General features: G+C 42.6%; 2 protein-coding genes across 5 annotated transcripts; one reads left to right on the forward strand and one right to left on the reverse strand.

The window, feature by feature from the left end:
- The first annotated feature begins 17,180 nt into the window (after positions 1–17,180).
- Positions 17,181–42,345, forward strand: LOC106566938 (choline/ethanolaminephosphotransferase 1). 2 transcript variants are annotated; one of them, XM_014135600.2, is made up of 9 exons: positions 17,183–17,484; positions 18,017–18,550; positions 24,638–24,785; positions 34,113–34,254; positions 35,615–35,699; positions 36,071–36,202; positions 40,119–40,277; positions 40,652–40,777; positions 41,103–42,345. In XM_014135600.2, the coding sequence occupies exons 2-9, from the start codon at positions 18,131–18,133 to the stop codon at positions 41,244–41,246; spliced, it is 1,356 nt and encodes a 451-aa protein (XP_013991075.1). In that variant the 5' UTR covers positions 17,183–17,484; positions 18,017–18,130; the 3' UTR covers positions 41,247–42,345. The 2 variants fall into 2 exon arrangements, with proteins under 2 accessions (XP_045549302.1, XP_013991075.1); XM_045693346.1 differs by lacking the exon at positions 40,119–40,277 and having other exon boundaries at positions 17,181–17,484.
- A 17,770-nt stretch (positions 42,346–60,115) lies between these two features.
- LOC106566937 (DENN domain-containing protein 2D) lies at positions 60,116–109,874 on the reverse strand. 3 transcript variants are annotated; one of them, XM_045693347.1, is made up of 15 exons: positions 98,114–98,590; positions 76,748–76,769; positions 76,409–76,468; positions 75,703–75,801; positions 71,599–71,768; positions 69,853–69,965; positions 69,683–69,752; positions 69,489–69,566; positions 68,353–68,493; positions 65,206–65,354; positions 64,896–65,067; positions 64,285–64,335; positions 61,839–61,920; positions 60,690–60,935; positions 60,117–60,492 (listed from the first exon to the last, which is right to left on the reverse strand). In XM_045693347.1, exons 4-15 carry the CDS (start codon positions 75,737–75,739, stop codon positions 60,425–60,427), a joined length of 1,377 nt encoding a protein of 458 aa, XP_045549303.1. In that variant the 5' UTR covers positions 75,740–75,801; positions 76,409–76,468; positions 76,748–76,769; positions 98,114–98,590; the 3' UTR covers positions 60,117–60,424. The 3 variants fall into 3 exon arrangements, with proteins under 3 accessions (XP_013991074.1, XP_013991073.1, XP_045549303.1); XM_014135599.2 differs by lacking the exons at positions 76,748–76,769; positions 98,114–98,590 and adding an exon at positions 109,732–109,874 and having other exon boundaries at positions 60,116–60,492; XM_014135598.2 differs by lacking the exon at positions 76,748–76,769 and having other exon boundaries at positions 60,116–60,492; positions 98,114–98,591.
- Between the last annotated feature and the right edge of the window lie 34,305 nt (positions 109,875–144,179).

The following is a 144,179-nucleotide window of genomic DNA, read 5'->3' on the forward strand; positions in this document are numbered from 1 at the left end:
ACCCATAATTCTCAGTCTGAAAATATTTCCTCTCCTAAAAGGTAGGCTATAAAAATAGCTAAAGAGAAAGTGCAAGTCTCTCCTAATCTGCTCTCTTCAAACTACATCTAGCATATTGGCTGATATAGCCCAGTAATACAGATAGCCAAATATAAGGTGTAACACTCGTCGTTAAAGGGGGACCAAAACGCAGTGGGTAAAGTGCACATCCTCTTATTTAGTAAAGAAAACACTTAATCAATACAAAACAAACGACGTAAACAGTCCAGTAAGGTGCATAGACTATACTAGAAACAACCACCCACAAAACCCAGTGAAAAAAAACACAACTAAATATGGCCTCCAATTAGAGCCAACAACAACCAGCTGCCTCTAATTGGAGGTCATTGACAAAACTCACATAGAACTAGAAAAGCTAGATAAACATAGAAATAAGAAAACTAGAACCTAAACCCACAATACCCAACCACACAAAACAAACACCCCCTGCCACGCCCTGACCAACTACAATGACAAATAACCCCTTATACTGGCCAGGACGTGACATAAGGGCCATATGAGAATCTCTGGGTATTTAAACTATTTCTTAAGTTATTTTTGCACGTTTGATTTTGCCTATAGTGCACAAAATTGCTCGGACCATTGATGGCAAGTGAGCTGGGTCACATTTGCCTAAAATAACATTGCGGGACTGTGGTTGGGTTTGGGACCAGTTCTTGTGGTAGAGGGTGGGAGTCAGACAGAAAACCAGTGGGTGTGGGCCCAGAGTGGTATGAAAAGCTGTGGATGGGGGTGGGAGCGGAATGAAGAAAAGGCAGACCTCTACTGTGCACCATAAGAGTGAAGCCTGTGAAGTTAGAGCTGTTTATTACTGTGTCAGTGTGAAAATGTGGGAATTAGCTAGGGAAACTGACAGATCAATAACATTACATTGCCCTTCTGACTAATACAAACACACATTGCACTGAAAAAACATCAGAATATCAATTTTCAATCATTTGGCTGATGGTTTCATCGTTTGATTCAGGCCTAGTGTGATTGAAGCAAATACAATAGCTAATGTTAGCCAACTTTTGGCCAGCTCTCTCTCTCTCTAACGGTACATCAACTGGCGAAAGCTAGCCAAATTCATTTACTTCTGATGAAACAGGACAAAACAAAGGCTACAAGACATTTCCATACAAACAACTGCTGTTAGTAATAATATACACCTCATATCGCTATCTATCTAACAGATAGCTAGAGGCTAGAGCTGACCTGGCTATGGTAGCTACTAGCTAGCGTAGCTAATTCATTCACCTCAGTCAAGAGGAATGAAACATTAGCTAACGTTACAAGTCAGTTACAATACTAGCTCAGAACTGCAAATAAACACTAGTTTTGTTTTTCTTGTTAAGTTAAACAGCAGTTACCTTGTCATTTAAAGAGTAGCCAGTTTCTGCTCTACTCGCTTTTACAACTTGGTGAAAGAACACAACATACACACTGAACTATGCTCAACTCTCCTGTGCTGGTCCAGCCAGCCTTCCAGAAGCTTTGCCTTCACAAAGCCTGTCAGCCTGCTCTGTGGTGTCCACGTGGTCCTAAATCCAGCCCTAACACCCGATGTCACAGGAAGGCCAAAAAGATATCAAGGACAACAACCACCCGAGCCACTGCCTGTTCACTCCGCTATCATCCAGAAGGCGAGGTCAGTACAGGTGCATCAAAGCAGGGACCCAGAGACTGAAAAACAGCTTCTATCTCAAGGCCATCAGACTGTTAAACAGCCATCACCAACATTGAGTAAATGTATCACTAGCCACTTTAAACAATGCCACTTCATATAATGTTTACATATCCTACATTACTCATCTCATATGTATATACTGTACTCTATACCATCTACTGCATCTTGCCATCTTGATGTAATGTATCACTAGTCACTTTAAACAATGCCACTTCATATAATGTTTACATATCCTACATTACTCATCTCATATGTATATACTGTACTCTATACCATCCACTGCATCTTGCCTATCCCATTCGGCCATCACTCATTCATATATATTTTTTATTTACATATTCTTATTCATTCCTTTACACTTGTGTGTATAAGGTAATTGTTTGTCACATTTCCCACCGACGGTGGCGCCCCCTCCTGCTCGGGTGGCGCTCGGCGGTCGTCGTCACCGGCCTATTAGCTACTACCGATCCCTTTTTGGTTTTCCCTTTTTTTGGTTTTGGGCACCTGTGGCCAATTAGCTATTAGAGGGGGTATTTAGTTCAGCTGGCCCGTCTGTTGTTTATGCGGGATTAATTTGTGTTCATTGACGAAGTGTTGTTCGTCGGCTTTTCCTGGTCGTCTATTTTGTATTTTATTCCCTATGGTTGGGAACTTTTGTTTATCCTGTGTGATTAAAAACACCACTCCCTGTGTTCGATGCTTCCTGTGCCTCATTCCTCCTACCCGACTACCGAAGCCGTTACAGAATCCCGCACCACTGAAAAAGGCATGGAATCAGCGGGAGCAGCGGGCACTCCTCTTCCCTCGATGGAGGAACGTGTGCTTCACCACACTACGGTCCTACACCGCATCGGATCAGCGATGGACCAGATGATGGAGAGGATGGACCGATGGGAGAGAAGTGGAATCCTCTCTCCACCTCCACCTTTTTTGCTCCAGCTTGAGCTGTACCTGGCCACCGTCAGACCTGCTCCCACAGGAGAGGAGAGCTTGAGTGCCCTCGTTTCCTGCCTGACGGGCCGGGCTCTGGAATGGGCTAATGCGGTCTGGAACCTCAGGCAGGAGACGAGGAGTGCTCAGGACTTCGCGCTGGAGTTGAGGACCTTGGCTGCTGGGGCGGGGTGGAACGACAGGGCCCTCATAGACCACTACCGCTGCAGTCTCCGGGCGGACGTCCGCAGGGAGCTGGCCTGTCGGGACACAGCTCTGTCCCTGGACGAGCTTATAGACATGTCCATCCGTCTCGACAATTTGCTGGCTGCCCGCGGGCGTTCGGAGAGGGTCCTGCCCGTTCCACCCCCGTGCACCCCCGCCCCTACCCCTATGGAGGTAGGGGGGGGCCGTGCCAAGGGGCACCGGAGGAGGTGGCTCCTCCTACACCAGCTGTGGTCGGAGAGGACACACGGCCGACCGGTGCTGGAGGAGCCAGTCTGGGAGTCGAGAGGGCAGGCAGAACACTTCTCGGTCACCTCAGGTGAGTCAGCACCAGAGTCACCCAGAACCCTCTGTTGGTCACGTGTTTTTACCTGTTTTGTTTACCAAATTTTTTCCCTCTTCCCAGCATAGGGCGCTAGTCGATTCAGGCGCAGCTGGGCACTTTATGGATCGTGGACTTGCCATCAAGCTGGGCATTCCGCGGGTGCCGTTAGATTCCCCCTTCCCCGTGCACTCCCTAGATAGCCGACCATTAGGGTCAGGGCTGGTCAGGGAGTCTACGGTGCCACTGGACATGGTAACGCAGGGGAATCATAAGGAACGCATCAGTTTTTTCCTTATTGATTCGCCTGCGTTTCCGGTGGTGCTAGGGGTCCCCTGGCTGGCTGGTCACAATCCCTGTATTTCGTGGAAACAGGGGGTTCTCCAGGGGTGGTCAGAGGAGTGTTCAGGGAGGTGTCTAGGAGTTTCCATAGGTGCCACGTCGGTGGAAAGTCCAGACCAGGTGTCCACCGTGTGCATTCCGCCTGAATACGCCGATTTGGCGATCGCTTTTTGTAAAAAGAGGGCGACCAAATTACCACCTCATCGACAGGGGGATTGTGCGATAGATCTCCAGGTTAACGCTGCGCTTCCCAGGAGTCACGTGTACCCCTTGTCACAGGAGGAGACGGCGGCTATGGAGACATATGTCACGGAATCCCTGGGACAGGGGTACATTCGGCCCTCCATCTCACCCGCTTCCTCGAGTTTCTTTTTTGTGAAGAAAAAGGAGGCAGGTCTGCGTCCGTGCATTGATTACCGAGGTCTAAACGCTATCACGTGGGGTTTAGTTACCCACTACCTCTCATCACTACGGCGGTGGAATCATTTCACGGAGCACAGTTCTTCACAAAACTGGATCTCAGGAGCGCATATAACTTGGTGCGTATCAAGAAGGGAGACGAGTGGAAAACCGCCTTTAGTACCACATCGGGCCATTATGAGTACCTCGTCATGCCGTATGGGTTGAAAAATGCTCCAGCTGTCTTTCAATCCTTTGTTGACGAAATTCTCAGGGACCTGCACGGGCAGGGCGTGATAGTCTATATCGATGACATTCTGGTATATTCCGCCACCCGCTCCGCGCATGTGTCCCTGGTATGCAAGGTGCTTGGTAGACTGCTGGAGCATGACCTATACGTTAAGGCTGAGAAGTGTGAGTTTTCCAAACGAGCCATCTCCTTTCTGGGTTATCGCATTTCCACCACGGGGGTGGTGATGGAGTGTGACCGCGTTAAGGCCATACGTAATTGGCCGACTCCAACCACGGTGAAGGAGGTGCAGCGGTTCTTAGGCTTTGCCAATTACTACCGGAGGTTTATCCGGGGTTTTGGCCAGGTAGCGGCTCCCATTACCTCACTGCTGAAGGGGGGGCCGGTGCATTTGCGATGGTCGATGGAGGCGGACGGAGCCTTCAAGAAGTTGAAGACGCTGTTCACCGACGCACCCGTGTTGGCGCACCCGGACCCGTCTTTAGCGTTCATAGTGGAGGTGGACGCATCCGAGGCTGGGGTGGGTGCCGTGCTATCACAGCGCTCGGGTACGCCATCGAAACTCCGCCCCTGCGCTTTCTTTTCGAAGAAGCTCAGTTCGGCGGAGCGTAACTACGATGTGGGGACAGGGAGTTGCTAGCGGTTTTCCCTTTTTTTGGTTTTGGGCACCTGTGGCCAATTAGCTATTAGAGGGGGTATTTAGTTCAGCTGGCCCGTCTGTTGTTTGTACGGGATTAATTTGTGTTCATTGACGAAGTGTTGTTCGTCGGCTTTTCCTGGTCGTCTATTTTGTATTTTATTCCCTATGGTTGGGAACTTTTGTTTATCCTGTGTGATTAAAAACACCACTCCCTGTGTTCGCTGCTTCCTGCGCCTCATTCCTCCTACCCGACTACCGAAGCCGTTACATTGTTGTGAAATTGTTAGGTTAGATTACTCGTTGGATATTACCGCATTGTCGGAACTAGAAGCACAAGCATTTCGCTACACTCGCATTAACATCTGCTAACCATGTGTATGTGACAAATAAAATTTGATTTGAAATCCAGCATTTAAAATGCAATGGAAACCCATTCACTTGTATTTTTCATTCGGTACATAGGAATTTAACCGTAAAGTTATTTTACGTGCACTACGTCATCACACACAGACTTTCATCCACAATAATTCAGTTTGATTGAAACATACAGTATCTCTGGTGGGAAAATGTACATTATGTTTTATGCAGATTTTAGAATATTTGCATGAAAATCTGTCGCAAATTGGATGGAAACCTAGCTACTGATAGTCACTCAATTAGCCCATGTCAGCTAACATTTTTTAGATTGCTAAATTACTCTAGCTATCTAAACTTAGTAATCATGGTCGAATTACCGGTCGGGGAGCCCCCATTGATTTTGTTAGTCAGTCTAAATCAGATATCAACATGCAACATCTTCAAAGATTTTACAGAGTCACAGTTCATGTAAGGAAAACAGTCGATTGAAAAAAATGAATTAGGCCCTAATCTATGGATTTCACATGACTGGGAATAAATCAAATCAAATCAAATCGAATTTATTTTTATATAGCCCTTCGTACATCAGCTGATATTCTCAAAGTGCTGTACAGAAACCCAGCCTAAAACCCCAAACAGCAAGCAAAGCATGTGAAAGAAGCACGGTGGCTAGGAAAAACTCCCTAGGAAAAACTCCCTAGAAAGGCCAAAAACCTAGGAAGAAACCTAGAGAGGAACCAGGCTATGAGGGGTGGCCAGTCCTCTTCTGGCTGTGCAGGGTGGATATTATAACAGAACATGGTCAAGATGTTAAAATGTTAAAATGTTCATAAATGACCAGCATGGTCAAATAATAATAATCATAGTAGTTGTCGAGGGTGCAACAAGCACGTCCGGTGAACAGGTCAGGGTTCCATAGCCGCAGGCAGAACAGTTGAAACTGGAGCAGCAGCACGGCCAGGTGGACTGGGGACAGCAAGGAGTCATCATACCAGGTAGTCCTGAGGCATGGTCCTAGGGCTCAGGTCCTCCGAGAGAAAGACAGAAAGAGAGAGAGAGAATTAGAGAGAGCATATTTAAATACACACAGGACACCGGATAAGACAAGAGAAATACTCCAGATGTAACAGACTGACCCTAGCCCCCCGACACATAAACTACTGCAGCATAAATACTGGAGGCTGAGACAGGAGGGATCAGAAGACACTGTGGCCCCATCCGATGATACCCCGGACAGGGCCAAACAGGCAGGATATAACCCCACCCACTTTGCCAAAGCACAGCCCCCACTGTCCACCCTTATCCAAAACAAGGCCGAGTATAGCCCACAACGATCTCCGCCATGGCACAACCCAAGGGTGGGGCGCCAACCCAGACAGGAAGACCACGTCAGTGACTCAACCCACTCAAGTGACGCACCCCTCCCATGGACGGCATGGAAGAACACCAGTAGGCCAGTGACTCAGCCCCTGTAAAAGGGTTAGAGGCAGAGAATCCCAGTGGAAAGAGGGGAACCGGCAAGGCAGAGACAGCAAGGGCGGTTCGTTGCTCCAGCCTTTCCGTTCACCTTCACACTCCTGGGCCAGACTATACTTAATCATAGGACCTACTGAAGAGATAAGTCTTCAGTAAAGACTTAAAAGGTTGAGACTGAGTCTGCGTCTCTCATTGGTATGCAGACCATTCCATAAAAATGGAGCTCTATAGGAGAAAGCCCTACCTCCAGCCGTTTGCTTAGAAATTCTAGGAACAATTAGGAGGCCTGCGTCTTGTGACCGTAGCGTACGTGTAGGTATGTACGGCAGGACCAAATCGGAAAGATAGGTAGGAGCAAGCCCATGTAATGCTTTGTAGGTTAGCAGTAAAACCTTGAAATCAGCCCTTGCCTTAACAGGAAGCCAGTGTAGGGAGGCTAGCACTGGAGTAATATGATCACATTTTTTGGTTCTAGTCAGGATTCTAGCAGCCGTATTTAGCACTAACTGAAGTTTATTTAGTGCTTTATCCGGGTAGCCGGAAAGTAGAGCATTGCAGTAGTCCAGCCTAGAAGTAACAAAAGCATGGATTAATTTTTCTGCGTCATTTTTGGACAGAAAATTTCTGATTTTTGCAATGTTACGTAGATGGAAAAAAGCTGTCCTTGAAACAGTCTTGATATGTTCTTCAAAAGAGAGATCAGGGTCCAGAGTAACGCCGAGGTCCTTCACAGTTTTATTTGAGACGACTGTACAACCATCCAGATTAATTGTCAGATTCAACAGAAGATCTCTTTGTTTCTTGGGACCTAGAACAAGCATCTCTGTTTTGTCCGAGTTTAAAAGTAGAAAGTTTGCAGCCATCCACTTCTTTATGTCTGAAACACAGGCTTCTAGCGAGGGCAATTTTGGGGCTTCACCATGTTTCATTGAAATGTACAGCTGTGTGTCGTCCGCATAGCAGTGAAATTTAACATTATGTTTTCGAATGACATCCCCAAGAGGTAAAATATATAGTGAAAACAATAGTGGTCCTAAAACGGAACCTTGAGGAACACCGAAATTTACAATTGATTTGTCAGAGGACAAACCATTCACAGAGACAAACTGATATCTTTCCGACAGATAAGATCTAAACCAGGCCAAAACTTGTCCATGTAGACCAATTTGGGTTTCCAATCTCTCCAAAAGAATGTGGTGATCGATGGTATCAAAAGCGGCACTAAGATCTAGGAGCACGAGGACAGATGCAGAGCCTCGGTCTGACGTCATTAAAAGGTCATTTACCACCTTCACAAGTGCAGTCTCAGTGCTATGATGGGGTCTAAAACCAGACTGAAGCGTTTCGTATACATTGTTTGTCTTCAGGAAGGCAGTGAGTTGCTGCGCAACAGCTTTTTCAAAAATTTTTGAGAGGAATGGAAGATTCGATATAGGCCGATAGTTTTTTATAATTTCTGGATCAAGATTCGGCTTTTTCAAGAGAGGCTTTATTACTGCCACTTTTAGTGAGCTTGGTACACATCCGGTGGATAGAGAGCCGTTTATTATGTTCAACATAGGAGGGCCAAGCACAGGAAGCAGCTCTTTCAGTAGTTTAGTTGGAATAGGGTCTAGTATGCAGCTTGAGGGTTTGGAGGCCATGATTATTTTCATCATTGCGTCAAGAGATATAGTACTAAAACACTTTAGTATCTCCCTTGATCCTAGGTCCTGGCAGAGTTGTGTAGACTCAGGACAATGGAGCTTTGGAGGAATACCCAGATTTAAAGAGGAGTCTGTAATTTGCTTTCTAATGATCATGATCTTTTCCTCAAAGAAGTTCATAAATTTATTACTGCTGAAGTGAAAGCCATCCTCCATTTGCGAAGGCTGCTTTTTAGTTAGCTTTGCGACAGTATCAAAAAGAAATTTCGGATTGTTCTTATTTTCCTCAATTAAGTTGGAAAAATAGGATGATCGAGCAGCAGTAAGGGCTCTTCGATACTGCACGGTACTGTCTTTCCAAGCTAGTCGGAAGACTTCCAGTTTGGTGTGGCGCCATTTCCGTTCCAATTTTCTGGAAGCTTGCTTCAGAGCTCGTGTATTTTCTGTATACCAGGGAGCTAGTTTCTTATGACAGATGTTTTTAGTTTTTAGGGGTGCAACTGCATCTAGGGTATTGCGCAAGGTTAAATTGAGTTCCTTGGTTAGGTGGTTAACTGATGTTTGTCCTCTGACGTCCTTGGGTAGGCAGAGGCAGTCTGGAAGGGCATCAAGGAATCTTTGGGTTGTCTGAGAATTTATAGCACGACTTTTAATGCTCCTTGGTTGGGGTCTGAGCAGATTATTTGTTGCAATTGCAAACGTAATAAAATGGTGGTCCGATAGTCCAGGATTATGAGGAAAAACATTTAGATCCACAACATTTATTCCATGGGACAAAACTAGGTCCAGAGTATGACTGTGGCAGTGAGTAGGTCCAGAGACATGTTGGACAAAACCCACTGAGTCGATGATGGCTCCGAAAGCCTTTTGGAGTGGGTCTGTGGACTTTTCCATGTGAATGTTAAAGTCACCAAAAATTTGAATATTATCTGCTATGACTACAAGATCCGATAGGAATTCAGGGAACTCAGTGAGGAACACTGCATATGGCCCAGGAGGCCTGTAAACAGTAGCTATAAAAAGTGAGTGAGTAGGCTGCATAGATTTCATGACTAGAAGCTCAAAAGACGAAAACGTCATTGGTTTTTTTTTGTAAATTGAAATTTGCTATCGTAAATGTTAGCAACACCTCCGCCTTTGCCGGATGCACGGGGGTATGGTCACTAGTGTAACCAGGGGGTGAGGCCTCATTTAACACAGTAAATTCATCAGGCTTAAGCCATGTTTCAGTCAGGCCAATCACATCAAGATTATTATCAGTGATTAGTTCATTGACTATAACTGCCTTGGAAGTGAGGGATCTAACATTAAGTAACCCAATTTTGAGATGTGAGGTATCACAATCTCTTTCAATAATGGCAGGAATGGAGGAGGTCTTTATACTAGTGAGATTGCTAAAGCGAACACCGCCATTTTTAATTTTGCCCAACCTAGATCGAGGCACAGACACGGTCTCAATGGGGAAAGCTGAGCTGACTACGCTGACTGTGCTAGTGGCAGACTCCGTCACTCCTCAACAGGCCAGGCTTGGTCCTGTTTGTGGGTGAGTCCCAGAAAGAGGGCCAATTATCTACAAACTCTATCTTTTGGGAGGGGCAGAAAACAGTTTTCAACCAGCGATTGAGTTGTGAGACTCTGCTGTAGAGCTCATCACTCCCCCTAACTGGGAGGGGGCCAGAGACAATTAATCGATGCCGACACATCTTTCTAGCTGATTTACACGCTGAAGCTATGTTGCGCTTGGTGACCTCTGACTGTTTCATCCTAACATCTTTTGTGCCGACGTGGATAACAATATCTCTATACTCTCTACACTCGCCAGTTTTAGCTTTAGCCAGCACCGTCTTTAGATTAGCCTTAACGTCGGTAGCCCTGCCCCCTGGGAAACAGTGTATGATCGCTGGATGATTCGTTTTAAGTCTAATACTGCGAGTAATGGAGTCGCCAATGACTAGGGTTTTCAATTTGTCAGAGCTAATGGTGGGAGCCGTCGGCGTCTCAGACCCCACAACGGGAGGAGTAGAGACCAGAGAAGTCTCGGCCTCCGACTCCGACTCGCTTAATGGGGAGAACCGGTTGAAAGTTTCTGTCGGCTGAATAAGCGACACCGGTTGAGCATTCCTACAGCGTTTCCCTCCAGAAGCCATGAGAAAGATGTCCGGCTGCGGGGACTGTGCGAGGGGGTTTATACTAACGTTACTATCTGTACTTACTGGTGGCACAGACGCCGTTTCATCCTTTCCTACACTGAAATTACCCTTGCCTAACGATCGCGTCTGAAGCTGGGCTTGCAGCACAGCTATCCTTGCCGTAAGGCGATCGTTCTCCTGTATATTATAAGTACAACGACTGCAATTAGAAGGCATCATGTTAATGTTACTTAGCTTCGGCTGTTTGAAGTCCTGACGAACCATGTCCAGATAAAACCTCCGGGGTGAAAAAGTTGAATGAAAAAAGTTGAGTGAGGGAAAAAGTAAAAATATACGGTAATGAAAAAGTAAAAAACCGTCAGGTAGCAAAGTAAGATCGGCAACAAAACGCACAGCAGCGTAAACAAGTCTGCAAGTTGTGACCGGAAACAGGAAAAATTTTGAACACGGCAAGCGTAAACTGAATACAGAAAACTGGATCAGAAAACCAGTCAGTATCTGGTCTGACCACCATTTGCCTCATGCAGTGCAACAGAGTTGATCAGGCTGTTGATTGTGGCCTATGGAATGTTGTTCCACTCTTCTTTAATTAATGGCTGTGCTGAGTTGCTGAATATTGGCAACAACTGGAAGACGCTGTCCTATACGTCGATCCAGAGCATCCCAAACATGCTCAATGGGTGATATGTCTGGTGAGTATGCAGGCCATGGAAGAACTGGGACATTTTTCAGCTTCCAGGAATTGTGTACAGATCCTTGTGACATGGGGTCATGCAGCACCATGCTGAAACATGAGGTGATGGCGGCAGATGAATGGCACGACAATGGGTCTCAGGATCTCGTCACGGTATCTCTGTGCATTTAAATTGCCATCGATAAAATTGAATTGTGTTCGTTGTCCGTAGCTTATGCCTGCCCATACCATAACCCCACCGCCACTATGGGGCACTCTGTTCACAACGTTGACATCAGCCAACCGCTCGCCTGCACGGCACCATACACGCTGTCTGCCATACAGCTGAAACCGGCCACTCCGGGATTCCTCCGTGAAGGGCACACTTCTCTAGCATGCCAATTGCCATTGAAGGTGAGCATTTGCCCACTGAAGTCGGTTACAACGCCGAACTGCAGTCAGGTCAAGACCCTGGCGAGGACAATGAGCACATAGATGAGCTTCCCTGAGACGGTTTCTGATAGTTTGTGCAGAAATTCTTTGGTTGTGCAAATCCAGTTTCATCAGCTGTCCAGGTGGCTGTTTTCAGACGTTCCCGCAGGGGAAGAAGCCGGATGTGTAGGACCTGGGCTGGCGTGGTTAGACGTGGTCTGTAGTTGTGAGGCCGGTTGGACATACTACCAAAATCTCTAAAATGCCCTTGGAAGCGGCTTATGGTAGAGCAATGAACATTCAATATTCAGGCAACAGCTCTGATGGATATTCCTGCAGCCAGCATGCCAATTGCACGCTCCCTCAAAACTTGAAACGTGTGGTATTGTGCTGTGTTAGAAAACTGCACATTTTAGAGTGGCCTTTTATTGTCCCCAGCACAAGGTGCACCTGTTTAATGATCATGCTGTTTAATCAGCTTCTTGATATGCTACACCTGTCAGGTGGATCGATTATCTTGACTAAGGGGAAATGTTCACTAACAGCCATGTAAACCAATTTGTGCACAACATTTGAGAGAAATACGATTTTTCTTTGTGTATGGAAAATTTCTGGAATCTTTTATTTCAGATCATGAAACATGGGACCAACACTTTACATGTTGTGTTTATATTTTTATTCAGTATAAAAAACAGAGAAACTGCGGGTCCTCATGATGATTTCAGATTTTTTGTGGCCCCCACCCAATCAAAGTTGCCTATCCCTGGTTGAGAAGAAAGACTAGCTAGGTTTCTATCCAATTGGCAACAGATTTTCAAACCAATATTCTAAAATCCGCATAAAAACAATGTGCGCATTTTCCCACCAGAGATGTGAATCGATCAAATTGACTTGTGGCAGAGAAACGGCTGTGTGCAATAACTTACTGCACAGAAAAATACATTTTGCATTAAATTCCTATGTACCAAATAAAAAATACAAGTTAAATGAGTTTCCATTGCATTTTCAACTCTACTCATGGTTTTCTCACAAAAAATGTTGCCCACTCTTGTATTGGCACGTGCGCTCTAGCCAAAAGTGTGCAGAAAGTGTTGGCTAGAGCCCTCAAACAGCCTACATTAAGAGATTATTATGGACAAAAGAGATTATTTATATTTGTCAAACAGCAGCCAAGCATCGATGATCATGTCACCAGAATAAGATCCCAATATTTATTGGAAAGGAGCATCAAGCTCATCACCTTGGCGCCGGAAGAAATGGCAGCAGTTTTACGGGCGCCCAACCAATTGTGCGATTATGTGGAGGTTTTTTTTGCGTTATTTGTAACTTATTTTGTACATAATGTTTCTGCCACCGTATCTTACGGCAAAAAAGGGCTTCTGGATATCAGGAAAGCGATCATCACCTCGGATTAGACAAAGATTTTTTTCTTCAACAAGCAGGAAGCACAGGACATACTCCAAACACCAAAAAGGCCAACATCCCAGTTATTGGCAAGAGGAAGAGACACAGGTACAGAGGACAGAGTGGGGACTGCCAGAGGTCCGGACAACAGGCCCTCTGATTTGACACACTGAACTCTCTCTCAGAAGTAGTTGGTGAACCAGGCGAGGCAGTCATTTGAGAAACCAAGGCTGTTGAGTCTGCCAATAAGAATGTGGTGATTGACAGAGTCGAAAGCCTTGGCCAGGTCAATGAATAAAGCTGAACAGTAATGCATCTTATCGATAGCGGTTATATCGTTTAGGACCTTGAGCGTGGCTGAGGTGCACGCATGACCAGCTCGGAAACCAGATTGCATAGCGGAGAAGGTGCGGTGGGATTCGAAATGGTCGGTGATCTGTTTATTAACTTGGCTTTTGAAGACCTTAGAAAGGCAGGGTAGGACAGATATAAGTTTGTAAAAGTTTGGGTCCAGAGTGTCTCCCCCTTTGAAGAGGGGATGACCGCAGCAGCTTTCCAATCTTTGGGGATCTCAGACGATACAAAAGAGAGGTTGAACAGGCTAGTAATAGGGGTTGCAACAATTGCAGCGGATAATTTTAGAAAGAGAGGGTCCAGATTGTCTAGCCCGGCTGATTTGTAGGGGTCCAGATTTTGCAGCTCTTTCAGAACATCAGCTATCTGGATTTGGGTGAAGGAGAAATGGGGGAGGCTTGGGCAAGTTGCTGTGGGGGTGCAGGGCTGTTGACCGGGTAGGGGTAGCCAAGTGGAAAGCATGGCCAGCCGTAGAAAAATGCTTATTGAAATTCTCAATTATCGTGGATTTATCAGTGGTGAGTGTTTTAGCCTTAGTGCGGTGGGCAGCTGGGAGGAGGTGCTCTTATTCTCCATGGACTTTATATAGTGTCCCAAAACTTTTTGACGTTTGTGCTACAGGATGCAAATTTCTGTTTGAAAAAGCTAGCCTTTGCTTTCCTAACTGCCTGTGTATATTGGTTCCTAACTTCCCTGAAAAGTTGCATATCGCGGGGGCTATTCGATGCTAATGCAGTATGCCACAGGATGTTTTTGTGCTGGTCAAGGGCAGTCAGGTCTGGAGTGAACTAAGGGCTATATCTGTTCCTGGTTCTACATTTTTTGAATGGGGCATACTTATTTAAGATGGTGAGGAAAGCACTTTTAAAGAATAACCAGGCATCCTCTACTGACGGAATGAGGTCAATGTCCTTCCAGGATACCCGGGCCAGGTCGATTAGAAAGGACTGCTCGCTGAAGTGTTTCAGGGAGTGTTTGACAGTGATGAGGGGTGGTCATGGCTTTGGTCATTACTCTAAACAAGTTATTCAGACATTGTATCATGGGATGAAATAGCTCAATTAAATTACCTAATGGAACTACCCCCAGATTTCAAATAAGTAGAGGGATAAACAAGGTATATAATTGTATATAAACATAACTTCTCCCCTCATAGATGTTTGATTTGGAATTATTTTTCCAAAGATGGTTTGAGAAAGTTATTTTGTTAGTGGCACAATTATGTAATAAAAATGGACACGTATAGTTTAGTTTTTGAATAGATATGGAATTCCAGTTTTTTGATGCAATACCTACAGCCTTATAAGATTTTTACAGGGAAATTATGTTATTGAGAGGAATGTGGAATTCAGTTTCAGCATTCTATTAGATGGTGTATGCATCAAGGATAAAAAGTGCCCTATTAATTACATTAAGGAAGGTGAGTACCAAGCCTTCTTTTCCTCCTGCAAAAGTATACTGGAATTCTGAATTTTAACATATTAACTGGAAAGAGGTATGGAACTTAAGTAGAAAGTATTGTGTCAGTAACAGATTGTGAAATGTTTTAAAATGATCCAGTAAACCAGGTACTGACAAGATTTAAAATGTTATAGCGATGAAAAGTTTGTGTTTTGTCAAATTGAAAATGAAACTATAAGACTTTTTAAAAAATGTATTTGTACTAACATCTTTTGGATGGATGTATAACATTACATTTTTTTAGATCAACTGTTGCTAGGGTTAGTCTTGATGGTAAAGATGTTTTACTTTTGTTTGATGATAAGGACTTTAATCAGAACATAGTGTATATCATGAATCTCATCATTATGTATGGTAAATATTATATACATAAACGCATTTGGGCCATAGTAAAGTCGAAATTCTTACTTTTTAAAGTTTAACTTTAGTTTTATTTGAAAATGCTGCTTAAAGTGAAGCCTTGTGCATTTTTGTTTAATGTGTATACCCGTGTATAAAGTTTGTGTTATTTTGTAGATTTTTTTGTAAGTTATGTTTGTATATTGTATTATAATTGTTCTTAATACATTTTTAAAAAGATGGTTATTATATCAATATTTGCGCATAAAAGCGTTTCCACCGACATTTGTCGGATTATTAATTTTACCAACACATAAAGATCCCATCCTATGGAACGCCGTTTGGGTCTTTGCGTGTCAAAAAATATACACGTCAAATAACAGTTATATTATAGAATGTTGTGTGTTCTGAAATTGCATGTGCAAGCCTAGCGCCACCACTACTATCAGTAGCACTGTCAAAGCTGTACAAAAACGTCTGCAAAAAAATAAAAAAAGCAAACACCGGCCACAAACGATGTGTTTACAATACCGCGTTGGTAATAAAGCATTATTTGTTTGACCGAAATTTATGGGTTAACTAGCTTTAGCTTGGTACCTAGCTAGCACCAATACAACCAACCTGAAAACAATGACCAGTAGAAACTGCAGTCATTTTCATTATTCTTAGCAATGATTAATGAATCCTTGTGAGTAAGTATTAGCTAGGTAGCCACTTGTTGTTCGCCTATTGAAATTTAACTTCAGTTCATGAAAATAAAGAGCTAGCCAGCTACTTAACCCTGTTGCCTAAAGCTAACGTTATAAGCAGCCATTTAGCTTCATCTGGCTAGTGAGGCTCGACCGGACCGGGTTATGTGTTGTGAAGCTAGCCACAATAAGGATTAGTCACAATTGTGGAATTTGTGGTTTGCCTTCAAAATAAAAGTACCTCCTTTGAAAGTGATGCAGAAGGTTACAATTGGTGGAATCATGCCATATTTAGACTAGACGATGTTAAACAAGGTTGGAATGTGAAGCAATGAAATGCGGTATCAGTCTACTTGGTGGCACACAGAGAACTTTGAAGAGTTTACGGAAATATTTGCGTCGTAGCTCTTATTGCGGGACTTTGACTGTGGGATATCATCTCCCCAGTCAGCCTATTGTGCGTATTGACATTCATATTGTACTGTACAGCCTTACCTAACGATTGGGGAACAATGAAATGGGGTAGCAGCCTACTCAGAACCCCTCAAGAGTTAGCAGGCTCCAAAACATTCACGTTGTATTGTTTTTCCTCTGGAATAGTGTTCAATATACATAGTAGGTTGACTGGTACAATAAATGTGGCTCAATTCACAGTGGTTTCAGAGTCCCACAATAAGAGGGGCGGCAGGTTGCCTAGTGGTTAGAGCGTTGGATTTGTAACTGGAAGGTTGCAAGATCGAATCCCCGAGCTGACGAGGTTAAATCTATCGTTCAGCCCCTGAACAAGGCAGTTAACCCTGAATAAGAACTAAACTGACTTGCCTAGTTAAAGAAAAGTAAGTGCTACGATGCTGAGTTTCTCTGTGTGTCACTGACACCCCATGCCATTGCTCCATAAGGCAGTGAAATAAGTATGCTCCAATGCAATTCTAAATCACCCTGGATGTATTTAACAAATTATTGTCTTCTGTTGAATTTATATAATAACATTCCGACCTCGTTTAGCATGATCTATTCCAATATGGCATTCATTTTTTTTTCTGACGTACTTTACTCGCATAAAACATTCGAGTAAAGTATATATATATATATATATATATATATATATATATATATATAAGTCGAATGTTTTATGCGAGTAAAGTACGTCAGATAAAAAAAAGAGGAATGTGGAATTCAGTTTCAGCATTCTATTAGATGGTGTATGTATCAAGGATAAAAAGTGCACTATTAATTACATTAAGGAAGGTGAGTACCAAGCCTTCTTTTCCTCCTGCAAAAGTATATATTATTTCATATATATTTATTTTGACCGGAAAAGGCTTTTGATGCACCCGTAGCTAAGATTCCCCCCACTCGCCTTAGTGAAACGTTTTCCAAGTGAAAGGCCTATTGTGCGACGGAAGTGGGATATCCCTATTCCCTGTCAAATATCGCTCCGCTTTTCTTAAATATCTCTCCGCTATAACCACAAAAACAGCTCATAGCTCGTTGGGAACTAGACTAATTTGTGCGGGAATTAGACTCCTGCGGCTAGTCCATACACTTGTTAGTTACATCTAAACTGACAAAAGAGTCCGATGTTGCCGCATAGTTAAATTAGCACACTAGCTCTCAGGCAGACCACGATAGAGGCCATCGCTTCCGCATCGAATCAAGCATCAAGGTAAGAGATTTCCGAAGGACGACTGCTTGTCAACTTGTCTCAGCTTTTCATGATCATGATTGTATGGTGTTGACAATCTATTATATGTTTAGTTAGCTACATATATTGATAGCCAGCAAGCTAGCTAGTTGAGCAGTTGATTTTGTTGCTAACTACTATGATTGCATAGGGCAACATGACATGAACTTCCTAGCTATTTAACATTGCTTTTGAATGGCTTTTTTTGTAGACATGATTTGGTTACTATTCACTATAGGTAGACTTAAAATGTCTGCCCTAAGTATGTTCCCTTCAATGCTAATCCAATGCTTTAGCTATAATGCAAGCCTTGCATTTATTTACTTTGTCTCACTGACTGCTGTTTGTAATATCAGCACAATCTATCAGGAAACTTGTGATATGCATGTATGGTTTAGGAGTTTATTTTTTTACCAGCCCTCCCTCTGCAGCTTGTGCCCAGCATGTTTCCATAGTCTAATTGTGCTCACCAAAACATACTGTCAAGTAAAAAATAACTCTCTCTCCTCATAAGGGCCCAGCCCAGGAAAACGGTTGTTGCCCCACTGTGGATTCCCTGAATAGTACCAGGGTGGAGGCAGTCGTAGGCAGAGTGGGCGCCACATGAAGTGTGGTTTCGGCTTCCTCCATGAGTAACAACACTGGTCAAAGAGCTCCACGGACCCGGGCGGTGAAGGAAGCCCAGGGGGCAGGGGGGACAACGACATGGATCCCTCAGGACCAGAGAATGGACCCATCCTACAGGCCAACCACCACTGCAGGCCCAACCACAACATGCAGTGGTGGAGGGAGCTCCTGTGTCCTGAGTAAGCTGATCCAGCTGCCGGCTCCGCCGCTGTCGCGCCACCAGCTGAAGAAGTTGGAGGAGCACAGGTATAGCAGTGCAGGCCACTCCCTTCTGGAGCCCTTCATGCAGCACTACTGGGAGTGGCTAGTGGCGCGTGTGCCGGCATGGATAGCCCCCAACCTCATCACTATCGTGGGCTTGGCCACAAACATCCTCACCACATTGGTGTTGGTGTACTACTGCCCCACTGCCACTGAACAGGTAGGTGCAGGGGCACCGCTGGGAATTCTAGGCCAAGGGGAAGAATTTAACGTTGGGGCCTTTTCACACAGTCTATCACGTGACCCTCCCTCCCACTGAGCACCCACATATTAATTATTGAACCGTTATTGCTACTAAGTAATAACCATGGAATAGTAGGTCAATGTTTGTTGTCACAGCTGTACGACTAATGTACACTACTGACAGGACATTGAGAAAAGACGAGGGCCTTTAGAATTTCTTGATTGAAAAGTATTGATTGTCAGATATAGCCTACCCATTTGGAGCCAATGGCGAGATATGATTGTTTTGCCAATGTTTACTGCACTTTTTTCTAGATAAGTATGCTACATAGCCTAATACTATCCACATTGTCTGTATGTGAGAACTGTATTCTAAACCAGTTTACAGTAACAGTCTTTGATGAACACTGTTGCGGTAAAACACCAGAATGTCACAAACTGTAACTTAAATGTCACTCCCTTGGCTGTGTCTGAAAATGTTACTAGCTGTCAAATCCTCCCTTCCTCCATCCTAGTTTCCTCAATTTCTCTCAAGGCTCGTTAGAGGAGGAGGTCAAAGGGAGGGACCTTAGATCCTCTACTCCAATGCAATTTCAGAAGAACTTGAGGCAAGGATTGGACACTAGCTAGTAAAATTTGTCACTAGCTATACTGAACAAAACATAAATGGAACAATTTCAAAGTTCATATAAGGAAATCAGTCAATTGAAATAAATTCATTAGGCCCTAATCTATGGATTTCACATGACTGAGAATACAGATACCAAAAAAAAGGTTCAGCCGAGCCTAACTTAAAATTCTCTAAAACCTTTATGAACTATATATATATATATTGGCATACATTTGCATAAATCACCAACAGTAACTGTTCAAGCTCGAGTTTGCCAAACCAACTTTCACATGTTCAGACTATCCCATCTTATCAATCGATATTTCACAAGCAAGCAAGCGTACCACCTTTCCTTTAGGAAATGTACTTTTCTAGTTTTATAACTATATTTATCCCGCCTGCTCTAGAGCTTAAACGATTTAAGTTATTTAAACGAAACTAACTTTTCAAATGTCCATACTGCCCCAACTTTGGTTGAATTTGGTTGTTTTACCAGTCTAAGTAGGGGCAGTCTGAATGTTTCGACGTTGGTTTGGAGTTGATAGCTTAAAAAGGTGACAGAGGAGATTGGTAAACCCACAAAATTCAACAAATCTCCTCTGTCACCATTTTTAAGCTATCAACTCCAAACCAACGTTGAAACGTTCAGACTGTCCCAATTTAGATTGCTTGTCAAAGGATTTTTGATGCTATGTATACTTTTTGAACTACAACCATTTTAAATATGAATAAATGAACATGGGTTTGAATGAGAACCATAGGAATACTGAGAATCCTGTTCCTTGGCCAATTAAGCTACAAGACTAACTTTAAAACATTCAGGCTATCCTAACTTGAACGTCTTTAAAATCTTTATAAAATAACAATTTGCACACATTTGCATAAACTAACTCTTGAACCGTTAAAGCTAGACACACCATATTAACTTTCCCATGTTCAGGCTATCCTATCTATCAATCTGAACACAATCACGCAACTATCAAATTTAATTGGTCACATACACATTGTTAGCAGATTAAATTTTATTGCGAGTGTAATGAAATGCTTGTGCTTCTAGTTCCGACAATGCAGTAATATCTAACAAATTCACAACTTCCTTATACACACAAATGTAAGGGATGAATCAGAATATGTACATATAAATATATGGATGAGCGATGGCCGTGCGGCATAGGCAAGATGCAATAGATGGTAAAGAACAGTATATACATATGAGATGAGTAATGTAGGAAATGTAAACATGATTAAAGTGGCATTATAAGGTGACTAGTGATACCTTTTAATAAGTCAATTTATTAAAGTGGCCCAAGATTTGAGTCTATGCTGACAGCAGCCTCTCTATGTTAGTGATGGCGAAGGCCTTGAGATAGAAGCTGTTTTTAAGTCTTTCGGTCCCAGCTTTGATCCACCTGTACTGACCTCACCTTCTGGATAATAGCGGGGTGAACAGGCAGTGGCTCGGGTGGTTGTTGTCCTTGATGATCTTTTTGGTCTTCCTGTGACATCGGGTGCTGTAGGTGTCCTGTTCGGCAGGTAGTTTGCCCCCACTACCCTCTGGAGAGCCTTGCGGTTGAGGGCGGTGCAGTTGCCGTACCAGGCGGTGACACAGCCCGACAGGATGCTCTCGATTGTGCATCTGTAAAAGTTTGTGTATTTTAGGTGACAAGCCAAATTTCTTCAGCCTCCTGAAGTTGAAGTTAACAAACTATTGTTTTGGCATGTAATTTTTCCAACAATTGTTTACAGACAGATTATTTCACTCATAATTCCCTGTATCACAATTCCAGTGGGTCAGGAGTTTACATACACTAAGTTGACTGCCTTTAAACAGCTTGGAAAATTCCAGAAAATGACGTCATGGCTTTAGAAGCTTCTGATAGGCTAATTGACATCATTTGAGTCAATTGGAGGTGTACCTGTGGATGTATTTCAAGGCCTACCTTCAAACTCAGTGCCTCTTTGCTTGACATCATGGGAAAATCAAAAGAAATCAGCCAAGACATCAGAAAAATTGTAGACCTCCACAAGTCTGGTTCATCCTTGAGAGCAATTTCCAAACACCTGAAGATACCACGTTCATCTGTACAAACAATAGTACGCAAGTATAAACACCATGAGACCACGCAGCCATCATACCGCTCAGGAAGGAGACACGTTCTGTCTCCTAGAGATGAGCGAAAACTGCAAATCAATCCCAGAACAACAGCAAAGGACCATGTGAAGATGCTGGAAGAAACAGGTACAAAAGTATCGATATCCACAGTAAAACAAGTCCTTTATCAACATAAACTGAAAGGCCGCTCAGCAAGGGAGAAGCCACTGCTCCAAAACCGCCATAAAAAAGCCAGACAGCGGTTTGCAACTGCACATGGGGACAAAGTTTGTACTTTTTGGAGAAATGTCCTCTGGTCTGATGAAACAAAAATAGAACTGTTTGGCCATAATGACCATCGTTATGTTTGGAGGAAAAAGGGGGACGCTTGCAAGGTGAAGAACACCATCCTAACCGTGAAGCACAAGGGTGGCAGCATCATGTTGTGGAGGTGCTTTGCTGCAGGAGGGACTGGTGCATTTCACAAAATAGATAGCGTCATGAGGACGGAAAATTATGTGGATATATTGAAGCAACATCTCAAGACATCAGTCTGGAAGTTAAAGCTTGGTCGCAAATGGGTCTTCCAAATGGACAATGACCCCAAGCATACTTCCAAAGTTGTGGCAAAATGGCTTAAGGACAGCAAAGTCAAGGTATTGGAGTGGCCATCGGAAAGTCCTGACCTCAACCCTATAGAAAATGTGTGGGCAGACTGAAAAAGTGTGTGCGAGCAAGGAGGCCTACAAGCCTGACTCAGTTACACCAGCTTTGTCAGGAGGAATGGGCCAAAATTCACCCAACTTATTGTGGGAAGCGTGTGGAAGGCTACCTGGAACGTTTGACCCAAGTTAAACAATTTAAAGGCAATGCTACCAAATACTAATTGAGTGTATGTAAACTTCTGACCAGCTGGGAATGTGATGAAAGAAATAAAAGCTGAAATAAATAATTCTCTCTACTATTATTCTGACATTTCACATTTTTAAAATAAAGTGGTGATCCTAGCTAACCTAAGACAGGGAATTTTAACTTGGGTGAAATGTCAGGAATTGTGAAAAACTGAGTTTAAATATATTTGGCTAAGTTGTATGTAAACTTCCGACTTCAACTGTATGAAATAGCTTACCTATCGTATGAATATCATTTTCTGACTCAAATAGGATTCCCTAAAGATTGCTTTGATGTCCAAAAGATTTCAAATCAATTTTACCTGTATTTGAAAATATCTACATTGGTCAATCCTAAATAGATTTTTATTTCCTATTACCAAGTCATTTACGGTTTCTTTGCCTTAAATTTGTCCGCATGGAAAACTAATTGGTGAATTCTGAAACGCTCTCTCTGGAGTGATGAATCATGTTTCACCATCTGGCAGTCCGACAGACAAATCTGGGTTTGGCAGATGCCAGGGGAACTCTACGTACCCCAATGCTTAGTGCCAACAGTAAAGTTTGGTGGAGGAGGAATAATGGTGTGGGGATGTTTTTCATGTTTCGAGCTAGGCCCCTTAGTTCCAGTGACGGGAAATCGTAACGCTACAGCATACATTGACATTCTAGATGATTCTGTGCTTCTAACTTTGTGGCAACCGTTTGGGGAAAGCCCTTTCCTGTTTCAGTATGACAATGACCCCATGCACAAAGCAAGGTCCATACAGAAATGGTTTGTCGAGATCAGTGTGGAAGAACTTGACTGGCCTGCACAGAGCCCTAACCTCAACCCCATCGAACACCTTTGGGATGAATTGGAACGCCGACTGAGCCAGGCCTAATCGCCCAACATCAGTGCCCGACCTCGCTAATGCTCATGTGGCTGAAGTCCCCGCAGCAATGTTCCAACATCTTGTGGAAAGCCTTCCCAGAAGAATGGAGGCTGTTATGGCAGCAAAGGGGCATTAATATAGAGGTGGTCCCGCATGATTTTGGAATGAGATGCTCGACGAGCAGGTGTCCACATACTTTTGGTCATGTAGTGTAAATTGTTGTATTGTGAGGCACAGCTGAGTGAGCATAATAATTTGCGTTTTTTTACTGGACCGATGGCCTGCATCTGATGGTCAGTCTGAGTGGACGGAGGGAGCAGCTCCCTACATTTTAGTTGTTTTAAAGCGACTTTGAGATTCTGTATGAAAAGCGCCATATAAAATGCATATATTGTTCAGTATACATGACCATGAAGAGAATTGCATTCATAATTATACATTTCTGTATAGTACAGATCAGGGACCATGATGTCTTTCTGTTACCATGACTCTGTTGCTGGAGGTTAATCCACTTCACTTGCTGTAGTTTTCAAACTCAAGGTGTCTTATCATAGCTGACACCCCATTTCTTTCTGCAGACAATTTTAATAATAATTCAGAGTAGATATTTACGTTTTTGGAAAACATGGTCACATAAACGGAGGGAGATTTTAACATCATTCTGTTACCAAACTTTACATCTTTACATTCTTTGGTTTGAAATGTGTTTTTGTAAAAATTTACATTGGACATTTTTAAAAGTTGTCTTTGTGCATAGATTGCTAAGTTAAAACAAACCATACAATCAATGTTTTTTGTTTGGTATACTTTTAAAGTGAAAATCTGAGTTTCAGCGTCATTTTGTTACCGTGGAATTACCCATATGCTGCAAGTTTTGCATTTGACACATTCTTCTAGAATTTTAAGATGATTTATTATGTAGTATAATATGGTGGTATCTATCCCAACAATGGGCTTTGCATAGGCGTTTTGAGAACTCATACACTACTCTAAGCCTCATTTGAAGCAACAAAAATGAAATTGTTCAAACTTAACTTGTGATAACAGAACAGATGAACAAGAATGACATTTACTCTCATGAGTGGTTAAAAATAACTATCTAAAAGCCACGTGGCTACTAAACTACGCCTCCAGTCTTTTGATCTGACCCGCTGGGTAATACAGTATCTCAATAACCCAGCACCAACAACCCAACCGTGTTCTCTTTAAAGAAAACAGGCCAATTAAGTGACATCAAAGAGCACCTTGGTTGAACCCATAGCAACCCCACATACTTGTCTTTTCTTACTAGCACTGATTTTGCTGATAGCTGCTTTTTTTAATGAAAGTGTTTTACTTGCAATAAATGTGATATGTGGTTGTCTTACCTACCTTAGTTGAGTGCATTGACTGTAAGTCACTCTGGATAAGAGCTTCTGCTAAATGACCAATGTAATCATGTTACTCAAACATGGAAATTACGTTCATAAAGGCCGAACCCATGCTTTTCTGTGAATGTCGACGAGCACTAGACTAATAATATTATTGTGAAAGTTTTTGATGCCATAGAGAGCTGCCTCATTTATGATGTTGAATGTTTGTGCCCTTTCCCTTTCAGGCACCTCTGTGGGCATACCTGTCTTGTGCAGTGGGCCTCTTCATCTACCAATCACTGGACGCCATTGATGGGAAGCAAGCACGGCGCACCAATAACAGCACCCCACTGGGAGAGCTCTTTGACCATGGTTGTGACTCCCTCTCGACAGGTAGGTGTGTGTGTGTGTTGGAGCGTGTGTATACAGTTTCAAACAAACATACACAACACACTCAGACTACAAAGGACAGTACAAAATGCACTAAGACTCCTACAAACACGCGCTCTAAGACAGAGATGTAGACATAACACACTGACAGACATAAACAACAAACGCTTACAGTTGAAGTCGGAAGTTTACATACACTTAGGTTGGAGTCATTAAAACTAGTTTTTCATCCACTCCACAAATTTCTTGTTAACAAACTATAGTTTTGGCAAGTTGGTTAGGACATCTACTTTGTGCATGACACAAGTCATTTTTCCAACAATTGTTTACAGACAGATTTCACTTATAATTCACTGTATCACAATTCCAGTGGGTCAGAAGTTTACATACACTAAGTTGACTGTGCCTTTAAACAGCTTGGAGAATTCCAGAAAATGATGTCATGGCTTTAGAAGCTTCTGATAGGCTAATTGACATAATTTGAGTTAATTGGAGGTGTACCTGTGGATGAATTTCAGGGCTTACCTTCAAACTCAATGCCTCTTTGCTTGACATCATGGTATATCAAAAGAAATCAACCAAGACATCAGAAGAAAAAAAATGTAGACCTCCACAAGTCTGGTTCATCCTTGGGAGCAATTTCCAAATGCCTGAAGGTACCACATTCATCTGTACAAACAACAACGCAAGTATAAACACCATGGGACCACGCAGCCGTCATACCGCTCAGGAAGGCAACGCATTCTATCTCCTAGAGATGAACGTACTTTGGTGCGAAAAGTGCAAATCAATCCCAGAACAACAAGGACCTTGTGAAGATGCTGGAGGAAACAGGTACAAAAGTATCTATATCCACAGTAAAACGAGTCCTATATCGACATAAACTGAAAGGCTGCTCAGCAAGGAAGAAGCCACTGCTCCAAAACCGCCATAAAAAAGCCAGACAGCGGTTTGCAACTGCACATGGGGACAAAGATTGGACTTTTTGGAGAAATGTCCTCTGGTCTGATGAAACAAAAATAGAACTGTTTGGCCATAATGACCATCATTATGTTTGGAGGAAAAAGGGGGAGGCTGGCAAGCCGAAGAACACCATCCCAACCGTGAAGCACGGGGGTGACAGCATCATGTTGTGGGGGTGCTTTGTTGCAGGAGCAACTGGTGGACTTCACAAAATAGATGGCATCACGAGGAAGGAAAATTATGTGGATATATTGAAGCAGCATCTCAAGACATCAGTCAGGAAGTTAAAGCTTGGTCGCAAATGGGTCTTCCAAATGGACAATGACCCCAAGCATACTTCCAAAGTTGTGGCAAAATGGCTTAACTTGTTATGGATAGGGGGCAGTATTTTCACGGCCGGATAAAAAACGTACCCGATTTAAATCTGGTTATTACTCCTGCCCAGAAACTAGAATATGCATATAATTAGTAGCTTTGGATAGAAAACACTCCGAAGTTTCTAAAACTGTTTGAATGGTGTCTGTGAGTATAACAGAACTCAAATGGCAGGCCAAAACCTGAGAAGATTCTGTACAGGAAGTACCCTGTCTGACCATTTTTTGGGCTTCTTTGTCATCTCTATCCAAAACAAAGGATCTCTGCTGTAACGTGACACTTTATAAGGCTCCCATAGGCTCTCAGAAGGCGCCAGAACGTTGAATGATGACTTTGCTGTCCATGGCTGAAAAACAGTAGCGCATTTGGATAGTGGTCGATCTGAGAACAATGAGACGGGTGCGCGCGTGCACATGAAGAGTCCATTTTAGATTATCAGTCTTTGAACGAAAACAACGACTCCCGGTCGGAATATTATCGCTATTTTACGAGAAAAATCGCATAAAAATTGATTTTAAACAGCGTTTGACATGCTTCGAAGTACGGTAATGGAATATTTTGAAATTTGTCACGATACGCCTCCGCGCGTCACCCTTCGTTACCCTTCGGATAGTGTCTTGAACGCAAGAACAAAACGCCGCTATTTGGATAGAACTATGGATTATTTGGAACCAAACCAACATTTGTTGTTGAAGTAGAAGTCCTGGGAGTGCATTCTGACGAAGAACAGCAAAGGTAATCCAATTTTTCTTATAGTAAATCTGAGTTTGGTGAGTACCAAACTTGGTGGGTGTCAAAATAGCTAGCCCGTGATGGCGAGCTATCTACTCAGAATATTGCAAAATGTGCTTTCACTGAAAAGCTATTTTGAAATCGGACACCGCGATTGCATAAAGGAGTTCTGTATCTATAATTCTTAAAATAATTATGTTTTTTGTGAACGTTTATCGTGAGTAATTTCGTAAATTCACCAGAAGTGTTCGGTGGGAATGCTAGTTCTGAACGTCACATGCTAATGTAAAAAGCTTTTTTTTATATATAAATATGAACTTGATTGAACAAAACATGCATGTATTGTATAACATAATGTCCTAGGAGTGTCATCTGATGAAGATCATCAAAGGTTAGTGCTGCATTTAGCTGTGGTTTTGTTTTTTGTGACATTATATGCTAGCTTGAAAAATGGGTGTCTGATTATTTCTGGCTGGGTACTCTCCTGACATAATCTAATGTTTTGCTTTCGGTGTAAAGCCTTTTTGAAATCGGACAGTGTGGTTAGATAAAGGAGAGTCTTGTCTTTAAAATGATGTAAAATAGTCATATGTTTGAAAAATTGAAGTTTTCGGATTTTCGAGGAGTTTGTATTTCGCGCCACGCCCAATCATTGGATATTGGAGCGGTGTTCCGCTAGCGGAACGTCTAGATGTAAGAGGTTTTTAAGGACAAAGTCAAGGTATTGGAGTGGCCATCGGAAAGCCCTGACCTCAATCCCATGAAAAATTTGTGGGCAGAACTGAAAAAGCGTGTGCGAGCAAGGAGACCTACAAACCTGACTCAGTTACACCAGCTCTGTCATGAGGAATGGGCCAAAATTCACCCAACTTATTGTGGGAGGCTTGTGGAATGCTACCTGGAACGTTTGACCCAAGTTAAACAATTTAAAGGCAATGCTACCAAATACTAATTGAGTGTATGTAAACTTCTGACCCACTGGGAATGTGATGAAAGAAATAAAAGCTGAAATTGTTCTCTCTATTATTCTGACATTTCACATTCTTAAAATAAAGTGGTGATCCTAACTTACCAAATTATTTTATGACGTATCCACTGTATCGGAGCATGATATTTTTCCCTTTCACGCTGAGTGGTTATCGAAAGGGAGAGAGCTGGAAAGATTTTTAAAATACATTGAGGAACTATTGGAATTCTCAATGGATGTAAAAACGGACTTTGTTTGCTTGAAGAAAACCACATTACTTTGAGATGCTCCACAGGTCATTAGTGGTGGTGCGTTAAGCCAATCAGAAATACTATCAGATCCCCAAATGGGCACATCCTTACTCAACATTGACAGGAGAGCTCCAAACAAAAGACAATGACTAAATTTGACAGAACTCGTAAATGGAATTAAATAAACCAACTTTTTTTATCGAAGTGTAGGATAGGTTGTGCACTCTGCAAACAATGTGTCCACTCCGACAATGAGAACAGGAAGACTGGAATAATATTGAATGCATTAAAAGAAATGACCGTAACCAAAGTAACAAACATTGTAGATCAGAAATGATAGGAATTGATGGTAAATGTACTTCCAGTTGAAATGTAATGGGGAATTGATATACACTAACAATCACAAACGCAAACAATTCACAAAATGAAGTTATGAAAAAATGAATGTGCACAAATTGTTGGGAGAGAGTGCATTCTGGAGAGAAGAGCATTGTGCATCTGGGTGAATGGTCAATCCGACGTATGCGTTGTCCATGCAACATTTACGGTGATATGGCCTCAGCAGAAGTCAGGGCATTCATACTTCTTGCGCTTCGCGGAGCAATGCAGAGCTGTTGTCAAGGAAGTGAGTTTGTGTTTATACAGTTTGTGTCCAAACTTTTGACTGGCAGTGTGTTTGTGGAAAATAGTAAAAATTAAGAAAAACCCTTGAATAAATAAGTAGGTGTTATACATTACATAATACCGGTCCAAAGTTTTAGAACACCTACTTATTTATTCAAGGGTTTTTCTTAATTTTTACTATTTTCTACATTGTAGAATAATAGTGAAGACCGCAAAACTATGAAATAACGCATATGGAATCATGTAGTAACCAAGAAAGTGTTAAACAAATATAAAATTATTTTATTTGAGATTCTTCAAATAGCCACCCTTTGCCTTGATGACAGCTTTGCACGCTCTTGGCATTCTCTCAACCAGCTTCACCTGGAATGCTTTTCCAACAGTCTTGAAGGAGTTCCCACATATGCTGAGCACTTGTTGGCTGCTTTTGCGGTCCGACTCATCCCAAACCATCTCAATTTGGTTGAGGTCGGGGGATTGTGGAGGCCAGGTCATCTGATGCAGCACTCCATCACTCTCCTTCTTGGTAAAATAGCCCTTACACAGCCTGATGGTGTGTTGGGTCATTGTCCTGTTAAAAAACAAATGATAGTGGGACAAAGCCCAAACCAGATGGGATGACCTATCGCTGCAGAATGTTGTGGTAGCCATGCTGGTTAAATCACAGACAGTGTCACCAGCAAAGCACCCCCACCCCATAACACCTCGTCCTCCATGCTTTACGGTGGGAAATAAACATGCGGAGATCATCCGTTCACCCACACCGCATCTCACAAAGACATGGCGGTTGGAACCAAAATTCTCCAATTTGGACTCCAAACCAAAGGACAAATTTCCACCAGTCTAATGTCCATTGCTCATGTTTCTTGGCCCAAGCAAGTATCATCTTCTTATTGGTGTTCTTTTAGTACCCTTTTCTTTGTAGCAATTCAACCATGAACGCCTGATTCATGCAGTCTCCTCTGAACAGTTGATCAAATCAAATTTATTTTTATATAGCCCTTCGTACATCAGCTGATATTCTCAAAGTGCTGTACAGAAACCCAGCCTAAAACCCCAAACAGCAAGCAAAGCATGTGAAAGAAGCACGGTGGCTAGGAAAAACTCCCTAGGAAAAACTCCCTAGAAAGGCCAAAAACCTAGGAAGAAACCTAGAGAGGAACCAGGCTATGAGGGGTGGCCAGTCCTCTTCTGGCTGTGCAGGGTGGATATTATAACAGAACATGGTCAAAATGTTAAAATGTTAAAATGTTCATAAATGACCAGCATGGTCAAATAATAATTATCATAGTAGTTGTCGAGGGTGCAACAAGCACGTCCGGTGAACAGGTCAGGGTTCCATAGCCACAGGCAGAACAGTTGAAACTGGAGCAGCAGCACGGCCAGGTGGACTGGGGACAGCAAGGAGTCATCATACCAGGTAGTCCTGAGGCATGGTCCTAGGGCTCAGGTCCTCCGAGAGAAAGAGAGAATTAGAGAGAGCATATTTAAATTCACACAGGACACCGGATAAGACAAGAGAAATACTCCAGATGTAACAGACTGACCCTAGCCCCCCGACACAAACTACTGCAGCATAAATACTGGAGGCTGAGACAGGAGGGATCAGAAGACATGATGTTGAGATGTGTCTGTTACTTGAACTCTGATGCATTTATTTCGGCTGCAATTTTTGAGGCTGGTAACTAATGCACTTATCCTCTGCAGCAGATGTAACTCTGGGTCTTCCATTCCTGTGGCAGTCTTCATGAGAGCCAGTTTCATCATAGCGCTTGATGGTTTTTGCGACTGCACTTGAAGAAACTATCAAAGTCCTTGAAATGGTCTGTATTTACTGACCTTCATGTCTTTAAAGTAATGATGGACTGTCATTTCTCATTGCTTATTTGAGCTGTTCTCGCCATAATATGGACTTGGTCTTTACCAAATAGGGCTATCTTCTGTATACCCCCCTACCTTGTCACAACACAACTGAATGGCTCAAACACATTAAGAAGGAAAGAAATTACACAAATTAACTTTAAGAAGGCAGACCTGTTAATTGAAATGCATTACAGTGACTACCTCATGAAGCTGGTTGAGAGAATGCCAAGAGTGTGCAAAGCTGTAATCAAGGCAAAGGGTGGCTATTTGAAGAATCTCAAATATAAAATATATTTTGAATTGTTTAAAAAAAAAAAATTGGTTACTACATGATCCCATATGTGTTATTTCATAGTTTTGATGTCTTCACTATTATTCTACAATGTAGAAATTTGTAAAAATAAAGAAACTCTTGAAAGAGCAGGCCTTCCCTGTGGCTCAGTTGGTAGAGCATGGTGTTTGCAACGCCAGCATGGTGTGTGCAACGCCAGGGTTGTGGGTTCGACTCCCACGGGGGGCCAGTACAAAAAAAAAACATGCACGAAATGAAATGTATGCATTCACTACTGTAAGTCGCTCTGGATAAGAGCGTCTGCTAAATGACAAAAATGTAAAAAATGTGTTCTAAAACTTTTGACCCTGTGTGTGTGTGTGTGTGTGTAATTTGTTCCTGCTCGACTAAAACAATCTCGGTCAACCAACAGCCAAACGACCAAACAATTGATCAGTATACTAATTGGGGTACAAATCATCCTTCTCCATGACCACTATCCTTGTGTACTGTCTTCTTAATGCTAATTAATCATTTCTGTCTGAACTATCTGAACTACTCACTATTGCTGTCCCACTTACCCGCTAGATCTCCCGTCAGTGGCCACACCTCAGACTCATTTACATCCTCCCCCTTTGGTCAGATCCTCCATCACTTCAACCTTGACTTCCACTGCTATGCTGATGACACACAGATCTACCTCGGCACAAAATCCCTCAACCCACCTCTGACCCATATTATTGATTCTTGCCTCTGCAATAAAAACATGAATACAACAAAACTCCCTCAAGCTCAGTGATAAAACAGAACTCCTTTTCATAGGCACCAAACCCACCCTTACCAAAGCTGGCAACCTCACCCTCACCATTGACGACACCACTGTCTTTCCCACAAACTCTGCATCATTCTGGAATCCACCCTCTCCTTTGAGCACCACATAAAACAGACTGTCAAATCCTCATTCATCCACCTCCGCAACATTGCCAAAGTAAGGTCCTATCTCTCCCGTCCTCTCCGCTGAAACCCTCATACATGCATTAATCTCTTCCAGTCTTAACTATTGCAACTCGCTACTCTCCGGCATCAACTCAACTCCCTCCATAAGCTCCAAATAGTTCAAAACTCTGCAGCTCGACTTCTCACCCACACTGTGGGTCCTGTGCAGCACATCAGCCTTGTAATCCGTGAACTCCACTGTCTCCCTGTCTCCCAACGCATTGATTACAAGATACTACTTCTAACCTACAAAGCCCTTCACCACCTTACCCCCCTACCTCTGTTAGGTTCTCATTTTTCAGAGTAAATAACTCATGGACACTAGAGAAGCTTAACCAAGTTTAATTCTTCCCAAAGGGTCGTTACAGCTGTAATTCAGGCAAAACATGTTCTCACCATCACAAGTGTGTACAGTGTATATATATATATATATATACTCCACTTTAGACACCTCTCCTTCTCTCCAATCCTTACATCTTATGGTTTGACAGGAAGAGGGTAACAGGATAATAAACTATTATTTCTCCCTTCAGAGGATCTGACTTGACCTCCTGATCTCAACCCCTCCTTCGCCTAATCCACAGATGTCCTCTTGTATCACCTATCGCACTCCCGTGACACTCTCCCTCTCTCCCAGCACATTCCACAGCCACTCTGTCTTTCTACAGGTCTCACTCCTTTATATACAATGCGTCTGATCTGTCAAGTATTTAATATCTCAATGTTAAAAGTTTACCCAGAATCCAACACCTCTCAGACCTCTTCCCCTGCAACCCACACGTGCACTCACCTTGTCGTCCTCAGGTCGAAGCTCCAGAGCTTCGGCGAGTCCACAATTTTTCAGTCCCTCCTAAAGCCCCACCACATACAAGCAAAGCATATATTGAGCACCACCTAACCCAAACCCTCACCCTTTCCATTACCATAAAACATGTTCGTATCTTACCCCTTACCCTATCTGGGTTTGTATACAAACCCCAACCCTACCCTCCCCATACACTGTTACATCACACTCTTTCCCTTCCTTGAGCCCACCCCGCTTTGTTCATATTTTTGTTTAGTCTGATGTTTTGACTACTGTTTTTTGTTGTTTAATTTCTACAATTGTAAAGTGACTTTTGGGTCCTTGAAAAGTCCCATTTTTATTATTATACTGAACAAAAATATAAACGCAACATGCAGCAATTTCAAAGATTTTACTGAGTTACAGTTCATATAAGGAAATCAGTCAATTGAAATGAAATTAATTAGGCCCTAATCTATGGATTTCACATGACTGGGAATACAAATATGCATCTGTTGGTCACAGATGCATTGGCTCACAATTGGCCTCAGGATCTCATCACGGAATCTCTGTGCATTCAAATTGCCAATGATAAAATGCAATTGTGTTCATTGCCCATACCGTAACCCCACCGCCACCATGGGGCACTCTGTTCACAACATTGACATCAGCAAACTGCTGTGAGGCCAGTTGGCCGTACTACGAAATCTCTAAAACGATGTTGGAGGCAGCTTATGGTAGAGAAATTAACATTCAATTCTCTGGCAACAGCTCTGGTGGACATTCCTGCAGTCAGCATACCAATTGCACACTCCTTCAACTTGACTGACATCTGTGGCATTGTGTGACACAACTGCACATTTTAGTGGCCTTTTATTGTCCCCAGCATAAGGTGCATCTGTGTAATGATCATGCTATTTAATCAGCTTCTTGATATGCCACACCTATCAGGTGTATGATTTATCTTGGCAAAGAAGAAATGCTCACAAACAGGGATGTAAACAAATGTGTGTGTACAAAATTGTAGAGAATAGGCTTTTTGAGCATATGCAACATTTCGGGGATCTTTTATTTCAGCTCATGAAACATAGGACCAACACTTTACATGTTGCGTTTTTATATTTTTGTTCAGTGTAGTATTATATTTTTTTCTTGTGTAATTGAACTTTTTTTCTCTCTCTGTCACTCTCTTTCCCTCTCTGCATCCATTGATGTCACTGGTACTTGACCCACAGTAAAATCAATTTTACCCATGTTCATTTCCACACGCAATTAAGCACAGTAAGGATGATACTTAGCCTGGTCCCAGATTTATTTGTGCTCTTGCCAACCCCATTGATTGCGGTCATTGTCAAGCCAAATTTGTGCCATTACAATGAGTGAGAAGGAGTTGGCATGATAGCACAAACAGACTGACACTCAGGCTGGAGGATACCTGCCTCTTTTGAATCTTTCTCACTCACTCATTTTCTCTCTCGGACTTCCTTCTCTGCCCCTCCCTCAGTGTTTGTGGTCCTGGGTACCTGTATCGCCGTCCAGCTTGGCACTAACCCCGACTGGATGTTCTTCTGCTGCTTTGCCGGCATGTTCATGTTCTACTGTGCCCACTGGCAGACCTACGTATCAGGCACCCTGCGCTTTGGCATGTGAGTGAGTGGGGGAGGCAATAACAAGGCAGGAGGACAAGAGCATCATGCCTGATGTTCCAGGGGCCGTATTCATAAAGTGTCTATGCGTAGGAGTGTTGATCTAGGACCAGGTCCCCCTTCTTATTCTTTCTGAACAAAAAGGCAAAACTGATCCTATATCAGTACTCTGAGACGCTTTATGAACACGGGTCCTGAAATGTTTGAATAAAATGGCTATGTAATTGCAGTCTTTAGTATTTGTCTAGTATGTATGCAACCATGGGAACATTTAGTAACCACATGCTGTTTTGTCATAGGCCTACATGTAGATGGGAGATGTTTATTTCATAGACACTGGGCTTAAAACCTGGCTATCTAGCTATGTCACAGAGCTACCTTGTCTTTTCCCTGGTATGCAGATTTGATGTCAGAGTATCTAATCGTGTAGCTATGTTAGACGTGCACAGCCACGTTTGGGCCCGGGTTCTGGAACTTAACGGTAAAACGAGACCATAATCCGCGTGACTTCCCTGTTGAAGATAACCTTTTGTGTCCATTAGGCAATCAGGCCCCACTTCCTGCACAGACTGCCTCCATCTCCAACACCAACAATTCTTATGCAATAGGACAACTTTCTTATAGACCCTGTTTCATTCGTTCTCACATCGCTTTGATACTGTAATTTGGTATTTGATAGAGGTGGCTCAATTTGATTAAATGTGAGCTATCCTAGATTACATTCATCTCTGTTGACCACTGGAATAATTTTAGGAAGCAGAGAGCTGATGGAATTCACATAAATGTTTGGGCCAGTTATAATTTACGACACATTTTGGGCCCGCCACAACCATTGGTGCAAAGCTTTAAGATCAATGGCTATATTTCGACCTCAAACTAAACATGTTTATTCTGATTGTTTTTAACAATGATAGGTCTGTCATGACAGCTTGTTCACCCAGTACATTCTGTACCAGCAGCCGTGTTGACGTTGACACCAGGACATTAACAGCTGATTTTGATGGAACTTCACTTATCAACATTGGCTAATCCGATTGGCTTTCAGGAACAACGACAAGGGATGAATGTCCTTGGAGTATGGTTGATTTTATTTAACAATATGATTTGATATGATTTAAGCCCTTCACAGAGTAAGTAAGCGCTAAGTAGGTTGTCAGACAGAAAAAAAATTAAATACTTTTACAGATCAGGTTCCTCTCAGCCTTTCAAGGGAAATGTTCTCCACACACATTCACAACCAAGAGGAATGGGTACAGTTTGTGCAGGACCTGCTAGGGGGTGCTATGTGCATGTTTTTCATGAGTGCTATGTGAAATCACTAATGGTTGCTCATGATTCCTCTGTCTCTCTGCCCGTTTAGCATTGATGTGACTGAAGTGCAGTTCTTCATTATAATCATGTATTTGCTGGCTGCCATCGGAGGATCAGCTTTTTGGCAGTTCTTGGTAATGCATTTAACCCATTTGATTCAGCAAATTATGGCCTGTTTCTACTGCTTGGATTTGAAAAAAATGACACTAATGCTAATATTTACATGCATTGCAGTTTGATGCATTTGATCTGGCATGTTGGTTGAAGTGTTCAGACTCACGTCCTGGTTCATGATTGTGTGAATACTTCAGAAATGCATCCTTTCCTTCTTTCCTGGAGGTAAGCACAAATCTAATAAGTGATTGGATAGGTGAAAGCCACGTTACCGCCCTATTACTTTCACAAATCCAACAAATTCTGATCTGTCTTTACTTAAAGGTGGTAGGAAGGATGCATTTCGAAAGTATTGGAACAGGGCTCTTACTAATCTCCCTAACACACACAGATCCCTGGGGTGAACATCCAGATTAAGATCATTCCAGCCATCCTCACTGTGGCAGGAGCCATCTTTTCCTGCACCAACTACTTCCGGGTCATATTCACGGGAGGTGTAGGAAAGAACGGATCCACCATAGCGGTAAGTAAGACGTGATCCATCCTTGCTGACGAGGATCCAGTTGAATTGTATGGCTGATAGGTGACTTAGTTAGTCTAGGAAGGAAGGTTTACAGTCCTGCTGCTCATTGTATTGGTTATTTCAACAGGTAGTAATATGATATGGGTGACAGTTACAGGAGGTTGGTGGTACCTTAATTGGGGAGGACTGGCTCATTGTAATGGCTGGAGCAGAATAAGTGGAATGGTATCAAACACATGGTTTCCATGTGTTTGATGCCATTCCATTTGCTCGGTTCCAGCCATTCTTATGAGCCATCCTCCCCTTAGCAGCCTCCTGTGGCGGCAGGTAGCCTATCGGGTAAAGGCAAATCCCAGGTCTGATGGGAAAAATCTGGTGGGTAGTGAGCTGGCAAATGGAGGGTTGCGCGTATCAAATCCTAGATGCTATTGCCTACTATTGTACCTTTGAGCAAGGCAACCCCCCACAACAACTTATCCATGGGCACCAAATGTGCCGGCCCCTTGCTCCAACCTGTGTCTTTCGGCTGGGCTTTGTCAAATTTTAGTTGGGCTTTGTGTACAATTGACGAGTAAAGTGATCTTAATCTCTTAATCACAATTACTAAATACATACAATATCGTTCAAAAGTTTGGAGTCACTTAGAAATGTCCTTGTTTTCCATGAAAACGTACATGAAATTAGTTGAAAAATTCATAGGAAATATAGTCAAGATGTTGACAAGGTTATAAATAATGATTTTTAATTGAAATAATAATTGTGTCCTTCAAACTTTGCTTTCGTCAAAGAATCCTCCATTTGCAGCAATTACAGCCTTGCAGACCTTTGGCATTCTAGTTGTCAATTTGTTGACGTAATCTGAAGAGATTTCACCCAATGCTTTCTGAAGCACCTCCCACAAGTTGGATTGGCTTCATGGGCACTTCTTACGTACCATACGGTCAAGCTGCTCCCACAACAGCTCAATAGGGTTGAAATCCCGGTGAATATGCTGGCCACTCCATTATAGACAGAATACCAGCTGACTGCTTCTTCCCTAAATAGTTATTGCATTGTTTGGAGCTGTGCTTTGGGTCATTGTCTTGTAGGAGGAAATTGGCTCCAAAATAAGCGCCGTCCACAGGGTATGGCATGGAGTTGCAAAATGGAGTGATAGCCTTCCTTCTTCAAGATCCCTTTTACCCTGTACAAATCTCCCACTTTACCACCACCAAAGCACCCCAGACCATCACATTGCCTCCAACATGCTTGACAGATGGCGTCAAGCACTCCTCCAGCATCTTTTCATTTTTTCTGCGTCTCACGAATATTCTTTGTGATCCGAACACCTCAAACTTAGATTTCTCTGTCCATAGCACTTTTTTCCAATTTTCCTCTGTTCAATGTCTGTGTTCTTTTGCCCATCTTAATCATTTATTTTTATTGGCCAGTCTGAGATATGGCTTTTTTTTTTCAACTCTGCCTAGAAGGCCAGCATCCCTGAGTCGGCTCTTCACTGTTGACATTGAGTCTGGTGTTTTGCGGGTACTATTTAATGAAGCTGCCAGTTGAGAACTTGTGAGGCGTCTGTTTCTCAAACTAGACATTCTAATGTACTTGTCCTCTTGCTCAGTTGTGCACCGGGGCCTCCCACTCTTTCTATTCTGGTTAGAGCCAGTTTGCGCTGTTCTGTGAAGGGAGTAGTACACAGCGTTGTACGAGATCTTCAGTTTCTTGGCAACTTCTCGTATGGAATTTCTCAGAACAAGAATAGACTGATGAGTTTCACAAGAAAGTTCTTTGTTTCTGGCAATTTTGAGCCTGTAATCGAACCCACAAATGCTGATGCTCCAGATACTCAACTAGTCTAAAGAAGGCCAGTTGTATTGCTTCTTTAATCAGAACAACAGTTTTCAGCTGTGCTAACATAATTGTAAAAGGGTTTTCTAATGATCAATTAGCCTTTTAAAATGATAAACTTGGATTAGCTAACACAACGTGCCATTGGAACACAGGAGTGATGGTTGCTGATAATGGGCCTCTGTAGATATTCCATTAAAAAAAATCTGTCGTTTACAGCTACAATAGTCATTTATAACATTAACAATGTCTACACTGTATTTCTGATCAATGTGATATTATTTTAATGGACAAATGTGCTTTTCTTTAAAAAACAAGGACATTTCTAAGTGACCCCAAACTTTTGAATGGTAGTGTATATCGTACAGAGTGGCAAGCTTAATAAAAAAAACGTCAACCGCATTTTTTTTGGTTGTAGCCAGTCTTTTCTAATGTTTAAAAGGCGACTGCACTTCCTGATTTGGCGTCGTTTTAGATTAGTTTTTTAAAGAAACGCTAGCGGCCATGGCTGAATTCAAACGCGAGTTGGTTTCGGGGTGTGGTTTGATGTGGGTGTCGTGTGTGTGTGTGTACGCAGGTGGGAAGAGTTAGCCAAATGATTTTGCCAATTAGCTTTAGCTGACTGGTGTGCGACCATGGCAAAGTTGGGGATAGTGGGGAACATAAATAAATTACAGAATGTAAATAAAACATTTTTTTCATGTTGCACATATTTTCTTTGTCTCATTTAAATGATTTCAATATTTGTATATACATTTCCTAGTTTTGTTGAGCTTAAGTCATTGAAATGTTGAGCTATTGACCTTTTAAAATATTGTCCCATGTACATTACTGATTGTCCCTAACTTGCCCCATCGGGATATCTAATGTCAAACCAAATTGACCATGGGCATAACGATCAGGTTGCGTGCAGCTATGCTCCTAATTGATGATTACTTGGGTGATGCCAGCTGTGGGCATGTGGATATGATTAAAATAAACCCAACCCAAGGAAAACTGTCACGGTACCCTTCATTCCATGACTACATAGAACTCTCTGCCACTCCAGGTAACTCAAGCTAGCAATAAAACCAGATTCAAAACCATATAAAATAACACCTTATGCCACAACAGGGACTGTGAAGAGAGACAGACATATTGTATTATGTAAGTAAGTGGCATGGCAAGAATGGCTCATGGGTGAGAAGCCATCTCCTGTTTCTGAAGTGTGAGGCCGAAACAGGAGATTACGTAGATAAAGTATTATGGTGTATCGAACTGCGCAGGTAGCATACTTTTTGAAGTGATTTGTTTGACAATCGGATGAAAACGCACAACACCAATGATATGAGAAACTGCCTGCGCAGACCGAAAAAACAACAGTAAACCGCATAGGATGTAAACATGCCACAGTATCCCATTTTAAATCAGCATATCCCAGGCATCTTACAACCGGGATACAAGCCTTTTTGGTTGTTGTAAATGGGATGTTTGTTTGTCAACTCAAACACAGAATACTTAAATTAATAACAGGATATTGGTGTGGATTTAACTGGTGACATCAATAAGGGATAATAGCTTTCACCTGGATTCAGCTGGTCAGTCTGTCATGGAAAGAGCAGGTGTTCCTAATGTTTTGTACACTCTGTATATTATATTATGTATTTTAATTGTTGTTTTGTTTCCTGTTTGGACCCCAGGAAGAGTATTTGGGAATCCTAATAAATACAACAAAAAATCATATTTCCATTTTGGATGACTGACTTTGATCAAAATTATTCTATTTACACTTTTGTAGTCATTTTTCTGACTCATAACGATGCCACATAGGGCATTTTCAAAACAAGATGTTGCTTTTTAGTGGCATTCGCTCTTTAAATACCACAGCACTTGGCATTCTTAATTTCTTGGCCTCCATAAAATAGTGACAGTGGATGCCTATCATGCCTTGACTTTTTCATTTGTTTCAGCCAAGCCACTGACTGCTCTGCAGAACTTTACCTTGCAGTTTATTGATCACTTTAGAGAAGGACAAGAATGGTGGCATTTTCAGCTAGGTACAGTGATTGTGACATCCATGTCCCGTCGTCTTCCTCAGGGAACGAGTGTCCTGTCGCCGTTCTTCCACATAGGGTCAGTTATCACTCTGGCTATTATGATCTACAAGAAGTCTGCGTCCCAGCTGTTTGAGAAGCACCCCTGTCTCTACGTCCTGGCCTTTGGGTTTGTGTCGGCCAAGATCACCAACAAGCTAGTGGTGAGGAAGCAGATGGCCTGAAACATTAAAACACTGAAAGAGCCAGGTTACTTTCCAAATCCACACTAGTATACCACTTGGAAAACATGTCCAATCTTTTGCTTCATTCTAAATCGTATGTTCGTGTGGATGTTGGAACATTGGCCTAATGTGCCCAGTTTTAGTTGTGTTAACTTAGGGTTAAAGCTAAAATCTGGGATTCCTTATTCAGCAAATTGGCAGCCTGGCTTGTTTTGGTATACAGCTGTCAGCTTGAGTAAAATACTTTTCTTAAAGTCTGTTAGTGTGCTGCGCCTTGCATTGAATCCCAACTCAGAGTCCAAAAACATTGGACTAATTGTTTTTCCTTATTTTATTTATATATTTTTTTACAGGTGGCTCATATGACCAAAAGTGAGATGTCTCTCCATGACTTGGCTTACCTGGGTCCAGGGCTGCTCTTCTTGGACCAGTATTTTAACAGCATCATAGATGAGTACTTGGTCCTCTGGGTGGCACTAGTAAGTCTACACCTCAATCGGTTCATCCATGTGCATGTACCAAGCCAATTGAAACCTAAATGAGAGTTAGGATTCACCTTTTTACTTATTTTGCAGTACAATGTAGATTCCTAGATTAGATTTGAAGTTTTTTTTTTTTTGACCCCAGTTGGAGTAGCAGCTGCCTTGGCAGCAGCTAATGGGATCCTAATAAAATACTAAATACCTTTTCAAGAGGAATTTATTCAAAAGGTGATTGACCATATAATAAAAAACAACCAGTTTTGTATATAGGGAGCCTTAAATGGACTATTTGACATCCATCCTCTATCGTGTTTCTCTCCAGTTCCTGTCCATCTTTGACCTGGTGCGCTACTGCGTCAGCGTCTGCAACCAGATCGCCTCTCACCTGCACATCTTTGTGTTCAAGATCAAACCCCCCAACCTGCGGCCCGTTGCCGCTTCCCAGTCAGGCAAAGATGTCTGGTGACACTGTCCGTACAGAAATGAAGTTGGTGGGTATACCTCTACCGCCTCCCCCTTGTCACCACAGGATTCCCATTGGATGAGACAAATTGGAGGCGGTCTCTCTAGGAATGTATTAGCCAATGAAATTATGAATACATTGAGGGTGGTGAGGGAAAAAAATGAAAATGTATTTATCTATTTGTTGTTGTGCAATAATGCTGTGTTTTTGCTGATGTGTTGTTTTGGTGTTAAAGGTTCATAACTGAAGAGGAGAAAGGGGTTTTGTTTAGTTTGTCATAAGAGCACCCCGTTATTTGAGAATTAGTTGTCTAACCAAACTTTATGGATAGGGTTTAATGTTGCTTACTATAACCATGCTGCCACTATCTGTGTATTAGCTAAATAAATGTTATCCATGCGAAGGAGCAGGTTATACCTAACCAAGTAATATTTATCTACAGGAAAAACACCTACAGTTTATTAATGTGTCAGAGCAGTATGACTGAATTTAAATGTCTCTGTTCTTTCAGTATTGGTACTAGTTCAGCTCCTCTACGTACAATAACTACTTGTTCCACTCCAGAGAAAACGTTAGTCCTCTGTTCAAGGTGTAGTTCTGTGTACTGCATTCTGTCTGAGGTCTCGTCCTTAACCAAGTATTAAACTTTAGAACTACATCCGTAGTGCCCGTCCCTGGTCAAACATAAGGAATGTTTTTCTTCTGCAAAAGTTAAGGAATGTCTCTTACCTTACCGATTTAGCTTATCAAAACAGTGACGCACAGAGTATTCAAATGTCTCATAACAAGAGTAGAACTTGTCATTGTTCTTTTGTGTGTATCATATGCATGGGATGAGCATTACAACCCTGGTCACAGCCAATATCTGTAACTGATGGTGTTCAACCAATCGAAACACCCATTCAAACGTACATTTTTTCCCCCCTTGGATTGTTTGTCATTTGAGCAATGCAGAGATTTTGAAAATTAAATGCGAAGGGTGAATCAATCGTTGGCCGTAAAAAAAAAAAATGCTTCTGTCATTATTTTTTGGTGTTTGGTCAAAATTGTTACTTTGTCAAAGAAAATACGTTTTTGAATAAACAAGCTTATGTAAAATAAAGATTTGCTATATTTATAACAGATCTAGAGTCTATTGGAAGACAGCATAATTGGAGAAAAAAAACTTAAAAGGTGGGAGAATACGGTTTCAGAGGGACAGAAACACACACGTTCACTCTAGCCTTCGTGCGGATATTGTCCTGATGTCCGTTTGTACTTTTAAGATTTGATCACAATGAGTCTTGTCTACACACCCATCTAAAAATGTGGACACAATGAATGTGGACAAGATCAAGACAAAGGACATGTTAGAACCAGGTATAAAACGGGGCTTCTCACTCACACAGATCTGTACCACCCTGCCTTATTCTGCGTCTACCACAATCCATGCGTATATTCAACAACTCACAAATAAAACTGATCTGTGAATATTAAATATTTAGTTCATAAAACCATATTCTGTATATATTTCACAAAAGAAACCATAGATCTGTTCAAATAGAGCCCTAACTCAATGGTAAATCTAAGCACTGCTGGTAGCGCTATAGGTTCGGGGGGGAAGGGGGGGGGGGATGTCAAATATGAGCTATTTTCACAACCACTATCCGCTCAGATGCTGGTGTTAGCGCGAAATGCCTGGGTTTTGATGAATTAACAAATTGTGCCTGTGTCGAGGATTGGCAGCGCCCTGGCCAATCAGAACATGCTCCAAGTTGTATAGTCCGTTATAGTTAACAGCTTACAGAAACAAAATAGCTAAATATGTTAACTTGAACCTGTTTGCAATCCACTTGTTCTAAGTAATTGCATTACTTCAATGTGGAAATATACTGAACAAAAATATAAACGCAACGTGTTGGTCCCATGTTTCATGAACTTCAATAAAAGATCAGATATTTTCCGTATACACAAAGTTTATTACTCTCACATTTTGTGCACATTTGACTACATCCGTCTTAGTGAGCATTTCTCCTTTGCCAAGATAATCCATCCACCTGACAGGTGGCATATCATGAAGCTTATTAAACAGCATGATCATTGCACCTTGTGCTCGGGACAATAAAAGGCCACCAAAATGTTACGTTTTGTCACACGCCACAGATGTCTCAAGTTTTGAAGGAGCGTGCAATTGGAATGCTGACTGCAGGAATGTCCACCAGAGCTGTTGCCAGATAATTTGATGTTCATTTCTCTACCATAAGCCACCTCCAACGTTGTTTTAGAGAATTTGGTAGTACGTCCAACCAGCCTCAACAGTAACCTCGCCAGCCCAGGACCTCCACATCCGGCTTCTTTACCTGCAGGATCGTCTGAGACCACCCACCCGGACAGATGATGAAACAAAGTATTTTTGTCTGTAATAAAGCCCTTCTGTGGGGAAAAACTCATTCTGGTCCTGCCTCCCCAGTGGGTGGGCCTAGCTCCCAAGTGGGTAGGCCTATGCCCTCCGAGGCCCCCCCATGGCTGCGCCCCTGCCCAGTGCTGTGAAATCCATAGATTAGGGCCTAATGAATATATTTCAATTGACTGATTTCCTTATATGCACCGTAACTCAGTAAAATTGTTGCATGTTGCGTTTATATGTCTGTTCAGTAAATACACACACAGTGTATACAAAAGTATGTGGACACCCCTTCAAAGTAGTGGATTCGGCTATTTCAGCCAGACCCGTTGCTGACAGGTATGAAATCGAGCACACGGCTATGCAATCTCCATAGACAAACATTGGCCGTAGAATGGCTTTACTGAAGAGGTCAGTGACTTAACGTGGCACCGTCATAGAATGCCACCTTTCCAACAAGTCAGCTAGTCAAAGTTCTACCCTGCTAGAGGTGCCCAAGTCAACTGTAAGTGCTGTTATTGTGAAATGGAAACATTTAGGAGCAACAATGGCTCAGCCGCGAAGTGGTAGGACACACAAGCTCACAGAACGGGACTGCCGAGTGCTGAAGCGCATCATCTCTCCTCGGTTGTAACACTCACTACTGAGTTCCAAACTGTCTCTGGAAGCAACATCAGAACAATAACGGTTTGTCGGGAGCTTCATAAATTGGGTTTCCAGCTAACCATGCGTCAGCTGGAGTGGTGTAAAGCTCATCACAATTGGACTCTGGAGCAGTGGAAATGAATTCTCTGGAATGAGGAATCACGCTTCACCATCTGGCAGTCCGACGGAAGAATCTAGGTTTAGCAGATTCCAGGAAAACGCAACATGCCCCAATGCACAGTACCAACAAACTCCTTTGGGGTAAATTGGAACGCCAACTACGAGCCAGGCCTAATAGCCCAATATCAGTGCCCAACCTCACTAATTGCTATTGCGGCTGAATGGAAGCAAGTCCCCTCAGCAATGTTCCAACATCTAGTGGAAAGCCTTCCCAGAACAGTGAAGGCTGTTATAGCAGTAAAAGGGGGGACCAACTCCATATTAATGACCATGATTTTGGAATGAGATGTTCGACGAGCAGGTGTCCACATACTTTTGGTCATGTAGTGTAGCATTCACACTGATATAGGGGCAAGGCCTGCTCTGAATTCCATTATGGCTGAGCATAGACATGCCAAACATTGTCAATAAGCAAGATTACATATTTTCTTTCACCTTTATTTAACTAGGCAAGTTAGTTAAGTACAAATTCTTATTTACAATGATGGGAACATTGGATTAACTGCCTTGTTCAGGGGCAGAACGACAGATTTTTACCTTGTCAGCTCGGGGATTCGATCTTGCACCTTTCGGTTACAGGCCAAACGCTCTAACCACTAGACTACCTGCCGCCCCCACATTCATTACTGATAAAGCCTAAAAAGAGAGCAAATAATTCTAATCAAATTCTAAAACATCTTGTTTTAAATAGGCTATACAGGCACCATAATTGCATCCCGTAATATGCAGTCATTTCAAGATGCAGTAATCTCAATGCTTTCCACTCGAGCACGCGAGTGGTCTTTCTACAGATTTAAGAAGGCTGTGGTTAAACGGTTAGTGTTCTTTGAGTACACAACAGGAAACACTGCTGAGCATATCTTCCTTTTTAGGAAATACAAAAACAGGCGCACGCATGCAGCAGGCACACACAAAAACACTCCATATCAGTTATAATAGTTGAGTGGTCTTACTAAAAGTATGTAGCGGTCTATACTTCCAAGCAGACTACTAGAATTTAGTGACTGAAAATGTTGTTAAAGTGGGTGACAGTTTGCAGGACTGATAGTTTGTTTCCTCTGTGACCTAGTTCAACACACTGCTTGAACACGGACTTGATTCTATTCCCGGTTGAAAACTTCCAGGGAATTCAGTCATGGTGGAGAGTGTGGCTTTGAAAGTCAGCCAAGGAAATTACTCTGCTAAGTACAAATCTAGTGTCATGGATGTTATTTATGTATAAAAAGTATCCCGCTGGGCACACTGGTTGAATCAACGTTGTTTCCACGTCATTTCAATGAAAATATGTTGAACTAACGTGGAATAGAAGTTGAATTGATGTGTGTGCCCAGTAGGATGTGTTTGGGCCTGTTAGACCTAGCAGGGATTGTGGAGCAATTAGTTTGATGATCTATGTGGCTTCATTGTTTCTCTACAGTTAAGTTACAGTGGGTAATTGTTAGTCATGACATGAAAGAGTCACTTGAAACACACACGAATTAGGGTTGCTGCGGGTGCTGCAGCTCCCCATTCTTTTTTCTCAACCGCAGTCAAATACCATGGCATTTCACCCATCTGGAATGTGTGACGGCTTGGGTCAGGTATGGAATGCATGTGTTGTCATTTCTGCTCTTATACAGAAAACCACCATGACAGTACACCTGCAGGGCGCTCTACATCCTGGTTGAAATTGGGGTGTCATACCACGGCCAGGACATCCTGTGGGCGCGGGCTCACAAACACACATGCACACAGGGAAGCTGTAGACATTGACACATTAGAAGGGGACACAACAGTGGGAACTGAATGGATCTGTTAAACGACCATGGAAAGGCATTGTATTTTGGAAACACGTGGACCACTTGTAGGCAAGGAATGTAAACACATTTTACTTTCCTTACCTGTAGGGACATTTTCTCAGGCTCAAATTAAATTACACCTGGCCAGTCAGGAAGTCCAGGATCCAGTTGCAGAGGGTGGTGTCCAGACCCAGGGCTCTAAACTTGGCATCGAGCTCAGAGGGAACAATAGTGTTGAACGCTGAACTGTAGTCAATGAACAGCCTTCTCACATAGGAGTTCCTCTTGTCCAGATGTGTTAGGGCAAAGGCTGTGGCGGGTCATGACATTTTGTTAGCTGGTTATTGTCATGCGAAAGACTACAGGTCTCACGGTAATTGACGTTAATTAACATGAACACGTTTAGCATCTCCAAGTCTCCACACATACAAGCTACTGATGTGCGCCTTTGGAACATATACATTTAAACAGTGGTGGCAAAAGTACCCAATTGTCATAAAAGTAAAGATACAGTACCTTAACAAAAAAATGACTCAAGTAAAAGTGAAAGTCACCCAGTAAAATACTTGAGTAAAAGTCTAAAAGTATTTGGTTTTAAATCTACTTTAAATCTGCTAAACATCAAAGACAGGCATCCAGATAATAAAAGCATCCAGTAGTGGACTAAGTTGTGATAAAACGCAGAGCACTCACAATAACACATGCAGAGATCTAGTTGATCTTAGAACGCTCATTAGAGTGCATTCGGAAAGTATTCAGACCCCTTGACTATTTCTACATTTTGTTACGTTACAGCCTTATTCTAAAATTTATTAAATAGTTTTTTCCCCCCCTCAATCTATACACAATATCCCGTAATGACAAAGCAAAAACAGGTTTTTAGAAATATTTGCAAATGTGATATTTCAGTAGTTTTTTTATACAGTGGTGTAAAGTACTTAAGTAGTACTTTGAAGTATTTTTACCTAAGTCGATTTTTTGGGTATCTGTACCTTAATTTACTATTTATATTTTTGATAACTTTTACTTCACTACATTCCTAAAGAACATAGTGAACTTTTTACACCATACATTTCTCTGACACTGAAAAGTACTCGTTACATTTTGAATGCTTAGCAGGACAGGAAAAGGATCCAATTCACACACTTATCAAAATAGCATTCCTGGTCATCCATACTGCCTCTGATCTGGCAGACTTACTAAACACACAAGCTTCATTTGTAAATGATGCCCGAGTGTTGGAGATAGCCCCTGGCTTTCTGTAAATTAATGAAAATGGCACCATCTGGTTTGCTTAATATAAGAAATGTTAAATGATTCATACTTTTACATTTACTTTTGATACTTAAGTAGAATTGCAACCAAATACTTTGACTTTTACTCAAGTAGTATTTTACTGGGTGACTTTTACTTGAGTCATCTTTTATTAAAAGTTATCTTTACTTTTACCCAAGTATGACAATTGGGGACTTTTCCCACCACTGCATTTACATAAGTATTCAGACCCTTTACTCAGTACTTTGTTGAAGCACCTTTGGCAGCAATTACAACATTTACATTTAAGTCATTTAGCAGACGCTCTTATCCAGAGCGACTTACAACCTTTTTGGGGAGTTTCTCCTATTCTTCTCTGCAGATCCTCTCAAGCTCTGTCAGGTTGAATGGGGAGCATTGCTGCACAACTATTTTCAGGTCACTCCACGGATGTTTGATTGGGTTCAAGTCCGGGCTCTGGATGGGCCACTCAAGGACATTTCAGAGACTTGTCCCAAAGCCACTCCTACGTTGTCTTGGCTGTGTGCTTAGGGTCGTTGTCCTGTTGGAAGGTTAACCTTTGCCCCAGACTGAGGTCCTGAGTGCTCTGGAGCAGGTTTTAATCAAGGATCTCTGTACTTTGCTCCGTTCATCTTTCCCTCGATCCTGACTATTCTCCCAGTCCCTACCCCTTTAAAAACATCCCCACAGCATCATGCTGCCACCACCATGCTTCACCGTAGGCATGTTGCCAGGTTTGCCCCAGATGTGATGCTTAGCATTCATGCCAGAGATTAATCTTGGTTTCATCAGACCAGAGAATCTTGTTTCTCCAAGAGGGCTGTCATGTTCCTTTTACTGAGGAGTGGCTTCCGTCTGGCCACTCTACCATAAAGGCCTGATTGGTGGAGTGCTGCAGAAATGGTTGTCCTTCTGGAAGGTTCTCCCATCTCCGCAGAGGAACTCTGGAGCTCTGTCAGAGTGACCATTGAGTTCTTGGTCACCTCCCTGACCAAGTCCCTTCTCCCCTGATTGCGCAATTTGGCCGGGTGGCCAGCTCTAGGAAGAGTCTCGGTGGTTCCAAACTTCTTTCATTTAAGAATGATGGAGGCCACTGTGTTCTTGGGACCTTCAATGCTGAATACATTTTTTGGTACCCTTACCCAGATCTGTGCCTCGACACAATCCTGTCTTGGAGCTCTACGGACAATTCCTTCAACCTCGCGGCTTGGTTTTTTTCCTCTGACATGCACTGTCAAATGTGGGACCTTATATAAACGTGTGTGCCTATCCAAATCATGTCCAATCAATTGAATTTCCCACAGGTGGACTCCAATCACAGCATCATGCTGCCACCACCATGCTTCACCAGATTTACGAAAAAAGAAAATAAATAAAAAGTATGAAATGTATGCATTCACTACTGTAAGTCGCTCTGGATAAGAGCGTCTGCTAAATGACTAAAATGTAATCAAGTTGTAGAAACATCTACAGGATGATCAATGGAAACAGGATGCACCCGAGCTCAATTTCAAGTCTCATGGCAAAGGGTCTGAATACTTATGTAAATAAGGTACTTTTTTTTTTTTTATTATTATAAATTTGCTGAAAACCTGTTTTCACGTCGTCATTATGGGGTATTGTGTGTAGACTGATGAGGATTTTTCGGTTTAATCCATTTTACAATAAAGCTGTAACGTAACAAAATGTGGAAAAAATTAAGGGGTCTGAACTTTCCGAATGCACTGTAGTGTATAAATAATTTAAAAGTCCTAATATTAAACAAAGCAGACGGCACAATTGTATTTATAGATAGCCAGGGGCACACATCAGCAAGATCAATTTATAAGCTAAGAATGTGTTTAGTGAATCCGCCAGATCAGAGGCAGTAGGGATGACCAGGCATGTTCTCTTGATAAGTGTGTGAATTGGACAATTTTTTTGTTCTGCTAAGCATTCAAAATCTAAACGAGTACTTTTGGGTACTTTATTTACTTAAGTACTTTACACCAATGCATTTAAAAAAGTCTAATAAATCAATTGAATATACACCGTCACAAAAAGTCAATTTATTTTAGGCAGGTCTAAAGAAACATGATATGAAGAAAATGTAGTTCAGAAGAATATAATATGAGTCAGACTACTGTATGTTACTAAGCAATAAGGCCCAAGAAGTTGTATCACAAACCCGAGGTGCCTTATTGCTATTATAAACTGGTTAACAACGTAATTAGAGCAGTTAAATGTTTTGTCATACCCGTGGTATATGGTCTGATATACCGTCGCTGTCAGCCAATCAGCATTCAGGACTCAAACCACCCAGTTTATAAATGGCTTTATACAATGGGTGGGTCTAATCCTAAATGCTGATTGGTTAAAGTTACCACCGGATAAATCTATGACGTTAAAATGCCTATTTACTGCGCAAGCCACTGTCTCATCAGCCCAGGCAGAGAAGTTATAAACTTGATCTCCACTATAAAAATAATTTAGACATTATCAAAAATTTTTTTACTAACATTTCGTTTTCAACAGCGGAGATTTGTATAAACCTTGCTGTCTTTCTGACATATGTAACATTGTTTCAATATTCAAATTCGATCTCCAGCTGTCACATAGTGATGAACGTGTCGGGGTCGGGATGAGAGAGAGGCAGGCAGCGTTTCTCAGCCAGTCGAAATCATGAATCAGCTGGAATAATTTTTATTGATATACAAAGAAATGTCAATTGAAAAAAGGTAAAACGAAATGAAGTGCAGCTAGTTTGCAGTCTTTCCAGCTTCAGTTTGAAGTGATTGTGTTAGCTGTGTTGTTGGCTAGCTCCTCTGAACAGCAGTCTCCTAATGAGAGAGCACATTTTCTATGCCAGGGGAAATCATGTCTCATTAGCTCATTGTTATGGATGGATCTAAATAAATGTCACTAGAAAAACAGCATAAACAAGTGCAGCTACTGTTGTTATTCTGTCTGCACTGTTTTACATGACTAAGTTTGCTGTAGTTGGCTAGCTAGCAACAAGGGATGAGAACGTTGCCAGCCAGTATGGCAATGGAACATTTAGAACGACTGGGTCGCGTCCATAGAAACGGAACAAAAAGATTGAATGACTGGGTCGCATCTCTGACAACCGAACCAATAGAACGAACAACCAGCCGGCTTGGGTAGCAACCCTAGATTTGTTTCAGGACTGTATCTTGTGGAAGGATGAAATAGTATGAATACATTTATCAAAATAACGTTATGAAAATATGTCAATCATTATTTAAATATGTTGGTAACCCGGAGTATAAAACTGATAATACCCTCGCAGCTGGTGTTTGGAGGATATATTGGCACGGTTTGGCAGCCCGAGACGAAGTCTTGGCGCTCCGGTACCGCTTGACGTGCGATAGCAGAGAGAACAGTCTATGACTTGGGTGACTGGAGTCTGACAATTTTTGGGGCCTTCCTCTAACACCACCTAGTACATATGTCCTAGATGTCATGATGACAGGAAAAAGCTAGGCCCAAATCTTTTCAGTCTCGTGCCCACTTCACTTCAGTCCCGTCGATGTTAATGGTGGCCTGTTCGGCCCTTCTTTTCCTATAGTCCATGATCAGCTCCTTTGTCTTGCTCACATTGGGAGACGTTGTTGTCCTGGAACCACACTGCCAGGTCTCTGACCTCCTCCCTATAGGCTGTCTCATCGTTGTCGGTGATCAGGCCTACCACTGTTGTGCCATCAGCAAACTTAATGGTGTTGGAGTCATACTTGGCCACACATTTGTGGGTGAACAGGGAGTACATGAGGGGACTAAGCACGCACCCCTGAGTGGCCCCAATGTTGAGTATCAGCGTGGCAGATGTTTTGTTGCCTACCCTTACCACCTGTGAGCGGCCCATCAGGAAGTCCAGGATCCAGTTGCAGAGGGAGGTGTTTAGTCCCAGGGTCCTTAGCTTCGTGATGAGATTTGTGGGCACTATGGTGTTGAACGCTGAGCTGTAGTCAATGAACACACATTCTCCTTCGAAACCACTCATTGTTGAATTTGCGATTTCCAACTTTGTGTTAAGTTTATGTCCAATGGCCGATGAGCACTGATACGTTTTATCTATAATAGCTTGCAAGCTAAGATTGAAAGTATGATGTTGACATGATCAGTCCAAAACTAAGGTAGATATAACGTGATTTGAAGTTATTTTATCTGTGGCCAATGGCCTTGAGCCTTCTTATATGGGCACTTCTAATGTAAATCTATGGCAGCACCCAAGGCGCTTGAATTTTCGAGTTCTCCCTGTAGATTTTGCCGTGACTGGTGTCCCCATGAGTGACAGAACACTGAGCCAATCACAGCGCAACTAGAGAACATTACCAACGCCTACGCTCTGTATATTCTGCTGGCTGCCCCACCACCACAGAAAGCACTAGAGCTGCTTTACTCAAGAAAGCAAAGAGAGACCATGTTTGTATGTGGCTTTATTAACTCAATTATTTTTTTGTTTGCAAACTGATATGTGACACGTATTAATGCCAAAATAATATGCAAAACAGGCAACAACTATATATATATATATATATATATATATATATATATATATATATATATATATAAAAAAAAAAAAAAAAAATATATATATATATATATATATACTCTACATACACACACACACACACACACACACTCGAAGTCGGAAGTTTACATACACTTAGGTTGGAGTCATTAAAACTTGTTTTTCAACCACTCCACAAATGTCTTGTTAAATAACTATAGTTTTTGTAAGTCGGTTATGACATCTACTTTGTTCATGACACAAGTCATTTTTCCAACAATTGTTTACAGACAGATTATTTCACTGTATCACTTTTCCAGTGGGTCAGAAGTTTACATGCACTAAGTTGACTGTGCCTTTAAACAGCTTGGAAAAATCCAGAAAATGACATCATGGCTTTAGAAGCTTCTGATAGGCTAATTGACATCATTTGAGTCAATTGGAGGTGTACCTGTGGATGTATTTCAAGGCCTACCTTCAAACTCAGTGCCTCTTTGCTTGACATCATGGGAAAATCAAAAGAAATCAGCCAAGATCTCAAAGAAATGTGTTGATCTCCACAAGTCTGGTTCATCCTTGGGAGCAATTTCCAAACGCCTGAAGATACCACTTTCATCTGTACAAACAATAGTACACAAGTATAAACACCATGGGACCACGCAGCCGGCATACCGCTCAGGAAGGAGACGCGTTCTGTCTCCTAGAGATGAACATACTTTGGTGCGAAAAGTGCAAATCATTCCCAGAACAACAGCAAAGGACCTTGTGAAGATGCTGGAGGAAACAGGTACAAAAGTATCTATATCCACAGTAAAACGAGTCCTATATCGACATAAACTGAAAGGCCGCTCAGCAAGGAAGAAGCCACTGCTCCAAGACTGCCATAAAAAAGCCAGACTACGGTTTGCAATGCACATGGGGACAAAGATCGTACTTTTTGGAGAAATGTCCTCTAATGAAACAAAAATAGAACTGTTTGGCCATAATGACCATCGTTTTGTTTGGAGGAAAAAGTGGGAGGCTTGCAAGCCCGAAGAACACCATTGAAACCATGAAGCACGGGGTGGCAGCATCGTGTTGTGAGGGTGCTTTGCTGCAGGAGGGACTGGTGCACTTCACAAAATAGATGGCATCATGAGGTAGGAAAATCATGTGGATATATTGAAGCAAGATCAAGACATCAGTCAAGAAGTTAAAGCTTGGTCGCAAATGGGTCTTCCAAATGGACAACGACCCCAAGCATACTTCCAAAGTTGTGGCAAAATGGCTTAAGGACAACAAAGTCAAAGTATTGCAGTGGCCATCACAAAGGAGGAATGGGCCAAAATTCACCTTACTGTGGGAAGCTTGTGGAAGGCTACCTGAAAAGTTTGACCCAAGTTGAACAATTAAAGGCAATGCTACCAAATACTAATTGAGTGTATGTAAACTCCTGACCCACTGGGAATATGATGAAAGAAAAAGCTGAAATAATTCTCTAATATTATTCGGACATTTCACAGTCTTAAAATAAAGTGGTGATCTAACGGTCTTTCCGATTTGGTCCTGCCGTACATACCTACACGTATGCTACGGTCACAAGACGCAGGCCTCCTAATTGTCCCTAGAATTTCTTAGCAAACAGCTGGAGGCAGGGTTCTCCTATAGAGCTCAATTTTTATGGAATGGTTTGCCTACACATGTGAGAGAGACAGACTCGGTCTCAACCTTTAAGTCTTTATTGAAGACTCATCTCTTCAGTAGGTCCTATGATTGAGTGTAGTCTGGCCCAGGAGTGTGAAGGTGAACGGAAAGGCACTGGAGCAACGAACCACCCTTGCTGTCTCTGCCTAGCCAGTTCCCCTCTCTCTACCGGGATTCTCTGCCTCTAACCCTATTACAGGGGCCGAGTCACTGGCTTACTAGTGCTCTTCCATGCTGTCCCTAGGAGGGGTGCGTCACTTGAGTGGGTTGAGTCACTGACGTGGTCTTCCTGTCAGGGTTGGCGCCCCCCTTGGGTTGTGCCGTGGCGGAGATCTTTGTGGGCTATACTCTCTCATCTCAGGATGGTAAGTTGGTGGTTGAAGATATCCCTCTAGTCAAATAAATGTTTGTCACGTCTGCCGAATACAACAGGTGTAGACCTTACAGCGAAATGCTTACAGGCTCTAACCAATAGTGCGAAAGGTGTGTGTGTGTAGGTAAGTAAAGAAATAAAACAGTAAAAAGACATTTGAAAATAAGAGTAGCAAGGCTATATACAGTGGTGTGGGGGCTGTGCTTTGGCAAAGTGGGTGGGGTTATATCCTGCCTGTTAGGCACTGTCTGGGGGTATCATCAGATGGGGCCACAGTGTCTCCTGATCCCTCCCGTCTCAGCCTCCAGTATTTATGCTGCAGTAGTTTGTGTCGGGGGGCTAGGGTCAGCCTGTTATATCTGGAGTATTTCTCCAGTCCTGTGTGAATTTAAGTATGCGCTCTCTAATTCTCTCTAGGGGGACCTGAGCCCTAGGACCATGCCTCAGGACTCCCTGGCCTGATGACTCCTTGATGTCACCATTCCACCTGGCCGTGCTTCTGCTCCAGTTTCAACTGTTCTGCCTGCGGCTATGGAACCCTGACCTGTTCACCGGACGTGCTACCTGGCCCAGACCTGCTGTTTTCAACTCTCTAGAGACAGCAGGAGCGGTAGAGATACTCTGAATGATCGGCTATGAAAAGCCAACTGACATTTACTCCTGAGGTGCTGACCTGTTGCACCCTCGACAACTACTGTGATTATTATTAGACCATGCTGGTCATTTATGAACATCTTGGCCATGTTCTGTTTATAATCTCCACCCGGCACAGCCAGAAGAGGACTGGCCACCCCTCATAGCCTGTTCCTCTCCAGGTTTCTTCCTAGGTTTTGGTCTTTCTAGGGATTTTTTCCTAGCCACTGTGCTTCTACACCTGCATTGCTTGCTGTTTGGGGTTTTAGGCTGGGTTTCTGTACAGCACTTTGAGATATCAGCTGATGTAAGAAGGGCAATATAAATAAATATAATTTGATCTGACCTAAGAATTTTTTTTACTAAGATTAAATGTCAGGAATTGTGAAAAACTGGAGTTTAAATGTAGTTGGCTAACGCGGAACCCAAATCGGCTGCGCACGTGCGCCATTGTGCATAAATATATTTTGTCCCCCTACACCAAACGCGATCGACACAGGTTAAAATATCAACAAACTCTGAACCAATTACATTCATTTGGGGACAGGTTGAAAAGCATTAAATATTTCTGGAAATTTAGCTTGCACTTGCTAGCTAATTTGTCCCATTTAGCTAGCTTGCTGTTGCTAGCTAATTTGTCCTATTTAGCTAGCTTGCTGTTGCTAGCAAATTTGTCCTGGGATATAAACATTGAGTTGTTATTTTAGCTGAAATGCACAAGGTCCTCTACTCCGACAATCCACAAAACGGTCAACCGAATTGTGTCTAGTCATCTCTCCTCCCAGGCTTTTTCATCTTTGAACTTACATGGTGATTGGCATCTAATCTTTCTTAGTATTACCATGACGACCGGCAAAACAGTTAGTCTTTCCCACGTGGGTATAACCAATGAGGAGATGGCACGTGGGTACCTGCTTCTATAAACCAATGAGGAGATGGGAGAGGCAGGACTTGCAGTGAGATGTGCGTCAAATAGGAATTACTTCTATTTAGCCCTTGGCAACGCAGACGCTCGTTGGCGCGCGCGAGCAATGTGGGTGCAATAATTGAATAACATGGATTTCTACATTTATTTTGCGACGCGAGCAGTCACACCTTACAGGCTATGTAAACTTCCGACTTCAACTGTATATTTCTTTTTTAGCTAAACAGGTGGGGCTCAAAACACCATTGGTGTGCATATGAAGTGGCTAAGTGTAAAAGTTAGCATTTGAAACAAGTCCTATATGCATTTTTTTTGTTATTTGGCAACTTTAGTTGTTAATGATACAAACCTTAGAATATGCCTTAGAAATCAAAAGACTTATGGGCTGCATGATGCAACTATAAGCTATTAATGATTTGAGAAAGTCGCAAAATAAGCTTGTGCTCTGTTCCTTGACATGCTGTTCTCTCCAACCATCATTATTTCACACAGAATATTCTCAATTTAATCTTGTCTTTACTAATATGTAAACTTTGTTTAGATTTAGAAGGGCCCATTATCAAATGGGCAGGAACAGGGGCAAGAGGAAAAAGACATGTCATCCATAGGCACTCAATAGGAATGGAGGCCACGTTCCCACCGGTATATCCCATGTGGGGTAGGCTAATCTACTCCGGTTATTTTGCCATGCACAAGTGATATTCCGCCCAAACTGTATGCCATGGGCTCTCCAGCCCTGTTCCTGCAGTTACCTAGTGCTTAATTTGGGAAACAAAGTGAAATCTGTTCGGGAACATCAATAGTAATATCTTTCATTAAACTGTTGACAGCCCCTCTCAACAGGCCGTAGAAAGGAATGAAGGCAAGAGGGGAGGAGATAGGTACCCACGGTGGTGAGATATTCAGGCAATAGCCCTAGTTAGGGCTGTGTGAATAGCGATGGAAATGGCATCTTCCATGGATCTTTTGGAGTGGTAGGCAAATTCAAGTGGTTCCAGTGTGCCTGGCATGCTGGCCATGAAAAGTCTCAAAGCACTTCATGACCGGGGTGAGTGCAACGGCAGGATAGTCATTAGGGCATCTCACATCAGCCTCGGATAGCGTAAGCACTAGTCGACCGTAGCAGCGAGAACCTTCCTGAATGGCTTGGTATTGTCTGCCTCGAAGCGAGCATAGAACGTGTTAAGCTCATCTGAGGGAGACTTCAGTGGGCACCACACAGCTGGATTTGCCTTTGCAGTTCGTGATAGTCTGTAGTCCTTGCCAGATGAGTCTAGAGTCTGAATTGTCAAAAAATCTATTCAAGTTTGAGTCTGTATTGTCTTTTTGCATCCCTTAGGAATTTGCGGAGCTTGTACCTGCTTGCATTGTATGCGTCGCACTCCAAGTCAGAGTTCGTTCCGCTCACATTGAATGCTGCAGTACGGGCTCTCAGCATGGTATGGATATCTCCGTTCCACAGGAGGTTGGTGGCACCTTAATTGGGGAGGGCGGGCTCATGGTAATGGCTGGAGCAGAAGTAGAATAGTATCAAATAGATCAAACATATGGTTTCCATCGGTTTGATTCCATTATATTAGCTCTGGCATTTTAGCATCAGAAACTCCAGGTCATGTGAACAGGAGCTAGAGATGTTTTCAACTTCGGTACACCAGGAAATGTTGATCTGGAAGCATACACTTCCACCTTACTCTCACCATAAGCCGCCGTTCGATTCATAATGGAAAATGAATCGAATGGTTGAATAGCACAGTCGAGTGAATTGTCCTTCAGCCACGTTTCTATAAAAATAAAGACAGCATTCCCAGATGTCCCTCTGCATTGGAAAATGTGTTTTCCCCTTATTGGACCAGTCCAGGTAGTCTGTCTCTGCTTCAGTCAGTATTCTTCCATTTGGTGGCAAATAAATAAGTCCAGTTTGCCTTTTCTATATCTGTAATGTAAAGTTTTGATGCTACCAAATTTCTGGTATTGTACTTTTCCACAAATAAATCAGAGGGATTTTTTGTACACACACAGCGTTGACCTGTTGATATTTTACTTGGCAACAAATTTCTTGAACGACTGAAAAAACAGTAGTAAAGGGTCACAAAAAAACTATTAATTTGATCTTAGCAGATTTAACACAGACTGAAGCCAACACTAATTCTGACAAAATCTAGTCTTGTCAACCATCTATATTGAACAAAAATATAAAACAATTTCAAAGATTTTACTGAGTTACAGTTCATATAAAAGAAAATATTTAAACAGCATCTTGAAATGCCACACCTGTCAGGTGGATGTATTATCTTGGCAAAGGAGAAACGCTCACTAATAGGGATGTAAACACATTTGTTCACAAAATTTGACAGAAATAAGCTTTGTGTGTATGGAACATTCCTGGGATCTTATTTCAGCTCATGAAACATGGGACCAACACTTTACATGCTGCGTTTATATTTTGTTCAGTATCATTTTATACAGTAGCAGCACATAAAATACCCACTGTTACCCCAACCCCTCTCACACATACTCTAGCACACATATAGCTAAATAAACTGGGCCTCCCGAGGGGCTGTGCCACAACAGGCCGTGGCCGGGAGTCCCATAGGACGGCTCACAATTGGCCCAGCGTTGTCAGGTTTAGGGGAGGGTTTGGCAGGGGGGGGTCTTTACCTGGCTCATCGCGTTCTAGTGACTTCTTGTGGCGGGCCGGGTCCCAGCAGACTGATCCCGGTCGCCAGTTAGGTGTCGTTTCCTCCGACACATTGGTGCGGCTGGCTTCCGGGTTAAGCTGGCGGGTGTTAAGGAGCGCGGTTAGGCGGGTCATGTTTCAGAGGATGCATGACTCCACCTTTGCCTCTCCCAAGCCAGGTGGAGTTGCATCGATGAGACAAGATTGAAATTTGTGAGAAAAATAGGCAAAAATAAAATACAATAGTAAAACATGTATTTTTTATATACAATAAACTACACTATTCAATTCCAATATTTACATCTCCATCTGTAAAAAATCTAGATATTATCACACATCTACAGTAAATCCCTTATACAGTGAGGGAAAAAAGTATTTGATCCCCTGCTGATTTTGTACGTTTGCCCACTGACAAAGAAATGATAAGTCTATAATTTTAAAGGTTGGTTTATTTGAACAGTGAGAGACAGAATAACAAAAAATCCAGAAAAACACATGTCAAAAATGTTATAAATTGATTTGCATTTTAATGAGGGAAATAAGTATTTGACCCCCTCTCAATCAGAAAGATTTCTGGCTCCCAGGTGTCTTTTAAAGGGAGTGCTTCTAATCTCAGTTTGTTACCTGTATAAAAGACCCCTGTCCACAGAAGCAATCAATCAGATTCCAAACTCTCCACCATGGCCAAGACCAAAGAGCTCTCCAAGGATGTAAGGGACAAGATTGTAGACCTACACAAGGCTGGAATGGGCTACAAGACCGTCGCTAAGCAGCTTGGTGAGAAGGTGACAACATTTGGTGCGATTATTCGCAAATGGAAGAAACACAAAAGAACTGTCAATCTCCCTCGGCCTGGGGCTCCATGCAAGATCTCACCTCGTGGAGTTGCAATGATCATGAGTACGGTGAGGAATCAGCCCAGAACTACACAGGAGGATCTTGTCAATGATCTCAAGGCAGCTGGGACTATAGTCACCAAGAAAACAATTGGTAACACACTACGCCATGAAGGACTGAAATCCTGCAGCACCCGCAAGGTCCCCCTGCTCAAGAAAGCACATATACATGCCCGTCTGAAGTTTGAATCATTCAGATGTTCATTGGCAGAGGACATCTGGGTGAAAGTGTTGTGGTCAGATGAGACCAAAATGGAGATCTTTGGCATCAACTCAACTCGCCGTGTTTGGAGGAGGAGGAATGCTGCCTATGACCCCAAGAACACCATCCCCACCGTCAAACATGGAGGTGGTAACATTATGCTTTGGGGGTGTTTTTCTGCTAAGGGGACAGGACAATTTCACCGCATCAAAGGGACGATGGACGGGGCCATGTACTGTCAAATCTTGGGTGAGAACCTCCTTCCCTCAGCCAGGGCAGTGAAAATGGGTCATGGATGGGTATTCCAGCATGACAATGACCCAAAACACACAGCCAAGGCAACAAAGGAGTGGCTCAAGAAGAAGCACATTAAGGTCCTGGAGTGGCCTAGCCAGTCTCCAGACCTTAATCCCATAGAAAATCTGTGGGAGCTGAAGGTTCGAGTTGCCAAACATCAGCCTCGAAACCTTAATGACTTGGAGAAGATCTGCAAAGAGGAGTGGGACAAAATCCCTCCTGAGATGTGTGCAAACCTGGTGGTCAACTACAAGAAACGTCTGACCTGATTGCCAACAAGGGTTTTGTCACCAAGTACTAAGTCATGTTTACAGAGGGATCAAATACTTATTTCCCTCATTAAAATACAAATCAATTTATAACATTTTTGACATGCGTTTTTCTGGATTGTGTTGTTATTCTGTCTCTCACTGTTCAAATAAACCTACCATTAAAATTATAGACTGATAATTTCTTTGTCAGTGGGCAAAAAAAAAAATCAGCAGGGGATCAAATACTCCTTCCTACCACCTCCCTCTCAGCCCAGTCAAAGCTCCCCCACCCCCATACTACCACTGCCTTTGCTGATGGCTACTATAATGCACTTACTATGACAGAGATAGCTGGGTGGGACAACCACATATATCTTAAGGATGAATGCACAAACTAAGTCGCTCTGGATAAGAGCGTCTGCTAAATGACAAATGTAAATGTAATCATGGCCTCGTTTACAGTGTATTCCTACTTAGTGTCTATTTGCCTTCTCTTTTCTCTTCTGTTCCTGGTATTCAACAATCTTTTTGTGGAAAATTCCTGAAAAAAAAAAAGAGTAGATGATTAATTTACTCCTTTATGATAAGCAAACATATACCCCAGGAACAAGCTGGCTTCATTACCATGGTAAACAATTTCAGAAATGTTTTCTAACACATAAGCAGTATCTTTCAAATACTGTTATGTAAGTATGTATGATAACAAATAAAAAAATAAACTCTCCCTCGCACAAGCACCTTGCTGGGGGCTGGCTGGCTGCTGCTCCACCTCCTGGATAAACAGGTCAAACATCTGGGTCTGGAGGAATTTCTTGACAAAGTGCCGCGTGGTCTTGGACTTGATGGCCTTGTAGAAGGCTCTGCTCTGGAACACCCCCGGCTGGCCACTGCTGTTCCGCGTCACGTACAAAGCAAAATGGCCAACAGTCCTCACGAAGAAGGGCAGGAAGGCTTCCGAGACCACCCTGTTCAGCTCCTCCACGGCTGAGGGGGAAATGGTACACACACACACACACGGTCCAGGTGGCTCCTCAGAGGGGTGTCAATTTGGCAGTGCTCATGAGCCATAACACTCTGGATCTCCAGTACCACAGTAAGGCATCACGTTGACCTTCCACCAGTTTGTGTTACTATGATGACACATGCTAATTTTCCTTAACCGCTCATTACTTCGAAAAGATCAAAGAAAGCATAAAGCAATCTACAGGCAACTGCCAAAATAAAGGATATACCAACGTAAAGACAAAGTGTCTTAATTGGATGTTGGGCCACCACGAGCCACCAGAAAAGCTTCAATGCACCTTGGCATAGATTCTGCACGTTTATGGAACTCCATTCGTCCATGAGAAATTCCATAATTTAGCGTTTTGTTGGTGGTGGTGGAAACGCCATCTCAGGCGCCACTCTAGAATCTCCCATAAGTGTTCAGTTGGGTTGAGATCTGGTGACAAACAAACTTTAAACCCTCCTATGCTCCTTTGAGACCTCTCAAAAAGTCAGATCTCTTCTAGCCATGGTAGCCAAAATAATGGCAACTGGACATTTTTATACATGACCCCTAAGCATGATGGAATGTTTTAATTGCTTAAATAACTCAGGAACCACACCTGTGTGGAAGCACCTATTTTCAATATACTTTGTATCCCTCATTTACTCAAGTTCTTTATTTTGGCAGTTACCTGTATTTACAAAGGTTACAGTTAATAAAAAAGCATGTATTCATATCACATTTTAATTGTGTAATCAAAGTATGTCTATCTGAACACCTGATGTGGTACTGCAGGTGCAAAAGTGCGATAATCTCTAGACACTTCGTGAAAGAATACCCCATGCAACACCTCATTTGCATTTTGGATAAACAGCTTTTTTATATATGAAAATACTCACTGGCTTTTTCTTTCCTGTTTCTTAGTGCCTGCAGTATTTCATCTTGAAGCTTAGGGGGCAGAAGAGAGTTCTCATCCCCGATCTATGAAACAGAGGAACCGTATTCAATGGTATGACAAAGCAAAAAATAAATTCCCCCCCATAGTTTTAAAGCTGCAATATGTAACTTTTGGGTGACCTGACCAAATTCACATAGAAATGTGAGTTACAGATCTGTCGCTCAATGAAAGCAAGTCTAGGAAGCGGTAAATCGGTTCTGTGTGCGTGTTATTTCTATGCTTCCCGTTCTTAAGTTTTGTTTGTGTCTTTTACTTTTCGGTTTTGTACACCAGCTTCAAAACAGCTGAAAATACAATATTTTTGTCATTGAAAATATATTCGAATGCGGATCATTTATTTTTGTTTTAGAGTTAATATCATGCAGTTCTACACATCTTGCCATGGGGCATAAAGAAAATGTTACTTTCTAAGCACGTTTGCAGCAATTCTATACATTTTGCCATGGGGCGGAGAAGAAAATGAGCTGTTTTACAGCCAATTTCCTACCATTGAACACATTTTGCCAAGGGTGGAGAGAAATGTTTGCAGTTTTGAATATGACATCTGAGTAAGACTAACAAAAACAACGGGGGCCCCCCGACCGGTAATTCAACTACAATTACTAAGTTTAGATAATTGTTAAGTTTGTTTTAATTGGCCTCTAGACTATGTTAGCTGACATGGGCTAATTCAGTGACTTTCAGTGACTGACTGACATAAGAGAAAAACTGCTGATGCACAACCAAGTTCCAAAATTGCACCTTGTGTATTCTACCTAGCAACAGTCAGTGAAGACCCCACCAAGTTATTAAAAATATATATATACAGTACCAGTAAAAAGTTGACTCAAACCCTTGAATGAGTAGGTTCTTCTTTCACTATTTTCTACATTGTAAAATAGTGAAGACATCAAAACTATGAAATAACACATGGAATCATGTAGTAACCAAAAATGTGTTAAATCAAAATATATTTTATATTTGAGATTCTTCAAAGTAGCAACCCTAGTTCCCACATATGCTGAGCACTTGTTGGCTGCTTTTCCTTCACTCTGAGGTCTGACTCATCCCAAACCATCTTATTTGGGTGATTGTGGAGGCCAGGTCATCCGATGCAGCAATCCATCACTCTCCTACTTCGTCAAATAGCCCTTACACAGCCCGGAGGCGTGTTTTGGGTCATTGTCCTGTTGAAAATTAAATGCTGGGACTAAGTGCAAACCAGATGCAGAATGCTGTGGTAGCAATGCTGGTTAAGTGTGCCTTGAATTGTAAATAAATCACTGACAGTGTCACCAGCAAAGCACCCCATCACACCTCCCCCTCCATGCTTCACTGTGGGAACCACACATGCAGAGATCATCTGCTTACCTACTCTGCGTCTCACAAAGACACAGCGGTTGGAACCAAAAATCTCAAAATTGGACTCGACCAAAGGACAGATTTCCACCGGTCTAAGGTCCATTGCTCGAGTTTCTTGGCCCAAGCAAGTAGCTTCTTCTTATTGGTGTCCTTTAGTAGTGGTTTCTTTGCTGCAATTCGACCATGAAGGCCTGATTCATGCAGTCTCCTCTGAACAGTTGATGTTAAGATGTCTGTTACTTGAACTTACCATCACTTATCCTCTGTCTTCCTTTCCCGTGGCAGTCCTCATGAGAGCCAGTTTCATCATAGCACTTGGTTTTTGCAACTGCACTTGAAACATTCAAAGTTCTTAATTTTCCAGATTGACTGACCTTCATGTAAAAAGTAATGGACTGTCATTTCTGATTATTTGAGCTGTTCTTGCCATTTGATCTTTTACCAAATGGGGCTAACACCTACCTTGTCACAACAAAACAACTGACTCAAACGCATTTAGGAAAGAAATTACACAAATTCTAGGTGACTACCTCATGAAGCTGGTTGAGAGAATGCCAAGAGTGTGCAAAGTTGTCATCAAGGCAAACGGTGGCTACTTTGAAGAATCTCAAATATATTTTGATTTGTAACACATTTTTGGTTACTACATGATTCCATGTGTCATTTCATAGTTTATGTCTTCACTATTATTCTACAATGTAGAAAAACTTAAATATAAAGAAAAACCCTTGAATGAATAGGTGTCAAACTTTTGACTGGTACTGTATATCTGAGGACCTTCAAAAGAGGGGCCCCGCCAGTTGCCCATTCCTGCTCTACACTATACTTGCTTGTCTTGTCAAACTGAAATTAGGCAAACGATTAGAATTTTAGCAACCAGGAAATGGTGGAGCGATTGCCTAGTCTATATGTAAGTGCAAAACAGTGAAAAAAAGAATTTCAATTCATAGCATGCGTTTAAGTAAATGTGATACTTAATTGTGTCTAAACGTAGGCCATTCGTTCCACTCTTTAGACAACACAGGACAGATATTTCAGACACTTACGTGAACTAGGAAAGTGTCCTTCCTATCCTCTGACAAGTCCACCACAAGCAGCTGTGTTAGGGAAAACAGAGCCTAGAATGAGTATTTCAACACCAATCCATCACTATTAAAACTAGACTCCCAAACTTTCCATCCAGTCATTCAGGGGCCCTCTCAAATCATCTATCCTTGATTCTTCGCATCTTCACCTCATCAAAATGCATTGGAGGAGAAGGTCTGAGGGGAGGGACCTTTGACCTCCTCCAATACTTTGAGGCAGCAAGGAAAGATTAATTGAGATAGACCGTGGCTCTGATCCAGGAACAACCCCTTAGCCCCTACCTCCTTGGAAGTTCCTGTGCTTTAACAGAGGCTAGCAGACTTTGCCATATTGCTTATACCTATCCAAGTGCCTAGGGGTAATGGGTTGTTTCTGAAAGGCCCACATTAGCAGCTCTAATGTTTAACGTTTCTCTGGTGCTAACATTGCTGTAGTCTCAGGGGGCCATCCTTCTATTATTCAAAGTCTCTACCGTACTTTACCCCTGTTCAGAGTCTTCCTGCCGACAGGTTCCCATGGCTTTCGGAACGTACATGATCTGGGTGTCCGAGGCTAATGGGGGGGGACTCACGTCGGTCTGGTCCGTGACCTGTTCCATTAGCCGCTTCTGCACTCCCAGCAGGTAGGGGGTGGGGGCCATAACAACATCGATGAGGATCTCAGGGACTATGGAGATGAAGGTGTGTTGCCAGGTGAATGGATAGAGGAGGGCGGCCACAGCGTGGATCACCTGGGACAGGGTGCTGGGGAGGGGTCAGACTTATTCAGTGTGTGTGTGTGTGTGTGTGTGTTACTGTGTGAAGTAGTTAAGCTCTCAATTGACGAAGTTGACGCATGCTTGTCTGAGACGACAAAAATAATAGTGTGTGTGCGCGCAGTACCTGAGCTCCACGGCTATGAAGACAATGCGTCGCTCCATAACGGCGGCAGCGAACACCAGCACCACCTCCTCATTGGTCAAGCAACGGAAGAGCGTGCGGAAGTCCACGTGCTCCAGCCACGAGTCCAACGGCCGCGTCAGACTGATGATCTGGAGACAGTCAATTCTTATTTACATGTTAATACTGTGACCAACATGTTATATACAATAAGTTGATTTATTGTTTAATGGATTTCTTTATTTTCTTGTAATGCGAGCAAGTGGGGAAAAACTTTACCTCAAGATAGTTCAGCCTCTTGATAAGCATGGCTTAACTCTTGGTATAATGGCAAAGATTTTGGAATGGCAGTCACAGGGTTTGAGTTCTAGTCGGGGTAGCCTCCTAATTAACTACAATAGTACCATTGAAAGCATGTCCCAGCCACATCTGTGGCACAGTTGATTTTTCAGAGGCATAATTCAGCCTAAATTTTTCATAATGGAGTGTACTTGCTGAAATATATAGCAGTTTATTCAAAGTAAGCACACCTAAACTTACAGATACAATACAGCAACAACTAGAGTGTGTGGAGGTTAATTGTGAAAAATGGACCTGAAAGATGGAATGTTGCAGGATGGGATTGGTGTTAGTGGGATTTTAGCCCTGGGGGAACATTGAGTAAGAGGGCAGGTTCAGACACAGCACCACACACACGTCAGTGCTGTTGCCAATGGTGCCAGAGCAGTAACTTGGGGTTATCCAAAATGAATGCAAATGACTAAACATACACTGTGGAATGTGTGGAATTTGTGGAAAATGTCCACTATTCTTGCAGGCATTCATGTTCCTATTTTCATATTGGCTGTGTGTGTCACCTCTGCCCTAGTGCAGCTCTTTTCTTACCAGCATTATTCCAGGCTAAATGGAGTTCCTTTTCTTTTCAGTCAATGCATCGCCACCTGCTGGCATGGTCTCCTTTTTCACTAGTTGTGTGTGTCCATCCAACTGGCTTTGTGCATCTTGTTAGCGTTGTGTCTCCTAGATCTCTAGTGGTGTGCTTTATTTTTACTTCCAGAATCTCTTTTCTCCTGGCTTGGATGATCAGATTGGTGACTGGGCCCCGAGTAGGTTTCCACCATATTGTCACCAATCAATGTGGACATTTCTCAACTTCTGGAACTGTGTATTCTAGTTCATTACAATAATTACAACCAATTATTCCCATCATCCTAATGTTTTGTTATGATGTGCCCTAATGAATACCACCCAGGTCTCAAGGAAGACCATGGAGTTATTCCATGTCATTTCAGCAAGCCATAAAACATTTTGTTGAAATGAAAATGTGAAACTAATTGATTGCACCTTATTTGGCCCTTTTATAGGACTCACATAATATTCAACAAATATAGTACCCAACATACAATTTGGACCTAACATCATCCTACCATTGGGTAGACATGATGAATCCAATAAAATAGTCAGCAGTCACACATGGACCTCCTAAACCCCACGCCAATTCCACCCCAACAACCAGTATACAGTATCAGTTCTCTATATCTGAGAAGTAGTATGGAGCTGCGGCTTGGAGTTTTGCTTACTCACCCATTCAATGTATTCCCTGTGATTGATGTTTTTTTCCCCCTGTTCAGAGAAATTAGCCATTGAAGTCGTTTGCATTATTTACCATAAATTAGTGTGAAAGTACCAGGGGGGTTTCCATTATAACCAAACGGAAGTAAACAGAGCAAAACAAGAGTTTATATTGGACAAATTCAGGTAGGTCCCTCCCTGTTCCGTTTAAGAAACCTTTTGCAACAGAATCGGCGTAAGGAATACGCCCCCAGGTTTTGCCCACTAGATGCTGCTGTTCCTGCCACACCCTTTTATACATTTTCCTGAAAGCAAGTCCTCTTAGAAACCTAATGCTTCAACCCAACTCAACTTGAATAGTCCAACAAATGGCAGCTCTGAGGGCGATCCCTATGGTGCAATTCTCATATGAAGACTTTTCCTACATGCCCAAAACTTTAATGGCGAAATGGGCTATGACTAAAATGTTGAGACAGCTAAAAAAAAATACAATTATAAACCATTGCATGGCAGTCATATGTTTTTCAATACAATTACTAGAAAACATCTTTATATGTAATGTGATTAGTCATATTTACCATTAAACCCAACACCAAAAAGTGTGTTTGGGATTTTTACCATTGAAGACCATAACATTGAAACCATTAGAACTTCTGTAGCCTAATGGTTTGCTTGTTCACCAGGAATTGTCTAACTAATCCAGACCCTTTTTGAAGAGAATAAACCACACAGAGTGTCCATTTCCTGGACACAGATTAAACCTAAGGACAAACTGAATTGCTTTCATAGAGGACTGGCTTGAATTGTGAGAATGACCACACAATTTTTATCATCATTTTTTTACATTTTAGTCATTTTAGCAGACACTCTTATCCAGAGCGACTTAAATGCATCCCTTTTTTTTTTCTTTCCCCCCCATACTGGTCCCCCGTGGGAATCGAACCCACAACCCTGGCGTTGCAAACACCATGCTCTACCAACTGAGCCACACGGGACCACATCATCAGCAAAAGCTATTGGTTTTCTACCCATGGTTGCAAAGAAAATGTTGCGATTAAAATTAATAAACAAGAGACCAGAATAATTGATAAATGGCCTTGGCAGTAGCAGGAAGAGCGACATGTAGCGGGCAAAATCTGGTACTTTCACACTAATTTATTGGAAATAATGAAAGAGACTTCCATCAGGTGAAAAATCATCACATTCACAGGGAATACATTACATAGGATAAAGAAGCAATAGTTCAAGCCACAGCTCCATGCTAATGTTCAGACAGAAATGATACTGCATACTGGTTGTTGGGGTGGGATTGGCGTGTAGGTGCTCCGTCGGTGGCTTTTGAGCAATTCATTGGATTCCTCATGTCTTACTCATTGTTAGAAATAATTATGGTCTAAATTGGATGCTAGAGATGAAATTATATTTCAACAAAGTAATGTTTCAGGAATGCTAATTATCTGTTTCTAACTAAAGAAATTATTTCAACACAATCTGAGATGGTAGGTGTCGAAATCGTCTTGTGCTTGGAGGTCATTGTGCTATACTAACTTAGTAATGTGCCTAAGTCAGGGTGCTAACCTCGGTGCCCTTGTCGGGAATGAAGCTCTTGATCTTGACAGTGTTGCCTGGGGCGGGGAATGGTGCCTCCCTAAGGCTCTGCATGAACGGGTAAATCATCGCCATGGAGATCTGGTGTCGCTTCTCCACCTCGTCAAAGATCTGCACCAGAAGACCGACAGGAATATTCCAACTCAGATATCGTCATTGGATTGTGCACCACTGGAGTAATAACAATTACCCTACACACACATTTCCTCAGTGCACATTTCAGTGGGTGACCTTTTCAAGCCCTTCACAAAACCAACAGAAACCACAATGAATGGTGCAGCAGTAATAAGTATATGAGTTAGTAAACTGTGGGGCTTAAGAAATAGTGTAGTGGTGGTGTGTGTCAATATTCACGTCAAAAGACTTGGGGCACCACTGAAAAGCAGTGAATTATGTTATTTTTTTTTTTAAATCAGCTTCAACCACAGTCAGGGGCTAATGATAAAGTGCCACAAAGAGGGAGAACATATGAACCGTACCAACTAGGACATTTCAAAACCCCCATACCAGTCTAATAGGCTCATACATCAAAGTAATTTTCTCGTACCATAACACATCGTTACTTAAACACAGCAACGCAGTCCAATTTCACACACGACTGAATAAAGGTATGAACAGTTGTCAGAATTGCGAGAGGTGCCCATCACATCCAGTTCTACTTAAGTGGAAGAGTATCTTTTTATTTTTTCCGATAGGGGAGGTTATGTGCTGTTGACATTTCCAAGGGAATTCCACAAAACTGTGATAAGGTGAGAACTACCTTGGTCTTAGTAGCTTTAAAGGGATAGTTAACTTTTTTTTAAGTCTTAAATTATTTTACCGACTTACCTACAGTGTTGTCTCGTTCAAACTGCTTTTAAGTTTGTTCGCTGCTTATTTAGCAATGGCCAGAATCTCCTGGCTAGCATTTTTGGAGCATGTAGCAGTGTATGGAAATTGATTGTATCAGTTCAAAAACACAAGAAAGTGGCCTATATCCCTTTAATGGTGAAATCTGAGTAAGCATCGTTACACTCAGGGATCTGCCCAGTTCAACTCATCCATGCTGCCGTCTCTGTGCAAACACTCATTGACAGCCGAAAGCCAATAAACTTTGAGCGGGTTACCTTGGAGAAGAGTCCGAAACAAGCCAGCCTGCTAATGATGCAGAAGGCTTCGGGGGGGCGCGCTCCGTTGCCGTGGGGCTAGACGAGAACAATGGAGAAACAGACAGAGGGAGAGAGGAACAAGGAGACATTTGTCACACTATAATACATCTTGAAGTAGAGCATCTGACATGAAAAACCAAAGTGAAACTTACTAGTAGTCTTCTGCAGTATCCATTCCTTCTGCTGCCATCGATCTCAGTCAAGACAAAGGAGAATGTCTCACTAGAGAAATGTGTGAAAGAGTATTTATATTTGATTATCAAACACACCCAGCTTTCCCACTAGGAAAAATTATGGACATTCATATCAGGTGCAGCGTTACCTGTGGTACTCTGTTAGGGGGGCCCAGCTGATCCCCTCAGGGAAACAGAAGAGCGTGATGGCCTTCAGGGTCTTTTCCTCCTCCTCTCTTTGGAATCTCACCATCCCATCCCTCTGTGAGAGAGAAACAGAGCGAGAGCAACCGAGAGTTGGAAAGTATTCAGACCCCTTCCCTTTTTCCACTTTGTCACGTTACAGCCTTTTCCTCAGTCTACACACAACACACCATAATGAAAAGGCGAAAACAAGTTTTGAATTTTTCAGACCATTTACTATGACTAGAAATTGAGCTCAGGTGCATCCTGTTGCCATTGATCATCCTTGAGATTTTTCTACAACTTGATTGCAGTCCACCTGTGGTAAATTCAATTCATTGGACTTTTTTTGGAAAGGCACACACTGATCTATATAAGGTCCCACAGATCTGGGGAAGGGTACCAAAAAAAAAAATGTCTGCAGCATTGAAGGTCCCTAAGAACACAGTGACCTCCATCATTCTTAAATGTAAAAAGTTTGGAACCACCAAGGCCAAACTGAGCAATCGGGGTAGAAGGGCCTTTGTCAGGGAGGTGCCCAAGAACCCGATGGTGACTCTGACAGAGCTCCAGAATCCCTCTGGAGATGGGAGAACCTGCCAGAAGGACAACAATCTCTGCAGCACTCCACCAAATCAGGCCTTTATGTTTGAGTGGCCAGATGGAAAGGCACCTAAAGGACAACAATATTCTCTGGTCTGATGAAACCAAGATTGAACTCTTTGGCCTGAATGCCAAGTGTCACATCTGGAGGAAACCTGGCACCATCCCTATGATGAAGCATGGTGGTGGCAGCATCATCCTGTGGGGATAGTTTTCAGCGGCAGGGAGACACGTCAGGATCGAGGGAAAGATGGACTGAGCAAAGTACAGCGAGACCCCTTGATGAAAAGCAGTCTGGAACAGGTTATGACCTCAGACTGGGGCAAAGGCTCACCTTCCAACAGGACAACGACCCTACGCACACAGCCAAGACAAGGCAGGAGTGGCTTCTGGACAAGTCTCTTGTCCTTGAGTAGCCCAGCCAGAGCCCAGACTTGAACCCGATCTAACACCTGTGGAGATATCTGAAAATAGCTGTGCAGTGACACTCCCCATCAAACCAGACAGAGCTTGAGAGGTTCTGCAGTGAAGAATGGGAGAAACTCCCCAAATACACATGCCAAGCTTGTAGCGTCATACCCAAGAAGACTCAAGGCTGTAATTGCTGCTAAAGGTGTTTCAACAAAGGACTGAGTAAAGGGTCTGAATACTTATATAAATGTCACATTTACCCATTTAATCCATTTGCAAATAAAAAAAATCTCAAAACCTGTTTTTGCTTTGTCATTAGGGGATATTGTGTATAGATTGATGAGGGGGGAAAAATATTTAATCCATTTTAGAATAAGGCTGTGACGTAACAAAATGTAGAAATAGTCAAGGGGTCTGAATACTTTCCGAATGCACTCTAATGAGCGTTCAAAGATCAACTAGATCTCTGCCTGTGTTATTGTGAGTGCTCTGCGTTTTATCACAACTTAGTCCACTACTGGATGCCTGTCTTTGATGTTTAGCAACCCTCCTACTTTTCTTGCTGAAGGCCTACCTGAACTATTCTCTCCTACCGCCCTTTTAATCTTCAAGGACTTGCATTGCACTTTTAATTTCTTCACATTTTTCCTTCCTATCCCTTTCCGGAGACATGCATTGTGTCCAACTAGCGGACTCACCTTGGGGAACTGGTAGGTGATCTGCGGCTCGTAGGCCCCCTCTTTGGACTTTTTGAGGCTGACCACCACCAGGTACTCAAAGAAGTACTGCCCGCTCATGTAGCGCTGCTCCTTGGCTGTGGTGTCCGCTGGAGCTGAATCCAGAGACTCCTGACATGGCTCCTTCACCCCTGCAGCGACAACATTGTCATGTGTAAGCAGAAGCTTACTATATAGTAACATATCGTAAAATGGTACCCTGGTGGCGTAATGGCAGCTTAACTTATTAACATTTAGTTGTTTTGTGTCTTTTTATCCACTTTGTTTTTGATAGTTAAATAAGAATTGATTAATACTCTGATTTGTCCAGCTTTTATAACACTGCGATGTTGAAAAGTGTATGCTAGCTTGCTGGAACTGGGAGCTGTTTTGGTTAGAATGCGGACATCGGCAGTGGAGAAGTGCAGTGAGAGGATTGTGGCGATAGCAGAGTCCCGTAGAGATCAGGACTACTTTGATGACTACCGTTGTGTGGTAGGCTTTCTGGCGCCAGCGGCTGCCGTGGCATCTCCCAAGTGGGTGCTACACAGTAGTGCAAAGGACTAGCTACATTACCTACCACATCCATAAGGAGAGGCCACAGATTAAAAAAAAATCTTAATCTGTGTTCTTTGGAGAGGCTGAGGATGTCAGGGACAGCGAGGTGTGCTGATGGTTGCAGACCTGTCTCTGACCAAGATGCACTCTCCAACCTCTGTTCTACCTCCATCCTTGCCTCATTCCCTTTTGTTTTGATTTTGTTGCCACTATTTTATTGAAATGTGTTTCTTGTACTCGTTACTGTAATTCAGCTTTTAGCTGCCATAGTACACATGAAACTAAATGAAATAACGCATTATAAAAATAAAATAAAATGTTATTAGTCACATGCGCTGTAAGGTCTACAACAGGTGTACACCTTACAGTGAAATGCTTACTTACGAGCCCCTAACCAACAATGCAGTTAAAAGAAAATATGGATAAGAAGAAATAAAAGTAATTAAAGAGCAGCAGTAAAAAAAACAATTGCGAGACTATATACAGGGGGGTACCGGTACAGCGTTAATGTGCGGGGGCACCGGTTAGTTGAGGTAATATGTACATGTAGGTAGAGTTATTAAAGTGACTATGCATAGATAACAGTAGCAGCGGTGTAAAAGGGGAGGGGGGGGGGGGCAATGCAAATAATCAAATGGCTACCTAGACTAGGTGTTCAGGGGTCTTATGGCTTGGGGGTAGAAGTTGTTTAGAAGCCTCTTGAACCTAGACTTGGCACTCCTGTACCGAACAGTCTATGACTACGGTGGCTGGAGTCTGACAATTTTTAGGGCTTTCCTCTGACACCGCCTGGTGTAGAGGTCCTGGATGGCAGGAAGCTTGGTCCCAATGATGTACTGGGCCATTCGCACAACCCTCTGTAGTGCCTTGCGGTCAGAGACCGAGCAGTTGCCATACCAGGCAGTGATGCAACCAGTCATGATGCTCTCAACGGTGCAGCTGGAAAACCTTTTGAGGAGCTGAGGACTCATGCCAAATCTTTTCAGTCTCCTGAGGGGGAATAGGTATGTCGTGCCCTCTTCACGACTGTCTTGGTGTGCTTGAACCATGTTTGTTGGTGATGTGGACACCAAGGAACTTCAACTTGCTCCACTGCAGCCCCGTCGATGAGAACGGGGGCATGCTCTGTCCTCTTTTTCCTGTAGTCCACAATCAACTCCTTTGTCTTGATCACGTTGAGGGAGAGGTTGTTGTCCTGGCACCACACGGCCAATTCTCTGACCTCCTCCCTATAGGCTGTCTCGTCGTTGTTAGTGATCAGGCCCACCACTGTTGTGTCGTCGGCAAACTTAATGATGGTGTTGGAGTCGTGCCTGGCCATGCATTCATGGGTGAACAGGAGTACAGGAGGGGACGGAGCACGCACCCGAGGGGCCCCCGTTTTGAGGATCAGCGTGGCAGATGTGTTGTTGCCTACCCTTACCACCTGGCGGGGGACGTCAGGAAGTACAGGATCCAGTTGCAGAGGGAGGTGCTTAGTCCCAGGGTCCTTAGCTTATTGATGAGCTTCGAGGGCACTATGGTGTTGAACGCTGAGCTGCAGTCAATGAATAGCATTCTCACGTAGGTGTCCCTACAGTCCAGGTGGAAAAGGGCAGTGTGGAGTGCAATAGAGATTGCATCATCTGTAGATCTGTTGGGGCGGTATGCAAATTGGAGTGAGTCTAGTGTTTCCGGGATAATGGTGATGTGACCCATGACCAGCCTTTCAAAGCACTTCATGGCTACAGATGTGAGTGCTACGGGTCGGTAGTCATTTAGGCAGGTTACCTTAGTGTTCTTGGGCACAGGCACTCTGGTGGTCTGCTTGAACCATGTTGGTATTACAGACTCAAATCAAGGACATGTTGAAAATGTCAGTGAAGACACCTGCCAGTTGGTCAGCACATGCCCGGAGCACATATCCTGGTAATCCGTCTGGCCTTGAATGTTGACCTGTTTAAAAGGTCTTCCTCACGTCGGCTACGGAGAGCATGATCATGCATCCGGATGTATATATGACCCTTTGACTTGGCAGTGCAACACCCATTTTAAATTGGTCGCTAGGGTGCCAGTGGAAAAAAAATTATAATAAAAAATAAAAAAACCTGTTCATATTCGTTTCTGCCATTTAAAAAAAATGATTATCAAGATTTATTCAAACATCCATGGGTATGCAAACTATTTATTCAAACAGTTTGGTCCGAAGTCTTGGTTGAATCTTTGCAATGCACAAATCAGTCATCATGCACTGTTTGAATGAACATTTCTGAAGGCTTTCCCAAATAATCTTCCCAATTATATATTGACTGCCAAGTAGTAATGATATCATGATTTGCATTAATCGCAAGGCATTTATTTAGCAAGCTCTGCCATCACATAGCCTACTGTACATTGCACAGTAGAAAAACACTGCTAGCCAAACAACAATCTCTTGCTAAGCGTGCAATTGAAGTAAAGGGCAACTACACCCTTTAGTTTCTTGTTGTTGTTCCCAGACCTCAAACTGGATCTCCTTTAATGTGGTTAGCATTTTTGTAGTTTTTCTATAATAAAAAAAAAAAAAAAAAGTTATTTTGAGAGTGAAAACCTGAAAAAACAACATGTTTACAATCACTAACAATAACACCTTTGAGATTGTGCAGAGTCGTTCAATCAATGTAAATATGATATTGTCAACTTAAAATGTAATTACTTGTGTATGGTAGGCTATAAGCTATATTATAGTCTACTTGCTCAGCTCACAAATTAAAGACATAATTTACCTGTTTTCCCGGGCCAGTATTCTTTTCATTCGGGCCAGTAGCTTTCTGTTGGCACTGGCCTGGTGTGCCACTGGCAAATTTACCTGAATGTCAAGCCCTGCACGGGCATGCTAATTTAAAAGATGGCTAGTAATTATTAGCCTGGTTCTGTTTGGAATACAGGTACATTATGGGACACAGGTCAGGTCATTATTGCTGTACAGCGGCAAACAAATTGCGCAACCAAATCATGTGCTGGTTCCATCAACTGAAAAAGTAATGTATTAATCTAACAGTAAATTAAATGTCCTGAAATAAAAAATAATGTAGTAGCCTACTACCCTATGCACTCACAATGGCTGATGCCCATGTCGCACGCTCCGTATCTCAAAGCCATATCAAATATTTATGTTGTAAGATAATTGCTATTGAACTTAATATTAAGAGTTGAGGAAAATGAATGATACCCACAGAAAGTGGTTTCAACAACAGTTGCTTCCAAAGCTGTGTTTTAGCCGCAATTGGATTTTGAAACGTTATACTATCAGAAGCCTTTTTGTTTTTGGAGTGCACATCAGGGGAGAGGGATAGAGAGCGGCTCACTCATCACAGCTGCAGGCCCCACCACAATAGGCCTAGGCAGACACTTGCATTACAGGAATAATTAGGATAATGACCAAATCGTGGTTTTAACTGCTCAGAAAAAAAAGTATTGTGTGTGAAATAGGAAGTACTTCATAGAAAACAATACGTTTTTCAATGTAACGAGGCGTTTCCATGGAGCGTTTTAAGGCCTTATACTCACGATCTCTGTTGAGTTTGCACCGGAATGAAGACCACATTGTGCTGAGCCTCTTGAGGGCACCTCTCTCAACCTCCTCATCCTCACTAGGCTGGACAGTGCCTAGAAGGGACCACAAGACCAACAGATGATTAGTAACTCCTACACAAGGGTCATGTTACCAAATGGAACAAAATGAACTGAAACCGGGAGGGACTAGCTGGACTTGTCTAATAAGAAACACTTATTTTTCTGTTGCAAGACGTGTAAAAAAAAAAAAGAAGAAGATATATTTGGAGTGCCCTAATGAACATTACCAATGCCTTACCCTGTTACAGGAGCTTTGGCACCTAAACCTTACATTCATCTGCCTTGAGATTGATATATGGGCCACTTCAAACAATGTGAAATCATAAAATGTACAATAGAAACAGCCTAAGTAGAATATTTCAATTCTATGCTCTGACCTCGCTCATAGGTTAGTCATCAGCGAACTAATCTACACTCAAAGAAAACTCTCCACAGATGCCTCCAGTGTTATCATTACATTATCTCTAATGTGTGTATTTTCCCTTTAAACTTTTGATACCTTTATTTGGTTAACAGTATGCTTTTATGGTTACAAGCCTCCTGGACCAAACAAAGCCATGGAACACACTGCTAGAGCTATAGGTAGAGTCAAAGTGAAAAACGTGTACTGTGCCCAATAAGGCCTACTGTAACTACTCACTGAGGTCACATGATGGGGTGTTTCTCTCTTTCCCATTGGCAGCGCCTTGAGGTTGCTCACCTGTTCAGGAGAAAGTCATTCTGTGAAACTGGGTTGTCATAAAGTTCCCACAACGTCAGAGGTTCCACCTTATTGAAACATACTGAACCAACAAAAAAACTGTCCAGAGCAATACATAGGTTGGCTTATGGCCAAAATGACCACATGGTTTGCCAGTTGTTAAATTGTCCACCAATGACATTACCTAGTGTGTGTAACAGTTAAACCATTAACGGACACTACAGTGTTGAAGTCCACCAAAATGACTGAACATGTGTCCAATTTAATTTCCATGCTCACCATTATGGTTTACAGACCAGCACTGTGGAAACAAAAGGACAAAACATGCACAGTTCAGCTAGGGCTGGGGAATATATCGAATTCGATTCATTTGAATATATGTTTTTGCACTATATTCCAAATGCCTGTAACGCAGAATCAAGGTTTTTTTGTATTTTTCATTTTTATGAGCGTTTGTCTTTTTCATCTCGTTTGCTCTTTCTGGGCTGTGCACCTTCCCAGTTACACCAGAGATCAGTATATAATGACGAGATGCTCATGCAACGCTTGCGTGCCCGAAATAAATTTACACATGCATGTTATTCAATCATTGCACCCACACTGCTCACGCGCGCCAACAAGCGTCTGTGTTGCCAAGCGCTAAAATATAAATCAGTTATATTTGTAATCCCATCTCCTCATTGGTTTATAGAAGCAGATACCCACGTGCCATTTCCTCATTGGTTATACCCACGTGGGTGATTGAAAGATGAACTGAGGTCGGTCAGTCGTGGTAATACACCTTAAGAAAGTTAGATGCCAATCACCATATAAAGTTTTTAAAAATTATTTTTAAAAAAGACCTGAAGGAGATGACTAGGAACAATTCGGGTGACCATTTTATGTGTGGATTAATTGACAAAGTAGAGGACTTGGTGCATTTCAGGTTTAATAACAACTCAACATTTATATCCCAGGACAAATTAGCAAGCAACAGCAAGCTAGCTAAATAGGCCAAATTAGCTAGCAACTGCTAGCTAAATTGCCATAAATGTTTAATGCTTTTCGACCTGTCCCCAAATTAATATAATTGGTTCAGATATTCAGATATGTTTTTGACATTTCAACCCGAGTGTCGTGATCGCGTTTGGTGTGGGGAGGACAAAATCAATTTGCGCACCCATCCGGTTTGGGCATGGTGTAACGATAGGAGTCATTGTCCCAAAGACGGGAAGCTTAGGTTCAAAATAAGCGCATAGAAACATATTGGTTTACTTTGGACAGATTTTGGCGAGAGTGAAACCTCTTGCATTGCCTTTTCACATCGGTTACATATGTAACCGATGTGAAATGGCTAGTTAGTTAGCGGTGGTGTGCGTTAATAGCGTTTCAATCAGTGACGTCACTCGCTCTGAGACCTGAAGTGGTTGTTCCCCTTGATTTGCAAGGGCCGCGGCTTTTGTGGCGCGATGGGTAACGATGCTTCGTGGGTGTCAGTTGTTGATGTGTGCAAGGGTCCCTGGTTCGAGCCCAGGTTAGGGCGAAGAGAGGGACGGAACCTACACTGTTACACATACACACCAAGCCCCTCCCTATCACAACAAAAAATGATGAGATCACTTCGTAGTCTCTGACAAACGGTTTCAACTTGCATTTGAGGTTTGGTCCAACAGAATTAAAAAAAAAATAGGTCATATGGACACCGAAACACATTATTACAGTAAAATCATGTCTCAGAGACGTTAACCCTTTGTACCATGCCCTGTTAATAATTCAACTGTTCAAATTTCTCGCAGAGCAGACACCACTAAAAAAAACCTGATGTATCAATGAACATTCATTCAGGAAAAGTGCTGTCCAGTTTGTGGCTCACACATTGCGGTACCACGTATCGCTAGCAGCATTTTTGTCAAATAAATGCTGTTTAGTATTTGCTGTTTAGTATTTTAAAAACGTTCAAAAGCATAAAACAATTCTATAAAGAATTCTCAACTCATTCTCAACATCTGAACAAAGTGGACAGGCTAGCATGCTGTTCAAACAGTAAGAGACGGAATGAATGGTGTTCATAACAATTCAACTGTTGTGCTCTGTTAGCTAGCAAATAAGATCCAAGTTGGCTAAGCTTGAAATAAAAATATTAGCTGGCTACTCACTAGCACGTGGGCTTGTGCTTGAGAGTGTTTATGAGACCTGTGTTAATTTTCTATAATCCCTGCTATCCCTCCCGAGTCCAAAGGTGGCGAGCTTTACACCTCTCCAGCTGACGCTTGCCATTGCGCATGGTGGTCTTAGGCCTGAGTGCGGCTGCTCGGCCATGGGAACCCATATCATGAAGCTCCCGACGAACAGTTCTTGCGCTGACGTTGCTTCCAGAGGCAGTTTGGAACTCAGTAATGGGTGTTGCAACTGAGGACAGACGATTTAGGCGCTATGCACTTCAGCACTTCGCAGTCCCGTTCTGTGAGCTTGTGTGGTCTACAACTCCGCAGCTGAGCTGTTGTTGCTCCTAAACGTTTCCACTTCACAATAACAGCACTTACTGTTGACTAGGGCACATCTAGCAAGACAGAAATTTGATGAACTGACTTGTTGGAAAGGTGGCATCCTATGATGGTGCCGCATTGAAAGTCACTGAGCTCTTCAGTAAAGCCATTATACTGCCCAAGTTTGTCTATGGAGATTGCATGGCTGTGTGTTCAACTTCATACATCTGTCAGCAATGGGTGTGTCTGAAATAACCAAATCCACTAATTTGAAGGGGTGTCCATAACCTTTTCAAATCACCCAAAAGTTTGAAAATAATCAAGATCTGAGTTATGCCATACCTAATTTCAGCTATATAACTAACTAAAGAGCTCCAGTTATGCATGTGCTCTAGTCAGCGACTCAGGCTACTTTTCCAACAGAACCACCAAATGAATACCTGGACTCTTTATTCAGTTTCAGCTATCTAAACTTGTAGTAATCATGGTTGAATTACCAACTGGGGGGGCCCCATTGATTTTGTTAGTTACTCTCACTCTGGTATCAAACTGCAAACAATTATCCCCTCCCTATGGCAAAATGTGTAGAATTGCTGGAAATTAGCTGTAAAACTGCTAATTTCTCTCTCCACCCCATGGCAAAATGTATAGAATTGCAGCAAACCTGCAATATTTTCTCCAAGCCCTGTTTAAAAATGTAGAACTGCAGTAAATTATACTTAACTTTTTTTCTCTCCCCTGTCAAGAGGGGGGGGCGCTAAAATGGGGGGTATGGATGTGGGTATGATGACCCGCGAGCCACTGCGGCCCCTCATAATGATTTTCTTTTTTGTTACCCCCATTCCCATCATAGTTGCCAATCCCTGGTTTATATTGTGTTGTCTGTGTGTAAAACAGAGTTCACAAAAACAAAAATGTTTGAACACAGGTAAAGAGATTAAATGTCACCTAATTATTACCACATACCTACTCAACTTATTCTCATCAGAACACTGACTGTTTCTCACCAATTTACGCCTCTTCTCAGTTGTCCAAATAGACTCCCTTGCTAGCTGCACTGCAGACATTTACTGGACACATAATTTGGGCCTGACAAAGACACATTGTTGGATATCTGTAGGTCTACGTAAAACCACTGAGAAACAACAGTTGGGACATTACTTATTATCTTTTTTGTCCAGCAACTGGATGTGCTTCCTTTTTCTACATATTTATTTCCCACTAATTCACAAGAACTAAACTTGGACTCAGTGGCGGTTCTAGACCATTTCACCTGGGGGGGCCAAGCTGGGGCCAGTTGTACTGTTAGAGGGGCCAGTTACATTAGACGTTATTGTCATATCGTTTTCTTCACTGCATTGCAGGCATTAGCAGGCAAAAGACCATGTTCATAATCATCATCGTTGCCACTGTCTAATAACGGATGTAAAAAAAGAACGATAGCAAAAATTAGTTATGTAAAAATGATTTCATACTCCACATTTAGGGGGGCCACAAGGGGGTCCAAAATTGTTGTCACAGGGGCACTGCCCCCCCCCCCCCCCCCCAGAACCGCTAGTGCTTGGACTACCAAGGCTGTGTTTCATTCAGACCAAAAAAAAATGAAAAGAAATACTGCCTTTAGTTTAAACTAAATCTCACACCTGACTCAATAAGTCAATTAATCACCAAGCTCTTCATTATTTGAATCAGGTGTGCGCTAGTTCTGGAATTTCCTATATAATAAGTGGAAGGTTGGGAAACCCTGCATTACACTTCAGCTCCACTATACGTGTCGCTTTTCTTTGAGGGGAGAGGTGCAGAGGGGAAGAGCTTCTATTTTCCTCTACTATACCATATTCATTGATTAAGCGTAAGTACAATAGCTTTTTTCCAGCTAGTGGTTGTACTAAATACACAAGTTGCTTTTGTTTACATTGTGAAAATAGTCAAATGTAGCTAGCAAGAGTTTCTGCTAGCCAGTAGCCATTTGACTTCATACATTTTTGTAAAATAACGAGTGGTGTATATCCTGTTAGGGCTAGGGGGCAGTATTGACACGGCTGGATAAAAAACGTACCCGATTTAATCTGGTTACTACTCCTGCCCAGTAACTAGAATATGCATATAATTATTGGCTTTGGATAGAAAACACCCTAAAGTTTCTAAAACTGTTTGAATGGTGTCTGTGAGTATAACAGAACTCATATGGCAGGCCAAAACCTGAGAAGATTTCAAGCAGGAAGTGGCCTGTGAGAAGTGGCCTGTCTTTTATTGAAGACTCAGGATCTGTGCAATAACGTGACACTTCCTACATCTTCCATAGGGTCTCAGAGCCCGGGAAAAAGTTGAACGATATCGAGGCAGGCTCTGGCTGAAACACTTTATCGCTTTTGGCAAGTGGCCACTCAGAGTACTATGGGCTTAGGCCGAATGCTTTCTTTTCCTTTGTCTGTTTATCTAAACGCAGATTCCCGGTCGGAATATTATCGCTTTTTTATGAGAAAAATTGCATAAAAATTGATTTTAAACAGCGGTTGACATGCTTCGAAGTACGGTAATGGAATATTTAGAATTCTTTTGTCACGAATTGCGCCATGCTCGTCACCCTTATTTAGCCTTTAGGATAGTGTCTAGAACGCACGAACAAAACGCCGCTGTTTGGATATAACGATGGATTATTTTGGACCAAACCAACATTTGTTATTGAAGTAGAAGTCCTGGGAGTGCATTCTGACGAAGACAACAAAGGTAAGAACATTTTTCTTATAGTAAATCTGACTTTGATGAGTGCTAAACCTGCTGGGTGTCTAAATAGCTAGCCCTGTGATGCCGGGCTATCTACTGAGAATATTGCAAAATGTGCTTTCACCGAAAAGCTATTTTAAAAATCGGACATATCGAGTGCATAGAGGAGGTCTGTATCTATAATTCTTAAAATAATTATGCTTTTTGTGAACGTTTATCGTGAGTAATTTAGTAAATTCACCGGCAGTGTTCGGTGGGAATGCTAGTCACATGCTAATGTAAAAAGCTGGTTTTTGATATAAATATGAACTTGATTGAACAAAACATGCATGTATTGTATAACATAATGTCCTAGGGTTGTCATCTGATGAAGATCAAAGGTGAGTGCTGCATTTAGCTGTCTTCTGGGTTTTGGTGACATTATATGCTGGCTTGAAAAATGGGTGTCTGATTATTTATGGCTTGGTACTCTGCTGACATAATCTAATGTTTTGCTTTCGTTGTAAAGCCTTTTTGAAATCGGACAGTGTGGTTAGATTAACGAGAGTCTTGTCTTTAAATAGCTGTAAAATAGTCATATGTTTGAGAAATTGAAGTAATAGGATTTTTAAGGTTTTGAAAATCGCGCCACAGGCTGCAAGTGGCTGTTACGTAGGTGGGACGAATTCGTCCCGCCTAGCCCAGAGAGGTTAACGAGAGTCTTATCTTTAAAATGGTGTAAAATAGTCATATTTTTGAAAAACTGAAGTAATAGCATATCTAAGGATTTGAATAACGCGCCACAGGATTCAACTGGCTGTTGAGTAGGTGGGACGCAAGCGTCCCACCTAGCCCATAGAGGATATGCAACAAATCAACTTAACTTATTTGAATTCACAATAGGGAATTAATGCACGCGTCAGCCATCAAGAATTGAGCGTCAGCAATTCTTGAGCTTGGATGCTGCCATTGGACGTGACACAACAAGGGCAGTATAGCAGCTTTAATTTCAAAGGAAGCATTCATTTAATGACTGATAGCTGATGTCAATGCCAGATGCCCGCTGGCTGTAGCGTAGCAGGGCCGCTAGAAGAACATGAGAACAGCAAGGCTTACATACTGCGTAGGTGTAAAGAAGTCATTCTCCATCACAGGGTGTGCTGCCTGCCCTTCAGGTTACATAACATGTTAAATCTTCTCTTGACAGCCAGCAAGCCTCAACTCAATCCAATAAGGGATTGGTAGCTTATTCTGGCAAGGCTCTCGCTCACTCGCTTGCTCCCTCTTCCACTCACTGCCTCCCTAAACCTTTACCTGTATGTAATGTACTAAAGTATTATTGCACTTGAAATATGACCATGATAGAACGCTAAAGTCAGTGCTTCATGGTTTAGGTTCTGCGGTTTCAGAAATGTACTGTCATGACTAGTGATGAACCGATGACATTTTTGGCCGATACCGATATCCAATATTTTCCTTGCCAAAACAAACTACACCGATTTTACATTTTTTTTGGCGGTCTTTTAAGCATTCTAGTACAGTTAAATAGTTACACACACTCAGCGGTCTAAGGCACTGCATCTCAGTGCAAGAGGCGTCACTACAGTCCCTGGTTTGAATCCAGGCTGTATCACATCCGGCTGTGATTGGGAGTCCCATAGGGCGGCACACAATTGGCCCAGCGTCGTCCGGGCCGTCATTGGAAATAATAATTTGTTCTTAATTGACTTGCCTAGTTAATATAAAGGTCACACAACCCACTACCCAAAAAGTTATTTTGTTGGCATTTACGCATGTCCCCATTACCAGTAAAACATAATCAAAACCTATTTCTTCAACTTACTCTGTGCTGTTTTGTTGTTCATTCAATTCATTCTCAACCAGGATTTCTATAGAAAGCCGTTTGGGTCTATTTGACGTGTAACACGACAATCTGTTTCAGTAGCTATATAGTTAGCTAGCCAGATGAAGCTAGCTTAGCTAACTATATAGCTAGGTGTCATCTAAAATAACCTTAATTTATAAGACAGTTCTTGTTTGATTAATTGTGGTTGGATCCATCTGTGAAGTTAGCAACAATAAGGATTAGCCACAAGTGGACTTTGCGGTTAGCCTTCAAAATAAAAGTATGGCATATTCTTTTATAATTTGCATCAGACACTTATTTTGAAGGCAAACTGCAAATTCCACAACTGTGACTAATCCTTATTGTGGCTAGCTTCACAACACATAACCCGGTCCGGTCGAGCCTCACTAGCCAGATGAAGCTATCTGGCTGCTTATAACGTTAGCTTTTGGCAACAGGGTTAAGTAGCTGGCTAGCTATTTATTTTCATGAACTGAAGTTCAATTTCAACAGGCGACCAACAATACTTACAAGGATCCCTAAATAATTGTTAGGAATAATGATAATGACTGCAGTTTCTACTGGTCATTGATTTCAGGCTGGTTGTATTGGTGCTAGCTAGGTACCAAGCTAAAAGGTAGCTACCCCAGAAGTTGTGGTCGAACAAATAATGCTTTATTACCAACACGGTATTGTAAACACATCGTTCGTGGCCAGTGTTTGCAGACTTTTTTAGTGCAGATTTGACAGTGCTACTGGTTATTTTTTCACACACGAAGACCCAAACGGTGTTCCATAGTATGCATGTCGTGAAGCTAATAGCAGTGACGCTATTACTGTGTAACTCCGGTAGGGCAACATCTGAAAAATAGTGCACTTGGTAGTGTGTACCGACGCTCGACCAGTTGGCAAAAGCCAACATCACCCACGACAGAACGGTTGATTGTCAAGGGCAATGGATTCCATTAACTTGGCTTTAATGGATTTTGTCTAAGTTCTCTCACTGAAAATGTCTTACCCTTTCAAAATGACTGCTCAATCCACACAGCACACAATGTGTGGGCTAGGTTAGGAATGCTGTGTTGCACGTGTAGTGCAAAATTTTACGTGCCATTATTACGTCATGTGCCTACGCTATATAGGTATGCACGGTAGCTTTGACATCGGTGTTAAACTAGACATTGGGCAGATACCGATGTTGGCATTTTTAGCTAATATCGGCCGATTCCAATATGTTCACCGATATATCGTGCATCCCTAGTCATGACTATCCTGTGAGGATCAGGTTAGTGGATCAGCGCACTGGATCAGACGAAACCCTTTGTGGCCTAGTTTGGGTGATTGGAATGTGTCTTATGAAGAGTTTACCGCCCAAGAACGTCAACATCAAACAATGGACAACATATTTCATCCTCCGAATGTTGGTAATGAGAAATTAATGTATATTTTGTGATGTCATTAAAAAAAATCTGAAAGATGTTATAATGGAAACATTAACTTAAGAGCTTTCACACGGTATATCAGATTTACATCTAAATGGTGTAAAACCTGAATGATTAAATGTGAAAAGATAAAAATGTGATTTTAGTCTTCTAATGAGAATGGTCTGTTGCACATTAAGCCATACCCCTAATGAGGTCAGAGTTCGTGTCAACATGATGGACCACCTTTCAGGCCAGAGTGCTTAAAAGGACTCATTGAGAATTTAAATACAGACCAGAGAACATGAGGCGGTGGCCTACACGTTGAAATGGTTAAAACTACAAGACCAGACAGCGTGGAGCAGTGACTACAAAGCTGAGAATGGTAGGACCCTCAAACTCTCAACGAGTGAAAGTAAAGACTGCAAATATTCAGTCTGCAGCTGTGTATGTAAATTAGTCTAGGACATGTGACCAAAGACGAGAAGGAAGAACAGATCCCTCACCACTGTGGTACACCTGAAGTATCAATTCTAACGAACACTCCCAGACAGAAGCCTACAACTAAGGACATTGTGACCTCTGGTGGACAACCAGAGACTTATGTCAAACCACTTCCCATAGACAGGATCGAGTGGTTTCAGAGAGAACAGAGAAAGACATCTACGCATAAATATATTGCGTTTCTAATCCGAATGAGTGGTCGTTAGGGTGCTAAGAATTCTGGTTACGGTGAGCGTAACTTTCAAATGTATGTACGATAAATTGACTGTCTATCCTCTGCTTACATACCCCTCCCCTTCCATTGTGTAACCAAATGGTCATGCTTGTTAGTCCACTATAGACCGGTTTTCATTGCATTATGTATGTAATCAATAACCTGTTGTGTGTTACATATTCTGTGACAATTTAGTTAATTATTTATTTACTAAGTCAATTTGTGTATCGCTGATTCATCACTTAGGTCAGGGTTCGTGCAAATATCCAAGAATTATGCAACGTTCAAAATGAGACTGCGGTAATTGACTTATTGATGTAAGAGATATTTAGATATCTTTAGTTTAAGTCAGGAGATAGTTTAACGAGTTACTGAGTTCATTGTTACATGATTAATTTAATTTCGTAATAATTAAACGTAGGTAAGATGGATGCACATTCATATTCTGCACAAGTAGAGATACTGGGTGCAAAGGAGCAAAACAATAACAATATGGGGATGAGGTAGTTGGGTGGGCTATTTACAGATGGGCTACGTACAGGTGCAATGATTGGTAAACTGCTCTGACAGCTGATGCTTAAAGTTAGTGAGGGAGATAAGTCTTAGGCTTTTGCAATTTGTTCCAGTCATTGGTGGCAGAGAACTGGAAGGAAAGGCATCCAAAGGAGGAATTGGCTTTGGGGGTGACCAGTGAAACATACCTGCTGGAGTGCGTGCTACGGGTGGGTGCTGCTATAGTGACCAGTGAGATAAGATAAGGCGGGGCTTTACCTAGCAAAGACTTAAACGACCTGGAGCCAGTAGGTTTGGCAACGAATATGAAGCGAAGGCCAGCCAACGAGAGCATACAGGTCGCAGTGGCGGGTAGTATACGGGGCTTTGGTGACAAAACGGATGGCACTGTGATAGACTGCATCCAATTTGCTGAGTAGAGTGTTGGAGGCCATTTTGTAAATGACATCGCTGAAGTCAAGGATCGGTAGGATAGTCAGTTTTACAAGGGTATGTTTGGCAGCATGAGTAAAGGATGCTTCGTTGCGAAATAGGAAGCCAATTCTATATTTAATTTTGGATTGGAGATGCTTAACCTGTCTGGGCTAGGGGGCAGTATTTTGACGGCCGGATGAAAAACGTACCCAATTTAAACAGGTTACTACTCTGGCTCAGAAACTAGAATATGCATATTATTAGTAGATTTGGATAGAAAACACTTTAGTTTCTAAAACTGTTTGAATGGTGTCTGAGTATAACAGAACTCATATGGCAGGCAAAAACCTGAGAAAAAAAAATCCAACCAGGAAGTGGATTGTAGTTTTTCAAGACTGGGCCTATTCAGTATACAGTGACTTAGGGTTCAATTTGCACTTCCTAAGGCTTCCACTAGATGTCAACCGTCTTTAGAACGTGTTTCAGGCTTTTGCAGTCAACAGAGAGCGAACAAGACCTCCTGGAGTCTGATGACCGAGAGAATGACAGGTCACAATTACACGTATTCACCTGAGGTAGCTGTGTTCCAAAACGTTTTTCAAGACACTGGAATCGTCCGGTTGGAATATTATTGAAGTTCTACGTTATTCTGTTGGGGCTAGGGGGCAGTATTTGCACGGCCGGATAAAAAAAAAACGTACCCGATTTAATCTGGTTACTACTCCTGCCCAGTAACTAGAATATGCATATAATTATTGGCTTTGGATAGAAAACACCCTAAAGTTTCTAAAACTGTTTGAATGGTGTCTGTGAGTATAACAGAACTCATTTGGCAGGCCAAAACCTGAGAATATTCCTTACAGGAAGTGGCCTGTCTGACGATTTCTTGCCCTCCTTGAGCATCTCTAACAAATACAGGGGATCTCTGGCATGACGTGACACTTCCTACGGCTCCCATGGGCTCTCAGAAGGCGGGAAAAAGCTGAACGATGTAATTCCATCCCCAGGCTGAAACACATTAGCGTGTTTGGCAAGTGCTCTATCAGAGGGCCATTAGACTGAGGCTCGTGCATGAGGGGATAGCATGCTTTTACTTTCACTCTCTTTGTAATAAAAAACGATTTCCCGGTCGGAATATTGTCGCTTTTTTACGAGAAAAATGGCATAAAAATTGATTTTAAACAGCGGTTGACATGCTTCGAAGTACGGTAATGGAATATTTAGAAGAAAAAAAATATACGAAATGCGCCATGCTCGTCACCCTTATTTACCCTTTCGGATAGCGTCTTGAACGCACGAACAAAACGCCGCTGTTTGGATATAACAATGGATTATTTGGGACCAAACCAACATTTGTTATTGAAGTAGAAGTCCTGGGAGTGCATTCTGATGAAGAACAGCAAAGGTAATAACATGTTTCTTATAGTAAATCTGACTTTGGTGAGTGCTAAACTTGCTGGGTGTCTAAATAGCTAGCCCTGTGATGCCGGGCTATCTACTGAGAATATTGCAAAATGTTCTTTCACCGAAAAGCTATTTTAAAAATCGGACATAGCGAGTGCATAGAGGAGTTCTGTATCTATAATTCTTAAAATAATTGTTATGTTTTTTGTGAACTTTTATCCTGAGTAATTTAGTAAATTCACCGGCAGTGTTCGGTGGGAATGCTAGTCACATGCTAATGTAAAAAGCTGGTTTTTGATATAAATATGAACTTGATTGAACAAAACATGCATGTATTGTATAACATAATGTCCTAGGGTTGTCATCTGATGAAGATCATCAAAGGTTAGTGCTGCATTTAGCTGTGGTTTGGGTTTATGTGACATTATATGCTAGCTTGAAAAATGGGTGTGTGATTATTTCTGGCTGGGTACTCTGCTGACATAATCTAATGTTTTGCTTTCGTTGTAAAGCCTTTTTGAAATCGGACAGTGTGGTTAGATTAACGAGAGTCTTGTCTTTAAAATGGTGTAAAAGTCATATGTTTGAAAAATTGAAGTTTTTGCATTTGAGGTATTTCAATATCGCGCCACGGGTTACACTGGCTGTTAAGTAGGTGGGACGCAAGCGTCCCACCTAGCCCATAGAGGTTAAAGGCCCTAAAGATTGATGTTTTACAATGTTTGACATGTTTCAACGAACGTAAATATATAACTTTTTGTCGTGAAATTTTCGGCGCGCTTCTTACATTTGGAGTAGCTTAATGAACGCGCAAACAACATTATTTGGACATAAATTATGGACTTTATCAAACAAAACAACATTTATTGTAGACCTGGGATTCCTGGAAGTGCCTTCTGATGAAGATCAAAGGTAAGTGAATATTTCTAATGCTATTTATGATTTTAGATGACTCAAATGGCGGGTATCTGTATTGCCTGGTGTATTTTTCTGAGCACAGTACTCAGATTATTGCAAAGTGTGCTTTCCCAGGTGAAGCTTTTTTGAAATCTGTCACAGCGGTTGCATAAAGGAGATGTTCATCTATAATTCTTTGAATAACAGTTTAATATTTTGTCAACGTTTATGATGAGTATCTTTGTATATTGTTGTGCTGATTCACCGACCGTATTGGAGGCAAAATATTTTCTGAATGTCACATGCCAATGTAAAATGCTGTTTTTGGATATAAATAGCAACTTTATCGAACAAAACACACATGTATTGTGCAACATACTGTCCTAGGAGTGTCATCTGATGAAGATCGTCAAAGGTTAGTGCTTCATTTCGCTGGGTTTTATTGACACGTCCTTGCTTGGAAAATGGCTATGTGATTATTTTTGTCTATGCACTCTCCAAACATAATCTAATGTTTTGCTTTCGCTGTAAAGCCTTTTTGAAATTGGACAATGTGGTTACATCAAGGAGACGTGCATCTTTAAAATGGTGTAAAACAGTCATATGTTTGAGAAAGTTGAATTATGACAATTTGTTATTTTATAATTTGCCGCCCTGATATTTCATTGGCTGTGTCCCGCAAGTGGGACGCTACCGTCCCACCTAGCCCATAGAAGTTAATGTGAGTCTGGAAGGAGAGTTTAGAGTCTAACCAGACACCAAGGTGTTTGTAGTTGTCCACATATTCTAAGTCAGAACCATCCAGAGGAGTAGTGATGATAGACAGGCGTGCAGGCAGCAATTGGTTGAAGAGTATGCATTTAGTTGTACTTGCATTTAAGAGCAGTTGGAGGCCACGGAAGGAGTGTTGTATGGATTTGAAGCTTGTTAAGTGTCCAAAGAAGGGCCAGAGGTATACAGAATGGTGTCATCTGCGTAGAGGTGGATCAGAGAATCACCTGCAGCATGAGCGACATCATTGATATACAGAGAAGAGTCAGCCGGAGAATTGAACCCTGTGGCACCCCCATAGAGACAGCCAGAGGTCCGGACAACAAGCCCTTCGATTTGACACACTGAACTCTGTCTGAGTAGTAGTTGGTGAACCAGGTGAGGCAGTCATTTGAGAAACCAAGGCTGTTGAGTCTGCCGATAAAAAATGTGGTGATTGACAGTCGAAAGCCTTGGCCAGGTCGACGAATACGGCTGCACAGTACTGTCTTTTATCGATGGCGGTTATGACATCCTTTAGGACCTTGAGTGTGGCATTTGGTGCACCCATGACCAGCTCGGAAACCAGATTGCATAGCGGAGAAGGTATGGTGGGATTCGAATTTTGCAGCTCTTTCAGAACATCAGCTGTCTGGATTTGGGTGAAGATGAAATAGGGGAGGCTTGGGCAAGTTGCTGTGGGGGGGGGTGCAGAGCATGGCCAGCCGTAGAAAAATGCTTATTGAAATTATTGATTATTCGTGGATTTATCGGTGGTGACAGTGTTTCCTAGCTTCAGTGCAGTGGGAGGTGCTCTTATTCTCCATGGACTTTACAGTGTCCCAGAACTTTTTGGAGTTTGTGCTAGAGGATGCAAATTTCTGTTTGAAAAAAACTAGCCTTTGCTTTCCTACCTGCCTGTGTATATTGGTTCCTGACTTCCCTGAAATGTTGCATATCGCGGGGTGATTCGATGCTAATGCAATACACCACAGGATGTTTTTGTGCTGGTCAAGGGCAGTCAAGTGTGGAGTGAACCAAGGGCTACATCTGTTCTTAGTTCTACATTTTTTGAATGGGGCATGCTTATTTAAGATGGTGAGAAACACTTTTAAAGAATAACCAGGTATCCTCTACTAATGGGATGAGGTCAATATTCTTCCAGGTTACCTAGGCCAGGTCGATTAGAAAGGCCTGCTCGCTGAAGTGTTTTAGGGAGCGTTTGAAAGTGATGAGGGGTGGTCGTTTGACCGCGGGCCCATTAGACTCAGGCAATGGGGCAGTGATTGCTGAGATCCTGGTTGAAGACAGAGGTGCATTTAGAGGGCAGGTTGGTCAGGATGATATCTATGAGGGTGCCCATGTTTACGGATTTGGGTTGCACCTGGTAGGTTCCATGATAATTTGTGAGAATGAGGGCATCAAGCTTAGATTGTAGGACGGCCAGGGTGTTAAGCATATCCCAGTTTAGGTCACCTAACAGTACGAACTCTGAAGATAAAATGGGAGGCAACGAATTCACATATGGTGTCCAGAGCACAGCGGGGGCCTGAGGGGTGTCTATAACAAGCGGCAACAGTGAGAGACGTATTTTAGAAGTAGAAGCTCGAACTGTTTGGGCACAGACCTGGATAGCACGACAGTTCTCTGCAGGCCGTCTCTGCAGTAGATTGCAACTCCACCCCCTTTGGCAGTTCTATCTTGGCGTAAAATGTTGTAGTTGGGGATGGACATTTCAGAATTTTTGGTGGCCGAACTGAAGCATGCAGACTAGAGGTCGACCGATTAATCGGAATGGCCGATTTCAAGTTTTCATAACAATCGGTCGGTATTTTTGGCCACCGATTTGCCAATTATTATTTTTTTTTACACCTTTATTTAACTAGGCAAGTCAGATTAAGAACACACTTATTTTCAATGACGGCCTAGGAACGGGGGTTAACTGCCTTGTTCAGGGGGGATTCGTTTTTGCAACCTTCCGGTTACTAGTCCAACACTAACCACCTGCCTTACATTACACTCCACGAGGAGCCTGCATGGCTGACTACCTGTTACACGAGGGCAGCAAGAAGCCATGGTAAGTTGCTAGCTAGCATTAAACTTATCTTATAAAAAACGATCAATCTTAACATAATCACTAGTTAAACTAGTAATATCATCAACCACATGTAGTTATCTAACGTGTCCTGCGTTGCATAATCGATGCGGTGCCTGTTCATTTCTCATCGAATCACAGCCTACTTCGACAAACGGGTGTTGATATAACAAGCGCATTTGTGAAAAAAAAGCACTGTCGTTGCACCAATGTACCTAACCATAAAAAATCAATGCCTTTCTTTAAAATCAATACACAAGTGTATATTTTTAAACCTGCATATTTAGTTAATATTGCCTGCTAACATGAAATTGTGTCACATCTCTAGCGTTCATTGCGCGCAGAGTCAGGGTATATGAAACAGTTTTGGCCTTCTGGCGAACTAATTTGCCAGAATTCTACGTAGTTATGACATAACATTGAAGGTTGTGCAATGTAACAGGAATATTTAGACTTAGGGATGCCACCCGTTAGATAAAATACGGAACCGTTCCGTATTTCACTGAAAGAAAAGTTGTTTGAGATGATAGTTTCCGGATTCGACCGTATTAATGACCTAAGGCTCATATTTCTGTGTGTTTATTATAATTAAGTCTGATTTGATAGAGCAGTCTGACTGAGCGGTGGTAGGCACCAGCAGGCTCGTAAACATTCATTCAAACAGCACTTTCGTGCGTTTTGCCAGCAGCTCTTCATTGCGCTGTTTATGACTTCAAGCCCATCAACTCCCAAGATTAGGCTGGTGTAACCGATGTGAAATGGCTAGCTAGTTAGCGGGTGCGCGCTAATAGCATTTCAAACGTCACTCGCTCTGAGACTTGGAGTAGTTGTTCCCCTTGCTCTACATGGGTAACGCTGCGTCGAGGGTGGCTGTTGTCGATGTGTTCCTGGTTCGAGCCCAGGTAGGAGCGAGGAGAGGGACGGAAGCTATACTGTTACACTGGCAATACTAAAGTGCCTATAAGAATATCCAATAGTGAAAAGGTATATGAAATAATTATCGTATAGAGAGAAAGTCCTATAATAACTACAACCCAAAACATCTTACATGGGAATATTGAAGACTCATGTTAAAACGAACCACCAGCTTTCATATGTTCTCATGTTCTGAGCAAGGAACTTAAACATTAGCTTTCTTACATGGCACATATTGCACTTTTACTTTCTTCTCCAACACTTTGTTTTTGCATTATTTAAACCAAATTGAACATGTTGCATTATTTGAGGCAAAATTGATTTTGATCTATTATATCAAGTTAAAATAAGTGTTCATTCAGTATTGTTGTAATTGTCATTATTATAAATAAAATAATCAGTATCGGCGTTGAAAAAAAATCATAGTCGGTCGACCTCTAATGCAGACGCCTTACGTCTAAGAGCTTCCACCAACATTTACACATTCTTTTCAAAATTCTTCACGCTCTGTCAAATTGGTTGATCATTGCTAGACAACTATTCAGGTCTTGCCCTAGATTTTCAAATAGATACGTCATAACTAACTTGGTCACTCAGGAACATTCACTGTCCTCTTACATTTTAGTCATTTAGCAGACGTTCTTATCCAGAGCGACTTACAGTAGTGAATGCATACATTTCATAAATGTTTTTCTCCGTACTGGTCCCCCGTTGGAATCGAACCCACAACCCTGGCGTTGCAAACACTATGCTCTACCAACTGAGCTACACGGGTACGCAACGCTAGTGTAGATTTGGCCTTGTGTTTTAGGCTCTGCTGAAAAGTGAATTTGCCAGTGCTTTGCACTATTATGTTTCTTTTCTATCCTGAAACTACCTAGCCCTTAACAATGACAAGCATACCAATAACATGATGCAGCCACCACTATGCTTGAAAATACTGAGTGGTACTCAGTAATGTCTTGTATCTGCCGCAAACAACACTTTATTCAGGACAAAAAGCAAATTACTTTACCACATTTTTTGCAGTATTACTTTAGTGACTTGTTGCAAACAGGAAGCATGTTTTGGAATTTTATATTCTCTACTGGCTTCCTTCATTTCACTCTGTCAATTAGGTGAGTATTGTTGAGTAACTCTGAAGTTAGTCCATCCTCAGTGGTTTCCTTCCTCTCTGGCAACTGAGTTAGGAAGGACGCCTGTTTCTTTGTAGTCACTGGTTGTATTGATACACCATCCAAAGTGCAATTAATAACTTCACCATACAAGGTCTGCTTTTTTTTTACCCATCTACCAATAGGTAGCCTTCTTTCCAAGCCAATGGAAAACCTCCCTGGTCTTTGTGGTTAAATCTGTGTTGATAATTCACTTCTTGACTCAGGGACCTTACAGATAATTGTATGTGTGGGGTACGGAGAGGAGGTAGTCGTTCAAAAATCATGTTAAACACTATTGCACACAGTGTCCATGTGATAAGCAAATATTGACTCCTGAATTGTTTAGGCCTGGCATAAAAGGGGTTGAATACTTATTGATAAAAACTAAAATAAAAAATAAATGAAAAAAAAATAAATTCTGGTTTATAATGAATTAGTAACATTTTCAAAAAAAATATTCCACTTTAACATTATGGGGTATTGTGTGTGTGTGGCAGGCAATCTAAAAGTAAATCAATTTTTTATTAAGGCTGTAAAACAAAATGTGAAAAGTCAAGGGGTTTGAATACTTTCTGAAGGCACTGTATGTTAGGTCCTAGGCCCATAACTGCTATGATTTGATGGTAACAGACTATAACAGGAACTTGTTACAGCCTTTGTAGATCAAATACAGCAAGAGTGAACATGTTCTGAAGCCCAAAACTTTGAACATAAGTTGGCCACAAACTCAAATTAAAGGGCTCATTTGTTTGACGGTTGTTCGTTTGTTTGATGCACTAGTATGCCAAATCCTTATTATTTACAAGCCTAAATTCACACAGCATACATTTAAATACATACACCGAGTGTACAAAATAGGAACACCTGCTCTTTCCATGAGACTGAGCAGGTGAATGCTATGATCCCTTATTGATGTAACCTGTAAAATCACTTTCAGAGGAAAAGACGGGTTAAAGACTTTTTTTAAGCCTCGAGACAATTGACACATTGTATGTGCCATTCTGAGGGTGAAGGGTCAAGGCAAATAATTAAGTGCCTTTGAAAAGTAGTAGGTGCCTGGTGCACTGGTGTAAGTGTGTGAACTGCAACGCTGCTGGGATTCACGCTCAAGTATCCCGTGTTTGTCAAGAATGCTCCCCCACTAGGGATGGGCATGAGTAATCGAGAAGGTCGTCAAATCTCTTTAACCAGAGATCACATTTTGTTCAAATACTGTAAAACCATTTGTTCGTAATTGATGTCCTGAAGAAAACATTAACGTGCTTTGACTCCACTGTTCCAGTTGGGACAACAAAAAAGAAACCAAGCATCAGTTCTGCTCCCAACATTTCCTTTCCCCTTCATGTCTCACTCAATTGCGTTCTGACCACACACACACACGCGCACACACACGCTTTTATAGGCATTTACTTCTGTATCTACCTGATGGGATGCACGAGCAAAATTCCTTGTCAAATGACGACAGTTAACAACATTCAAAATGGACTGGTGAACTGAAGGAAATGAACAGATTCAAATTAGTAGATTAGGCTATTTCAGCTAGAGCGGAACCACCGAGTGCTGAAGCGAGTAAAAATAGTCTGTTCTCGGTTGCAACACTCAAGCAACGTCAGCATAAGAACTGCTTGTTGGGAGCTTCATGAAATGGGCTTCCATGGCCGAACAGCCGCACACAAGCTTATGATCACCATACGCAATGCCAAGCGTCAGCTGGGGTGGCGTAAAGCTTGCTGCCTTACACTCTGGAGCAGTGTAAACGCGTTCTCTGGAATGATTTTATTTAACTGACTTGCCTCGTTAAATAAAAGGTTAAGAACAAATTCTTATTTACAATGACGGCCTACCCCAGCCAAACCCAGATGACACTGGCCGCCCTACGGGACTTCCAATCATGGCCGGATGAGAAACAGCCTGGATTCGAAACAGGGACTGTAGTGACGCCTCTTGCATTGAGATGCAGTGCCTTAGACCGCTGCGCCACTCGGGAGCCCCCGAGATGATGAATCACGCTTCACAATCTGGCAGTCCGATGGACAAATCTAGGTTTGGTGGATGCTAGGAGAACGCTACCTGCCCGACTGCATAGTGCCAACTAAAGTTTGGAGGATGAATAATGGTCTGGGGATGTTTTCATGGTTCGGGCTAGGCCCTTAGTTCCAGTGCTACATCATACAATGACATTCTAGACGATTCTGTGCTTCCAACTTTGTGGCAACGGTTTAGGGAAGGCCCTTTCCCTGTGCACAAAGCAAGGTCCATACTGAAATGGTTTGTCGAACGGTGTGAAAGAACTTGACTGGCCTGCACAGAGCCCTGACTTCAACCACATCGAACACCTTTGGGATGAATTGGAACACCGACTGAGACAGGCCTAATCGCCCAACATCACTGAATGATGTTCAACAAGCAGGTGTCTACATACTTTTGGTCGTATTTCATCTCCACTTTCTACCATCAAAAGGACCAACAGCGTGACTCCACATTTACTTCAATATGATAGTTATTATCAATATTTGCGCATAAAGGCGTTTTCACTGCCATTTCTAGCAATTTAACCAACAAAGACTCCACCATGTTCAAGAAATTGTCTGCATTTGTAAAATTGTAGCGAAACGTCCCGTTTCCTGGTATGACTTTACTCATGAAAAAACGGTGGATGGAACGTGGTTGCAGTGATGCATATTTAGCAATTCGTTGCTAGATTTAGCAACTTTTCAGACTACCCTGGCAACTTTCTTTTCAAACCGCATCTAGCATCAAATTTAGCTACTTTTAAAAATGTATTTGGAACTTTTAGCAACTTTTGAAAAGTGATTCAAATGCTAAAATGCATGCATTTTCCCTCTAAATGACACAAACGATTTTCTCTGTCACAACACATGCCTGGCGGCAAAAGTGCATTGTGAGTGACGTCAGCAGAAGGCGCTCAGCTCGTGCACATGTAACAGTGTAGGCTCTCTTCGCCCCAACCCGGGCTCGAACCAGGGACCCTTGCACACATCAACAACTGACACCCCACGAAGCATCGTTACCCATCGCGCCACAAAAGCCGCGGCCCTTGCAACGCAAGGGGAAACCCTACTTCAAGTCTCAGAGCGAGTGACGTCACTGATTGAAACGCTATTAGCGCGCACCACCGCTAACTAACTAGCCATTTCACATCGGTTACACACAGGCAGCAGCAATTTCAGAAAATTGCAAATCATTGTTGGCTGACAGCAGCAGTAGTACAGGTTCAACGAGCCAAACCCAATGAATATAGTTGGTCACGAATGTTTGATCTTGAACAGAACTTACAACATCAATCAACATGTCTCAATCAAAATTGTACAGCCAGAAGAACAGAAGAGTGGGAGTCTACCTGAACAAATGTCAAATCCTATTTTTCGCTGAGATGGCCAGTCAATTTGAGTAACGTTATTGTGTATTCGACGTAATGACGCAGCTTTACGTTATCACGCAATTACATAACGTCATTTAGCAGCTTTTAGCAACAAATCAACCTGCCTCTAGCAACTTTCCCTGAAAATTAGTTGGCAACACTGCGTCGTTGTAGGAACCTAGTGTCAAAATAAAAATGTGGTTGAAGCGTTTCCATTACCCATTTAGGTAAATTGCGCATTAATACATTGAAGACAGGCCTGCATGCCCTCCCACCTATGTCTCAGGTAGCCCTCAAAAGCCTTCATGGATAAAATGTAAGAATTTACTAACATTTGACATTCTAATTCCCATGTGCCATTATGAAACTTGCACTCCTGTAGACATGAAATAATTGGATGGTGAAACTTGCTTCCAACCAATCACACAAGCAAAGTAATTCCGCAATTGTTAAATATCAGGACAAGGATCCTGCAAATCATTTTTATAGTTGAAAAATACATTTAGCAGGCAGACGTTTCGAAATAGTTCTACATGTGGGTGGAGTGGCGCTTCATAGTTACGTTTTGACGTCACCATCCGCGTGTACCTTAAATTATTAGTTAAATAAAGGTTCAATAAAATACCGTTTCCATTGTCGTCGCAAAGACAAATTCGACAAGGGAAATCGACCCGTCTAACGGATATACAATTGTTGTCGATCTTAAAATGTCTCATCTGCGGTTTCCATAACACAAGGCGCAAATCATTTTTTTGCGACGTTGCTTTTGTCGAATTAACCTGGTCAATGGAAACCTGCCTGCTGTTGGCACCGTCGGAACGCGAGTAGTGACTTGATTGAAGCCACTTTTTCAGTAAAGGTACACTTACATTTTTACAAACCTTGTCATACAGTCAGTTATTCATTATCAATGCGAACATGTTTAAAACGTCTTAGCCTATACATTCATGTAATCTACTCACTCCATCTCTGCTTGAAGTTTTCTAATCCATGTCTTTTTCGAGTCCTCGTCACCTCTCCACTCATAGCTCTCACAGGTATCAAGGTTGAGCGTCTTATCTCCTGGACTGCTTGTCGTTTCTCAAATTATTTATCAACCCCATTCATCCTGGTAGCACAAGGAGACTAGTCGCACAAGTAACGCATGCTGTTGATCAATGTTCACGGGTTGGTTTCTCTGGAAATTGGAGATGAACGCACCAAACTGTACAATGCGCGGAGCCAATGGTTCGATCAATTGTCAGTTTCTCACGTGGATGTGCTTCATCTGATACAATTACGCCACCAATGCATAACTATTCCTTTGATAACTAGAATTACAGCTAATTTCATCTGGTGAGTCAAGATGACAATAAAATATAATTGCTATAGGCGAGATTGTGATGTTCTCCAGGATTTCATTATGTAAGCTGTTTGTCTTGCATATGCTTTTTAAAAAGCTTTTACAGATGCTTTCTGTGACACTAAAGCTCCTCCCAATGAGGTAATCAACTACTAATCATCAAGCACATCACCTGAAATGCAAATTATTCAGGACTCAAGTAATTATGCTGAAGGTTTTTGAAGGAAATTGTAAGCAGACAAACATATTTCATCCCTAATAAATCGGTCTTTAAAACTTTTCTTGGATATCCTTTTTTGTTTTCAGTGCAGTTATGTAGGACAGCTCATAACTATTAATTAGCCTTTACAGTACTGACAAAATAAACGCAACATGTAAAGTGACATAAAAGATCCCAGAAATATTCCATATGCACAAAAAACATATTTCTTTCAGATTTGGTGCACAAATTTGTTAACATCCCTGTTGGTGAGCATTTCCACTTTGCCAAGATTATCCATCCACCTGACAGGTGTGGCATGTCAAGAAACTGATTTAAACAACATGAGCATTACACAAGGCCACTCAAATGTGCAGTTTGTCACACAATACAATGCCATGTCTCAAGTTGAGGAGCATGCAATTGGCATGCTGACTGCAGGAATGTCCTCCAGAGCTGTTGGCAGAGAATTTATTGTTCCTTTCTCTGCCCTTGGAGACCAGTCGTTTTAGAGAATTTGGCAGAACATCCAACCAGCCTCACAACTGCAGACCAAGCGTTGTATTGGAGAGCGGTTTGCTGATGTCAATGTTGTGAACAGCGTGGCCCATGATGACGGTGGGGTTATAAACTCAGCAAAAAAACCATCCCTTTTTCAGGACCCTGTCTTTCAAAGATAATTCGTAAAAATCCAAATAGTTTCACAGATCTTAATTGTAAAGGGTTTAAACACTGTGTCCCATGCTTGTTCAATGAACCATGAACAATTAATGAACATGCACCTGTGGAATGGTTAAGACCACCTTGAGCTAGCCACGAGCTAGGCCCATATACCAGCTAATTCTAGGTCTACAATACCTCTTTTGCCAATTTGCCTGGACCCTTTGTTGTCGACACGGAGCCCCGCCAATCCATCACTACTGGTCTGCCGACATGGTCACCCGATGTGGTCTCAACGGGCTTTTCCGTTGCGATGACGCCAAAGACCCATCTTCTTGCCCTGGCCCGCTAGCTTTCTAAGCGCCGTGTCTCCGACTCGCCTAGCGTAGTACTGACTACTGAACGGCTCCCTGACTCACCTATTGCTGTTCTTTGGACCCTATGATCACTCGGCTACACAGCTAATGGCCCCTGGACTGTTTCAATAACACTGTACCTCATTTTGTTTATCTGTCGGCCCCAGCCTCGAACTCAGGTCCTGTATGTACCTAACTGACCCGCTCTGCCCATTCATCGCCATTTACCCGTTGACGTCTTAGCTCTCCTGATCAACACCTGTGACTGCTTTATGCCTCTCTCTGATGTCAATATGCCTCACTCTAATGTCAGTATGCCTTGTCTACTGCTGTCTCAGCTAGTCCTTATTGTTTTATTTCACTGTAGAGCCCTCAGTCCTGCCCACCTTGCCTTAGATAGCTCTTTTGTCCCACCCCCCACACATGCGGAGACCTCACCTTGCTTAACTGGTCCCACCAGAGACGACCACCAGCCATATCCTTATCCTACTCCTCTGTTCCTCTGGTGATGTAGAGGTTAATAATCCAGGCCCTGTAGACCCCAGTACCACACCTATTCCCCAGGCGCTATCATTTGTTGACTTCTGTAACCGTAAAAACATTGGTTTCATGCATGTTAACATCAGAAGCCTCCTCCCTAGGTTTGTTTTATTCACTGCTTTAGCACACTCCACCAACCCTGATGTCCTAGCCGTGTCTGAATCCTGGCTTAGGACGGCCACAAAATTCTGAAATTTCCATCCCCAACTACAACATTTTCTGCCAAGGTGGCAACTCCGCCCTCTTTGTTCTACTTCTAAAAATCCACCTTTCCAGAAATAAGTCTCTCACTGTTGCCGCTTGCTATAGACCCCCCTCAGCCCCCAGTTGTGCCCTGGACTCCATACGCAAATTGATGCCCCCCATTTATCTTCAGAGTTCGTACTGTTAGGTGACCTAAACTGGGATATGCTTAACACCCCAGCCGTCCTACAATCTAAGCTAGATGCCCTCAATCTCACACAAATTATCAAGGAACCTGCCAGGTACAACTCCAAATCCATAAACACGGGCACCCTCATAGATTTTATCCTGATCAACCTGCCCTCTAAATACACCTCTGCTGTCTTCAACCAGGATTTCAGCGGTCACTGCCTCATTGCCTGCGTCCATACTGGGTCCGCTGTGAAACAACTACCCCTCATCACTGTCAAACGCTCCCTAAAACACTTCAGCGAGCAGGCCTTTCTAATCGACCTGGCCCAGGTATCCTGGAAGGATATTGACCTCATCCCGTCAGTAGAGGATGCCTGGTTATTCTTTAAAAGTGCTTTCCTCACCATCTTAAATAAGCATGCCCCATTCAAAAAATGTCGAACGAAGGACATATATAGCCCTTGGTTCACTCCACACTTGACTGCCCTTGACCAGCACAAAAACATCCTGTGGCGTTTTGAATTAGCATCGAATAGCTCGCATGATATGCTCTTTTCAGGGAAGTTAGGAACCAATATACACAGGCAGTTAGGAAAGCAAAGACTAGCTTTTTCAAACAGAAATGTGCATCCTGTAGCACAAACTCCAAAAAGTTCTGGGACACTGTAAAGTCCATGGAGAGTAAGAGCACCTCCTCCCAGCTGCCCATTGCCTGAAGCTAGGAAACACCGTCACCACCGATAAATCCACGATAATCGAGAATGTCAATAAGCATTTTTCTATGGCTGGCCTTGCTTTCCACCTGGCTACCCCTACCCTGGCCAACAGCTCTGCACCCCCCGCAGCAACTTGCGCAAGCCCCCCCACTTCTCCTTCACCAAAATCCAGATAGCTGATGTTCTGAAAGAGCTGCAAAATCTGGACCCCTACAAATCAGCTGGGCTAGACAATCTGGACCCTCTCTTTCTAAAATTATCCTCCGCAATTGTTACTAGCCTGTTCAACCTCTTTCGTATCGTCTGACATCCCTGAAGATTGGAAAGCTGCCGCAGTCATCCCCCTCTTCAAAGGGGCAGACACTCTAGACCCAAACTTTTATAGACCTATATCCATCTTGCTCTGCCTTTCTAAAGTCTTTGAAAGCCAAGTTAATAAACAGATCACCGACCATTTCAAATCCCACCGTACCTTCTCCGCTATACAATCTGGTTTCCGAGCTGGTCATGGATGAACCTCAGCCACGCTCAAGGTCCTAAACAATATCATAACCGCCATCGATAAAAGACAGTACTGTGCAGCCGTATTCATCGAACTGGCCAAGGCTTTCGACTCTGTCAATCACCGCATTCTTATCGGCAGACTCAACAGCCTTAGTTTCTCAAATGACTGCCTCGCCTGGTTCACCAACTACTTCTCAGACGGAGTTCAGTGTGTCAAATCAGAGGGCCTGTTGTCCGGACCTCTGGCAGTCTCTATGGGGGTGCCACAGGGTTCAATTCTCGGGCCGACTCTTTTTTTTTATGTATATATCAATGATGTCGCTCTTGCTGCTGCTCTGATCCACTTCTACACAGATGACACCATTCTGTATACTTCTGGCCCTTCTTTGGATAAACCTCCAGACGAGCTTCAATGCCACACAACACTCCTTCCGTGGCTTCCAACTGCTCTTAAATGCTAGTAAAACTAAATGCATGCTTTTCAACCGATCGCTGCCTGCACCTGCCCGCCTGTCCACCATCACTACTCTGGACGGTTCTGACTTAGAATATGTGGACAACTATAAATACCTAGGTGTCTGGCTAGACTGTAAACTCTCCTTCCAGACTCACATTAAGCATCTCCAATCCAAAATTACATCTAGAATCGGCTTCTTATTTCACAACAAAGCCTCCTTCACCCATGCTGCTAAACATACCATCGTAAAACTGACTATAGTACCGATCCTTGACTTCAGCGACGTCATTTACAAAATCGTCTCTCCAGAGATGTTAGATCAGGTTCAAGTCGGGTTCTGGCTGGACCACTCAAGGACATTCAGAGACTTGTCCGGAAGCCACTCCTGCCTTTTCTTGGCTGTGTGCTAAGGGTTGTTGTCCTGTTGGAAGGTGAACCTTCATCCCAGTCTGAGGTCCTGAGCACTCTGGAGCTGGTTTTCATCAAGGATCTCTCTGTACTTTGCTCTGTTAATCTTTTTCCTTGATCCTAACTAGTCTCCCAGTCCCTGCCGCTGAAACACATCCCCACAGGATGATGCTGCCACCGCCATGCTTCACCGTAGGGATGGTGCCAGGTTTCCTCCAGACATGACGCTTGGCATTCAGGCCAAAGAGTTCAATCAAAGTTTCATCAGACCAGATGATCTTGTTTCTCATGGTCTGAGAGTCCTTTAGGTGCCTTTTGGCAAAGTCCAAGCGGGCTGTCATGTTCCTTTTACTGAGGAGTGGCTTCTGTCTGGCCACTCTACCATAAGGGGCAGATTGGTTGAGTGCTGCAGAGATGGTTGTCCTTCTGGAAGGTTCTCCCATCTCCACAGATGAGCTCTGTCAGAGTGACCATCGGGTTCTTGGTTACCTTCCTGACCAAGGCCCTTCTCCCTCGTTTGCTAAATTTGGCCGGGCTGACAGCTCTATGAAGAGTGGTGGTGGTTCCAAACTTCTTCCATTTAAGAATGATTGAGGCAACTAGAGATGCCTGATATATCGGTGAACATATCGTAATCGGACGATATTAGCTAAAAATGCCAACATCGATAACGGCACGATGTCTAGTTTATCGCCGATGTCAAAGCTGATGTGCATGCCAATATAGCTTAGGTACATGACGTAATGTTGCACTACACGTGCAACACAGCATTCCTAACCTAGCCCACAATGTCTGCTGTGTGGATCGAGCAGTCAACGAGTCGAGCAGTCATTTGAAAGTAAGAATTTCAGCGAGACAACTCCACGGCGAAATCCAACACCAAGATAATGGAATTCATTGCCCTTGACAATTAACCGTTCTCTGTCGTGGGTGATGTTGGCTTTCGCTGGTACACACTACCAAGTGCGCTATTTTTTAGATGTTGCCCTGCCGGAGTTACACAGTGATAGCGTCACTGCTATTAGCTTCACAGCATACTTTGGAATGCCGTTTGGGTCTTTGCGTGTTAAAAAAGAACCATCAAATAACACTATGACAATAACACTATTTGACCTGTTAAATAAGCTTTTAATTTGACACGTCAAATAACAGTTCTATTACAGAATGTGTGTTCTGAATATGCATGTGCAAGCCAAGCGCCACCGCTACTGTCAAGGCCGTTGTAGTGATTGGACCAAAATGCAGCGGGACTGTGTATGCTCATTTTCTTCTTTATTAAATAAATGAATACTGAACAAAAAGAACGACGAAAACAGTCCTGTCAGGCACACAGCTAAACAAGAAACAACTACCCACAAAAAAAACATGAAAAACACCCCTACTAAATAGGACCCTCAATTACATTTACATTACATTTAAGTCATTTAGCAGACGCTCTTATCCAGAGCGACTTACAAATTGGTGCATTCACCTTATGATATCCAGTGGAACAACCACTTTACAATAGTGCATCTAAATCTTTTTTTTTGGGGGGGGGTTAGAAGGATTAGATTATCCTATCCCAGGTATTCCTTAAAGAGGTGGGGTTTAGAGGCAACGAGGAACAGCTGCCTCCAATTGAAGGTCAAAACATTAAACTAAACATAGGAATAGAATAACTAGAAAATAGAACATAGAAATACAAAACATAGAACACTACCCAAAAACCCCGACAACACAAAACAAACACACCCCTGCCACATCCTGACCAAACTACAATAACAAATAACCCCTTATACTGGTCAGGACGTGACAACTACTATCAGTAGCACTGTCAAAGCTGTACAAAAAAGTCTGCAAACAAGCAAACACCGGCCACAAACGATGTGTTTACAATACTGCGTTGGTAATAAAGCATTATTTGTTTGACTGCAACTTCTGGGGTAGCTAGCTAGCTTTAGCTTAGTACCTAGCTAGCACCAATGCAACCAGCCTGAAAACAATGACCAGTAGAAACTGCAGTCATTTTTGTTATTCTTAAATGATTTAGGGATCCTTGTGAGTAAGTATTAGCTAGGTAGCCCCTTGTTGTTCACCTATTGAAATTGAACTTCAGTTCATGAAAATAAATAGCTAGCCAGCTACTTAACTCTGTTGCCTAAAGCTAATGTTATAAGCAGCCAGCTAGCTTCATCTGGTTAGTGACACTCGACCGGACCGGGTTATGTGTTGTGAAGCTATCCACAAATAAGGATTAAGCATAATAGTGGAATTTGTGGTTTGCCTTCAACATAAAAGTATCTCTTTGAAAGTGATGCAGAAGGTTACAATTGGTGGAATCATGCCATATTTAGACTAGACAATGTTAAACAAGGTTGGAATGTGAAGCAATTAAATGCGGTATCAGTTTACGCGGTGACACCCACAGAATACAACTGTGAAGATTTTACAGAAATATTAGTGTTGTAGCTCTTATCGCTAGACTGTGTGAAATCACCTCCCCAGTCAGCCTATTGTGTGTATGACATTCATATTGCACTGTTCAGCTTTTCCTACTGGTTGGGGATCAATGAAATGGGGTTTCAGTCTACTCACTACCCAAGAGATGTTTTTGTCAACCATTTTGAAAAGAAGGTTGACGACATCCGATCCTCGTTTGTTAAGTCAAGCTGGTCTTGCTCACATTGCCCTACCCTATGCTTTGACCTCTTTCTCCCCTCTCTCTCCAGATGAAATCTTGTGACGGCCGGCCGCCCAACAACCTACCCGCTTGACCCTATCCCCTCCTCTCTTCTCCAGACCATTTCCGGAGACCTTCTCCCTTACCTCACCTCACTCATCAACTCATCCTTGACCGCTGGCTACGTCCCTTCCGTCTTCAAGAGAGCAAGAGTTGCACCCCTTCTCAAAAAACCTACACTCGATCCCTCCGATGTCAACAACTACAGACCAGTATCCCTTCTTTCTTTCCTCTCCAAAACTCTTGAGCGTGCCGTCCTTGGCCAGCTCTCTTGCTATCTCTCTCAGAATGACCTTCTTGATCCAAATCAGTCAGGTTTCAAGACTGGTCATTCAACTGAGACTGCTCTTCTCTGTGTCACGGAGGCTCTCCGCACTGCTAAAGCTAACTCTCTCTCCTCTGCTCTCATCCTTCTAGACCTATCTGCTGCCTTTGATACTGTGAACCATCAGATCCTCCTCTCCACCCTCTCCGAGTTGGGCATCTCCGGCGCGGCTCACTCTTGGATTGCGTCCTACCTGACAGGTCGCTCCTACCAGGTGGCATGGCGAGAATCCGTCTCCGCACCACGTGCTCTCACCACTGGTGTCCCCCAGGGCTCAGTTCTAGGCCCTCTCCTATTGTCGCTATACACCAAGTCACTTGGCTCTGTCATATCCTCACATGGTCTCTCCTATCATTGCTACGCAGACGATACACAATTAATCTTCTCCTTTCCCCCTTCTGATAACCAAGTGGCAAATCGCATCTCTGCATGTCTGGCAGACATATCAGTGTGGATGACGGATCACCACCTCAAGCTGAACCTCGGCAAGACGGAGCTGCTCTTCCTCCCGGGGAAGGACTGCCCGTTCCATGATCTCGCCATCACGGTTAACAACTCCATTGTGTCCTCCTCCCAGAGTGCTAAGAGCCTTGGCGTGACCCTCGACAACACCCTGTCGTTCTCCGCTAACATCAAGGCGGTGACCCGATCCTGTAGGTTCATGCTCTACAACATTCGCACAGTACGACCCTGCCTCACACAGGAAGCGGCGCAGGTCCTAATCCAGGCACTTGTCATCTCCCGTCTGGATTACTGCAACTCGCTGTTGGCGGGGCTCCCTGCCTGTGCCATCAAACCACCTCAAATCTTCCAGAACGCCGCAGCCCGTCTGGTGTTCAACCTTCCCAAGTTTTCTCATGTCACCCCGCTCCTCCGCACACTCCACTGGCTTCCAGTTGAAGCTCGCATCTGCTACAAGACCATTGTGCTTACCTACGGAGCTGTGAGGGGAACGGCACCTCTGTACCTTCAGGCTCTGATCACCCAAAGAAGGGCACTGCGTTCATCCACCTCTGGCCTGCTCGCCTCTCTACCTCTGCGGAAGCACAGTTCCTGCTGAGCCCAGTCAAAACTGTTCGCTGCTCTGGCACCCCAATGGTGGAACAAGCTCCCTCACGATGCCAGGACAGCGGAGTCAATCACCACCTTCCGGAGACACCTGAAACCCCACCTCTTTAAGGAATACCTGGGATAGGATTAAGTAATCCTTCTAACCCCCCCCCCCCCACCCTCCCCCCCAAAAAATATATAGATGTACTATTGTAAAGTGGTTGTTCCACTGGATATCATAAGGTGAATGCACCAATTTGTAAGTCGCTCTGGATAAGAGCGTCTGCTAAATGACGTAAATGTAAATGTTTTCCCAACGTTCTCCTCAGTTATCAGCCTCAAACATCCACGCAGTATTGTTTTTCCTCAGGAATAGTGTTCAATTCACAGTTTCAGAGTCCCGCATTAAGAGCTACGATGCTAATGTTCTCTAGGTGTCAGTGAGTAGACTGATACCCTGTGTCATTGATCCACAATCCATAGGTAAGGCTGTACAGTCAAATAAGTATGCCCCCAATGCAATTCTAAAGTATAATACATCCAGTGTGATTTCAACAGATTTTTGTCAAATTAACAAATCATTGTCTTTTGTTGATTTTATGTAACAACATTCCAACCTCGTTTAGCGTGATCTATTCAATTATGACAATGTTACTATTTGCATCACTGTCAATTACATACTATCCACTACTGTGGCTAATCCTTATTGTGGCTAGCTTCACATAGATGGGTCCGACCACCATTAATCAAATAAGAAATGTCTTATAAATTACAGTTATTTTATATGATGACACCTAGTTATATAGTTAGCTAGCTAACGGAAACAGATTATGTCATTTTGCTATGTTTTTGGAGAAGAACATTGTTTGCATCCATGAGCTAGCTATCTTTTTTATGACCAGCACTGTAGGTGCGCGAGACAACTTTACCAGCATCCTAGCATACGTATCGATGAATCATTGTGACATATGAGTGATAGTGTAATCAATGTGTAATAACTACGTTAAAAAAAATTCAGTGCATAAAATTATTGGTCAAGCTTATTTGGGTCTTTGCGTGTAAAAAAACCACACATCAAATAACACTATTTGACATGTGTATTTTGACACGCAAAGACCCAAACAGCGTTCCATAGAAATCCTGGTTGAGAATAAAACGAGTGAACAAATGAACAACAAAACAGCACAAAGTAATTGAAAGAAATAAGTTTTGATTGTTTTGCTGGTAATGGGGACATGGGTAAATGCCAACAAAATAACTTTTTGGTTAGTGTGGTGTGTAACCTTTATTTAACTAGGCAAGTCAGATTTAAAAACAAATTCTTATTTACAATGACGGCCTACCCTGTCGAACTCGGACGACGCAGGGCCAATTGTGTGCCGCCCTATGGGACTCCTGATCATGGCCGGATGTGAAACAGCATGGATTCGAGCCAGGGACTGTAGTGACTCCTCTTGCACTGAGATGCAGTGCCTTAGACCGCTGCATCCATGTGTGTGTTAACAAATTAACTGTACTAAAATGCTTAAGTCCGCCAAAATTTTAAATACCGGGTATCGGGATCGTTTTTTTTTGGAATGGAAAATATCGGGTATCGGCCCAAAAATGTAATTGTTGCATCACTAGAGGCAACTGTGTTCTTGGGGGCCTTCAACGCTGCAGACATTGTTTGGTACCCTTTCCCAGAGCTGTGCCTCGACACAATCCTGTCTTGGAGCTCTATGGACAATTTCTTCGACATCATGGCTTGGTATTTGCTCCGACATGCACTGTCAACTGTGGGACCTTATATAGACAGGTGTGTGCCTTTCCAAATCATGTCCAATCAATGGAATTTACCACAGGTGGACTCCAATCAAGTTGTAGAAACATCTCAAGGAGGATAAATGGAAACAGGATACAGCTGAGCTCAATTTCGAGTCTCAGAGCGAAGGGTCTGAATACTATTGACTACTGTCGTACCCCTTTTTTTTTTGCACACATTTTATAAACCAGTTTTCTCTTTGTCATTATGGGGTATTGTGTGTAGATGAGAAACAAAACAAATCTTTTATCAATTTTCGAATAAGGCTGGTACAATGTGGAAAGTCAAGGGGTCTGAATACTTTCTGACTGCACTGTAAAGTGATGCATCGTTGCATCCATGAGGTTGAGCGATGAATAGTTTGGTTTGTTTACCCTTTAACCGGTCTGCCACCAGCCTCAGCTGGACCAGATGTGGGTCCTCCTGAGGCGCCTATCATAAGAGCATCAACCTCCCCTCTCCTCTGGAATGCTTTGAAGATTTGTCAATTCATGCTTTACTTGCATGGTCGGTATAAAACTATTCAGGTTCAGACAGAGAAGGGGAGAGAGAAAGAGATCGTAGATGTTTAGATGAGAGCCACTCACTCTTTCTTGAGGCCTCACGCACCGAAGAGTAGGACTGCACCCCCCCCCCTAAATCCAGCCTCCTCGCCATCTGTTTACCTTTGCTTGAGATAAAGCATCAAGATTACACCTTACTTCTGTGATGTATGTGAACTGAAGGAAAGTTAAATTAAAATGTTTAAAAAATGGACAGCAATAATGACCATATGTATCAATTTGGCTAGGGGAATAACAATTTTGGTGTCTATGGCACTAGGTCAAGACCGATGGATTTCTTCTGAGTCAATTCCAAATAAATGACCTCATTCATTTGTTAATCCCAAATAATAAGGGATGACGGGGATGCTCACGCTGGGATCGAAAAGAGGAAAAGCTCCAGTTTTTCTGCTTCTCCCACCATCCCAGCTCTATTTGTCTGGAAGAGATGTGGATAAGTAGTTTTGAGATTATTTTTTAAAAAGAAATACAATTAATTGGAAGCAGTGACGTGTCCACCTCTGACCTTCAACTACTTTTTAAGATTATTTACTGATCACTTCTGTTAAGATAATTTCATTACCTGTGAGCGTAGGGTCCATCTTGTTCAGTAGTGTGGTTTGAATCTCATAACCCAGTGGTGAGGCTCATATTTCAGACTCCCTCACAATGTATTGTCTCTCCTTCAAGCTATCAGTTGTTGTTTGCTCTAATGTAGACTTTGAAACTCTATATTTAAACTGTGGGCACACCCTTTTGGTTTGCCTAACAATATGATGTGCTTGGAGTCATGCGTCATAAGAAACAGAAATCCAAAGCAGACATCTGTGTAGTTTACAGGATATGATACCAAGCAGAGTTTTAAAGTTAACTTGAAAGTGCCAGGATTTAACTTAATCTTAGTCCCGGAAATCGGCCCTAAATGTCCTAACAGCTTCACCTCTCGACCTCAAGCACCAAATTCAGTCTTGTGTCAGTACTACTCAATATCAGTTTTACATTGTGGCTGTGGAATCTAGTGGAAACCGTTTATCATCCTCACACAGGCTTGAAAATCACCTCACCAGTTTAAGCACCACCTAATCCTGATTTGTCCAAATAATCAACAACGACAAACCCCAAACTGCTGCTCGTAATCACATCATTTTATGTGAGTCTTGACAGATTCTCGTTTCACCTGTCCATGAGAGAATAATAAAAAAAGAAAGAAATTCTTATTTGCTACTGCGACCTGGCCAAGATAAAGCATAGCAATTCGACACATACAACAACACAAAGTTACACATGGAATAAACAAAACATACAGTCAATAATACAGTAGAACAAAAAAACAAACGTTTTTTTGGGTGAGTGCAAATGAGGTAAGTTAAGGCAATAAATAGGCCATGGTGGCGAAGTAATTACAATATAGCAATTAAACACTGGAATGGTAGATGTGCAGAAGGTGAATGTGCAAGTAGAGATACTGGGGTGCAAAGGAGCAAGATGAATAAATAAATACAGTATGGGGATGAGGTAGGTAGATAGATGGGCTGTTTACAGATGGGCTATGTGCAGTGATCAGGTTAAGTCAATTCCAATGCAATTTGTTTTTGGAATGGATTTAAGTATTCGAATTGAAGCATATTAAGTTAATGAGGGTTTTTCCAGTTGTAATAGCATTTTGTACTGAACAATTCAAAGGAGTGTACCTCAGTCGAACCAATCAATATGAAGCTTGTACATAGCAAATTTACCAATGTTGATTGATTTCAGGAGTCAGAGTGAAATGAACACTCAGTGGTGTAAAATAACTCCCAATGTTGGTGTTAACTTCTACTGGATTGTAGATCAAACATTTCCCCTCCCTTCCTGTCATATGATGTTTAGAGGTTAACAGGAAATTGTGAGATGCAAAAGTATTTGAAATGTGCCTCTTACACAAATTGAGACGATGCTGAAGAAATCTGCTATTGCAAAAATTATCCAAGGGTTGCATAAAAACCAGTTTTTTTTTGTTCTCTCTCTATTCTCGTTTTTACACCTATCCGGTATATACCTTACATTTTAAATGTATTTACCAATATCCATTTTTCTGTGCTTTGCATAGTGAATAAAGATATCTCCAAACATAGGCCTAAGCTAAGTCCCACAGGTAATGCTGCGTAGTGCAAAATTGAACTCGACACATAGAACACAACTGAAATGGGTCAGGCCGACTTACATACTTTCCGAGGCGCAATCTCTTGCCCAATCAGAATCAAGCTGTATGTATATACACTCTGACCTTGTCCTCAATATTTTTTTTGATGGTTGGTTCGATCTGTAGGTCAACTACCCAGTTCACCTCTACCCAGTCAAATACCACTGTTAAAGAGAATGGTGGCTTAGTCGTACCGCTTGAACCATTCTGTCAGGTTGAATCCCCCAACCTCTCAATCTCCAATTTTGTCCTTCATTACCTCTTTACTCTTAACCTTTATCTTTCCTTTCTTTCACTGCCAAGACTTTCGTTCTTACACTCCCTATCTGTGTGTTTAGCAGTTCCAAGAAGGCTGCTGGTGCATTTGTACCTTGTGAGGACGTATGCATGTTAAAGTTAGTACTGTGCACACCTTGGTGAGCAGAAGCGGACTTTACCCTTTAACCCAGGGGAATTTCCTCTTTCAATATAATGAGCTGTGAATTACTATACTAATAAACTAAACTAAGCATGAATCTGCAATGGACAGGTGTGTATAATGTATGGCCAATCTCCTGATTTCACCACGTGTGTGTGTGTGTCCTCCCTTCAAACACAGGTTATTATCCACAACAAAGTAATACTTCTGAAACATGTTATTATCCCTTTCTCTAATGGAATCATTTCTGACACACTATTTGACACGGCACTCTACTTTATAGGAAGTTATGTCAGCTAAATCAGGTAGGATTACTTTATTTTAGTGAAATGGGCTACAACATGAATGCACAGCATCCTTCATTATCATTTAGGTCAGTAGTAAGCCACAGGCAGTAGCTGTAGATAGCCTAAACCCCACTGCTTACTGGTTCTCATCTATATGAGAATGCTTTACGATTGTTATCTCGTTCATCTGCATGCTTTTCGTGTCCCTCCTACTGTATATGACAAGATCAATGTCCACCAACTCCCAAGAAGCATTTTCCTGGCATCAATCTAGCCCTAATGGTTGGAGGAGAGGAGCTCTACAATAGTCTGTGACAGGGATCAAACTGGCACCGAATATTCCAAGCAAGCTATGTTTCACGATGCATAAACAATGCATCGTCCTCGACCTAGTGTCTTTATATTGCATAACCCATGACAACATCGACTAAGCATATTTCTAAACGTTCAGGTGTTGTGTTGGAATGACACATGACAATTCTGTTTACTTTACTGTATACCAGACCCGGGTTCAAATATTATTTGAAATAATTTCAAATACTTTATCTGTGCTTGATTGAGCAAGTCTGGCTTAATGGACCAATAGAACGCTCCTAAAATTGCAAACCCCATCCATTTGGTACTCCGTACAGGCTAAAGCAAACGCTTAAAGCATTTGAAAGATTTAAAATACTATTTGAACTCAAGCCTGCTGTATACCTATAGTAAATAAAATATTAACATTTTATAGGGGAAAAAACTCTAATAAGCAATGTATAAATACAAGAATGTGTAATCCATAGAATGCCACTATATGAAGACTAAAAGCTCTCGCCAGGCTTTCCAGTCAGTGTGCACATTGTTCATTTCCCGGATCTGTCTTTACTGTGATCCCAAGTGGTTTCGTCACGAAATGGGAGGGTAGACACCCCTCCAACTTATGTACTTTTTTTTATACTCTTTATGGAAGAAAATGGTCAAACATACTCATAATGGTTTAGCCAATCTACTACAAATGGGAGCTTGATTTAAATTTCTTTGCATTGGGAATTAATAAAAATATTTAATTTCTACAATCTTTGTGATACACTTCGTATGACTTCTAGCTTGTTGTTAAATGGGAGAATGGGAGGGAGAAGTGTGGCACAATAATAGCGTACATCTACCCTGGTCCCAAACAGTACATCAGTGATAAATGACACAGTTACCAAGTTTGAAAACAAGCCTTACAGTAGTATGAACTGGAGTTAGGTCATGGATCCCCATCTAGTGGACATATGTGGCACGTTCTCTAAATGGAAAAGCTACAATGCTGCATACACTCTCGGTCTAGTCTAAGGGCTCTATTCAAAAAGCAGGCCATTCATTTCATTCCAGATCATCATTATGTTCTAATCTAAGAAAAACGTTAAAACATATATTTTTTTCAACTTCAGCATCCACAAACCCTTTTCCTGTTCCATTTAAAAGTCTTTGTATGTTTATTAGATGAAGAGTGTGCTGAAATCGCAGTGGACCAGATTCAAACCCATGCTTCAGCTGTACACCTGCACTGGCGGCAGCAGCCTAGACAAGGGTTATCAAGCTTTGATTATTTGAATCAGCTGTGTATTGTTGGGGCAAAAACCAAAATGTGCACCCAGGGTGGGCCACAGAACTGAGTGGGAAACCCTGGCCTAGACTGCTAGACCACCCCTAGGTCACATAGTTCATTTTACAGAGTAATTTCTGTATATCGCCATACATTGGTTCAGCACTCTGTTCATAGTACACCTCCAAAGCGATACTCTTTTATATCCATATGAGTGCCCACTGCCCAGGGTGTATCTTTTGCTTTGAAACAAACCGTTTAGATATACAATGATATCAACATCTTTGTTACATCATTATTGATTGATACCCTAGTTTACACCATCTAGTCTGATAATGCCTGACAAATTTTTTCTTGTTCAAGGAGATCAAGATTACGCCTTATATACAAGCTGTAATCATACAGCCTCTCAAACTAGTGACAATGAAATTGCCTAAAAAGCGGTAAATAAGACTAGATTGGCAGGTGAAAACACATCAGACAAACAACCAAATTTGTCCAAATCAGTTAAGGTTGTTTGTGTATTGATGCCCAACCAATACTTCCTATAGTATGTTCCTATATAGGACATTCAGTGGTTTTGCCCTGTCACACATTACAAATATTATGTTGTGGTTTCTCCTACCTAGTGACTAAAGCCCCATTTCCATTGGCACTTTGAATTAGGGCCAAATTCGCGGTGGCTTGAATGGAATTCTCAAATTTGAGCTGGGTCGAGGGAAACTAGGGTCATTGCAGACTAATCCTAGACGTGTATAATAACACTCACAGCTTTCAAAGAAAACAAAGATCTAGGGGATGGATCTTACTTGTTACATGACTTTCATTTTTCATTTATTATCTCGCATGTCAAAGAGGTGGGGGAATGTGAAATGTTGTAAACATTCCCTTTTTGCTGTACTGTAAGTGCCGCCATATAGTTTTTCTTACACAACCCATACAGATGGTTGTTTGGACATAGGATTTGAAACAACAGGAGGTTTGGGACTCACACAAGGTCAAATCAGGGTGGATGAGTGCACAGAGGAAGGGAAACAGGATAGGAAGCCCTGCTGAACCCCAGTTGCACCCCTAAAAACGAAAAACATTTGTCATAAGAAACTAGCTCCCTGGTATACAGAAAATACACGAGCTCTGAAGCAAGCTTCCAGAAAATTGGAACGGAAATGGCGCCACATCAAACTGGAAGTCTTCCGACGAGCTTGGAAAGACAGTACCATGCAGTATCGAAGAGCCCTCACTGCTGCTCGATCATCCTATTGTTCCAACTTAATTGAGGAAAATTAGAACAATCCGAAATGTCTTTTTGATACTGTCGCAAGCTAACTAAAAAGCAGCATTCCCCAAGAAAGGATGGCTTTCACTTCAGCAGTAATGAATTCATTAACTTCTTTGAGGAAAAGATCATGATCATTAGAAAGAAAATTACGGACTCCTCTTTAAATCTGCGTATTCTTCCAAAGCTCCGTTGTCCTGAGTCTGTACAACTCTACCAGGACCTAGGATCAAGGGAGACACTAAAGTGTTTTAGTACCATATCTCTTGACACAATGATGAAAATAATCATGGCCTCTAAACCTTCAAGGTGCATACTGGACCCTATCCCAAACCAAACTACTGAAAGAGCTGCTTCCTGTGCTTGGCCCTCCTATGTTGAACATAATAAACGGCTCTCCATCCACCGGATGTGTACCAAACTCACTAAAAGTGGCAGTAATAAAGCCTCTCTTGAAAAAGCCAAATCTTGACCCAGAAATTATTTAAAAAACTATCGGCCTATATCGAATCTTCCATTCCTCTCAAAACTCACTGCCTTCCTGAAGACAAACAATGTATACGAAACACTTCAGTCTGGTTTTAGACCCCATCATAGCACTGAGACTGCACTTGTGAAGGTGGTAAATGACCTTTTAATCACGTCAGACCGAGGCTCTGCATCTGTCCTCGTGCTCCTAGATCTTAGTGCTGCTTTTGATACCATCGATCACCACATTCTTTTGGAGAGATTGGAAACCCAAATTGGTCTACATGGACAAGTTCTGGCCTGGTTTAGATCTTATCTGTCGGAAAGATATCAGTTTGTCTCTATGAATGGTTTGTCCTCCGACAAATCAACTGAAAACATAATGTTAAATTTCACCGCTATGCGGATGACACACAGCTGTACATTTCAATGAAACATGGTGAAGCCCCAAAATTGCCCTCTAGAAGTGTGTTTCAGACATAAGGAAGTGGATGGCTGTGTTTCAGACATAAGGAAGTGGATGGCTGCAAACTTTCTACTTTTAAACTCGGACAAAACAGAGATGCTTGTTCTAGGTCCCAAGAAACAAAGAGATCTTCTGTTGAACCTGACAATTAATCTGAATGGTTGTACAGTCGTCTCAAATAAAACTGTGAAGGACCTCAGTGTTACTCTGGACCCTGATCTCTCTTTTGAAGAACATATCAAGACTGTTTCAAGGACAGCTTTTTTCCATCTACGTAACAGCAAAAATCAGAAACTTTCTGTCCAAAAATGATGCATAAAAATTAATCCATGCTTTTGTTACTTCTAGGTTGGACTACTGCAATGCTCTACTTTCCGGCTACCCGGATAAAGCACTAAATAAACTTCAGTTAGTGCTAAATACGGCTGCTAGAATCCTGACTAGAACCAAAAAATGTGATCATATTACTCCAGTGCTAGCCTCCCTACACTGGCTTCCTGTTAAGGCAAGGGCTGATTTCTAGGTTTTACTGCTAACCTACAAAGCATTACATGGGCTTGCTCCTACCTATCTTTCCAATTTGGTCCTGCCGTACATACCTACACGTACGCTACGGACACAAGACGCGGGCCTCCTAATTGTCCCTAGAATTTCTAAGCAAACAGCTGGAGGCAGGGCTTTCTCCTATAGAGCTCCATTTTTTTGGAATGGTCTGCCTACCCATGTGAGAGACAGACTCAGTCTCAACCTCTGTCTTTACTGAAGACTCATCTCTTCAGTAGGTCCTATGATTAAGTGTAGTCTGGCCCAGGGGTGTGAAGGTGAACGGAAAGGCTGGAGCAATGAACCGCCCTTGCTGTCTCTGCCTGGCCGGTTCCCCTCTCTCCACTGGGATTCTCTGCCTCTAACCCTATTACAGGGGCTGAGTCACTGGCTTACTGGTGTTCTTCCATGCCGTCCCTGGGAGGGGTGCGTCACTTGAGTGGGTTGAGTCACTGACGTGGTCTTCTTGTCTGAGTTGGCGCCCCCCCTTGGGTTGTGCCGTGGCGGAGATCTTTGTGGGCTATACTCGGCCTTGTCTCAGGATGGTAGGTTGGTGGTTGGAGATATCCCTCCAGTGGTGTGGGGGCTGTGCTTTGGCAAAGTGGGTGGGGTTATATCCTGCCTGTTTGGCCCTGTCCGGGGGTTTCATTGGATGGGGCCACAGTGTCTCCTGACCCCTCCTGTCTCAGCCTCCAGTATTTATGCTGCAGTAGTTTGTGTTGAGGGGCTAGGGTCAGTCTGTTACATCTGGAGTATTTCTCTTGTCTTATCCGCTGTCCTGTGTGAATTTAAATATGCTCTCTCTAATTCTCTGTTTCTCGCTTTAATTCTCTCTCTCGGAGGACCTGAGCCCTAGGACCATGCCTCAGGACTACCTGGCATGATGACTCATTGCTGTCCCCAGTGTACCTGGCCGTGCTGCTGCTCCAGTTTCAACTGTTCTGCCTGCGGCTATGGAACCCTGACCTGTTCACCGGACGTGCTGCATGTCCCAGACCTGCTGTCCCAGACCTGCTGGAACCCTGACCTGTTCACCGGACGTGCTACCTGTCCCAGACCTGCTGTCCCAGACCTGCTGGAACCCTGACCTGTTCACCGGACGTGCAACCTGTCCCAGACCTGCTGTTTTCAACTCTCTAGAGACAGCATTAGCGGTAGAGATACTCTCAAAGATCGGCTATGAAAAAGCCAACTGACACTTACTCTTGAGTTGCTGACTATGATTATTATTATTTGACCATGCTGGTCATTTATGAACATTTGAACATCTTGGCCATGTGCTGTTATAATCTCCACCCGGCACAGCCAGAAGAGGACTGGCCACACCTCATAGCCTGGTTCCTCTCTAGGTTTCTTCCTAGGTTTTGGCCTTTCTAGGGAGTTTTTCCTAGCCACTGTGCTTCTACACCTGCATTGCTTGCTGTTTGGGGTTTTAGGCTGGGTTTCTGTACAGCACTTTGAGATATCAGCTGATGTAAGAAGGGCTATATAAATACATTTGATTTGATTTAATCAGTGGGATCTCAAATTTTTTATTTGACCTTTTATTTAACTACTAACTAAAAAAATTGACAGCACTCCTCTTGCCATCCTGGGGCAGAGCCTGAACCCATGGAGATAGAGGTCACACACCTCAATGCGGCAAAGTGACGTCGCTGGAGACCGTTGTGGCTGTGTCCCTATTGTGGCCAGGAGAGGCATCGGCTCCAGCGGTGTCCTGGTGGTCCCACCCCAAAGTCCACTGGGGATATCCGTCAACCAGGGTAGGTGTCAATATTACGTCATTGTTTTCCGCCAAACCCTTCTTGGTTTCTATTTCACGGGCGGCTGTCCCTCAGGTGTTGTCTCTTCAGCTCCAGTGGACTCTGGTGCCACAGGGAATTTTATCGACCAGGCCCTCATTTCAGAACATCACTGCGAACCCGCTCTCCTCTCCTTTTCTGATCCAAGCCCTGGATAAACAACCATTGGGATCCGGCACTATCACTCATCACAGCACAACTCACCCTCACCGTGGGACCCATGCACCAAGAAATGTCACGTCCTGACCAGCAGATGGAGCTATTGTATTAGTTTTGGGGTCAGGACGTGGCAGTTTTTGTATGTGAATGATTGTGTTGTTGATTGGGACTTCCAATTGAAGGCAGGTGTGTTGAGTTGCCTTTGATTGGAAGTCCTATATAGGTGTGTGTGTTTTTCTTTGGGGTTGTGGGTGGTTGTTTTTGCACTGCGTTTAATAGCCTGCAGAACTGTTGCTGTTGTCACCTTTATTGTTTTGTCAAGTGGATGCTTTACTCCTTTTTTGAAATTAAATATGAGTATTCACATACCTGCTGTGCCTTGGTCTTCTCTCCATGACAACTTCTGTTACAGAACCACCCACCAAACCAGGACCAAGCAGCAGAAGAGGAGGAAGCCACAGGAGGAAAAAAAGGGAGGAATGGACATGGGAGGACGTCCTGGACGGCAAGGGAGCCTACACCTGGGAAGAGATCCTGGCCGGAAGGGATCGCCTCCCATGGGAACAGGTGGAGGCACTCAGGAGAGTGGAGGCAGCTGGACAGAGGAACCAACGGGAACGTTATGCTGGAACACGGTTGGGTAGGAAACCCGAGAGACACCCCCAATAATTTTTTTGGGGGGGGCACACGGGTAGCTTGGCCAGGCCAGGGAAGAGCCGTAAGCCAGCTACCCGTGACTACAGGGAGGTGTGTATGAGGTGGAGGGCGCCATGTTACGCTGAGGTACGCACCATCTCGCCTATACGGACGCACAGCCCAGTCCGCCCAGTACCAGCGCCCCGCAGGTGCCAGGGCAAGGTGAGCATCGAGCCGGAAGGGGGTGATGCCAACCCTGCACTCAAGACCGCCAGTGCGCCCTTTCGGTCCGGTGTTTCCCGCTAGACGCACAAGCATGGAGGTGCGTGTCTCCAGGCTGGCACGTCCAGTACCAGCCCCACACATCAGGAGTCTAGTGCGTCAGCCCAGCCTCGCCAGTCGTAAGTCACCAGAGCTGCCCGCCAGTCAACAGTCACCAGAGCTGCCCACCAGTCAACAGTCACCAGAGCTGCCCGCCAGTCAACAGTCACCAGAGCTGCCCGCCAGTCAACAGTCACCAGAGCTGCCCGCCAGTCACCAGAGCTCCCCGCCAGTCAACAGTCACCAGAGCTGCCCGCCAGTCAACAGTCGCCAGAGCTGCCCGCCAGTCAACAGTCGCCAGAGCCGCCCGCCAGTCAACAGTCGCCAGAGCCGCCCGCCAGTCAACAGTCGCCAGAGCCGCCCGCCAGTCGTGAGTCGCCAGAGCCGCCCGCCAGTCGTGAGTCGCCAGAGCCGCCCGCCAGTCGTGAGTCGCCAGAGCCGCCCGCCAGTCGTGAGTCGCCAGAGCCGCCCGCCAGTCGTGAGTCGCCAGAGCCGCCCGCCAGTCGTGAGTCGCCAGAGCCGCCCGCCAGTCGTGAGTCGCCAGAGCCGCCCGCCAGTCGTGAGTCGCCTGAGCCGCCAGACTGCCCGGAGCTGCCAGACTGCCCGGAGCTGCCAGAGCGGCCAGACTGCCCGGAGCTGCCAGAGCGGCCCGACTGCCCTCCGGCCCAGCCCGAGCGGCCCGACTGCCCTCCGGCCCAGCCCGAGCGGCCCGACTGCCCTCCGGCCCAGCCCGAGCGGCCCGGCTGCCCGGGTCTGCCAGAGCGGCCCGACTGCCCGGGTCTGCCAGAGCGGCCCGACTGCCCTCCGGCCCAGCCCGAGCGGCCCGACTGCCCTCCGGCCCAGCCCGAGCGGCCCGACTGCCCTCCGGCCCAGCCCGAGCGGCCCGACTGCCCTCCGGCCTAGCCCGAGTGGTCCGTCAGCCCGAGTGGCCCGTCTGCCCGGTGCAGCTATCGGCGCCACCAAAGTGGGCGACGCCGAAGGTGGAGCGAGGTCCACGTCCTGCACCTGAGCCACCTCCAGGATAGGTGGGTTGGGGAGGGAGGGTGTAGCACAGTGCCGTCGGTGACGGCAGCCACCCTCCCTTCCCTCCCTTATTGTTTAGGGGTTAGTGTTTATGGGTTTTTTGTTGGTGTTTTCTGTTGGTAGGTGCATTCCGGGGTCTGCACCTTGAGGGGGGGTACTGTCACGTCCTGACCAGCAGATGGAGCTATTGTATTAGTTTTGGGGTCAGGACGTGGCAGTTTTTGTATGTGAATGATTGTGTTGTTGATTGGGACTTCCAATTGAAGGCAGGTGTGTTGAGTTGCCTTTGATTGGAAGTCCTATATAGGTGTGTGTGTTTTTCTTTGGGGTTGTGGGTGGTTGTTTTTGCACTGCGTTTAATAGCCTGCAGAACTGTTGCTGTTGTCACCTTTATTGTTTTGTCAAGTGGATGCTTTACTCCTTTTTTGAAATTAAATATGAGTATTCACATACCTGCTGCGCCTTGGTCTTCTCTCCATGACAACTTCTGTTACAAGAAAGCCTTCCCTTCCTCATCATCACTGCTCCTGTACATCCTCGGCCTTCTGTGGCTCCAACGTCATGATCTCCTGGTCGTGGATGAAAATCCCCGCCTGGGCACCTGGAATGTCGGAAGACCTGCTTTCCCTTACCATGTGGTTCCACGTCGATTGAGAGTACTATGAGTGCCCTCCGGCCAGTCATTCCATCCTCCCATATTGTTGGCCCTGTGTTTTGGGATGTAGATTTGGACATCCACCAAGCTCTGGAGGGGGAACCCACGCCTGCTACCTGCCCTCCTGAACGCATCTATGTCCCCACAGAGTTGAGGGTTCGTCTGTTGACCTGGGCACACACATCCCTCGCCACTGGACACACCGGTATCACCCGCACTAATCAATCCATTTCCGCAAAGTACTGGTGGCCCACCTTCGCACAGGACATCACCCGCTATGTCAATTCCTGCTCTGTATGTGTCCTAACAATCTCCCCGGCACGCTCCAGCAGGGAAACTCCTCCTCCTTCCTGTGCCTCAGCGACCTTGGTCCCAACTGTCCATAGATTTCGTTACTGATCTCCCTCCATCTGATGGTTTCACCACTATTATGGTTGACAGATTTTCTAAATCCTGCTGTTTTATCCCTCTCTCTGGTCTCCCTACCGCTCTCCAGGTTGCTGAGGCACTGTTCCTGCACTATGGCCTTCTGGAGGACATCGTCGCTGACCGTGGCCCCCAATTCATGTCACGGGTATGGTCAGCCTCACATCCGGGTACCAGCCTCACATCCGGGTACCAGCCTCAGTCTAACGGGCAGGTGGAGAGGACCAACCAGGACCAACCACCACCGTAGTGAGGCTCCCGTGTTCCATCCTGGTGATGGAACACGGGAGAAGCTGAGGCCCTTCAAGGTCGTCAGGAGGGTCAACGAGGTGACATATAGATTACAGCTTCCGACTAACTACCGGAACTCTTTTCATGTTTCCCTTCTCAGGCCGGTGGTCCCCTGGCTGATGCCATCCCTTATGACACCCCTCCACCTCTGTCTAGGCCGTCAGATCCCTCCTGGACTCCCAATGTTGTGGGGGTCGGCTCCAGTACCTGGTGGACTGAGAGCGGTACGGTCTAGAGGAGCAGTTTTGGGTTCCGGTGGATGACATTCTAGATCCCAACATCATCCGAGATTTCCTCGTTCGCTGTCCGGACCAGCCCGCTCCTTGCCCTCGGGGCTGTCCCCCTGGCTGGCATCCCCCTGCGGCTTGAGCCGCGTGTCGGGGGGTACTGTTACGTCTACTCCCGCTCCAGCGCTCAACATCGCCAGTCTACTAACCACCAGTCCTGGAAATCCACATTGCGTACACCTGCTCCACATCGTTAAGCACACCTGGACATCCTCACCACCCTGATTACTCTCCATTCATATAGCCCTCAGGCACTATTGTTTTTGCTTAAATTTAGTATGCTTCTCCTGTTTCTTATATCTTCATGATTATTAAACTCACGTTCTGTACCTATTTCCTGACTCCCTGCATATACGTTTCATGAGCGTTCTATGGCAGGTTTTCATCAAGGATCTCTCTGTACTTGGCTCCATTCATCTTTTCCTTGATCCTGACTAGTCTCCCAGTCCCTGCCGCTGAAAAAAATCCCCACAGCATGATGCTGCCACCATGCGTCACAGTAGGGATGGTGCCAGGTTTCCTCCAGATGTAACGCTTGGCATTCAGGCCAAAAATCTTGGTTTCATCAGACCAGAGACTGTTGTTTCTCATGTTCTGAGAGTTCTTTAGGTGCCTTTTAGCAAACTCCAAGTGGTCTGTCATGCAGTGGCAGAACGAGAGTTTTATACATGGGGTGGCCAAAGCTACTTCAGGGGTCCATAACCATGCCAGAATTTGTGTAACCCTAACCTGGCATCTAAAGAGCATAAATGAATCCTATGATTGCTGATTAGAGGTAGAAGTGATAATTCACTTAACCCAATGTGGCACTGTGGTCCAAAAGGGTTACTTCACTAGAATTCTTTATAGTGAAGAGGGTGCCCATGTTTACGGATTTATGGTTGTACCTGGTGGGTTCCTTGATAATTTGTGTGAGATTGAGGGCCTCTATCTTAGATTGCAAGAATGCCGGGGTGTTAAGCATATCCCAGTTTAGATCACCTAACAGAACGAACTCTGAAGATAGAGGGGCAATCAATTCACATATGGTGTCCAGGGCACAGCTGGGAGCTGAGGGGGGTCTATAACAGGCGGCAACAGTGAGAGACTTATTTCTGGAGAGATTAATTAAAAAAATTAGAAGCTCGATCTGTTTGGGCATGGACCTGGAAAGTATGACAGAACTTTGCAAGCTATCTCTGCAGTAGATTGCAACTCCTCCCCCTTTGGCAGTTCTATCTTGAATTTTTTTTTGTAGTTGGGATGGAAATTTCTGAATGTTTGGTGGCCTTCCTAAGACAGAATTCAGACACGGCAAGGACATCAGGGTTGGCGGAGTGTGCTAAAGCAGTGAGTAAAACAAACATAGGGAGGAGGCTTCTGATGTTAACATGCATCAAACCAAGGCTTTCTCGGTTTCAAAAGTCAACAAATGAGAGTGCCTGGGGACACGCGGGGCCTGAGTTAACCTCCACATCACCCAAGGAACAGAGGAAGAGTAGGATGAGGGTACGGCTAAAGGCTATCAAAACTGGTCGTCTAGTGCGCTGGGGACAGAGAATAAAAGGAGCAGATTTCTAGGCGTGGTAGGATAGATTCAGGGCATAATGTACGGACAGGGGTATGGAACATTTCTTTTATTTCAGCTCATGAAACAAGGGTCCAACGCTTTAAGCATGTTGCGTTTATATGTTTGTTCAGTATAGTTGCAGGGGATTCGTCTGAATCTAGAAAATGCTCAGTTATTAAATAAAATAAATGTTTTGCTTCATAAAGTAATCCAACAATTTGTACGCAACCATCTTGTCTATTTAAAATCTTCTCTTATTGATTGAGACAGGATTGGTGTCCACCCCAAAGTGCCACATCATGATAACCAGTGCTGACACGTCATTCAGGGCATGTGGGACAGAGCAAAAAATATATATATATACAGTACCAGTCAAAGGTTTGGACACACCTACTCATTCCAGGGTTTTTCCTTATTTCTTCTACATTGTAGAATAATAGTGAAGACATCAAAACTATGAAATAACACATAGAATTATGTAGTAACCAAGAAAGTGTTAAACAGATTCTTCAAAGTAGCCACCCTTTGCAATGATGACATGCTTTGCACACTCTTGACATTCTCTCAACCAACTTCATGAGCTAGTCACCTGGAATACATTTCAATTAACAGGTGTGCTTTATTAAAATGTAATTTGTGTTATTCCTTTCTTTCTTAATGCGTTTGAGCCAATTAGTTGTGTTGTGACTTGGAAGGGGTGGTATACAGAAGATAGCCCTATTAGTTAAAGACCAAGTCCATATTATGGCAAGAACAGCTCAAATAAGCAAAGAGAAATGACAGTGCATCATTACTTTAAGACATGAAGGTCAGCCAATACGGAACATTTCAAGAACTTTGAAAGTTTCTCCAAGTGCAGTCGCAAAAACAATCAAGCGCTATGATGAAACTGGCTCTCATGAGGGCCGCCACAGGAAAGGAAGACCCACAGTTACCTCTGCTGCAAAGGATACGTTCATTAGAGTTACCAGCCTCAGAAAATGCAGCCCAAATAAATGCTTCACAGAGTTCAAGGACCAGACACATCTCAACATCAACTGTTCAGAGGAGACTGTGTGAATCAGGCCTTCATGGTCGAATTGCTGCAAAGAAACCACTACTAAAGGACACCAATAAGAAGAGACTTGCTTGGGCCAAGAATCACAAGCAATAGACATTAGACCGGTGGAAATCTGTCCTGTGATCTGATATATAAAAATTTGAATTTTTGGTTCCAACCGCAGTGTCTTTGTGAGACGCAGAGTAGATGAACAGATGACCTCCGCATGTGTGGTTCCCACCGTGAAGCATGGATGAGGAGGTGTGATGGTGTGGGGGTGCTTTGCTGGTGACAATGTCTGTGATTTATTTAGAATTCAATGTACACTTAACCAGCATGGCTACCACAGAATTATGCAGCGAGTGGGACTATCATTTGTTTTTCAACAGGACAATGACCCAAAACACACCTCCAGGCAGGGCCGGTCCTGGACGTTCTGCCACCCTAAGCAAGACAGCTAAAAGTCGGAGGAACAGAAATGAATAGCAGCCCAATTAATGGGCCTATGCTACAAATTAAACACAATTTTTAACACATCTGGTTAGTAGGCTAGGCTATATAATCAGTTCAATGTCAATAACATAGCGTAACATTTTCAATCTGATTACATTGATAAAATCACCAATGCCCTGGACATTCTGCCGCCCTAGGGGAGACAAAGATAATTACATCTTAGACATCCTTATGAATCTAAGCATGGCACTTCCAAAAGTTACCTTTCCACCCAGACAGAGGCTCTAATGATGCAGAAAACTGTGAACTTCAACTGCTGGCTACACGTCCGTTGTATAATATATCCCCATAAGTATAGGAGTCACTTCTTTCGCGGGCATTTTAGAGCTTGTTTCTACCATGACGCATCACCGAGTTAAGCATTATTATAGAACGCGTGATATAATCTGGATACGTTTTATGTATTTATTTCAAAATATAAAGCAAACAACAGATAGACAAGTAGGCTTACCACTTATTTTTTGGAAGATGAGGAAATTATATTTAACCCCTGCATCAGAGAGTTACTATCACTTTGCAACCTACTAGCTATAGTAGGAAAACTAGTTTCTTATTAATAATATCCCTATCACACATGGCACAACCCCATAATTGTTACAATTACAACAGAAATAACACTTTTATATAACATGTTTAACATATATTTTAATATTCCTGTAGAACTGTAAAACAGAGTAAGATAATTTGAGCTTGAACTGCTTTCATAAGTGCATGGCGGGCCTCGTTTCACTGGAGCAGTGTAAAATAAGCTTTATGTCAATGACCCAGCCTTAACGGATTTAGTTTATTTACATATCGAATTTGATTGTCCAATATCAGTTTCAACAATTTATTTATTTCATCTTCCCCCGAGAGTGGCCTCTTTCCTCTGCTGTGATGTTGCATGGCAATCAGCAATGTTTTCTCTCGGTAGCTGTCCATGGTCCAGAAATCAAATCATCTGAGTTTGCTTGGACACCAGCCTGATCTCCAGCTCCTTCCACCACTGGAAACTATCTAAGTGGTCATGCAACTTCTCATACAATCTGAGGAGGTGGCACAGATTCTTCCAGTCACCGAATACTTTCATTGCCCCTCATTTCTTGGGAAATTCCCCTCCTTATCATGATGTGGCCCAGCCTGCACTAACATATCCTGTAAAGATCCATTCCTATATTTTGGCCACTAACAGGGATCTTTTATGTTTTTTGTCTGGGAGTCGGATGTAGCAGCAGCACCACCACTGTCACCGGGGACGGGGAGCGACGAATCTGAGTCTGGGTCCAAGATAGTAGGGTCTTCGCTGGCATTGTTTGGAGGTGTGGCTAGGCCTGGTGCGACCACCTGTTCTTGTCCAGCCAGAGAGCTTTCATCATGGTGGAAGTGCATGGCTCGGACTCCTCCGGTTTGCCCTCTTCGCTGCTAGAATCAGCGAAAGGGGGCTTGTCATTCTCGACGAATGAATGGCCTGTCCTCGTAGGCTTGTCATTCTCCGCACGGGCTGATTAACATTGCTGCACGCTGATAAATTTCACCAGCAAATTTCTTTGGTTTAGAGATTTTGCCTCTTTTCACATAGTTTTTTTTCAATATTCGCTTCCTGATAGTTTTTGTCTCTTAGACATGGTATCAAATTGCTTCAAATCTCTATAGATTACTCTTAGCTAAAATTATATCCACTAGTAGTAGCTAGCTAACGTTAACAGGCTAGGTTAGGCTACTGTCTTAATCACTAACGATCTTTGAAAGAAGCAGGAATGGGGTGGGGGCAGGAACTGCAGCTGGGGTGCTACAGGCTGTGTAGTAGCCGATCAGGGGCGCCGGAGGGCTGCAGCCAATTGTCAAATTGCCGCCCCAAATTCAAGTGACTCCATAGGCAGCGGCCTAATCTTGCCTAATGGGAGGGCCGGCCCTGCCTCCAGGCTGTGTAAGGGCTATTTGACCAAGAAGGAAAGTAATGGAGTGCTGCATCAGATGACCTGGCCTCCACAATCACCCGACCTCAACCCAACTGAGATGGTTTGGGATGAGTTGGACCACAGAGTGAAGGAAAAGCAACCAACAAGTGCATGATTCCATATGCGTTATTTCATAGCTTACTTACAAGCCCTTAACCAACAGTGCAGTTCAGGAAATTGAGTTAAGAAAATATTTACTACATAAAAATAAAGTTAAAATAAAAAGTAACACAGTAGAATTACATAACAATAATGAGGCTATATACAGGGGCACCGGTACCGAGTAAATATGCGGGGGTATTTGTATTTATTATGGATCCCCATTACTCTTCCTGGGGTCCAGCAAAATTAAGGCAGTTTTTAAAATGTTAAAACATTACAATACATTCACAGATTTCACAACACACCGTGTGCCCTCAGGCCCCTACTCCACCACTACCACATATCTACAGTACTAAATCCATGTGTATGTATAGTGCGTATATTATCGTGTGTGTGTGTGTGTGTGCGCACGTGTGTGCATGTGTCTGTGCCAATGTTTGTGTTGCTTCACAGTCCCCGCTGTTCCATAAGGTGTATTCTTATCTGTTTTTTAAATGTAATTTTACTCCTTGCAACAGTTACTTGATGTGGAATAGAGTTCCATGTAGTCATGGCTCTATGTAGTACTGTGTGCCTCCCATAGTCTGTTCTGGACTTGGGGACTGTGAAGAGACCTCTTGTGGCATGTCTTGTGGGGTATGCATGGGTGTCCGAGCTGTGTGCCAGTAGTTTAGACAGACAGCTCGTGCATTCAACATGTCAATAAATAAAAGTAGTGATGAAGTCAAACTCTCTTCCACTTTCAGCCAGGAGAGATTGACATACATATTATTAATATTAGCTCTCTGTGTACATCCAAGGGCCAGCCGTGCTGCCCTGTTTTGAGCCAATTGCAATTTTCCTAAGTCCTTTTTTGTGGCACCTGACCACACGACTGAACAGTAGTCAAGGTGCGACAAAACTAGGGCCTGTAGGACCTGCCTTGTTGATAATGTTGTTAAGAAGGCTTTACTATAGACAGACTTCTCCCCATCTTAGCTACTACTGCATCAATATGTTTTGACCATGACAGTTTAAAATTTACTGTTACTCAAAGCAGTTTAGTCCATCTCAACTTGCTCAATTTCCACATGATTTATTACAAGGTTTAGTGAGTGTTTTGTTCCAAATACAATGCTTTTAGTTTTAGAAATATTTAGGGCCAACGTATTCCTTGCCAACCCACTCTGAAACTAACTGCAGCTCTTTGTTGAGTGTTGCAGTCATTTCAGTTGCTGTAGTAGCTGACGTGTATAATGTTGTCATCCGCACACATAGAAACTCTGGCTTTACTCAAAGTCAGTGGCATGTCATTAGTAAAAATTGAAAAAAGCAAGGGGCTACGCTGGGAAATTCCTGGAATAATATATTTGATAGGCTTCCATTAAAGAACACCCTCTGTGTTCTGTTAGACAAGTAACTCTTTATCCACATTATAGCAGGGGGTGTAAAGCCATAACACATAAGTTTTTCCAGCAGCAGACTATGATAAATAATGTCAAAAGCTGCACTAAGGTCTAACAAGACACCCCCCACAATTATTTTATCATCAATTTCTCTCAGCCAATCATCAGTCATTTGTGTAAGTGCTGTGCTTGTTGAGTGTCCATCCCTATAAGCATGCTGAAATTCTGTTGTCAATTTGTATACTGTAAAATAGTCCAGGAGCCAAGATGATTTGGATGGACTCCATCATTCCTTTAGAGTATCTTCTGTTTCCAGAAGGTGTCAAAGTTATCAATAAAAGTGACTCCAGCAGAGCTACAGTAATCTTTTAGCCAGATGTGTCTGCTGAATCTTTCACACCCGTGGCCCAACAATGGTACTGGATCTGAAATTATGGAGATGGTGAGCCATGACCAGCCTTTCAAAGCACTTTCAAAGCACGTCATGGCTACAGAGTGCTATGAGGCGGTAATCATTAAGGCCGGTTAAGGCCCAGGGACTATGGTGGTCTGTTTGAAACATGTAGGTATTACAGACTCGGTCAGGGAGAGGTGGAAAATTTCACTGAAGACACTTGCCAGTTCGTCAACGCATGCTCTGAGTACACACCCTGGTAATCCGTCTGGCCCCGCAGCCTTGTGAATGTCGACCTGTTTAAAGATCTTGCTCACATCGGCTACGGAGAGCATGATTACACAGTCGTCCGGAACAGCTGGTGCTCTCATGCTTGCTTCAATGTTGCTTGCCTCGAAGCGAGCATAGAAGGCGTTTACCTTGTCTGGTAGGCTTGCGTTACTGAGCAGCTCGCTGCTGGGTTTCCCTTTGTAGTCCGTAATAGTTTTCAAGCCCTGCCACATCCGACGAACATCAGAGCCAGTGTAGTAGGATTCAATCTTAGTCCTGTATTGACGCTTTGCATGTTTGATGGTTCGTCTGAGGGCATAGCGGGATATCTTATAAGCGTCTGGATTAGTGTCTCTCTCCTTGAAAGCGGCAGCTCTAGCCTTTAGCTTGTGTGGATGTTGCCTGTAATCCATGGCTTCTGGTTGGGATATGTACGTACGTACGGTCACTGTGGGGACGACATCCTCAATGCACTTATTGATGAAGCCGGTGACTGAGGTGGCATACTCCTCAATGCCATTGGATGAATTACGGAACATATTCCAGTCTGTACTAGCAAAACAGTTCTGTAGCGTAGCATCCACGTAATCGAACCACTTCCGTATTGAGCGAGTCACTGGTACTTCTGCTTTAGTTTTTGCTTGTAAGCAGAAATCAGGAGGATAGAGTTATGGTCAGATTTGCCAAATGGAGGGCATGGGAGAACTTTGTATGTGTCTCTGTGTGTGGAGTAAATGTGGTCTATAACTTTGTTTCCTCTGGTTGCACGTGTGATATGCTGGTAGAAATTAGGTAAAACCTATTTAACCTCTTATAGGTTTGCCTGCATTAAAGTCCCCGGCCACTGGGAGCGCCGCTTCTGGATGGGCATTTTCTCGTTTGCTTATGGCCTTATACAGCTCGTTGAGTGCGGTCTTAGTGCCAGCATCGGTTTGTGGTGGTATATAGATGGCAACGAATAATATAGATGAGAACTCTCTTGGTAGATAGTGTGGTCTACAGTTTATCATGAGGTACTCTACCTCAGGCGAGCAATACCTCGAGGCTTCTTTAACATTAGACATCGCACACCAGCAGTTATTGACAAATATAAACACATCTTCACTATTATTCTACAATGTAGAAAATAGTAAAAAAAAAAAAAAATAGTAAAATGACTTTAATTCGTAGGTGTGTCCAAACTTTTGACTGGTACTGTATATATTATTATTTATTTTAAAACTTTTGCTGCCTGTTTTGCATGTTATTTTGACATTAATACTTGTCATATCAGTTTACAAACAAAGTAAAAAATGTAATTAAATAAAAAACGAAGTTTGCGACAACACTAGATAGCCTGATAAGCTAGCTAGCTCAAAAACTAGCTTGTCGAATGTACATGGAAACTGCCACAATCAGAACCAAAAGGAAAGAAATGGAGAGATCGTCAGATGGACAATTAACCACAAAAGATAGTATGATTTTGGGTACTCCTCTTCAGAATGTAACTGTGGGGGGAAATACTGCAATGGGTGATGAAAATGCGGTGAGCATGGACAACAATGCTCACATCTTGCGCCCCCCAGTCCCCAGCTCAGGCCTTTACCTTACTACCCCGGCACTCCAGTCAAGCCCCAGGGGAAAAAGATGAGAGGCCAAGAGGGTATGTCACTTCTTGAGATGCAAAACAATATTGTAATGCTTTTGACAGCAAAGATAGATGAAAGGGCAAATGGCTTGGAGGTCATGGTTAGGGAGAATACGATGAAAATTGAGGCTATTAAAAAATCTGTTGACTTTATCTTTGGAGAAGTGAAAACCCTCAAAAGTGACATGAAGAAAGTGGAAGTTATCTGCCAGGAAAATTAAAAGAAGGTGGCTGAACTCAAGCAAAAGGTGAATGAGGCGGAGAGATACCAGAGCAGGTGGAACCTGAGGCTCCATGGAATTCCAGAACAAGCAGGTGAGGACATCAAATGCAGAGTTGTTGACATTTGTGGAGCTGTCATTCCCGAATCAAAAGCCAAACTTCAGGAAAATATAGACATCGTCCATCGTTTGGGAAGACTTAAGGATCAAGACAAGAGACCGAGGACAACCATCATCCGGTTCACTAACAGATCTACACGGGATCTTCTTTGGAGGCGAGCAAAGAATTGTGAATTCCTCATCAAACAAAAATTGAGGTTCATGGAGGATCTGACCTCAGCAGACAAAGTGACAAGAGAGAAACTATGGCCGATGGTGGCTGCAGCTCGAAAGGCAGGGAAAACTGCATTTTTTATCGGTGCAAGAGTGATCATCGATGGGAAAGAAATGCGGCCAAATCAGAACATTTGAGTGAGAGCCAGAGTCTAACTCGGACAGAACTGTCAGGCAAAAAAACTGATTACCAGGTGAAAAGCAGCCTTTTATTATAAAAATGGACACAAACACTTGAATGAGAAAAGGCTGACCTGAGAACTGGTAAACTAAACACTAACTATAGGTGAATAACTGCTTATTGTAAAGTCTACACAATGTCTCCCCCTTGTGGGAGTAACAATACTTTGGTAATTTTATGACCAATATTTTTTTTTGTTGGAGAGGTTAATAATGAGATGGAAAAGCTTATAATAGCATAACAAGGTTGTTGATTGAAGTTTATGTCTTTATCTCTTTGTTCAATTAATGTCAGGGGTATTCATAATTTACTCAAGCGTAAGGCTATTTTCCTGTATTGCAAACGGTTTAATGCAGACTTTTACTTTTTACGAGAGACTCATGCTTGTTCTTCCGATCTATCTTTTTGGAAAAATCAATAGGGTGATGATATCTGGTTATCATATGGCAACATCCACTCTGCAGGTGTAGCAGTTTTAAGAGGTGCATTTAAAGGGAAGGTCATCAGTAGTAAGACTCACCACTCTGGACTTTGGTTAATTTTAACAGTGAATTTAAACAGTGAAATGTTTTTATTAGGGAATATTTATGCATCCAACAACAAACCAAACAACAGGATATTATTTCAAGAATTTGAAGAATAAATTAATAGAGTTATAGGTGTATTTCAGGATATCAAAATTATCGTAGGTGGAGATTTTAATTCTGTATCTAATGTGATGGTTGACAGATATCCCCCTCCTAACAGATCCTGCATAGTTAATCCTGAGTTTAATAACCTATGTCTTGGTCTTGGATTAGTCGATATTTGGAGATCTAAATATCCTGATAAAAAGGAATTCACTTGGAGTAACAAGGACATGTCCAGACAGTCAAGAATTGACTTCTGGTTGATTTCTAAATCATTAGATAATTCTGTAGTCAAGGTATCAATTGAACCATCAATTCTTACTGATCATAAAGTTATATTCTTATCTTTAAATATTAATGGATCTGAAGTTAAACCAAATCGGAGTTATTGGAAACTCAATAGTAGACTGTCGGAAGATGATAATTTCAAGATGGAAGCCAAAGATATTATACAAGACAATTGGAGGAAAGCCCAACTATTTAAGTCTGATGGGAAACATTGGGAATTAATGAAGTATGAAATAAAACAAACAGCCATGAAGAGAGGTAAAGAAATTGCTGAACTTAAAAGATTGAGGGAAGATAAACTTGTTAAGGAAATACTTTCTCTAATCTCTATGGAGGACCTTGATGAAAAAGGAAAGGGTCAGTTATTCTCTTTACAACTAGAAATGGACCGAATGTATGAAGAGAGAGCAAAAGGGGCATTTGTAAGATCAAGAAGGAGATGGTTGGAGGAAGGTGAAAAAAATACAAAATACTTTTACAATTTACAAAGAAAGAATTCTGAACTTACATCTATTCATAAGCTCAATATAGATGGCAAAGAAAATGAAAACCCTAAAGATATTTCAAAATATGTTTCGGAATTCTATGGTAACCTTTATACCAGTAATGCCTGTCCTACTAGTGACATATCTGCCTTTCTAGACTCTGTCAAAGACTGTGCAAAATTCATAGATGGAGACTTCCAAAAGTCTTGTGATTAAATTATTTCTATTAATGAAATAAAAAAATGTATCAGCAAGTTAAAAGAGAACAAATCTCCAGGGAATGATGGCATTATCAGTGAATTCTATAAATATTTTCAGGAGGATATTATTGAATTTATATTTAATGTTTTTAAGGAGGCAATTGATTTAGGGGTCCTGCCTGTTTCTATGACACAGGGCCTAATTTCTGTAATACCTAAGCCAAACAAAGATTATATGATGTTAGAAAATTGGAGACCAATCACATTAATGAACAATGATGGAAAGATACTTGCATCCATCTTTGCAGAAAGACTTAAAAAAGGTCTTGACCAAATCATTGACGATACCCAGTCTGGTTTTATGAAGGGCAGACATATATGTAATAATATTCGACTAGTATTGAACTTGATAGACTACAATGAGCACATTATGGAAGATAGCTTTATTTTATTTGTAGACTTTTACAAGGCATATGATACAGTTGAACATTATTTTCATTTTGAGACTCTTCAATTTTTTGGTTTTGGTCAATATTTTCAAAATATAATTAAGACACTTTACAATAACAGTAACAGCTCTGTTAAATTATCCCATGGAACTTCACAAAGATTCGACATTAGACGTGGAATTAAACAAGGATGCCCAATTTCTCCTTTCTTATTTTTATTGGTCACACAAGTTATGGCACTTCATATAAATAAGGATAGTTTTAGGGGTATTCAGATACAAGACAAAGAGATAAAATGTTCAGAATTGGCTGACGACACCAACATTTTTTTGAAAGATCGTAATGAAGTCAAGAAAGCTATTGCGTGTATTAATGCCTTTACACATGTATCAGGTTTATCTCTGAACATTAGGAAATGTGAATTATTTGCATTGAAAAGATGTGACTTAAACTCAGTATGTAATATCCCTGTAAAAGATGTGATCACATATCTTGGTATTACAGTTAGCAAAGATCAGAAAGAAAGGGCCAACTTAAATTTATCTCCTATTGTAGAGAAAATTGGAAAGAGATTTAGCTCCTGGTTATTAAGAGATCTTTCTTAATCTGGACGTGTACTTTTATCAAAATCTGAAGGTCTGTCTAGATTAGTTTATACCTCCCTTGCCTTGGATGTTCCTCTGTCAGTAACTAAAATGGTTGATACGAAATGATTTAACTTCATATGGTGGAATAAACCACATTATTTAAGAAAAGCAGTAATATGTAGCACCCAAGGTGAGGGAGGGTTGAATGCTCTGGATTTTAAAACCTCTAATATAATATTTAAAATTAAATGGATGCAAAACTATTTAAGAAATAAGGATTGCATCTGGAATATCATCCCTAATGTAATATTCCAACAAATTGGTGGTCTAGAATTCTTACTCAAATGCAACTTTGATGTGGGTAAAATCCCTATTAAGCTTGCAAACTTTCATAAACAAGTACTTCTAACTTGGAACCTCATGTACAAACACAATTTTTCCCCTCATAGGTATACAATCTGGAATAATAAAGACATAAAATACAAAAACAAGTCTTTGTTTTTCCAGAACTGGTTTGACAACAACATTATTTGGGTTAAACAATTACTGAATAATGATGGACAACTATATGATTATCCAGAATTTATTAGAACACACAATGTTACATTCACTCCTGAGGAGTATCAAATTGTTGTTAGAGCTGTCCCTAAAGGTGCTATTCTTCTTTTAGGAGAATATAACAATACTCCAAGTGCAACTGTTGAGGATTTTGTAGCCTCAATACAATTAGAAGGAATTTACATTTTAAACTATAAATGTAATAACATGTATATAAGGAAACTATGCCAATATGTTACTATTCCCTCTGCTAAAATGTACTGGAATGCAGCCCTAGGACAAGTGAAATGGAACAAAGTTTCGTTGTTATCTGGTAAATATTGTATATCTAACAAGGTGAAAGAAGTATCATACAAACTCATTCATAGACTCTACCCTGTAAAGACCTTTATTATACACAGATTTAAAATAGCTATTGATAACAAATGTGTATTTTGTAATTGTGACCCAGAGACTCTTGACCATTTATTTTGGGACTGCTCTTATGTCAGAAGATTTTGGTGTGAGTTAGAAGATTTTATTTTAAAAGAAACAACTATTAATGTTAATTTGAAAGACTCTGACGTTATGTTTTATTTTGAACCAAATGATATGGACCCTGATTTAACTTCATTGTTAATTTGTTTATCTTTCATGGAAGATTCTTTGTCCATAAAATGAAGTGGGCAGAGAACAAACCCCTTTTCACATTATTTAAGATAGAATTGAAATATTATTTTGAAATGATCAGTAAATGTAAAAACAAAAAAGCAATACGCACCATAAAAGTATTTAACAAATTGAAAATGAATCTTGATATGTAATACCCCTGTCTGTTAGGTTTTGTACTCTTGTTTGTATATTTCAGTTTTTTTTCTTCTATTTGTTGTGTTCATAAAAAACAATAAAAAAAACAATAGATACTCAAAAATTAATTTCAAAAAATGTATAATAAAAAATATATCTTCGCCGTTCCCATTCACAAGGGGGAGATAGCAACGTTTTTTTTTGTCTTCACATTTTGTGAAAACAAGGAAGAGAAACCATCTGCTAGTAGTATCAAAGATTTTTATAACTAACCCAAGATAGACTACAGCTTGTCGTTTCCAATGGGAGCAAATGCATCTTAGTGGGCAGAACAAGCAAGGAGGTGGGCAGAGCCAAGCAGAGCTAGCGAGATCGTATTGGCGCGTTCTAGCATGAAGTGGTGGTGAGTGGAAATCCCAACCGGATGCTACAGATTTATACATCTGGTGAAACATCTGGCTCATTGTCCTATCTGTGGTAGTAGCTAGCTGGCAGCCTGGCTAGCTGGCTTAAACCTGGATAAAAACAACTAGCTAGCCGTTTTAGCTTCCCACATCTCCATGCGAAATAATCCGATTTAATACAGGAAATGCCCTGTCAAATATTCTTATACTTACCCGTGTAACATAAACATTATCCCAGTTTGATATGCTGCTTGTGTATTCGTTCCCATATCAGCAAAAAAATAGAACATCATCATGTTTTGGTAACAGAGTAAAAAAGCACTTGGCTAGCTAGTTGTCTATAGCAGGTTATACCATTTCACAACAGCCTGTAATCATTAGTTATTACTTCTAAACAAAATAGCTTTTTGGGTGGATTCTTGTTGTTTGGTTTGCTGTTTGAACAGTCGCTGAGATTATATTTGGTTATCAATGCAAAATAGGCTACTTTGATGATTGGCCTATATAGCCTATAGATCAGATCAAGGACCCAAGCGACAACACTGCCCACCAGTGTTGCCAGATCCAGCTAACATTTCTAGCCCAATGACCTCTGAAAACCCGCCCACCAGGCCTAAAAACTAGCCAAAAAAAAGGTTTTGCAGAAAGAGGGGAGTTGCCACATAATTCGATTTTCCATCAAAATAATAATTCTTGCAAGTTTAAGAATATGTCCAAGAGAATAGATAAATCACCCTTATTAAACTCTCCAGATCATTTTCCATCAATGGATGTCGATTTACCTTGTTTTTACTGCTATCATTAAACAGTAAGGCCCTAGGAGGTGTGGTATATGGCCAATATACTACGGCTAAGGGCTGTTCTTTGGACATAGCCCTTAGCCGTGGTATATTGACCATATACCATAAACCCCCGAGGAGCCTTATTGCTATTTTAAACTGGTTAACAATGTAATTAGAATAGTCAAAAGTTTACTTTTTTTGTCATTCCTATGGTATACCATGGCTTTCAACCAATCAGCATTCAGGGCTCAAACAACTCAGTTTATAATTGTAAATACATCCTGTGCATAACTGTAGATAAATCCAACAGAAGAGTTTGAGTGATGAAAGTTGGACAGAGGATCTCAATCTCGATCTCAATCTCTTGGACAATCTTCAAAAAACAAATGTTATGCTATTTTCTGGTAATTGTGCCTTCCTAATGTGCCAGATGTTAAGACTAAACAAATGGCCTTTTTGCGAAATGTACTTGTTATTTCAATAGGCATAGGCTACTGACTAAAATCTGGGTTTATATTTGCAATTCAACTTTTCCATGGTTTGCTGAGCTAGATGCAGGTAGCCTATGTCGTGGAATTATTCAGTCAATAATAATTCTCAAATACCAGAGCATGTGCGTTCAAATAGACTTTTATTACAATAACAAAAGCCGAGCTGATTCATGAAGCAACTCCCTTTCCAATCTTGGCACAGACTTCTTATACATTTGTCCTCCTTACGTCATACTGAACCTCGGCAAGACGGAGCTGCTCTTCCTCCCGGGGAAGGACTGCCCGTTCCATGATCTCGCCATCACGGTTGACAACTCCCTTGTGTCCTCCTCCCAGAGTGCTAAGAACCTTGGCGTGATCCTGGACAACACCCTGTCGTTCTCAAATCAAAAAATCAAATTTATTTTTTCAAATCAAATCAAATTTATTTTTATATAGCCCTTCGTACATCAGCTGATATTCTCAAAGTGCTGTACAGAAACCCAGCCTAAAACCCCAAACAGCAAGCAAAGCATGTGAAAGAAGCACGGTGGCTAGGAAAAACTCCCTAGGAAAAACTCCCTAGAAAGGCCAAAAACCTAGGAAGAAACCTAGAGAGGAACCAGGCTATGAGGGGTGGCCAGTCCTCTTCTGGCTGTGCAGGGTGGATATTAAAACAGAACATGGTCAAAATGTTAAAATGTTAAAATGTTCATAAATGACCAGCATGGTCAAATAATAATAATCATAGTAGTTGTCGAGGGTGCAACAAGCACGTCCGGTGAACAGGTCAGGGTTCCATAGCCGCAGGCAGAACAGTTGAAACTGGAGCAGCAGCACGGCCAGGTGGACTGGGGACAGCAAGGAGTCATCATACCAGGTAGTCCTGAGGCATGGTCCTAGGGCTCAGGTCCTCCGAGAGAAAGACAGAAAGAGAGAAAGAGAATTAGAGAGAGCATATTTAAATACACACAGGACACCGGATAAGACAAGAGAAATACTCCAGATGTAACAGACTGACCCTAGCCCCCCGACACATAAACTACTGCAGCATAAAGACTGGAGGCTGAGACAGGAGGGATCAGAAGACACTGTGGCCCCATCCGATGATACCCCGGACAGGGCCAAACAGGCAGGATATAACCCCACCCACTTTGCCAAAGCACAGCCCCCACACCACTAGAGGGATGTCTCCAACCACCAACTTACCGTCCTAAGACAAGGCCGAGTATAGCCCACAACGATCTCCGCCATGGCACAACCCAAGGGGGGGCGCCAACCCAGACAGGAAGACCACGTCAGTGACTCAACCCACTCAAGTGACGCACCCCTCCCATGGACGGCATGGAAGAACACCAGTAGGCCAGTGACTCAGCCTCTGTAAAAGGGTTAGAGGCAGAGAATCCCAGTGGAAAGAGGGGAACCGGCAAGGCAGAGACAGCAAGGGCGGTTCGTTGCTCCAGCCTTTCCGTTCACCTTCACACTCCTGGGCCAGACTATACTTAATCATAGGACCTACTGAAGAGATAAGTCTTCAGTAAAGACTTAAAGGTTGAGACTGAGTCTGCGTCTCTCACATTGGTAGGCAGACCATTCCATAAAAATGGAGCTCTATAGGAGAAAGCCCTACCTCCAGCCGTTTGCTTAGAAATTCTAGGGACAATTAGGAGGCCTGCGTCTTGTGACCGTAGCGTACGTGTAGGTATGTACGGCAGGACCAAATCGGAAAGATAGGTAGGAGCAAGCCCATGTAATGCTTTGTAGGTTAGCAGTAAAACCTTGAAATCAGCCCTTGCCTTAACAGGAAGCCAGTGTAGGGAGGCTAACACTGGAGTAATATGATCAAATTTTTTGGTTCTAGTCAGGATTCTAGCAGCCGTATTTAGCACTAACTGAAGTTTATTTAGTGCTTTATCCGGGTAGCCGGAAAGTAGAGCATTGCAGTAGTCCAGCCTAGAAGTAACAAAAGCATGGATTAATTTTTCTGCGTCATTTTTGGACAGAAAATTTCTGATTTTTGCAATGTTACGTAGATGGAAAAAAGCTGTCCTTGAAACAGTCTTGATATGTTCTTCAAAAGAGAGATCAGGGTCCAGAGTAACGCCGAGGTCCTTCACAGTTTTATTTGAGACGACTGTACAACCATCCAGATTAATTGTCAGATTCAACAGAAGATCTCTTTGTTTCTTGGGACCTAGAACAAGCATCTCTGTTTTGTCCGAGTTTAAAAGTAGAAAGTTTGCAGCCATCCACTTCTTTATGTCTGAAACACAGGCTTCTAGCGAGGGCAATTTTGGGGCTTCACCATGTTTCATTGAAATGTACAGCTGTGTGTCGTCTGCATAGCAGTGAAATTTAACATTATGTTTTCGAATGACATCCCCAAGAGGTAAAATATATAGTGAAAACAATAGTGGTCCTAAAACGGAACCTTGAGGAACACCGAAATTTACAATTGATTTGTCAGAGGACAAACCATTCACAGAGACAAACTGATATCTTTCCGACAGATAAGATCTAAACCAGGCCAGAACTTGTCCATGTAGACCAATTTGGGTTTCCAATCTCTCCAAAAGAATGTGGTGATCGATGGTATCAAAAGCGGCACTAAGATCTAGGACGGTGACCCGATCCTGTAGGTTCATGCTCTACAACATTCGTAGAGTACGACCCTGCCTCACACAGGAAGCGGCGCAGGTCCTAATCCAGGCACTTGTCATCTCCCGTCTGGATTACTGCAACTCGCTGTTGGCTGGGCTCCCTGCCTGTGCCATTAAACCCCTACAACTCATCCAGAACGCCGCAGCCCGTCTGGTGTTCAACCTTCCCAAGTTCTCTCACGTCACCCCGCTCCTCCGCTCTCTCCACTGGCTTCCAGTTGAAGCTCGCATCCGCTATAAGACCATGGTGCTTGCCTACGGAGCTGTGAGGGGAACGGCACCTCCATACCTTCAGGCTCTGATCAGGCCCTACACCCAAACAAGGGCACTGCGTTCATCCACCTCTGGCCTGCTGGCCCCCCTACCTCTGAGGAAGCACAGTTCCCGCTCAGCCCAGTCAAAACTGTTCGCTGCTCTGGCACCCCAATGGTGGAACAAGCTCCCTCACGACGTCAGGACAGCGGAGTCAATCACCACCTTCCGGAGACACCTGAAACCCCACCTCTTTACGGAATACCTAGGATAGGATAAAGTAATCCTTCTAACCCCCCTTAAAAGATTTAGATGCACTATTGTAAAGTGGTTGTTCCACTGGATATCATAAGGTGAATGCACCAATTTGTAAGTCGCTCTGGATAAGAGCGTCTGCTAAATGACTTAAATGTAAATGTAATACTCATAGTAACATTTAGCCACTGTTATCTTATTGCCATGCACTAAGTTTAGTTTGGTTTCATATTAGGGCATGGAACCCATAGAGCCACAGAAATAGTTCATGCATGTAGGACCATAGTAACAGAACTTGGTTCTCAACGGAAATAACCATACATGTCATCCTGCTAACTCCTCTGAAAGGGACACCCGTGTTCTGGAAAAGATCCAAGAGGTGTAACCATAGCAACAGTATATAGTTGGCCATAACACAGTTACAGGAATAACCAGTCGTGTCTACACCCCAGACAGGTGCATGTCTAATGGTGTCTAATGACCCAGAGCACATGGCTCCTGAAATAAATAATTGCCATATATGTACTGCAACATTCACAATACCTATAGCCCCTGAAAGGCCAACATCTCATTTCAAGGAAAAGTCCAAAATGAAACTGACATTAAATGTGGAGAATGATACATTCGTGATAGAGCTGTGACCATGATCACAATTGATAACTTCCAATTTAATTAACTAAACATGGCCATTAACAATTGCATAATAACACAAGGCTAGAACAAAACACTGAGTTATAGGCTATTTATTTAATCTGTTTGCCAGCTCCAGGTAGACTACACAAGTGGCACAAATGTATTTGCTATGGCTCCAGTGATATCTCATTTCAACATATTTATTGTACTGTATGAAATGGTAGGCTACAGTAGCCGACAATGGCATAGAAATGAATAGTCTACTTGATGGCCAACAGATGCAAATGTATCATTCTCCACATTTAATGTAATTTTCATTGTGGACTTTTTCCCATAACAGAAGCACTCGAGGGAGTTCCATAACTTCCATTTCAAATTTCCACTCACACATCGCCCAGACCCTCGAACTGAGCGTGAGTAAAACCCTTCGCTGGATATGGTTATCCATAAGAAAAGTCGACATTTGAATGCAGTTTACTTTAAATCACCTCTGAGCGAATTTATCTAAAGGGCTCTAGTGCTCCTAAAGTACTTTTCCAATGCTTTGTCACCGTTATATAAGTTCTAGTGCGTTAATAGCCCATCTTCAACTGGCAGAAAGTCACGATGTGCGCGTGTGTTTCCTTGACTCAGCTGCCTCTGCTGCAGCACTCTCAACCAGTGTCCTCAACGCACACACACCTCTCCACACACCTCTCCTGCCCTATATATATATATATATATAGTACCAGTCAAACCTTTGGACACACCTATTCATTCAAGGGGTTTTCTTTATTTTTACTATTTTCTACATTGTAGTATAATAGTGAAGACATCAAAACTATGAAATAACACATGGAATCATGTAGTAACAAAAAAGTGCTAAACAAATCAAAATATATTTTATATTTGAGATTCTTCAAAGTAGCCACCCTTTGCCTTGATGACAACTTTGCACACGCTAGGCATTCTCTCAACCAGCTTCATGAGTTAGTCACCTGGAATGCATTTCAATTAACAGGTGTGTCTTGTTAAAAAAGTTATTTTGTGGAATTTCTTTCCTTCTTAACCTTTTCACTCATGAGTTCCAAATATATCGAACCGTTGCCCGTGCGTGAGTTTTTTCATGCGCGTGATGTCAGAATGTGTCTCACTGTTCCAAAATGTGATTGTTACGCAACAGGACAGTTAACCCAGGCTGCCCTCAAACCAAGGCACACTGCCTGCTAATTATTCATAGGCTATGTTTCAACTTGTCAATTTTAAATTATTTTCTAACAAGTTTTATTTTCTAACAACAGTTTGAATTGTGTGTTCCACCTCCTTGTTAATTTGCATAAGAAGTAGCCCATTTCACTCTTGCGGACAATTTATGTTTGAGACTTGCGGACAAACTTCTCTCTTCAACATGAGCCAAAGCACTTCCCGATTGTTTCCTCAGATCAAGGATGAAAACATTGCGCATCTCTAGTCAGAACAGGCCTTGCACAAACGTTTTCTCCCAGCACATTTTCTGGCTGGTGCCCGCATTGCCTTCATGGTTGTTTGTCTTACAAATTGCACTTTGGACATGTGTGCGTTCCTATCAAAGTAAGTGGCTTATTTTCTGTATATCGTGTTGTTTCTGCTGTAGCACACCATATGTATGTATGGATCATAATGTATTTACTGTTTTATTAACATGTTTTCAAGTACTGGTGACAAAACATGCATTCCGATTCTTGCATAGATTGTAATGGACACATATGATGTGTGTAAAATACTTGAATGTTGTACTGATTATGATCAGCTAATGCTAGGCTATTTGTTGGCTATGTGTGGCACCATGTTTGGTGACATCATACAATGCATTCTGTTTGTCACGTTAGCGTCTGTCAGACCAAAGATCTTATAACAAGGGATAGTTCATTCGACTGACTTATGGTGCATTGAAGACAACTGTGAACTCGGAAGAATACTAGGTAAAATCATTACATTTACATTTTACATTTTATGACATCAATTATCTTCAGGTCGGAAAGTCAGAGCTCTAGAAAGAGGCCCGAGTTCCCGAGTTGGAATTCTGAGTTGGATGACCATCCAAAACGTTTTTTTTCCCCCCATGTTCCCACTTGTCTTGAATGCGGCATCAGATTGTAACTTTGGTACCTCAGGGTTGCCAGCTCATACCCCCCTTTCCAGGGTGTTTATTTTTATTTAGCATATAATCTTCTCTTGTGTTTGCCCCCCATTTATTGATAAATCCCCCACCATAGTAGTACTTCCTGCATCATGTCCCCCCACGATACCTTCCCCCATTTCTACCCCCCACAGACTTGAAAACCCCCTGGGGGGGAATTATAGTAATGAAAAGGAGAGACTTTTAGATTTCTTCAAAACCATCTAACTTTATTATTTAATTACTGCGGAAATGGAGCTGGTCGGTAATCACCCCTGGAGGTGATCACTGAGAACTCAACGAGCTGATTTGAGCCACAGCATTTTATAGCAAAGTCCATCCTCCTTCAGTCTACATGACACACAACATATGTATGGAATGGGTCACAATGTTAAGATTTGTATGAAAGATACTTATAATTCACAGCAGTCAGTATCTGCTGTAAAAACATGAGAACTCATTGTGTAGAGACCAGTGTCTGGCCCCCCAACTCCATACTGTAGCCATGTCTCCCTGGTACCGTATAGAACAGAATCATTAACTCATGCTCTGGAATGCGGTATCCCCAAAGACATGGTAAAACTTCCAGAGGCCCATCCTCAGTAGAACACACACAGATGAGCATTCCAACAACCCTGTATTCTGTTGCTTAAAACAACCATTTGATCCAAAAACAGCATTATAACATAACCGTCTAATTTCCACCATACCCCGACAAATGAAATGATCCCCCCCACCAACCCCCCTAAAATGGTTTCATCCATGTTTAGCTTTTGCGCTACGGTTAGGCCAAGCAGTAGGCTTGTATTTGATGTGATGTGATTTGTCAAAAACGGTAAACGACTTGTCAAGTCATGTGCTCCGGTTCTTGTATACACTAACAATTACAGCCAAATACATTTAAACTCAGTTTTTCACAATTCCTGACATTTAATCCTAGTAACAATTCCCTGTTAGGATCACCACTTTATTTTAAGAATGTGAAATGTCAGAATAATAGTAGAGAGAATGATATATTTCAGCTTTTATTTCTTTCATTACATTCCCAGTGGGTCAGAAGTTTACATACACTCAATTAGCCTTCCACAAGCTTCC

Source organism: Salmo salar, chromosome ssa13 (assembly GCF_905237065.1).
Source record: "Salmo salar chromosome ssa13, Ssal_v3.1, whole genome shotgun sequence".
NCBI classification, from domain to species: Eukaryota; Metazoa; Chordata; class Actinopteri; order Salmoniformes; family Salmonidae; genus Salmo; species Salmo salar.

Bases quoted from the DNA above. Each gene is read 5' to 3' on its own strand.
- LOC106566938 (XM_014135600.2), top strand. From the start codon at position 18,131: ATGAGTAACAACACTGGTCAAAGAGCTCCACGGACCCGGGCGGTGAAG. The intron at 24,786-34,112 runs GTAGGTGTGTGT...CCCCTCCCTCAG, and splicing joins TTGTGACTCCCTCTCGACAG to TGTTTGTGGTCCTGGGTACC. The intron at 34,255-35,614 runs GTGAGTGAGTGG...CTGCCCGTTTAG, and splicing joins GGCACCCTGCGCTTTGGCAT to CATTGATGTGACTGAAGTGC.
- LOC106566937 (XM_014135598.2), bottom strand. From the start codon at position 98,177: ATGAGTGGAGAGGTGACGAGGACTCGAAAAAGACATGGATTAGAAAAC. The intron at 68,494-69,488 runs GTAACCCGCTCA...CTTCTGGTGCAG, and splicing joins GTTTCGGACTCTTCTCCAAG to ATCTTTGACGAGGTGGAGAA. The intron at 65,068-65,205 runs GTACTGCGCGCA...ACCCCTCCCCAG, and splicing joins TTCATAGCCGTGGAGCTCAG to CACCCTGTCCCAGGTGATCC.